At 38.7% G+C, this 144,179-nt stretch overlaps 1 protein-coding gene across 1 annotated transcript; it reads left to right on the top strand.

Moving 5' to 3' along the window:
- Positions 1-56,617: 56,617 nt before the first annotated feature.
- LOC149225762 (uncharacterized) lies at positions 56,618-133,936 on the top strand. Its single transcript, XM_089380008.1, has 6 exons — positions 56,618-57,405; positions 57,707-58,817; positions 58,940-59,209; positions 59,307-60,044; positions 66,504-69,756; positions 133,574-133,936. Exons 1-5 carry the CDS (start codon positions 56,750-56,752, stop codon positions 68,592-68,594), a joined length of 4,866 nt encoding a protein of 1,621 aa, XP_089236134.1. The 5' UTR covers positions 56,618-56,749; the 3' UTR covers positions 68,595-69,756; positions 133,574-133,936.
- The last annotated feature ends 10,243 nt before the right edge of the window (positions 133,937-144,179 follow it).

Below are 144,179 nucleotides of genomic sequence, written 5' to 3'. Positions count from 1 at the left end.
GAAACTGTGTAGATGAAGGAGATAGAGGACATCGATTCATTGATGAATCGAGTCATGATTGTTATAATCCGTTAAAAATATATCGTGAAGATTTTAAAAATCAAACAGTGGTTGAAAAGGTCCTCAAATCTTTTTCTACCAAATTTGACGTTGTGGTAGCATCCATAGAAGAATCCAAGGATTTGGAATCATTGACACTTGATGAGTTAAGGGGATCACTTCTATCACATGAGGCAACAATAGACATAAATAAGGATTCCACTTTAGAAACCATTTTCAGAAGTCAGGTTTCTATTTGAAGAGACAGAGGTCGAGGTAGAAGTAGCTCAAGAGGGAGAGGACGAGGCGGAAGACATGGTGTTCAGAGAGATGGACGAGAAGAGAATGAATGTGAAAGTCGAAGCAACAACATAAGTTTCAACAATAATCAAAGAGTTGACAAATCAAATGTGAGATGTTATTATTACAATAAATTTGGTCACTATGCCTGTGATTGCCGGAAGAGGATAGCTGATCAAGGAAACCAAAGAGATAATGTCACTACAGAGAATACGAACTCCATGTTCCTAGATTTCCATACCATGCATGAACCTTATGACAATGTGTGGCTATTAGATAGTGGTTGCAGTAACCACATGATAGGAAATAAGAATTTGATTGCAAATTTGGATCATTTGGTGAAGACAAAGGTAAATTTGGGCATTGAAAAGACTATGGATATAAATGGAAAAGGAGTGGTCAACATTCTGATCAAGTAGGGGGAGCCGAAGACAATATCAGAGATGCAATATGTCCTTGGTCTCAAACATAACTTGATAAGTGTTGGTCAATTGATACGGAAAGGATACAGAGTTACTTTTCAATGACAAGAGTGAGTTATATATGACAAGCCCCCAAGCAGGCAACTGATAGCGAAGGTGAAAATGACGAGGAACAAACTCTTTCCTCTAATTATGAATTACAGTGATCAGGTCATTTCTTTTATAGTTGCATCTTCTAATGATTATTGGTTATGGCACTTTCGGTTTGGACACTTGCACTTCTCTGGTTTAATATTGTTGCACCAGAAATAGATGGTTAGAGGATTACCTCTCATCAAAGAACCAACTAATACTTGTGAGTGTTGCATCTTGGGAAAGCAGCATCGTGAGAGTTTTCCAAATGGAATTGCATACAGAGCAATGCAACCTTTTGAGCTAGTGCATACAAATTGTGTGGACCTATGAGGACACATTCGATTGGTGGAAGTTGTTACTTCCTCACTTTCATTGATGACTATAGAAGAAAGACTTAGGCTTACTTACTGAAGCAGAAGTATGAAATTTTTGCAAAGTTCAAATAATTCAAAGCCTTAGCAGAGAAGCAAAGTGATTGGTAGATCAAGGTATTGAGGTCAGATCATGGTGGATAATATGATTCAAATGCATTCCATGATTACTACAAACAACATGGAATTAGAAGGTAGTTTACAACTAGGTACACATCACAAAAGAATGGTGTAGAAGAGAGAAAAAACGATCCAATTATGAACATGGCAAAAAACATGTTAAAAGGGAGAAACTTATCTAATGAGTATTGGGCAGAAGCAGTTGCATGTGTTGTTTATGTGATAAACAAATCCCCTACAAAGAGTATGATGAACATAGTACCAGAAGAAGCATGGTCAGGTATGTTTTGTAGCGTATCTCATCTTAGAGTGTTTGGATGTGTAGCTTATGTACACATGCCTAAAGAACTAAGAGGAAAATTGGATGATAAGAGTGAAAAATGCATATTTACTGGTTATAGTGAGCAGTCAAAAGCTTACAAATTGTATAACCTTGTCACCAAGAAGACCATAATTAGCATAGATGTTGTGATAAAAAAAAAATAGTCATGGAATGTGACTATAGACAAAACTATTGATGCACAAGTACCATTGATGAAAGAGGATGAAGTAGCAGAAAATGAGCAGCAGGGATCAAAAGAGCAGACACCAAACAAAGTCACACCAACAAGGACTCCAAGGTTTTCTGAGAAACATGGATCTTCAAGTATATCAAGAGACCAGAATTCTCCTAGCAATCAATCAGGTGATGAATCAAGCAATGTGTTGTGGTAGAAAACACAAAACCCCTATTTTGACTTTATTATTATCATAATAATAATGGGGACCCTTCTGTATTTTCATTTGACTTTATTTTAAAGTGTGCTTTAATATTATTTTAATAAAACTTTGTTTTAAAATTAATTAATTAGAATAAATAAAACAAATAGACCCCAAGTCAAAGACTTGTATTATCGTGTGACTTGAATCCTTTTATATTGGACCAAAGTTAAATCGGGCCTTTGAGTAATAACACATTGTCAGAGTTATAAACAAATACTTTGGAAATATTTTAACCAACGTCTGCAAATGAAAATATTACACACATTGCATATAATGAAACCCTATCGAAGCAGTCATTTATATTTGTTTTAATTATGTGTCACAACACAAAACCTTTGATCGCTGATATAGTGCCACCTCCGATTTCCTCCAATTGCCGAAGTGTGAAATCACAAACCTCTGATTTTCTCAAGCTCTGATACATGAACTTGATATGGTTATACAATTGATTTAATATAATATTGTATCCGATATACAGATCCAATAAAGTTATTAAAGGAAGTTCAATATAATATTGCATCCATTCTCATATCAAAGGTTTTGTTTTATGTCAGAACTTAAAATCGTTGATCGCCGATTTGGTTTTATCCCTGATATCATTATTTAAACAAGTTGAATATGATATCGCATACGTCCATATCACAACTTTCATATAGTGCCACCTCTGATTTTCACCAATCGTCAATATGATATGCGGATGCGATAAAGCTTTATTATAATTGTTTTAATGTAATTTTTTGTCTAATACATCAAAGATTTTCTATATAACAAATTTGTAAATTGTGTCATGTTATAAACCTCTTATATCAAAATCTCTTATTCATATCCATGATTCCCACCTGTCACACTATGATTTGATCGCTGCTATAAAGTCTGTACAAACTCCGTTTCAAGGATTTGGGTTGTTATTGTGGTTTTCCTTATGTTTGTTAATTTTTTTTTTTGTTTTATAATAAAATTATTATCGCTCTATTTTATTTTGATTGCAGGGATAATCCAGGGGGGCGATTCTATCAGGTTTTGGATTTCCGATTTTAATCGGACAATTCAACTACTTCAGTGCTCTAAATAAAACAAAGATTGCTGATAAAGATATTCAGGGATGTTGTTGGAAATAACCCTTCATCTTATGCAATTTCTGTTGTAATCGGATTCAGATTTAGTTTCTAAGTTTAGCTGAGATTAGGCTAGGATTATCCATTGGATATTATGTATTGTCTGGTTTTCCTTTTATGTAATTTTTAGTTGAGAAATTAGGGAAGATTGTTATTTATTCAAATGTATAAATACCTATCTCGATTATGAGATCGAGGTTCTGATTTGTATTCGAAAAGACACTTATATTTGCACTATTATCTGTAACCGCTTTTATTTTATTGAATAACCATTAAGCATTGTTGGAGAAGGCATAACCGAATTCTTCTCTGGTACTATTATTCTAAATTTATTATGTTTCTGTTCTTTAAAAGAAATCATTTATTTCATTCATTTATGTATATTGAATTAGACTTGGTATTTTTCACTATTGGAGATATCAATAAAAGTGATATTCAGTATTGAATGACTAATTGAGTTTTACATGTCCGTTGTTATCAAAAGCTAGTGTTGATTAACTATTTAATCAAGATTACTTTTATTATTTAAGAGGTTCATTTTCCAGTTTTACTTATTGATCTACATTACTAAGTAATATTGGAAAATTATAAAAACATGTCAACTCAATTAAGCGAGGGTATATCTAGTTAGTAAGTTAATAGTTTAGATTATATTAGAGAAATAGTTATGCAATTATTAGCTTAGAATAAATAGCTTATATTTCATTTATTCCTTATTATACACTTGTTGTGAAAGGGTAACTAGTCCCACAGTACTAGTCGAAGCCACCACTTCAACATATATAGATCTAAGTTACAAGTCTTGATTGGGTGGATTTCCCCAAATGTTTATTAAGACATTTTTCTTTATCAACACAATGGTAAGAGAAAAATGAGAAGTTTGAAAGATATTTATGATGATTCAAACATTGCATTTTTGTCATTCCAACCTTCTTCGTTTGAAGTAATCAAAGATGAAAATTGGGTGCAAGCCATGGATGAAGAAATTGAAATTATTGAAAATAATGATACATTGGATTTGGTTGATTTTCCGAAGGACAAAAATCTCATTGGTGTAAAATGGGCGTACAAGACAAAGTTGAATGGGAAATGTGAAATTGATAGATTTAAAGAAATACTTGCAGCAAAAGGATTTTCGCAACAACCAAGAATATATTTTGGAGAAATTTCTCCGGTAGCTAGATTAGATACTGTAAGAACAATTCTAGCCACAACAACTCAGAACAAGTGGAAAGTGTATTAGATGGATGTGAACTCAGCCTTATTGAATGATATTATAGAAGAAGAAATCTATGTGCAACAGCCTCCAGGTTATGAAGTTGAAGGTAATAAAGATAAATTTTACAGGTTGAAGAAAATTCTCTATGGACTGAAGCAAGCACCTAGAGCTTGGTATAGCAAAATTGACATTTATACGATCAAGAATGGATTTTGCAGAAGAAACATTGAGCCTACCTTGTACACAAAGGTAAATGAGCATGAATTTTTTTTTGATTGTTTGCTTATATGTTGATGACATGATTCATACAGGTGAGTTTGAATTGGATGAATTTGAAGCAGTCACGATGAAATAATTTGAGATGAAAAATCTTGGTCTCAAGAAATATTTTCTTGGAATAGAAGTTGAGTAACCTAAAAAAGGAATTTTTATTTGTCAAAATAAATATGCTAGAGATTTTCTGAAAAGATTCAGGATGGATAATTGCAATCTTGTCCCTACACTAGTTGAAACAAGTACAAAATTAAGTAAGGATGATGAAGGATCAGATGTCAAACCAACTCTATTCAAAAGATTGGTTGGAAGCCTCATGTATATCATAGCTACAAGATCAGATATTATGTAAGGAGTGAGTTTGATTTCCATATTTATGGAGACTCCAAAAGACACACATTGGAGAGCGGGAAAAATAATTTTGAGATACATAGTAGGAACTAGAGATGGTGGGATAATGTATGTAAGTACAAAAAATAAGAATTTGATTAGATATATAGATAGCGATTTTGTAGGCAGTTTGGAAGATAGGAGGAACACTTCTGGTTATGTGTTCCATATTGCTTTAGGTGTGATTTCATGGGCGTCTAAGAGGCAGCCTATTGTGACACTTTCGTCAATAGAAGCAAAATATGTAGCAACAACATCAGCATCATGCCAAGCAGTGTGGTGAGGAAGCGTATTGGATGGACTCAAGCAAAAACAACAACAGTCAACAAAAATATATTGTGACAACACCTCAATGATTGCACTATCCAAGAATAGGGTTTTTCATCAAAAGAGCAAGAATATTGATACTAGATATCATTTACTAGAGAACTTGTGAGCAATGGAGAAGTTCACTTGAAACCTTGTAAATCGAGTGATGAATTGGCTTATATATTTACTAAGCCATTAGAAAAATATGTCTTTGAGTTTCAAAAAAGAAACTTGGGTGTTGTAAGCCTAAATGAGACATAAACCAACAAACATGCTTGAGTTTTCATGATTCATGTCCTAGTTTAGTGGTTGTAATTAAGGGGGAGTGTTAAAATAGCTAATTACTCCCACATGGGGAGTTGCCTAAAGTTAGAGAGTTAGTTAACTGAGTCAAGTTGAGTAAAGTTCAGTCAAGTTGAGTAAAGTCAAGTTAAGCCGTATTTTGAGTAAAGTCAAATTTTGTGTGTGGTTGCTTGTCAAGTTATTTTAAGTGAGTTGCTAGTTGAAAAAGTTTTAAATACCCCTCATCGGGTTCATTGTAACCATCAAGCTTTTGTGTGATCAATAGAAGAACCTCAACTCTCATGTTATTTTGCGTGTGAATTATTTGTTATTTTGTGCCTATCGTCCTCTCCCTTTCCTACACTTCAAAATATCAGTTTGATTAGTTGTACAAGTTTGGAGGTGCTTCCAAATTCCATAGAGAATTTAAAGAATATCCAAAGCATCAATATGGGTCTTTTTGAAAGTTTAAAGGGACTTCCAAATGCCTTCTAAACTTTAAAGAATCTCCTAGAGATTGATCTAGAGGTTTGTATAAATTTGGAGGATATTTCAAATTCCATTGAAAATTTAACAAATCTCCAAGTGATTAAGCTGGTGATTGTAAAAGTTTGGAGGTGCTTCCAAATGCCATCAGGAATTTAACAAATGTTCTGAAAATCGATCTGTCAGGGTGTGTAAATTTGAAAAGTATTATAGGGTGTGTAAATTTGAAGTCCTTCTCCTCCTCAAAACATATGGTCTTCCTACCTGGTCAGTTTTTTTAATGGGGCCTCTTCCTTTGACTCTTGTGGATGCGACATGGTTATCTATCTAAGCCCCAAGAGACTCTGTAGGTTCAATTAGCACTACGGTACTAGAAATAATTCTCAAGCATAAATCCTTACTCTCTAGGGGGCTCCTTTTCTGTGCATCTTGGTTTGAAATCTCAACTCTCACTTTCTTTGGGCGCTCAAAATCCATTATTGATTCGGAAAAAAATCAAGGCTCCTTGAACTCATCAAACCTAGAGACATGGAAATGCTAAATCAAAGTCCTGCTCCAAGTTTTCAGCTATGTCTCCATCACTCACATCTATGAGAGACAAAATGGCAAAGCAGATCGCCTTTCAAAGGAAGGTTGCAGCTCAGATCCTGACAAGATCTTCTTCAAATATTTTGCCTTTGGTTCTTTCCAACAATCGAACACATTCTGATTTAATTGAGTGCACCTTTTAATGAACTAATAAACATCCATAATAATGTGTAATAGGAATGATCCAACTCTGCGTTCAATTTTTAGAGAAATGTTAATCAACCATAAGAACTGGTTTTTAGAGCATTGTTTAATCAAGTATAGGGATAATTTTGCTTCAAACGCAGAAGACAAACAACATGATCCTAATTCCCTGTTTTATTGTACTTTCTCATTACTATTAATCTGAAAGCGTTTTTCTGTTTTGGAATTTTTTTTTTTTACTTTGAAGAGACTTCCAAATTTCTTTGAGAATTTATCAAATCTCTAGGATATCAATCTAGAGAAGTGTAGATGTTTGGAAGTGTTTCCAGATCCTATAGAGAGTTTAAAGAATCTCCAAAGAATCAATATTTATCTCTATAAAATTTTGAAGGCGCTTCAAAATTCCTTCTAGACTTTAGCGAATCTCCGAAAGATCGATCTGGAGGGTTGTATAAGTTTGGAGGATCTTCCAAATTCCATTGAAAATTTAACAAATCTCCAAAACATCAAGCTGGGGAACTGTACAAGTTTGGAGGTGCTTCCAAATGCCATCGGGACTTTAATGAATGTTCGGAAAATTGATCTGTCAGGGTGTGTAAATTTTAAGAGACTTCCAAATTTCTCACAAAATTTATCAAATCTTTAAAATATCAATCTGAGCAATTGTACAAGTTTGGAGGTGCTTCCAGATTCCATATAGAATTTAAATAATCTCCAAAGCATCAATATGGGTCTCTGTATAAGTTTGAAGGCACTTCCAAATCCCTTATAGACTTTAAAGAATCTCCACGAGATCGATCTCAAGGGTTGTATAAGTTCGGAGGATCTTCCAAATTCCTTTGAAAATTTAACAAATATCCAAAACATCAAGCAGAAAAACTGTAGAAGTTTGGAGGTGCTTCCAAATTCCATTGAGAGTTTAATGAATCTTTGGGAAATCGATCTGTCAGGGTGTGTAAGTTTGAAGAGACTTCCAAATTTTCCTTGAGAATTTATCAAATATTCAAAATATCAGTTTGAACTGCTGTACAAGTTTGGAAGTGCTTCCAGATTCCATAGATTATTTAAATAAACTCCAAAGCATCAATATGGGTCTATGTAGAAGTTTGAAGGTGCTTCCTAATTCATTATGGACTTTATGAATCTCCAAGTGATAAATCTAGAGGGTTGTATAAGTTTGGAGGATCTTCAAAATTCCATTGAAAATTTAGCAAATCTCCAAAACAACAAGTTGTGGAATTGTAAAAGTTTGCAGGTGCTTCCAAATGCCATTGGGACTTTAATAAATCTTGGGAAAATCGATCTGTTAGGGTATCTAAATTTGAATAGACTTCCAAATTTCTTCCAGAATTGATCAAATCTTCAAAATATCAGTCTGAGTGGTTGTACAAGTTTGGTGGTGCTTGCAGGTTCCATAGATAATTTAAAGAATCTCCAAAGAATCAATATGGATCTCTGTAGAAGTTTGAAGGCACTTCTAAATGTCTTCTAGACTTTAACGAATCTTCGAGAGATTGATATAGAGGGGTGTATAAGTTTGGAGGATCTTCCAACTTCCGTTGAAAATTTAACAAATCACCAAAACATCAGGCTGAAAAAATGTAGAAGTTTGAAGGTGCTTCCAAATGCCATCAGGACTTTAATGAATCTTCGAGAAATCAATTTATCAGGGTGTGTAAATTTGAAGAGACTTCCAAATTTCTTCGAAAATTTATCAAATATTCAAAATATCAGTCTAAATTGTTGTACAAGTTTGGAAGTGCTTCGAGATTTCATAGAGAATTTAAAGAATCTCCAAATCATCAATATGGATCTCTGTGAAAGTTTGAAGGCGCTTCCAAATGCCTTTTGGACTTTAACGAATCTCCAAGAGATTGATTTGTAATATTTTATAAGTTTGGAAGATCTTCCAAATTGCATTGAAATTTTAACAAACCTCCAAAACATCAAGTTGGGGAACTACACAAGTTTGGAGGTGCTTCCAAATGCCATGGGGACTTTAATGAATATTCAGGAAATGGATCTGTTAGGGTGTGAAAATTTGAACAGACTTCTAAATTTATCAGAAAATTTAACAAATCTCTAGGATATTAATCTAGAGGGTGTAAAAGTTTGGAAGTGCTTCCAGATTCCATTGAAGATATAAAAAAACTCCAAAGCATCAATATGGGTCTCTGTGAAAGTTTTAAGGCACTTCCAAATGCCTTCTGAAATTTAATGAATCTCCTAGACATAGATCTTGGGGGTTGTATAAATTTGGAGGATCTTTTAAATTCCATCAAAAATTTAACAAATCTCCAAGGGATCAAGCTGGAGAACTGTAAAAGTTTTTAGGTGCTTCCAAATGCAATCGTGACTTTAATGAATCTTGATGAAATCAATTTGTCAGGGTGTTTAAATTTGAAGAGACTTCCCAATTTCTCCGAGAATTTATCAAATCTTAAAAATATCAATCTGTACAACTATACAAGTTTGGAGGTCCTTCCAGATTCCATAGAGAATTTAAATAATCTCCAAAGCATCAATATGGGTCTTTGTAGAAGTTTGAAGGAACTTCCAAATTCAAACCTCATATATATCGATGCATCTCACTCCTCCAATTTGCAGATGCCTTCAAATTTCCTGGGGAATCTATTACAACTGACACATCTACATTTGAGTTGTTGTAGTAGGATGAATGTCTCTAATGCAATGATTGGAAATATCACCATGTTTGAATGCTTAGATCTCTTAGGTTGTCTCCAAATAGAAGTATTACCTCTATAGGTGGTGCAACAAAGGTCCTTGAAAAGGTTAAATTTATTGAGTACCAACATAGGTGAGTTGCCCAATGGGCCTACTGTATGGCTAAACAATTTGGAAGTTCTGATCTTAGGAAGCCTTGTGTTGAAAGTGCTTCCACCATGGTTGAGTTACCTAAAGAATTTGGACAAATTTTTGCTCCATGGATGTCGGAAATTGAACTTTCTGCTCGATTCAATCGGAAAATTGAGTCAAATGACAAAGATGGAGATTTCAAAATGTGGAATCTAATATTTACCACCAGTTATCACGTAGCTGAACAATATGAAAACTTTAAGAGTACGTGGATGTCTGTTACGTGAACTACCATTAAAGAAGAAGGTTGAAGGAGAAGGAGAACCATCGTTGTTAACAGAGTCTTCCCAAGGGAGGGAATTGGATTCTTTTAGTGGCAGAAGTACGAATCAACTACGTGAGATGCATTTGTACCTCACAGATATATCAGAGGTGTCCTTCCCTGCAAGTGTCTATCCCAACCTTCAAGATTAGGTGGTGTAATTATCTAGTGGAGGTTTGAGCATTACCAACCACATTAAAAGGTCTCAATTTGAGGGGTTGTGGTGCATTGAGGAAAGTAAGAGGGTTGTGTGGTCTTACACAACTTGAGCGACTAGACATAAGGGGATGTTGTGCCCTGGAAGTAGAGGAGTTGCCATGTCTTGAAATTTTGTTATGCATGGACACATTACGAATGATTTTGAGATCGTTGAAGATATTGAAGACCCCATTGGAGACTTACCATCCTGATGTGCATGAAGAGGAAGAGGAATAGGAAGAGGACCTCGATGTAAATGGAGTGGAAGAGGAAGAGGAGGTATAGTTGTGTTTTACCACGTGGTCATTTTTGTTGGAAGCATTATTAGTGGTAGGACTAGTTGACCATTTATTATTCAAATATTTTGAATATATCTTTTAGACAAATGGTATTTCCAATATAATTTCATAATTAAACAAGGGGAGCTGGGAGCTACCAAGAAACAAGTAATGAAATTTTGGCAACGTATTTTATCGAGTTTACTCAACAATTGATGAACATCTTGACTGGGACTCCCGAGTTTACATATAAAGCGTAAAGGTTAAGGCCCGCCCATTTTACCAAGTTTTCTCAGCAATCGATGAACATCCTAAGCAAGACATAATTAGGACACAACATCCAATTATCAGGCTCTGCTACAACGTTGAAATTTAGAGACAACCACTAGGATTTGAACCCTGAACCTGTCAACTTAGTTACATACCTTTTTCATAAAAAAATTTAAGGCATGATGCTTGGATTGATTTTTGGACTATGAGTAAATGAATATAGGAATCTAAGAATGTTATCATTAATTAGCGATCGAACCACACAAAGCACTAGAAAAAATATACTTTAACATTCAAATTTGAACCAGTTTAATTTTATTAACTTTTGTAATCATGTTTTATTATCTTTGACATGGGACATAAATAGAAGAAAAAAAATCGAATTATAAAGATTCAACACACTTGAATTTCATTGTACAAATCTTGTGACATGCATGAGAGAAAGACATCCTACCATACTTCGATAATTTATTCCCACTACTGATTAAAATTACTGATCCAAATTCCGAGTCCAATTCCAAGTTGGCTGAATTTTAAATGATTATAAATGTTGTTGCAACCTCACTGAAGATTCTATGTCGCGCTTTCACTCCACTCACTCTATCCATTACAGTCTTCACAGGAATTGAGGCTACACTAACTTTGTTGAGTGCACCAATCCATTGCTGGTATTAGCGAATATAATGTTGAGGAGGAATATTATGATGCTATTGAAGGAGAACACTAACTAAGGAAATAGGTAAAATTAGTGATCTTCACAATATAGAGTCCAAGAACATAAGTGGATGTTAAATATTCCACTGCACTATAAAGGCACTTTGCCTCCAACATTTTAGGATCTTCTTGATAAAGTCCTTCATAATTATCCAAAAATGTGACTAAAAGAGAAATATGAATCATAAATAATAATCCATAGGAAGTATTTTACACAGATAACACATTGACTAGAAAATTAACACACCATGGGTATTTCTTCAGAAATATAATTTTATAATAGATGTATCACATGTAGGACTAACATAGAAGAAGGCATTATTTCTCATGTAAGGAATCTCTGACACTTCCAACTGATTTACAAGCCAACAACTTATACCTCTAAGTTCTAAAATTTAATGGGAAATATGCAATTTTTATTTGAAAGGTCCTTCCCAACACCAAAATTTATATGTTTTCTAGTTCCCACTTCCCTAGATGATTCACCAAACACGAAAGATCTCCATCTTGCGACTTGTTGTATAAGAGCGAATAGAACAAAAAATAATAAGAATTTTTATTTAAGAGAAGGCTACGCCTGCCCACTCATACCTTTTTCTCCCTTTACAAAACAGCAGGGTTTTTTAAGGTCTGCAAGTTCTAATCTTTTCAAAGAACTCAATCTTTAACCATAGAGTACCTAGCATCAATATGTTTATTCATCATATGGGGGAATTCCCAATAAAAAAGGATATGCTTACGTCGATTACTGTTCATAATTATCAAACTGCAACTCATTTAGAGTAGAAAGATATTCCCTTTCAAAGATACTAGCGTGAACTTTGTTTATTTATGATAATTCTTTTGCAAATCCACTCCAGTATAACATTATATTGAACCTGCCTTTGCATGAATTAGGTTGCATTACCTCATCGGTGTAGTACCAAATGAAGAGGTTGTCTGGTAAAAGGAGATGCTTAAAAGAAGTTTGGGTAATGCTTGAAAGAAGTTTTCAATCCAAAGCAGTTGTTGGATCTTGTCCCTTAACAAAAGCAGGAGAGCTAAAATGCTCATTGAAATTAGTCGGAGAGTGGGAGGCCCTTTCTCTAAGAAAATCTCCATCTTGTTCAATAAAAGGATTACAAAATGTTCGATCATATACACCCATGAAATGTTTCCAAACTCAACTCTACATTATCCTTTGATATGGGATTGAAATTGTAGAATTTCTATTATAATAAATGAAAAACAATCAAGTTTCCAATTTTCACAGTAGGAAATCAAAAACTAATTGTTTTAAAATATAAAATTTTATTTTGCCACTGATTTGCATGTAAATTTGAACTGCATACTAGCTAGCTTGAGTTTAAATTAAAGGAACTAATTCACACAATGATAAATATTTCGGGAGAATAGAAAATTATAGTCATATACACCTTCCGAAGATAGTGGTGCAAAGTTGAGAGATCTTGATATTCTTTAGGAGTTTCAGCTCTATGCAGAAGAATTTTTCAAGGAACAAGTTTTATAGTCTGGGAAAGTTAGAAAGGATGACATTGACTTTTATGAATTATTTGAGGCATCTTGATATTCAAGTGTGTTCAGCATGCATGCATGCATCAACCAGTTCTAGCTTTTGGATGTACTAGTTACAATAGAAAATACAAACAATATTTTAGTATAAACCATTTACATGCTTTATCTATAAACTTCGTTGTACATGTTTGTGAGACCTAAGCCACATTTAATATATTGGAGTATGCTATGGATTAGGGAGTTATTGTTTGGAGTTACTAGAACATTGCTCTCAGCAATATTAAATTGCAAGTCCCTCTTAGTACAAGACATTCACATTTGATATTTCTAAGAGTTTTCAGCATGCATGCATCAGTCAGTTCTAGCTTTTGGATGTACTAGTACCTGTTACAATATGAAATCAAATTAGTATAAACCATTTACATGCTTTATCTATAAATTTCACTGTACATGTTTGTGAGATCTGAGCTGCAATTTTTTAATATATTTAAGATTTTGGAGCATGCTATGAATTAGCCAGTGCTTGTTTCGAGTTACTAGAACATGGTCAACGATAGTAGCAAACTGCAAGAACCTTAGTACAAGACATTCACATATTCTCTATTCTTTCTTGTCAAGTCTAAAATAAAAAATTCATGCACCATAAGCTTTTACAATTTAACTAAAAAAATCATTGTACCAGAACTTTCAACAACGAGAATTTATAAATCTCTGCGAAGTTATTCCCCACATGTTAGAAAAATTTTACGAGGGAAAAGGAACTCAGAAATCGGTTGCGGCAAAGTAAGCAAGGTCAACTTCAGTTGCGGAAAGGTAAATCTTAAGCTGCGAAGAGGATATCACAACCACACAAGGACTTAATTAAAACACAGTTCACGACAAAACAGAGCAAAATAAAATGGTTGCAGTAAATCTACTCATGAAGGCTTAAGACAACATCGCAACATAACATACTTTTGATTATAATATAAAACATAGGAAAATACACCCCCGTCATAAATTGGCGGTTACTGCTCCAAGTAAAACACAAAAGACTTACTGGGATTTACCCTGCACTGGGGTTGCGGAGTAAACTTCTATAAACTTCCGTAAAACTGGTTTTCACGTTCCCACCAATATTTCCTCCACTATTTTCTCCTCACTAACTTACACACTCTCGCTTTCTAACTTGCCCAACATTACAAATGACTTTTACTTGCTAATTTATCATAACATACGAATTTGACATTATTAATTACACGACAGAGAAAATATTTAATAAGCAACATGGGCGATTTTTCATAGTAAATGATTTTCTAAACTTGCAGGTGTTGTGGAGTGTGGGCAACAGTCGCGGAATGAATGTTTGCCCATATCTATTTATTAAAATTCATTAAATGCTTTAACCTTTGTGATGTGTTGCGGAATGGTTCGCTCTGAACTTCTATTTTGACTTCTGTCCTTCTCCCTGCAAACAAAATCGCAACCGTGCAGTGGTTGACTGGGCAAGCATGGTGTTTGTTAGTGTGTTAAGGCGGTGGTTGGGATTATTATTTCCAACACTCCCCCTTAATAACAACTTCCGCCATTGACAATTCCCAAACAATCTCTGAGATAAAAAATAAAAAAAAATAAAAAAAATAAAAATAAAAATAAAAATAAAAATAAAAAATAATAAAAATAAAAAATAAAAATAAAAAAAATTCACGTGCCAACGACTTTGTGAAAATATCAACAAACTGTTCCTGTGACCTGCAGTGCTGCAACACAATTTCATCATTGTTAATCAACTCTCTGATAAAATGATATTTAGCATCAATATGTTTGGTCCTCTTGTGAAAGACCGAATTATTTGACAATGCAATTGCGGATGTGTTATCGCAGAAAATAGTTGTCGCTCCCTCTTGGTCACGGCGAAGATCCCTCAACATCCTTCTCATCCAAACTGCCTGACACGCTACTATTGTTGCGGCGACATATTCAGCTTCTACTGTTGACAATGAAACTATCGGTTGCTTCTTGGATGCCCATGAAACGGCTCCAGAATCAAAATGAAAAACATAACCTGACGTGCTCTTTCTATCATCGACACTTCCTTCCCAATCACTGTCAGTGTAATCAACCAACCTGAAATCATCTGTTGTGGTGTACAAAAAGCTATACTGCTTTGTCCCATTGACATACCGTAGAATTCTTTTCGCTGCTTGCCAATGTATCTCCTTAGGTGTCTCCATGAACCTCGACACCAAACTCATTGCATACATTATATCCGGCCTAGTGGCAGTCAAATACATCAAGTTGCCTATCATGATTTTGTATAATGTCGGATTGACATTGTTGCTGCAATCTTCTTTCCTCAGCTTCAACCCCATGACAGTTGGAGTTGGTGCAGGCTTGTTGTTCTGCATTTTAAACCTCTCCAAAATTTCTGACACATACATTGCTTGAGAGATAAAAATACCATTTTCTGTTTGCTTTACTTCTATGCCCAAAAAATATCTTAACAACCCCAAGTCAGTCATTTCAAATTCATTCTTCATGACTTTTTTGAAATCAATGATGAGGAAATCATCACTGCCTATAAAAATCAAATCATCTACATATAAGACAATAATGATAATCTTACCATCATTCTCTTTGATGTAGAGAGTAGGCTCACTGTCACATTTGTCGAAACCATTGTCCAACAAGTAGGCATCTATCATGTTGTACCATGCACACGGTGCTTGCTTCAGCCCATAAAGAGCTTTCCTCAACCGATACACTTTGTCTTCTTTGCCTTCTACCTCATAACCAGGCGGTTGCGCAACATACACTTCCTCTTTCAGCACTCCATTCAAGAACGTTGACTTTACATCCATTTGATACACTTTCCATTTATGTTGTGCGACAATCGCCACAACTGTACGCACCATCTCCATCCTCGCGACTGGTGCGAATGTCTCCTCATAATCTCTTCCATGTTGTTGCTTGTATCCTTTGACAACTAGCCTTGCTTTATGCCTTTCAATATTTCCGTCAATGTTGCTTTTGGTCTTATAGACCCACTTCACTCTAATGACTTGTTTTCCTTGCGGAAAGTCCACTAACTCCCATGTGTCATTCTTTTCTATTACTTCTATTTATTCCTCCATTGCCGCAACCCATTTTTCTTCTTTGACTGCATCTTCAAAATGGATTGGGTCATCTACATGAAAAAACAAAGCAAACAAGGAATTCAGACCAACGCTGCTATCAACTTCTTCTTACTCATAAATTTCATTTAAATTTCTGAATTTTTGTCTTCTTATGCTTGCTGAAGATGGGCTTGATATGTCACTTGGTGTTGCGCTTTGCAGCGTGCTTGGAGAAGCACTTGCTTGACTGCATGACACTATCCTATTATTTGTTGATGGTGTTCCTTGTTGCCTACTTTTTTGCGCTTGAATAGGTGTAGAGGTAGTCACTGTTGAGGAATTACTTGTTGATGTCAATTCCTCTTTGTCCTCATGTGGTATACATGCTTTGACATTGACTGTCTTCTCTAAACTTCCATCCCATGATTCTTCTTCTATGAACTGCACATTTCTGTTGATTATGACCTTCTTGGTTAATGGATTGTAGAGTTTGTATGCCTTGGATTCATCATTGTATCCAACAAATATACATTTCTCCCCCTTGCTATCCAATTCTTCCTCAACTCATCCGGGACATGTGCATAAGCCATACATCCAAAAACTCTCATGTGGGTGACACTATGCTTTCTTCCATTCCATGCCTCTTCAAGATCTATGTTTTGGACACTTTTGGTTGGACATCTATTAAAGATATATGTTGCACATGCGATAGCTTTAGCCCAATAATCATTTGGCAAATGCTTTGCCTTCAACACACTCCTTGCCATTTCTATAATGGTCCTATTCTTCCTTTTCGCCACACCATTTTGTTGAGGTGTATACCTTGTTGTAAATTGCTTGTGAATTCCATGTTCCCTACAAAAACAAAAGAAATCATTTGAGATGTATTCGCCACCTCTGTCAGTCCTAAGGACTTTGATGTAGTGTCCAATTTTCTTTTCAACAAGAGCCTTGTATTGGAGAAACCACTCAAACACTTCGCTTTTCTGTTTTAGGAAATAGACCCATGTCTTCCTTGTGTAGTCATCTATGAATATCAATACATAGTGGCTGCCACCAATTGATGGTGTCTGCATTGGTCCACATAAATCTGAGTGGACAATCTCCAAAGGTGCCTTTGCCCTTACTGACTTTCCTGCTAGAAATGTCTCCCTATGTTGCTTGCCCAAGATGCATCCTTCACATAGGCTGTTTGGTTTTTCTATGAGTGGTAATCCATTCACTATGCCTTTCCTATGCAACAAATTCAAACCTCCAAAGTTGAGATGTCCAAATCTTAAATGCCATAACCAATTTTCATCTTTTACCTCTGCTTGATAGTTCACTTGCGTGACCACTGCCTCTTTTCTTCCATCCTCTTGTGAGTTCATTGATAGTTTTTCTTGTGCACCTTCTTCCTTCAAATCTGATCTTATATTTAGGGGAAACATTCTATTGTTTGTCATCTGCACCTTTGCAATCAACTGTCTACTTGGAGGCCTATCCAAAATTGTGCACACATCATCTTTGAAAAAGACATTGTAACCCTTTTGCATGAGTTGTCCAATGCTTATGAGGTTATGTTTCAGACCAAGGACAAAGTAAACATCTAAGATGTACTTCTTCTCTCCCTTCTTTGTTAAGATATTAACTCTTCCTTTTCCCATGACAGGGACTTTGCTATCAGTCCCTAATGTCACTTCAGATTTCACACTTTGTTCTAGATTGGAAAACATTTCTATGTTTCCTGACATGTGGTTGCTACACCCTGAATCTAGATACCATATATCATTTTGTTTTTCTTGTGCTACATTACAAGCTAAAAACATGCTATCATGGTTCTGATTTTCTTTTGTGAAATTTACACTTGGTTTGTTACTTATGTCATATTGCTTCTTTCTACATTCATTTGCATAATGACCATACTTCTTACAGTAATGACATTGAACTTGAGATTTATCATACCTCTGACCTTGTGCTTGATTTTGGCTTGGGCTTTGACTTGGATTTTGATTGCTGCCCCTTCCACTTGAGCTTGAAGGGCTGCTTCTTCCACCTCTGTGTGGGCTTCTTCCTCTTCCTCTAGTATATGATCTTGCTCTGCCTCGACCTTGACCAAAGGAAACTTGTGTCTTGAAGGCATGCTCCAATGAGGAGCTTGTTGCTCTATTCAGTCTATGTTCATGAGAAATCAGTGATGCATGAAGCTCATCCACTGAGAATTGTGAGAGATCCTTTGTCTCTTCTATGGCCACAACAATGGCATCAAACCTTGTTGGAAAACTTCTCAAAACTTTCTCAACTATTCTTCTTTCTTCAAGTGTCTCACCATGAGACCTGATTTGAGTAACCAACCCAATTACATGTGTAAAAAACAAGTCTACATTCTCAGACTCTTTCATACAAAGTGTTTCAAAATCTCTTCTCAACATTTGTAGTTTTCCTGTCTTGACTTTTGCCATGCCTGCTGTTTGGAGGGTGTCCCATGCTTGCTTGGATTTCATTGTTACTGCAACCCTTGGAAAAATACTTTCATGAACTGCTTGGAAAATATAGAACAAGTCTTTTGAATCCTTCTTCCTATTGTCCCTTAACAAATCCCTTTCTGCTTGAGACAAAACATTGTATGCTGCTGCATTTGCTGGTTCTTGAAAACCATTCTCCACCAAATCCCAAATGTCTTGAGATGAAAATAGGGCCTTCATTGTAATAGCCCAATAATCATAATTTTTGCCATTAAACTGAGGTATCTGAGGATTAGTCAAGCTTGTGCTTGATGTTGCCATTTCTGAGTGAAAGAAAAAACTTTCTACCTACTGGTAAATATACTTCAAAAATTCTGCCCTCAAAACAAATTTTAATTTCTAGTAAAAACACTTGTTTTTACACTAACAATAGTTAACATGCTCTGATACCATGTTAGTAAATTTTTACAAGGGCAAAGGACTTCAGAAATCCGTTGCGGCAAAGTAAGCAAGGTTGATACCATGTTAGTAAATTTTTACGAGGGCAAAGGAACTCAGAAATCGGTTGTGGCAAAGTAAGCAAGGTTGATACCATGTTAGTAAATTTTTACGAGGGCAAAGGAACTCAGAAATTGGTTGTGGCAAAGTAAGCAAGGTCAACTTCAGTTGGGGAAAGGTAAATCTTAAGTTGCGGCGAAGATATCACAACCACAAAAGGACTTAATTAAAACAAAGAGTTCATGGCAAAACAGTGTAAAATAAAATGGTTGCCATAAATCTACTCATGGAGGCTTAAAACTACATCACAACATAACATACTTTTGATTAAAATATAAAACATAGGAAAATACACTCGCATGATAAATTGGAGGCTACTGCTCCAAGTAAAACACAAAAGACTCACTGCGATTTACGCTTCACTGGGGTTGCGGAGTAAACTTCTGTAAAACTCCATAAAACTGGTTTTCACGCACCCACCAATATTTCCTCCACTATTTTCTCCTCATAGACTCTCGCTCTCTAACTTGCCCAACATGCCCAACATTACAAATGACTTTTACTTGCATATTTATCCTAACATACGAATTTGACATTAATTACATGACAGAGAAAATATTTAATACGCAACATGGGCGATTTTACATAGTAAATGATTTTCTGAACTTGCAGGTGTTGTGGAGTGTGGGCAACAGTCACGGAATGAATGTTTGCCCATATCTATTTATTAAACTTCATTAAATGCTTTAACCTCTGTGATGTGTTGTGGAATGGTCCGCTCTGAACTTCTGTTCTAACTTCTATCCTTCTCCCTGCAAACAAAATCGCAACCGTTTAGTGGTTGACTGGGCAAGCCTGGTGTTTGTTAGTGTGTTAAGGCAGTGGTTGTGATTATTATTTCCAACACCACAACCAGAGCAAGCTACAATAGGTATTACTGGACCAACCTTGGGGAAATATCCACGAACATTTTCGAACGAGAAGCATTTTTTCCATATGGAATGAAGAGCTCTTATAGGAGCAACAGTAGGGGAGTCTAGTTCAAATGTAGACAATTGTCCCCTAGAGCTGAAAAATCCTAGAGTTGAACAATCTTACAAACCTATTTTATTGCATTTTCTTGTTTTATGACTGCTCAACCTCCTCTGCACCTTTTTGAAAGAAAAACCCATGTCTCCCTCATTTCAAGTGCATGCTTGATTAGCAATTTTTGACTTTATCTGGTAGTGCATTCTTATTTAATAGGTAGAATACTTTATCTGGTAGTGCATTCTTATTTAATAGGTAGAATACTATATAGTTCATATAAACAATGTACAATATGTGACCAGAATATTGATCGAGAATTGAATTGCTAGCAAAGTAGGTGGGAATTCCTAGTAAAGTAGGTGGGAATTCCTATCAATGAGTTAACGTGTATCAATACACTTCAGAACGTTTGATTGGTTATTAGGTGATTTAACCTATTAAATCATTGATGAGAGCTTGAGGTAGTTTCTGGTTGACTACTTCTGAGATGATATCGAACCCAAAATACATAATACATAAATCATTGTCCTTGGAAAGGAGACAACACCTGTCCTGTGCTTTATAATATCCCTAGCCGCAATAAGACTCATTTGCTACCCAAAATCTTACATAAACACAAATTAATACTTCATATCCATGTTATATATGTGGACTCCAACATTTTGATAAACTTAAAAAGTATTAAGCGATTAATAGGAGAGGCCTAGCTTTCGACCTTACCATGAAGCCAACGCTCTATGCCTTCACATCTGCTATTTGTTCCTTTATCGCTCTTCTCATTTTTTGTATTTAGGCACACTTAAATGTTAGGGCTTGCAGAATGTTGGGCATATGTCCATTAGGCAAACCTACGAATAGGTGGAATCCATGTTAAATTAAATTAAATAACATAAAATCATTATTTCTTAGTTGTCGCAAGTGTGGATCATGCATTATGTCAGGTATTTCATGTCATTTGCGAGTAGTATGAGCAGCATGATACGGATAAACAAAGATAAATCTACTAAGAAGCATTTTCGAACATACATGCAATGGAATAATTTCACTGTGGTCAAGGGTCAAGGATGGAATAATTTCAATGACATTAAATGAGGAAAGATTGTCTTTTTTTTGGGAAAGTTTATGAAAATTTCATGAAATATTTGGATCATGCAGAATTTATTAATCAAATTTGTGATTCTAACCCAAAACAGAAAAAAGTGTTCAAAATATATATCAAAAAAGTTTTCAAAATGTAAAATAATTAAACTATGTTCTTAATATATAAACAAATATGTTGAAATAATTTATAACGAAAGCTTCGAATAATAATATAAATTATGTTATTTTTATTTAAATTACAATTTGATTTATTAAAATGTTTCTCCACTACATTGTAAGAACTGGAATGAATTCACATTATACTATAATATAAATTAAGTTATCTTTATTTAATTTCTATTTAATTTATTAAAATTTATTTTAGGATTTTTTTAAATATTATTGTCCTTTTTCACCAAAGGGCAAGAATTTTCTTCGTCATAAAATAAGTGTTATATTTTTTGGAGTTTTTTTGGGTTTATTTTATTTTCCAATTTGTCTAGAATTTATTAGGGATTTATTGGAATCAAAAGTTTGAGTTGTGAACTCTCTACAATACACAATGGCCCATATGTTTTTCAAAGTGTTGAATCCATAAATGAAATCAAAAATTCATTTTAAATTACAAAAAATTAGGATTTTACCAAATTTTAATTAATACTCTAAAATGTACAATAATTAGACAACGCCAAAATAAAATTATAGAAAATCCTAGTTAAATTAAAAGCACTAATCAATCATTTTATGAAACAATTGCAATGAGAGTATATCATATCTTTTAGTAGAAAAAAAAAACTTAAAAATTTGAATAATGCATTTGAGAATAACAATTTGTTGGAGACCACATCCAAATTTCTTATTTAGTGTTTTAATACAATAGGAAAACCAAGAGTAACAAGAAAGTGTTGAACAATTTCCTCTAACTTATATGTGTCAAACATCTCACCACCAACTACACATTTCGTGTTGATTGGACATGACATGTATATAGATGTTTTAACTTATATATGTTAATCATGTCACTACCAACATGATTGAACAAAAAACTTATATATATTAAGAATCTCACCACCAACTTGATTGGACATGATATGTACATAGATATTCTAACCTATATATGTTAAAAATCTCACCACCAACTACACAATCTATGTTGATTAGACCTACCATAAATTGTTTAGTGATATTTTATAATATTTTTTTTTTTAATTTAAAAAAAAAAAAATCCTTGATTATTTCAGAGAACCCATTTTCTTAGCATTGTCAAGATATTGTGAAAAAAAAATGAAATAGACCGACAACAACAAATTTATTAATTTTTTTCAACACAATTTGATTGCATATTTTATCATTTTTTTTTTAATCCTTAATTATTTGAGAGAACACATTTTCAAGATTGTGGACAAAAATTGAAATAGAAGGACAACATATTTAATGTATCTTTTCAAGACAATTTGATTTGATTGCAGAGTGAAGTCTCTTTCTTTAAAAAAAGTTTTTCCCTTGAACAAAATGGGTGGGCTTGACCCATACTATGAAGCATGTGGTGGGTGTGGGTTGTGCGCGATTGGTTGTTGTCCTATCGATTTGTGGTACCATCGATACTTCATTTTTGATTGCCATACCATACCATAGATTCAATTTTGATTACCCACCATACCATAGATTCAATTTTGATTGCCACCCAACAAAATTTGATTTCATAGTGAAGTCTCTCTATTTAAAAAAGATTTTTCCTTATGGCCAAACCATTTCCTTATTATTTCCAAGACATTATGTAGAATAGTTGGCATGGATGGACATAAATGGAACTTTTATACATTTTCAAAAGGTTTTTGGATAAATAGAGGATTGTCATGTGCTTAAAAAGATAATTCTTATTGGAATAATAGTTAAATATGGATGAATATAAAGGACTAGTTAAACATGGATGAATATAGATGACTCGTCACTTTTAAAGTTTTTGAATACATATTGGATTCTCATTTGCTTAAAAAGATAATTCTCATTTTTGTTCGTTTTTAAAGGTATTGGGAAAATAGTTAAGTATAGATTAATATAAAAGACTAATTAAACATGAATGAATATAAATGACTCATAACTTTTAAAGTATTTGGATATGTAATAAATTCTTTTCATTTATAATGATGATTTCATAGTTACTTGATACCTCATATCTTTAAGATATTAATCAAACTAATATTATGGAACTCGAGATATTAATATTATGGAACAAAGCTTATATGTATACCCATAAAATAAAATAAAATAATATATATATATATATATATATAGATATATATATATATATAGTGAAATAAAATTGATAGGTATGAGCATTGCAACATTTCAAAAGTATTTGGATGAATAGATGGTAAAGTCACTTTCATTTAGAAAAACAAAGAAGGAAAAAAAATCTTTGACTACTTAATATATTGTTTTTTTCTTGTTTTTAAGATGCAATGATAATAATTGGTAGTGACGTATATTGTTTTTGAGATACAATGATAATAACTGGCAATGATGAATATAAAAGAATTAGTGTAATTTTTCCAGAGTTTGGGATGTAAAATTAATTCTCATTCATTTAAAAAGATATTATGGAAAATATTTTTTTGTTTGTTTTTAAAGGTATTGGGAAAATAGTTAAACATAGATGAATACAAAGAACTCTTAACTTTTAAAGTATTTGGATATGTAGTAAAGTCTTTTGATTCATAACGATGATTTTATATTTACCCCATTTCATATTTTCAAGATATTAATCAAACTAATATTATGGAACTCAAGATATTAATCAAAATGATATCATGGAACAAAGTTGACATGTATAGCCATAAAATAAAAAAAATAAAAAAACAAATTATATTTTTAAGATGCTAATAAAAATGATATTGTGAAATAAAGTTAACATGTATGAGAATTGCAACATTTCAAAAGTATTATTTGGATGAATAGATAATAAAATCACTTTCATTTAGGAAAAAAAGAACGGAAAACAATATTTGAGTACTTGAACATATTGTTTTCTTATTGTTTTTAAGATGTAATGATAATAATTTAAAGTGATGAATATTGTTTTTGAGATAAAATTATAATAATTGGCAATGATTAATATAAAGGAATTATTGCAACATTTCAAGAGTTTTGGGATACACAAAGAGATCTCATTCATTTAAAAGGATATTATGTAGAAAAATATTATGAAAAGCAATGGGTGTGAATGGATATAAATATTTTATTGTAGTATTTTTAAAATATTTTAATATATATTGATTTTTTTTGTCTAAGAGAATAATATATATATATATATATATATATAGATATATAGATATCATTAATTATATAATTTATTTATTTATTTATTTTTTCCTTCGGGAAAACATTATTCTTATTTCTAAGATATTATGGAGAATAGTTGACATGGATGGAATAAATAAATTATTGCAGCTTTTGAAAAATCAAACTCAACCATGGTGCATTTTTAATCATTAGTCTACGAATGTTTAATCTTTGTTCATGATGACATAATTTGGAATGCACCTGTTCCACAATTTTCCTATTTTATTCGGCCTTTTTAATTTTTAATGATCATTAACTCCCATCATTTTTTGCCTAAGCACAAGGTTTATGTTTATCCATGAATAATTTTAGAATTGAATAGATTTTTCCCATGGCCTTAGTTAAATCCCAATGAAAGACACCACAATACAATTAATAGAGTACCTTTTTGTTGGGAAACCTATTGAAAATTGCACTTTATTAATGATTCTATTCAAATTTCTTAAATATTATTTCAACACTTAAGAGAAATAAAAGGTAAACAAGGAATTAAATATGACTGAATTTCTTCTAAAGGTATGACCTTTAGAAATTGCACTATGTTATGTAGGATATTGTTGTAATCTAGGGAAAAGTGAGCATAATTACCAGTAGTACAAGCAACATCCAATCACATAACAAACATAAGTAAGATACAGAGATATAATAATGGAGAACCAGTTAAACAAATCTGATATATTATTTCTTATTAGTCGAATAAAAACTGATACATCTATATACAGACAAATATATATAGATTATCGAGATAGTTACAACAGTCTAATTGTCTGACCAGACACCATAACTAATCTGACATTAGTTAACTTATTATGACATTTGTTGTTATAATATATGTTTGTTGACCCGACTTGGGCTAGTCGACTAAGCCAACTAGCTCCTCCAATATTTCCCCACCCTCAAAGCCTTCTTTGTCCCGAAGAAGGGGATATTTGGAGTGATACAAAAGACTAAGAAAAATTCTAGTAGAGCAAAGAGTTATACAATTGATGTCGTTGGCTCTTTTAGAGATTTTTTTTTTATACAAAACATATTACAATAAAAGGTAAATCAAGGAAATACATTTGGTAGTTCTTTAGCAAGTACTTTAGTGGTCTCCGTCGAATCTTCTTAGACTAGATCTCTCACTAATTTACTTCTTCGTCGACTTCAACTTCGTGTGGTTGTTGTTCCAAAGTTGCATCATATGTCGAAACACTTGGGTGAAGAATTGGTGAGTGGGCCGTGGTGGTTATGGTGAGGAAGAGTGAGTTGACGGTGGTGGTATGTTTGGAAAGGCGGTTTGGTAAATGACTAAAGAAAATATCTGCATATGTTCATCAAAGATGGACTATCCACACACTTCCAATCTAGCTTTAGCACTAGATTTTTTGAGATCCGATAGGTACTAAAATTTTTCTTCTAGGGGCATGTCTTCTGCTATTCTTTGGGTGAAGGTATTGGCTTTTACGATGCTCAAAATTTGATTAAGTATTCCTTGTAAAAATTATGACGCATTGGTGGCTTCTAGTTGTGTTGTATTCCCTTCCCTAAGCCACTAACACTCATTTTTCATTAAATGTGCATAAAATTATCGTTCTTTCTCCAGTTTGTTCTCGAGTGATTTCTCTGCTCTGGGATATGCAGATTGTCTTGAGGCCAAATTGTGAATGGCCATATCTTGTGCTCTGATACGAGTATGATTGGATGCCAAATAAGTAGGCCATTTGTTTAGTGTAGTCATGAGGGGAGATCCTTTGTTGAGTGTATTTTTCTAAAGTTTGTTTGGTTGCCATAAATTCATCATGAGCCTTCTACAATATTTTTGTAAACTTTGGATTTCCAGTGACTAAAGGTAAAGCTTGAAGCTCTATCACCTATGCATTAAGTTGTTCATTTTGATTAATTAGCTGATGCACCAACTATTGTATAGCAACAAGATGATCATCAACCTTGGCTGGAGTGGGGATTTTAAGTTTTTTTGTTGCCTAGTTTTGACAGGCTAGCCAAGTCTCTCTTTCTCATTCATGTCGTTGTTGAAGCTTGTTGGTGTCTTTTTTCCTCTTTCGCAACCGCTTCTTAGCAGCCTTGATAGAATGTTCTAAAACTTCATTTTTTTTATCAATGATAAATTTGATATCATCATACTTGGTATAAATATCAACACACTCATTTTATCTTTAGTTCTTGGCGTGCTTGTTGAAGTCGATCCTATGGAGGTTATGTTGGTTAGAGCAGGCTTAGTAACTAGTGGATCATTCACAATTGGAGGATCGGTAACTGGTACTTCATTCATTTCTCCTTGATTTTGGTCAGTCGAAACATTAGTCGTTTTCAGACTGCAATCTTTGATTGTTTCGTCGGAGTGGGTTTTCTTAGAAGAATTGTCATGCGAGTGCTCCTCATAATTATCTTTTCGATTTTGCTGGTCCGATTGGTTTTGGCCCAACTGATTATGCTCTTCCTCAATCTAAGTCCGGGAATTAACTAGTGTATCATATGTTAAATCAATTTAAGTTACTTTAGTGGTTTGTTTGTCGACAACCTCCTTTTTTGACTATGAACTTGGTCTGGAATATCCTTCTGTTGATGTTGAATGTTGTCATTCTACTTACTAGAAGAAGTACCATTCTGCTCACGACTCTGCTTTAGTGAGGTATGAAAAATATCTTGCCCTTTCTAGTGAATATTAGCTGCAAAAACACCTTTGGCTCTTTCCATTGCATTATAGATCTCTACTTGAATGGATGGAAATTTGGTTTTCCAAGTCTTTTTGACCATTTTTTCTTTTTCCTTCAGTTGTTGGATAACTTCATGAAGTTTCTATTGATGTTTAGGATTTTGCATACAGATTTTTGAAAGTACTCATTCCCATTGGGATAATTTGGACATTCTCAGGGTGGCCTTAGGGTTGTGAGACTTTTTATGGCTAGACTTTTGGGAGGTTTCTGGTAAAGGTGTTGATAAGTCACTTTTGAAAGGTAGTATGTACAATGTGGTTTGTGCCTCTTCTTCTAATTCAACATTAGACAATGGGGTAATGATATCTTGCGATGGGTCAAAGACTCTGGATGGAATAAAAAAATTGGTGTTGGATTGTCAGCGTAATTCGTCGAACACTTGGTCAATGGAAGGTTGGTAAGGGATTTCTTGATGGTTGACTTCTGCAGAGTTATTATACCATGCTTTGGTGACATCTAGACATAACTAGATATGGGAACAAGGAGGTAAGGCTCGAAATACATGCTCGGGTACTTGCCACTTATTGGAAATGTTCTTAATGTTCAACAACCAATTCATAAGAATTTCATGGGGACCTAAGGATTGTGGTTTCCTCAACCAATTATGTGAAAAGATCCTAAAATTATTCATAAGAGGCATATCTTTTTTAGTGAAGTCTATCGCCCCAACTAGTGGGCTAGATTTCATGGCTAACCAAATTAAACGAGAGGGGAAACATATGGATATACCTTAATTTTGACATTTATTGCAGTTAGCTTTGATGAGGTATGCTACATGTTCCACCCAATTGTATACTTTGGAATATTTTTTCATGCGCCAATTGCTTTGAGCATTATCAATTTGACGTCTGAGGATCAACCAACAATTGTGAGACACAGGTAAACTATTGTGCAGACTCATATAATCAGCGAATCCTAAACCTGGATGATGGCTAACCCTCTTGAATTCTTTCCAGATGCTCTGCTAGAAAGCTCCATGAGCCATTTGTTACAGTTAGTTATGCTTGGCACTTTTTCACCTTGGTATGGTAGACCTATGATATGATTAATGGAAGTCCCAGAAATTGATTGAGGTTGTGCAAGCCAAATGTTTCCACTATAATGGTATGTGTTGGCGAAATACTTAGCGGCCTCTTCCTTCAATCCTTTCAGGTCTTCCACTAGTGGACCACCGAGGATGTCCTGCATTCACATTTTCTGTAGTTGTTCAAACTGAGAATTCCACTGGTCAATCAGTTTGGCCCATTCGAGGAAGGATTTACAGTGTTTCTCCCAAGATGGTTCATCTACCTTTTCTTGCCTTATATTGTACATGAAAACTTCTAGTTCTTTATTTCCCACAAGGTCGAACCTTGCCTTGGTCCTTGGCTCTACTGTAACTTCATTGTCTTCAGAGCGGACTTTACGCTTCACCATTACAAAATTGTTCTAAAATTCTGTGGTTCGAAATCAATCCAAAAGCTTAAAATCAGAGATCGTGGGGCTTGGAATGTCCAAGATATCGTCAAGGTCATATGGAGTATCAAACGATATTTTTAGCAATATTTTCGTTAAGCCTAAGGCTTTATTAATTTTTATAGAAGTGGAATTAATTTTTTCATCATTCTCGCTCAATTTCTTTCTTGAAATGTTTCTTCGATTTCTGATTTGATCCTTGAACATCATTCAATGTGTGCATCTATCTGATTGCCACCTTTTGCACGAGGTGGTGAATAATTGAGGAGTGATTTGAATTGATTTTTGTTGTATGTTTGACAACAATGGGATGTGTAAGGTTTGTGACATGTTAGGATTAGATGGATGTACTTGAGTGCTTTGATTTTTGAACCAAGATTTCTGTCTTTTGTGTGATATGTTGTTAGACTCGCATGCCATATATTTATTAGTGACTATGGAAATAACTTTTGATAGTTGATTGAGGCCTCTATCTTCAATTTCTATGTTTTCGAAATGTACTTTGTAACTTTGTCCTATCGAATGATTCTTTCTTAGTTCGAGTCGACTTCTATCTTGTTGGCTTGACTTATCGATTGAGACTAAAAGTTTATATTGGTCTTTAAATTTTTCTCTGTGCTCCAGTCATTGCTCATCTCTGAATTGATACTAATCAATGTTATGTTTTGCTTTGCTATTTAGAAGGTTACACAATTCAAGTTCTTATTCCATATAGTTATTATGTCTATCTGTTTGATTTATTATTTTGTTTCCTTTATTGGATTTCTGACTGTTATGTCAATTATTGTTTATTGCTGATTTATAAATACTTTTTGCTAATTTAAACATAAATAAGAAAATGACTAATTTTACAAATTATTGTTGAGTTGTGTTATATTATTTCCACGACTACCCCACGCGAGGCATTGTTGGGGGGTCATAGGGGGGCGGTAGCCCCTCTTGTACGTTGTGCAGGGTGCTACTCGGGAATCACAAGGGGGATGTAGCCCCCATGCACAGGGTTTGGGGAAACGCCTTGAGATTTTTTTTTTTGGACCCTATATTAGGTGGGTGGACCTACCTATGGTTTTGTGCATGGATTTCACACATGGTTTAGTGCATGATGGTTTTTTGTCCATGGTATTTTGTAGATCCAGTCAAGGGAACTATTTTTATGTTCTAATCCAGGTTTAATGGATTTGGGTTTATGGATGCTTCAACATGTATATATATGTATTGTAACATTGAAAGGAATATAATGAAAAATCAATCTGGTAGTCCTAGTTTTGGGATCCCGCAGAAAATATCTATGTATATATTTTTTATTTTTTATGCTCTCACCATTGTTCATTTTCTGTTTTTAGAATTCGTATGCAGGTAATTTTTGTACGGGGTTAAAACCTACATTTGGTATCAGAGTTGTTTTGGCTTCAAGGGGACACCTTGGCTACTGAGGGGTTTTTCCTCCAGCCTGTGGTAGACCATGTTCAGTGGAAGATATGCGGGATCTATTCTTATGGTGAAAGAAGATGGCGAGCAGTGGAAAGATAGAGATCGAGAAATTTAATGGTCAGAGTTTTTAGTTGTGGAAACTCAAGATGGAGGATCTGCTTGTGGATAAAGATCAATGGATCACAGTAGATCCGGGTACTAAACAAACAACAATGTCAGCTGACGGCTGGGCGAAGTTGGATCAGGAGGAAGAGTGCATAATATGATTGTGTGCCTCATATTTAGTATTAATGAATGTATCAGGGGAAGTTTTGATGAAGGCTTTGTGGGACAAGTTAGGGACTTTGTACCAATCTAAGTCTCTGGTGAATAAATTGTTCCTACAAAAAAGGTTGTATAACCTGAGAATGAAAAATGGAGGCTCGGTGACAGAGCATCTGAACACATTTAATACTGTGGTAAACCAATTATTAAATGTTGATATTAAAATTTCAGATGAAGATAAGTGCATCAGTTTCTTGTGTTCTCTACTAGATTCGTGGGATAATCTGGTTGTTGCAATAGGTAGCAATGCAACTGCCTTGCAGATTGATGAAATAGTTGCATCCTTGCTATCAAAGGAGATGAGACGGAAAAATATGGAGGGCCAAAATGGTGATGCCTTGTCTGTATGAGGACGATCCCAGAATAGAAACAAAAATAAGTCCTCGAGTGGGAGATCTTAATCTAGAGGGAGATCTAAATCTCTAGGAAAACCTATAAAGGTGTGCTGGAAATTCAGAAAGGAAGGGCACTTCAAAAGGGACTGTAAATATAAATCTCCTAAGAAAGGAAAGGGATCTGACGATGCTCCTTATGCAGAGGTAAAAACCACCTCAGATGAAAGGGGGGATGTGTAATTTTATTCTTCTTCAAGTACACATGTAGATCATGAGGCATGGTTGATTGACTCAAGTGCATATTTTCACTTCACTCCCCATAGAGAGTGGTTCTCCGACTATGAGAAATATGATGGTGGTGGTGTCTTATTAGGGGATGATAGGAAGGCTAGAATCATTGGTCGCGGAAAATTCAAGTTGAAGTTCCAAGGTGGAAGGATTAGAAAACTTCTGAGTGTTCTACATATTCCTGCATTGGTTAGAAATTTAATTTCTGTAAGAAAGCTAGATGATGCAAGTGTAAAAACAATGTTCGAGAACGATACCTGCAAGATGGTTTGGGGAGCACTGGCGTTGATGCAGGGAGTTTGGATTGGAAATTTGTACAAGCTTCAAGGTAGCCCTGTTATTGATGGGTGCAACAATTATGTTGTCACTTTTTCTAGAACGAGACATAGAAAGTTTCCTAGAGGCAGCCTCTGGGTTGATTGTAGACCAATGCCTAGGACATCTTGAAGAAGGAAGTGCATGGAAGATTATCAATGGGGGCTTTTTTTTGCACTCCAATTGTCACGTAGTTAAAATAATAAAGGGGGCTTATTTCAATAGGCCTTCATTAAGGTAAACTCAAGACAATACATGGATCTAAATGTTCAGGGGGTAAATTGGGCCAACCTCAAAGAGAAATGTCTGGTTCTGGTGGTCGACACACAACAACAAGCAGCTTAATATTGATGTTGTAGTAAAGTGAAGAGGAGAAAAGGAAGGAGGGAATTCAGTGCGTAGGGCTGAAATCAATCCAGAATCCTAAGCCATGATGTTCTAGTAGAAATATGAAAGAGGGTGGAGATGAAAGAACGGAAAGAGTGGAGCGCAAATTAAAGTTTCATGCCATATACCTCATGGGTATCTTTATCACCAAACAACATGAGTAAATATGTTCTCATACAAGTACTGCAGGTTAATCAAATAATGCAAGTAAGTCTTTTTTATGCACAAGTACTGCAGGTTATAGAATAACATAAGCAATCTGTCTTAGACACAGGTACTTGTTCTCTATTTAGCGAGCTAGATAAATCCATGAATCAAAGAGAAACTGACAGCTTCATCACACTATTTCAGAGAAAGAAAAACATATATGAAATGAGATTTATAAAGGGGAAAACATACTGTGCATTTCCGTGATTAGAATCACCAAATAGTTTCATTAATCTTCAAAATGATTCCCATTCATCAGTCCATTTACATTCAACAATATATAGCTCAAGTCCCTCATGAACAAGCTTCATAGAACCAAAGTGGAACCACAGAATTTGGACCACTGTGGGTGGAGAATTACGGAACCCCTTATTAAGTGTTTCTCCCCTTTATTTATACTGGGATGGGGGGGCTTTGAATCCACATTTAAAAAATATCTCAGCCAAGGGCCAGTTGTTAGATTGACTAGTTGTCTAGGCCCGCGATAGCTCTACTACCCAAACTGATTTCCTAGTATTTAATTTCGTTGTTGGAAATATAGAAATTATAGAATAAAATAAATTACAGAAAAATAGAAAAGAGGAAACTAAATGATGATCGTGGAAAATATTGTCCTTCGGTTCTTATGAAGGCCCCTGATCAGGCCACATCTCTACCAAAATGCGTCCCTCCTGCTGCATGGTCGGTTTTTGTTGCTTTTGCCTTAACTGCATGAATCACTCTTTCTCCAAAGTAGGGAGTGGATCAACTGTTAATTTCCTGTTACAGAGTAGAAGTGGAGAATGTCCTGGAAGTCCTTCGCTGTGTATCTGAGCGGATCCCCATGTCGAGACATTAAGTCTTCCTGAGTCCCATATCTCCATTTACTCTCTGAAGATGTGCAGCAAATAAATCGAATTCATTTTTGAGGCGATTTTTGTCACAGATTTCTTGTTATAGAGGCTTCCACAGGATTAGCCCATATCGCTCTCCAAATGCTCCATATTTCTATTCCAAGTCTCAGCTTTCGACCCATCCAACTTTAAAGCACTGTACCATGCTATCAAGGTGTCACTGTATTGGGACTTTTATTCTAGAGGATGTTACAAACAGTGAGTCCTGATGCTCCTTAGACCCCCTTGGTTTCGCCCCTTTCAGTATTTCTTCATTATAGGATCGCAAGCTATGACCTGGGGCTCAGCCTTTATATCGGAGCTCCTAGTCGGTTGATCGCAATCAGGGTTTCCAGTTGGGACTTTTACATTGGAGCTGCAATATGTTTGCGACCTCCAATTACGATAGCCCTTTAACGCTCGACCCTTGGTTCCTCGCCCCTTTATGTGATCACAGGCGATCCCCCTTATTGGAGCACCTTTATTAGAGGTTCGCAATCAATGATTCTTTTTTTATGCACAACACAATTGCCGATTTTTGATCGCCGATCACACTCCGTGCTTAGCCCCTGGTTCTTTTAGATTGGCTGTGGGTCAGGCCCTATATCAAAGTCTCTTTATCACACTTTCTCGTGTGTGCACTACATCACAAATTGTCGATAAGCCTCAATCTCTGATTTGCGATTTCCGATGTGATGTCATCACTACCACATGGAACTTCCTAAGTGGTGACATGTGTCACCTGGATATGCCCTCTTTGGACCCTTGAAAATAACATATATTCATGCCATGTGTCCTCCGTACTTCCACGTCATGGTGATGTCAGTGTCACCATGTCTTTATCGGCTCCAATAATGCTCTGCCACATGGCCCCCTAGAGGAGAGAGAAAGGGTCCACCTGCCCTTGGTTTTTCGCTACAAACCTTTGTTAAATTGTTTTCGGCCCTCCCAGTGTTTTAACACCATCGATGTATTCCTCCCACAACTTCTTAAGAGTGGTCCATTGGACCCGCTGATCTCTGATATGCATGAACCTGCAGACCACCGATTTCCGATATCGGCAATCGTTAGTCTTACCCCAAACCTATGATTCCCTTGTCGATATGCCTGGACCCACAAATTTGCGATTTGTGATATGTTCCGGGACCTCCGATTTGCGATTCTTTCCTTCTTTCAAAGGTGAAAAAAACCCTCATCTTTCACAGGCCATATCTTCTGATCTCAAGGTCCATTTGAGGAGTTCCATATACCATTAGAGAGCTTATTCTGAGCCCTATCCAATGAAGAGGGTCTGATTTAGCTTTGAGAGCTTATGTGGCTTGGAAGATGGCTGCAAACTTTACTGCTCTTTTTCACTTTGGGTGACTGAAAACACATTTTGCAGTGAATGACAACAAGTTATGCGGTTCCTGAAAGTGGAGTAGAAAATCTAGTGGTCTTTGGAGAAAAGACCATGCTATGGCATCAAAGGCTTGGACATATTGGAGAGAAGGTATTTCGAATACTTCATGGTAAAGGTATGATAGAAGGTATGTCTAATAACTCTCTGGATTTTGATTTCTATGAAAATTGTGTATATGGGAAGCAAGATCGCGTGAGTTTCCCCTCTGGTGGTAAGAGGGTGAAACATATATTAGAGTTTGTGCACAATGATGTGTTTGGACCTGTGTCAGTTCCATCAATGGGAAAGTCTATGTACTATGTATCATTTATAGATGACTTCTCAAAGAATACATGGATATATTTCCTCACGAAGAAATCTGAAGTCTTTGACAGGTTTAAATAATTTAAGGCTCTGGTGGAAAAATAGACGCAAAAGAAGATAAAGGTGGTGAGGACAGATAATGATGGAAAGTTTTGTAAGAAGGAATTTGAAGAGCTCTATAAGAAGTGTGGTATAGCATGGTAGAAGACTACTACATACACACCTGAGCAAAATGCAGTTGTAGAAAGAATGAATAAGATATTGATGGAAAGGGCAAGAAGCATGCTTAGTGGTGTTGGGTTTGGACAAGAATTTTGGGTAGAGGCGGTGGAGACTGCTTGTTACCTGGTCAACAGGTTGCCTTCATCAGTGTTGGAGGATAAGACTCCACAAGAGGTATGGACTGGTAAGAAACGTCCTCTTTCACATCTAAGGGTATTTGGATGTGATGCATATGTACATGTTCCAAAGTAGAAAAGAACAATGTTGGATAGTAAATCTGAAAAGTGCATCTTTATTGGGTATAAGTGGTTTAAAAGGTTATAAGCTTTGGTGAAGAAGCCAAAACTTGTAGAGGCTTGGAATCTTGGGATGAACAAATTATTTAAGTTGCATGAGTACGCAGATAACATGAAGGCCAGAATCATTATCTTCAGCTTGAAAGGTAAAGAAGAAATTTGAGGGGAGGATGTGAAGCAGGTCAACGACATCAGGATAGATGAATTTAGTTGGCATGAGTTCAAGGGAATTTTCAAGAAGAAATACTTGTCAGAAAGGTACTACGACAACAAGGCCAAAGAATTTTATGAGCTAAATATGGGGTCAATGATAGAGGAAGGGTACATGACCAAGATTCTAGAGCTATTGAGGTATGTACCGTATCTTACAGATGAGAAGGCTAAAGTTCAGAGATTCGTCAGTGGTTTCCCAATAGAATTTAGAGATCGGATTGAGTATGATGAGCCTTGGTCACTTAAGGAAGTCATTGGGAAGTTGAAGCATTGCTATGAACAATGAAAGCGTAAGAATGAATCTCACCAAGGATGGAAAGGGAAAGACAAAGGCAAAGGTAAATAGCAGCCTAAGAGAGCAAAGCCTCAGAATGCAGATGGGAAAGAAAATATGGCACCATAAAAGAAGTTTAATGCAGCTAAATAGGGACATGGGTGACATCAACAACAACATCGAGGTGAGGGCACTAGTTGATTGGAGTGTTGGACATGTGGTGAGGAACATCTTAGGAGATATTGTCTGCAACATCAGGGTGGCAGACCTAAGATATACAGTGCACAAGAAGCACAAACTGTTGGAGATGTGGGGCATAGTATTCCTCATATTTATGCAGTTGTGGACAACAAACAGGCAGAGAATCAGGCATCTATCATTGAGATGGATGGAAATATCTTTGATCAAGTTATTTCTATTTTTATTGACCCTGGATTTAATTATAGCTATGTTAGTCTTGACTTGGTGGATAAGTTTGGTTTAAGGAATTGCATGCAGAGTCTTAGTTAGTGTAGTTGTCTACAAGTATAAAGAAGCGAGTTCATCATTGGGTGAGAACTTGTACATTTGATTTGAATGATATGCCTACCACAACACATCTAAATGTATTACTATTGAGATCATACAGTAAGTTGTTGGGCATGGATTGGTTGTATCTTCATAGAATCAAGGTGACTGTTATGACAAAGCCATTGAGTGTGTTGATGACAATGGGGAACCAAGAGTCTTGTAGGGTAAGAAGAAAGCCACAACAGTTAGGATTGTGACAACTATGTTGTCAAAGCGTAGCCACAGGAAAGGGTGTATTTTATTTACAGTATACATTTCTAGTGGCAAGGGTAAGGAGGTTGAGGATGCAGATGTGTTGGGCAGGTACCCAGTTTTACATCAGTTAAAGGATGTGTTTCTTAAGGACATTACATAGTTGCCACCTCACAGGGAGGTAGACGTTTCTATTGATTTAGCACCTCGGGCAACTCCAGCATCAAAAGCACCTTACAGGATGATCACACTTGAGATTGGTAGAGTTAAAGTTGTAGCTGACGGAAATGTTGGACAAGGGAAACATTAGGCCAAGTGTATCACCATGGGGCACACCAATATTTTTTGTGAAGAAGAAATATGGAACTCTCAGATTATACATTGGCTATAGGCAGTTGAGAAAAGTGGCCATCAAGAACAGGTACCCATTATCGAGGATTGATGACTTGTTTGTTCAGTTGAAAGGAGAAACAGTGTTCTCGAAGATTGATTTGAGATCCGAATACCAACAGGTACACATCAAAGAGGAAGGCATCTACAAGACTACATTCCAGACTAGGTATGGTTATTATGAGTTTGTTGAAGTTCCATTCGATTTGACTAATGCTCCGGCTACCTATATGTGCTTGATGGATAGTGTGTTGCGTTTGTATTTGGATAAGTTTGTTATTTTGTTCATTGATGATTTATTGGTATATCCTAAAAATGAGGAAGAGCATGCCAAGCACTTAGCATCAGTGTTGAGGTTGTTGAGAGAGCATTAGTTGTATGCTAATCTCAGCAAGTGCAATTTCTTTCAACTTGAGGTACATTACTTGGGGAATTTTGTCTCCAAGGAGGGCATTACAGTAGATTCGAAGAAGATAAGGGACATCATGGAGTGGGTAGCTCCTAAGAGTGTGGATGAGGTAATATATTTCATGGGTTTAGCAAGCTATTATAGGAGGTTAATCAGGAACTCCTCACATATTGCTTATCCTATCACATCATTGTAGAGGAAAGGTAAGAAGTTTGAATGGACAAAGGAGTGTGAGGTTAGTTTTGAGCAGCTTAAGCAGTTGTTGACACATGCACCAATGCTACAGATTGCAGATCCAAACAAAGAGTTTGTAGTGTGCAAAGATTATTGCAAAAGAGGACTTGGTGGAGTCCTTATGTAGAATGGAAAGGTGGTGTGCTATGAGTCACAAAAACTAAATGAGCACAAGAAAAACTACCCGATACATGAGCTTGAGTTAGCAGCGATCATACATGCATTGAAGATGTGGAGGCATTATCTTCTTTGTAGGAGGTTTGTACTCATGAGTGATCATATTGGTTTACGATATCTATTTGACCAACCGAATTTGGATGGTAGGCAAGCTTGGTGGTTGGATACGATCAGTGAGTTTGATTTCGAGATCAGGTACATCAAGGGAAAGGAGAACAGGGTGGCAGATGCTCTTAGCAGGCAGATACATGTTAATCACTTAGCAGCGGTAAGATCCTATGGGATAGACTTATATAATAGGATCTTGCAGGCAGGTCAGTAGGATGTCAGGTATATGGAGATTGTGCATAGGTTGCAACACGGTGCTGGTACAAGTATAGGTGATAGTACAGGTACAAGTACAAGTGCAAGTGCATAGGTGATCCGGAATTAAATAGGAATACAAAAAATTACAGATATAACCATACATATAGAGATGCAACAGAAATAATACTTCATTGCGTTAGTGTAAAATACTGAAATATGCTTACAAACAGAATTGGAAATAAACTAGCTAGGGCGATGGTAGCTTATCTTTGAGAAGAGATGTGGTAGCTACATGCCTCTGAACTGTGTTACAATGAGGCTCGAAGGCCTATTTATTGTTGAGAAGCAATGGAAAACCCTAAACATCCAAAACCCTAACCCTAGGAGATGAAACGCCAAACTGTGGGCCCCATTTGGGAAAATTGGTACATCAACTTCCCGGGGTCGTAACTTTGGCATATGATCTCAGTTTGACATTCACAATAGCTCGTTAGAAATATATATATGAGGAATACAAATTTAGGATGAGAAACATTGGTCTATGACCTATGTTGCTCCTGGTTTTCCCAAAAAACATCGTTTAGGGCCTCAAAACGGCTCCAGAAGTTCAAGACCCGAAAAACTGCTAAAAATAGTAAATTGTGCTACAATTAAAGAAACTAAAAAACGGAAAGAGACAGTTGTGGGGGTCCAAGTGGGATAGGTGGGTGGCCACCAACACCCACTTGGATCATTCCTCCCCCCTTAGGAAGCAATGGTCCCCATTACATTGAGTTCCTCCATCTGTTGAACTTGGTCCTTCGTGAGCTATTCTGCAATCTCGGATGTGTCCAGTAATGGTGGGAAGCATGATCGAGGGTGATACACATTGAACAATTGGTGCAGGTGAAGGAATGAGGGAATGTTGTGCTCCAAAGTATTGTTTCCCATAGCCTTGGTAATGGTGTAAGGACCATGTCGAAGTGGTCTGAGCTTCTGATGGGTTCTGGTAAGGCGTTCTTTATGTCGATGCAACCAGACTTTGTTGCCCACCTGAAACTTGTGCGGTACCCCTGTGGGTAAGGAGAAGTTGTTCCTGTGTTCTTTCATGACCGTATCCCTCTGTTGTTGCTGCTGCATGGAGGAACCCTTCACGGGGGTCATGGATGTGGCGACGATATTCCCCTTACTTTGGGAGCGAACCAAACAAAAAATAAATTTCCTAGTCTGGGAGATGAACTTGTTACCTTTCTTAGCAGTAATCAAAGAGGTGGCGATAGGTGGGGCTACATCTGGTATCCTGTATAATGAATTACACAAAGAATACAAAGAATACACAATGCTTGATTGGATCACAGAAAAAGTAAAGGTGTCTGAAAATCATAATGATCAACAACCATAACAAAAACAACAGCATGCACCTCAAACAAATGAATGTGGTGTTAGAAGATCTACCAGGATAAGTAGACCCCTTGAACGATACTCTCCTTCATTATATTATGTATCGTTAACTAATTCTGGTGAATCAGAATGTTATGAAGAAATAATGCAGGTAGAAACTAAGAAGAAGTGAGAGCATACTCCAAAAAGAATAACCTCAGAGAGCATTCCTTCAACTAGGTGAAACAAGAAGAGCATCATTTCTACCTAATCATACTTGAAGACTGAGCTACTGAGACAAAGGACCAAAGGAGGACTGAACCATAACAACCAAGTATATCCTTGGCCTCCGCCAGTGTACATTACAAAATTCAAATGAGGATGACAAGAGTAGATCCATGAGGAAATCCATAAGAAAACATAGACTAAACACTTTCAGAATTGGAAAACACTGAATACTTTGGAAAATTACAGAGACAAAGGAACCATCATAAGCCATCCCTGTGTAGAAAAAACCAAAGCTTATGCAAAAATAAGATGCCATAATGTGGACCACCAAGATTCCAAAGAGGAATTTCCAAGTGCCTCCAATGAGTTCAAGCTTATGCGACCACCTAAAATGGAGAAAGCTAAATCTGTCAAACCTGCTTCAATTTGATATAATGACTAGAGAAAGAGGGAAGGAATTTATGAGTGTAGAGGCAATGATAGGAGGAGATGCAATAATAGAACACCATTAGGCTCCTCTATCTCAGACACCAAGTCAGAAACCACATACTTCTCCACCTTAGCTAATCTTAACACAATATCATCCAAACAAAAATAAATATTCCAGAGAATTGTTTTGATATCTTCTTGCCTTGCAAACAATTTGTAATTATCTACTTGCTTGTATCTGAGTACCATGCAGAGGAGGGTATCCGTCTATTGGTGCACTGCAAGTGAAAGAATAAAGTGAAGTCTTCTCTTTCTAAATTTCCTCGCGTCAGGGATCCATTTGAGGCCCTCTACTCCTACCTCTGAATCAAAGCAGTGTGATCGGTCTCCAAACTCCTTTGACTCTAGTTGGATAATTTCCCTCCAGACTTCGCGAGGGACAGAGTCAAAATAATTCACCAGAATCCCAGCCAAATAACCTACGACGATGAGATGATGAGTAGCCCGCAACCCCTCTACATCTTGGCATTCTCGTCCGAGGGGCCATAGTTACAGAGGGGAACATGTAAGACACACACAATAGATTGAGACAAAAACCAACAAAATGAACAAGGAGACGAACCTTGGATTCAACAAATCTCGACCCAATGAAAAGAAATATAACAACCTTAGTGAACATTCCTTGTAATAAAAGTTGAAAATAACAACCACGGTTGATGGGACACTTATTCCAAGCTGAATGTTGGGCAAGACATCCTAGGGGTTGTTCATTTGGTTTATTATGGCCAAGGAAGTTGGCAAAGGAAATGGATAAGGCTTTGAAAAGGAAAAATGGCACTTTTGGCACAATTATGAAAATAATGGAAACTAGGAGAAAAAGGAGGTGAAAGGTCACAGGTTGCATGTGAGGAGGAAAATGAAGGAAAATATTGTAAAATGAAGAAAATATAGGCCTCATTCATAAAAATTCTTCTGAGGATCAATTGGTAACATTTTGTCAGTTCAGTTTTAGATCTCTCTCATTATTCACTCTTGCTCTCTCTCTCTCTCTCACTCTTGGACACTTAGAGTTTTCTTGGAGCACTTTGGCATTAGAGCAAGAAAGGAAAAGAAGGCAATAGGAAACAAAGATCAAGCATGGAAAGGTAGGATCAAGCAGCTATAGAAGGATTCATTGCAGGTATCGATTTGCATGTGTATTTTCCTTGCTATATTTTGAATTCATGGTATTGCATGTGGTTATTTTATATCATGGCATGGGTTTTTCTAGGTGTGACAATGTTCTTCAGCCTAGCCTTACCATTTCCTGATGGCCTTGATGAGATGGGTTCTCACACTTCGGTTGAGCTGGATTACCTGATAGATTCGAAGCTGAGTGGGGTGGATCTCCAAAATGACAAACACGTGGCCTAGTGGTCCCTAAACTGAACTATGGATCATGCTAAAACCACTAGCCTAGTATCCCCTGAGGTTGCAGTAAAGCCAAGATTGTTTACCTCGGTGGGCCTAGGAGTCCTTGTCAGTGAATGACGGGATATATGGTAAATCCAAGAGGTTTATTGCTCTTTATTGGTCCTAGTAGTCCCGGGATGGGATGTACAGTAAATCCTAGAGCGTGGATCTTGGAGTAGGGCCTAGTGATCCTTGGATCGGACTGTGGATTACGGTAAAGCCTGAGAGACTAGGAGGCATTCAAATTCCTCACGGTGTAGGTGGAGAAGTCCAGTGGAATCCATGCTTGTTTGTTTCTTTTTGGTGTGTTCTATGAGGTCCCAAATTCATGCTTGGAATATGGCATGGGGGTGATTGGCTGAAGAGAGACTTGGCTCGACCAATCTATGGTTGGGTGGAACGTGGTAGTCCCATCTCCAGTTGGTTTATGCATTTATTAATGAGAAATTCATTCCGTTGATTTTCATGTGTAAATGTATTGGTTTATATGTGGACTCTATGGTTGTTATATCTAAGGTATTTCGGTTGTTACTAAGTTGGTTATATGTATGTTTTATGACAACAACTATGTATGGTTCTCATCATGTTTTTACTTGTAAATGAATGGACAATATATCTATGACCTAATAGATGATAATGTAGAAAATTCCATGAGGGAACAATGGTTCATAGTGATTCTTAGATAAGTATGAGATCCCTATACTTACCTATGTTGTTTACACCTGTAGATTACATGTTTATGATATGTTTGACGAAATGTCTGTCATGGCTAGTAGGGGTCTAGTTAAGGTCTTGTTTAACTTTATTGTGTTTACATCATTACATCCCTGTTCTTTTACTGCTTTTAAGATGTCATTCCATTCTAGGAAGTAGCTGGGCTCTAAGCCTGAAAAAGTGGCTCAAATCTCGGGGTCGTTGGCATAGAACTGGACAATTTGGTCCCTAGACACTAACAAGCAGGCTTGTGAGAGTGACTGGAGGTCCTTGGACGTTGTCATGCCTATAGCATGAGAGTTACTGGAGCATAAGTGACCAAAAAATTCAGCAGGACCCAGGGTCAAGCTGCTTGAAGTGTTGGCATGGTCCTCAGGGGTCCTGTAGCTGATGTGGAAAGTTTGTGTATTGTGTTTCCATTAATTCCAAGGTCACATACAATGTCAAATCTAACCATAGTAGTCTTTCGTCACATGCTTGCCCCGTTTGGCTGGTTAGTTGGGTAGATGTGGGAGGAGGGTGTTATAGAGTGGTATCAGATCATGGTTCACCCCTCAGACTAGATGGGCTATGTGTTGGTCATGCATGCATGTCAGTTGCATGTGTGTCTCTTACACTTGCATTTCATGTGCTTGTTGCATTTTTGTAATGTTGATCATGGTTGTTGTTAGGCCCCTATACTACTAGTGTAACCCCTTATTGTTATTAGTACAACCCCCTTATTATATTGTTGTACCCATGTAGTCCCCATATTGTTATTATTGTGCCCTTACATTATTATTGTTATGTCGTCTCTGATTATATTATGACCCCTTAGACTCCTATATATAGAAAGGAGGTCTTGTCATTTGTATCATCTAAGAATTGTTCATTTGTGTAATGTAAAGGAGGTTTCCCCTCGAAGAGGCTTATTTCTAAGGTGTTGATCTATCTTTTCTATCTTTTTGTGAGCTGGTTTCATAACATTTGGTATCAGAGCTTTGGATTCTAGGGTTTCGCTGCTCCAAATAGGTCATTGTGACATTTTTGCTATGACTTTTTTTTTGCAATGTTTAGAAGCAAAAAAGAACCATTTGATATGAACTCGCGCTGAACCTCAAGCCCAAATTTCAGAGCTTGTCTTGCTATATTTTTGGAGATATGATCTGAGGAAGTTAGGGTTTTTTGCAAGTTCTAGAATTTCAACTAAAACAGGTCATCGTGGGATTTTCGCTATAACTCTTTCACTACGAAGTTTCAGAAGCTAAAACAAAAACCCATTTGATAAGACATCGCTCTGAACCTCGGTTTTGAATTTCAGATCCTGTCTCACTATAGTTTTAGAGATATAGTCTAAGGAAGTTAGGGTTTTTGCAGACCCTTGAATTACATTCCAAACAGGTCACCTTGGGAAAATCGTCATAACTGTCTCTATGAGCATCAGTTTGAAAGTTCATAAGAAGTTACAAAAATAGGACAGACTATAGTTTCTTGTGTATATTTTTTAGATCCAAAGGTCAAAATAGTGACACGTGGCACTTCATACAAGTTTTCTCTTTTGAAAAGGTATATAATCAGGTCATCTTGGGAGATTGTGCATAACTCTTTCTTGGAGAATTCAATTATGATCAGATTGGTGGCATTAGAAACAGGACACAGAGGGCTACTGTAGGTTGCAATTTTAGAACTGGAAGAGCCGAAAGTACAAAGTTATAGTTGTTTCAAGATTGAGCTCTTAAAATCAAGAAAAGGCAATATGAGGAAGTTTGATGGCAAGGATCTGGTAAATTGGATACTAGAGATGGAACAATATTTTGATCTATATGAGGTGCAACTGTTAAAAAAGGTACATATTGCATCTTCATATTTAGAGCCGGATCAATTTTTATGGTATAAATGGATTTTTTCTCGTAAACCACTTGTTACGTGGTCAATTTTTAGGGAGGAAATGATAGCACATTATGAAGATACAAAGAGAAACACATTCTTTAGCCAATTGATAAATCTCAAACAAAAGTGTTCAATGGAAGAGCACATTGAGGACTTTCAAAAATTGAATATAAGGGTAAATGATATTCCAGAAAATCAAAGGATTGATTTCTTCATAGGTGCTTTAAAGGATAACATTCAACATGAGGTTCATCTTTGGGAACCTGATTCATTGGAGAAGGCATTCAGGTGGGCAAGAAAAATTGAAAGCAAAATTACGGAAACAAGGAATCCCACCACTCACGACTATAATTATGGAAGTGTTTCTTCTCCTAGCCTTCCACGACCTACAAGGTTTACACCACAACAATTGGAAGAAAAAAGAGAAAAATGACTTTGTTACAATTGTGATAGCAAATGCACTAAAGGTCATAAGTGTGCTGAGAAGAAATTATTTTACATAGAGTATGAAGAGGAGGAAGAAAAGGATCAAGAAACATCAAAAGAAGAGGACATACGCCAGGACCCAACCCCAAAGAAAGAAGAAATGGATCCGACCATATCTTGTAAAGCATAGGAAAGAATTACCACTCCTCAAACTCTCAAGTTAGAAGGACATATCAAGAAGAAAAAGGTTCAAGAAGTGAAAGATCACCGAGAAAGAAGAAATAAATCCAAACATATCTTGTAATGCATTGGACGGAATTACCACTCCTCAAAATATCAAGATAGAAGGACATATCAAGAAGAAAAATGTTCAAGAAGTGAAAGGTCACTTCGAGCATCAAGAAATGAATCCGACCATATCTTGTAAAACATTGGAAGAAATTACCACTCCTCAAACTCTCAAGATAGAAGGAAATATCAAGAAGAAAAAGGTTCAAGTAGTGAAAGATCACATCGAGCATCAACAAACAAGTTCTCTAAATTTTAAAGGATAATGCCACTTTGGTGCAGAATCGAATGAAAAAACAGGCAGACCAACATCGCAGTGAAAAAAGTTTTGATGTAGGTGATTGGGTATTTTTACGGCTACATCTCAAGCAAGCTATTTATGAGAAGGAAATGTTGGCAATACTACATGCACTTAAGAAATGGCTACCTTACCCAATGGGAAGACACTTCAAGGTAAAAATGGATCATGATAGTCTTAAATACTTTTTAGAACAAATATTATCTTTAGAAGAACGGAAAAAATGGGTCACAAATATGTTGGGTTATGACTTTGAAATCATCTACAGAAAGGGAAGAAATGTTTTGTTATATATGCACTCTCAAGAAACGATGAGGATGTGGAAGTATTGTTTTGTGCTATTTCTATTATCCAACTAGATTGGATAAACGAAGTAAGGGATGAATGGAGGAAGGACAAAGAAGTGTGGCCACTCATTCAAAAGTTGTAGAATATCCCAATTCAAACAATATTGCCAGAACTTGAAGAGGAAGGAAAAATCATATTGGAACGTGGAGCAATCACAGAAACAAGAACCCAACGGCTATGAAATCGATCAATTTCAAAGTATCTAATCAAGTGGAAGAACTTACTCGTTGAAGATTCCACATGGGAGGACAATAATTTTATACAAAAGCATCAAGAACTACTCAAGCGTTGAGGACAACACTTTTTGAAGGAGAGGGGCATGTTAGTCCCCTATACTACTTGTGTAACCCCTTATTGTTATTAGTACAACCCCCTTTTGTGAGCTAGTTTCATAATACTTGTAGTGATGTCTTCATGTAGAATTGTTGTTGTTATTGTGGAATGTATCATCATGAGTATATGATTGGTTACATGTTGTTATATGTCACTTGATTACATCCTTATATGTTATGTTGCATTCTTGTATGTTTGATTGCATGAATCAGTGTTGTAGGTTGGTTACAAGAATTGATCACTTATGGTCGACTACATGCATTCATACATGTGTGTAGTTGAATAGGCATTGCTTCTGCATGTTGATGGTTGCATGTGGAAATGTGTATAGTGGAGTAATGGTTGTTGTCATGCATGATTTCATAGCATTCAATGTTGATATGGCCTTGCATTGATTACTAGACCCTAACTAGAATGATGTTTATGTGTTGATGCACTTATTTGTATATGTCTATATGATGTTATGATTATGTTATACATGTATCATACTGATTTGGAAGATCTCGGAAATGAGGTAACCTCCCAAAACTATCCTAAGGTACGTGGGTTTGTTATGATTTGGTTTATTTGACATATTATGTCTTGCAGGAAGAAGGTCAGAATGAATAGCAAGATGATAGACTACAAGGACTCTCATTATGAATCAGATGAGAAGTATGGTGTTGGGCACTCTTTTGACTTGGTAGACACATTGAGAAGCTTAAAGGAAGATATAAGGAGTTGTAAGGCAAACAATGCCAGGATCATATAGGCACAATAGAGACAATCAAAGGTTAAATCTATACTTCTTTAGAGTTTTTCTTAATTGCAGCGACAATATCCACTTCGAATCAACCATGGACATGAGGACAAGACTAATGGAGCATATGGCAGTAGGTCTCCTGGCAGACATAGGTCGGATAGATCTGACATGATGAGAGATGGCAATTTGTTGGACACTTCGGATAGGAGGGGTGATGAGTACAAGTAATATTCTAGTTTTGGTTCTGATAGGCATCATGATCATCATCATTTATATCATCCTTACAAGAGGAGTGATAGGGGATATTTACCAAATGAATTTAAGGAAGCACAACCACCTAATTTTGATGGAGATGTGAAAAAGCCAGAAGATGCAGAGGCTTGGATACTTGGGATGAACAATTTTTTAAAGATGCATGAGTACACAAATAACATGAAGGCGAAAATCACTATCTTCAGCTTGAAAGGTAAATCAGACATTTGGTAGGAGGATGTGAAGCGGGTCAGAGACATGAGGACAAATGAATTTAGTTGGCGTGAGTTCAAGAGGATTTTTAGGAAGAAATACTTGTCAGAAAGGTACTCCAACAACAAGGCCAAAGAATTTTATGAGCTAAAGATGGGGTCAATGACAGAGGAAGAGTACACAACCAAGTTTTTGGAGCTATTGAGGTATATACCATATCTTACAGATGAGAAGGCTAAAGTTCATAGATTCGTCAGTGGTTTGCCATTAGAATTTAGAGATTGGATTGAGTATGATGAGCCTCAGTCACTTAAGGAAGTCATTGGGAAGTTGAAGCATTGCTATGAATAGTCAGAAGGTAAGAATGAATTTCAGCAAGGATGGAAAGGGAAAGACAAAGGCAAAGGTAAATGGCTGCCTAAGAGAGCAAGGCCTCATAATGTAGATGGGAAAGAAAATATGGCACCACAAAAGAAGTTTAATGCAGCTAGATAGGGACATGGGTGACAAAAACAACATAGAGGTGAGGGCACTGGTCGATTGGAGTGTTGGACATGCAGTGAGGAACATCTTAGGAGATATTGTCCGCAACACCAGGGTGGTAGGCCTAAGATATACATTGTACAGGAAGCACAAACTGTTGGAGATGTGGGGTAGAGTATTCCTCATATTTATGCAGTTGTGGACAGCAGACAGGCAGAGCATCATGCATCTATCATTGAGATGGACGATAAGCTTTTTGATCAAGTTATTTATATTTTGATTGACACTGGATCTAATTATATCTATGTTAGTCCTGACTTGGTGGATAAGTGTGGTTTGAGTAAGGAATTTCATGCAGAGTCTTGGTCAGTGTAGTTGGCTACAAGTATAAAGAAGCGAGTTCATCATTGGGTGAGAGCTTGTGCATTTGATTTGAATGGCATGCCTACCACAACACATCTAAATGTATTACTGTTTAGATCATACAATATGTTATTGGGCATGGATTGGTTGTATGTTCATAGAACCAAGGTAGGTTGTTATGGCAAATCCATTGAGTGTGTTGATGACAATGGGGAACCAAGAGTCTTGCAGGGTAAGAAGAAAGCCACATTACTTAGGATGGTGATAGCTATGCAGGAAAATCATAGCCACACGAAAGGGTGTATATTATTTGCAATACACATTTCTAGTGACAAGGGTAAAACACCTATTTCATTAAACTTGGAATTAAATGGTAGATATAGAATTTCATAATAACCAAAAAACTAAAGTTTAGTGATATCCTTGTAATAAAAAATTTCCAAAATTAATGAAATATGTGTTGTAAGGAGGTTGAGGATGAAGATGTGTTGAGCAGGTACCCAGTTTTACATCAGTTCAAGGATGTGTTTCTTGAGGACATTACATAGTTTCCACCTCACAGGGAGGTATACTTTTCTATTGAGTTAGTGCCTTGGGCAGCTCCAGCATCAAAAGCACCTTACGGGATGATCACACCTGAGATTGGTAGAGTTAAAGTTGTAGTTGAAGGAAATGTTTCTCAAGGTATACATTAGGCCAAGTGTATCACCATGGGGCACACCGATATTGTTAGTGAAGAAGAAAGATGGAACTCTCAGATTATGCATTGACTATAGGAAGTTGAGCAAAGTGACCATCAAGAAAAGGTACCCATTATCAAGGATTGACGACTTATTTGATCAGTTGAAGGGAGCAACAGTGTTCTCAAAGATTTATTTGAGATCCAGATACCAACAAGTACACATTAAAGAGGAAGACATCTACAAGACTGCATTCCAGACCAGGTATGGGCATTATGAGTTTGTTGTAGTTCCATTTGGTTTGACTAATGCTCCATCTACCTTTATGTGCTTGATGAATAGTGTGTTGCATTTGTATTTGGATAAGTTTGTTATTTTGTTCATTGATGATATATTGGTATATTCTAAAAATGAGGAAGAACATGTCGAGCACTTAGTATTAGTGTTGAGGTTGTTGAGAGAGCATCAGTTGTAGGCTAAGCTCAGCAAGTGAAGTTTCTTTCAGACTGAGGTACATTACTTGGGGAATATTGTCTCCAAGGAGGGCATTGCAGTAGATCTAGAGAAGATAAGGACCATCATGGAGTGGGTAGCTCCTAAGAGTGTGGATGAGGTGAGATCTTTCATGGGTTTAACAGGATATTATTAGAGGTTCATTTGGAAATTCTCACATATTTCTTATCCTATCACATCATTGCAGAGGAAAGGTAAGAAGTTCGAATGGACATAGGAGTGTGAGGCTAGTTTTGAGCAGCTTAAGCAGTTGTTGACACATGCACCAGTGCTACAGATTGTAGATTCAGACAAAGAGTTTGTAGTGTGCACAAATGCTTGCAAAAGAGGACTTGGTGGAGTCCTTATCTAGGATGGACAGGTGGTGTGCTATGAGTCGCGAAAACTAAATGAGCACGAGTAGAACTACTCGACACATGATATTGAGTTAGCAACGATTATACATGCATTGAAGATGTGGAGGCACTATCTTCTTAGCAAGAGATTTGTACTGATGAGTGATCATATTGGTTTATGGTATCTATTTGACCAACCGAATCTGAATGGTAGGCAGGCTTGGTGGTTGGATACGATCAGTGAGTTTGATTTCGAGATCATGTATATCAAGGGAAAGGAGAACAGGGTGGCAGATGCTCTCAGCAGGCGGATACAGGTTAATCAATTAGCATCTATAAGATCCTATGGGATAGACTTACAAGATAGGATCTTGCAGGCAGGTCAGCAGGATGTCAGGTATATGGAGATTGTGCACAGGTTGCAACAGGGTGTTGGTACAAGTACAGGTGATAGTACAGGTATAGGTACATGTGCAATTGTGCAGGATATGGACTATTTCCTTGCATGGGATGGACTGGTGAGATTAGAAGATAGGATATATGTGTTAGATAGGAGTTAGCTCAAGAAGGTGATCTTGAGGGAGTTTCATGTGAAACCATATTCAGGTCACCTAGGTTTTTCTAAATACATTAACTGTAGTGAAGAAGTTTTATTATTGGCTGAACTTGAAGAGGGATGTAGTAGAGTTTGTGGCTAGGTGTTTTGATTATCAGCGTGTGAAGGTAGACTGTAAACATCCAGGTGGACTGTTACAACCTATTGCGATTCCAAAGTGGAAATGGGAGGTTTATTATGGCTAAGGAAATTGGCAAAGGCAATGACTAAGCATTTGGAAAGGAAAAATGTCATTTTTTGCACAATTATTTATGAAAATAATGGAAACTAGGAGAAAATGAGGTGAAAGGTCACAAATTGCATGTGAGGAGGAAAATGAAGAAAATAGAGGCCTCATTCATAAAAAGGCTTCTGAGGATCAGTCGGTAACCTTTTTTCAGTTTAGTTTTAGAAATCTCTCATTATTATCTCTCTCTCTCTCTCACTCTTGGATACTTAGAGTTTTCTTGGAGCACTTTGGCATTGGAGCAAGAAAGGCAAAGAAGGAAAGAGGAAACAAAGATTGAGCAAAGGAAAGGTAGGATCAAGTGTCTACAATAGGATTCAATGTAGGTATCTATTTGCATATTATTTTCCTTTCTAGATTTGGCATGCATGGTATTGCATGTGGTTATTTTCTATCATGGCATGCATTTTTCCAGGTGTGACAGTGTTCTTCAGCCTAGCCTTGTCATTTCCTGATAGCCTTGATGAGATGGGTTCTCATACTTTGGTTGAGATAGATTGTGAGATTGATTTGAACCTAAGTGGGGTGGACCTCCGAAATGACAAACACATGGCCTACTAGTCCCTGAACCAGATTGTGGATCACGTAAAGCCATTGGCCTAGTAACCCGTCAGCCAGACTGTGGGTTGCGGTAAAGCCAGGATTGTGTGCCTCGGTGGGCCTAGGAATCCTTTCCGATGAATGGCGGGATATACGGTAAATTCAACAGGTGGATTGCTCCCCATTGTGCCTAGTAGTCCTGGGATGGGATATATAGTAAATCCTGGAGAGTGGGTCTCGGTGTAGGTCCTAGTGATCTCTAGATCAGACAGCAGATTACGTTAAAGCCTAAGAGACTAGGAGGCACTCAAATTCCTCATGGTGGTAGGTGGATAATTCCAGTGGCATCCATGCTTGTTTGGTTCTTTCTGGTGTGTTCTATTTGGTCCCACATTCATGCTTGGAATATGACATGGGGGTGATTGGCTAAAGAGAGACTTAGCTCAACCAATCTATGGTCGGGTGGAACGTGGTTTATGCATTTATTAATGAGAAATTCATTCCCTTGATTTTCTTGTGTAAATGTATTGGTTTATATGTGGAATCTATGGCTGTTATATCTAAGGTATTTCTGTTGTTACTACGCTGGTTATATGTATGTTTTATGACAACAACTATGTATGGTTATCATCATGTTTTTACTTGTAAATGAATGGACAATGTATGTATGACATAATAGATGATAATGCAAAAAATGGCATGAGGGAACAACGGCTCATAGTGATTCTCATATAAGTATGAGATCCCTATACCTAATTATGTTGTTTACACCTGTAGATTACATGTTGATGATATGTTTGATGAAATGTCTATCATGGCTAGTAGGGTTTGGTTAAGGTCTTGTTTAACTGATTTCTTTTGCAACATTGTTTCCCTGTTATTTTACTGCTTTTAAGATGTCATTCCATTTTGGGTAGTGACTTGGGCTATGAGCTTGAGAAAGTGGCTCAAATCCCAGGGTTGCTGGCACTGGACTGGAAAATTTGGTCCCTAGACGCTGGCAGGCAAGCCTGTGAGAGCGAGTGGAGGTCCGTGGACGTCTTTATGCCTATAACATGAGAGCGACTAGAGGATAAGTGACCAAAATATTTAGCGGGACCAAGGGGAAAGTTGCCCGAAGTATTGACATGATCCTCAGGGGTCCTGTAGCTGATGTGGAAGCTTTGTGTATTGTGTTTCCATTGTTTCCATTTCCTTAAGATCACATAGGAGGTTGAATCTAACCATAGTATCCTCTCGCTGCATGTTTACCATGGTTGGTCAGTTACTTGGGTAGATGTGGGAGGAGGGTGTTACAAGAACGTTGTCTCTAAATATATACACTTGAAGGAATTTAACACAACGTTGGAGACAGTCCCAACTACCTATGTATAGGCTCCCTATTATATAAACTGATACTAGTGGTTTTAAATAACGGAATAACTGACTCAAGGTTAAGTAAACCACAAACACAAATCTTGAAAACTTTCAAGAGATATGCTATAAGGAATGTCCTCAGAACCCTAATACACCCCGAATTCCAAACATGGAAATAACCTTGACTTGAAATATACAAATGGAAGAGGAAACCCAAAACCCATGACAACTTACAAAACTGGAAGGGAAATTACCACCTTTAAGTCCATATAGAGAAATTGTGTAGATACCAGACACCAAAAACCAAAACTAGGCTATTTAAAAAAATACATATGGGGTCAGTACCTTGGACCATTGAGGTGGGTAGAACTACCACCAATTCAAAGGCTAGACCAGTCTCTGTTTTATGTAAAAACAATATGAAAAACATTGACCCCCATCGATGCTCCCAAAATTGAAGGATAAGATGCAAATGTAGGTCGTCTTGACACCAGAACAAGAGCTAATGGGAAATTGACCAAGGGGAGGAAACAAACGTCCTCCACATCTAGATAGTACCACAAATAAGGACCTGGAACAAATTGATGAAGAGAGACTCTCTTAACCACCCCAACTAATGCTACCCAATCGACACCCTAGTAAAAAACCCATGCATTTATAACGGGAGGATTACGTTTCATGAACCAATGCTTGAAAGAATTTACCAAAATATGTGATGTTTGGGAATGGACATGTGTAAGGCCTGGAACACATTTTAAAACAAAGATTCCTCCCATATATCATGCGCTCATCAATGATCTCACAGAACCATTTGTCAGGTTCTCCCAAGACAAGGGCCAATCCACCCTGAGAAACTTGGTTCATATAAATTGTAGAATGATAAGCATCAATGTGAAAAAATACATTGTACCTCCTCCAGTGTGCAACTACCTCCCTACATTTAACACAAGTGGACTTGTGTTGGTGACCCCAACTCTGGGAACGACATTCATGACACACGACAACAAGTGAATAAACATGCGTAGGGTGTGGCACACGTTTTGAAGACCACCAACCTGCTCTCCACTCTCACCATTAGCATGTTAATCGATTAAATTTGTCATTACAGGAGCCATTAATGACACTCCCATTGGGGATTAATTTTTGGTTACTTGAACATAATGTTTTCTTCTTCTTTTGAAGATGCAATGATAATAATTGGTACTAAGGAATATAAAGGAATTATTTTAACCTTTCAAGAGTTTTGGGATGCACAATAAACTCTCATTCATTTAAAAGAATATTATGGAGAACAATGTTATGAAAAAAAATTGATGTGAATGGATATAAAGATTTTATTGCAATATTTTAAAAGTCTTTTAATGTTTATTGAATTGTTATTTTTTCTATAAAAAAATAACAATTCCTTGGTTTTTTTTTGACAAAATATTAATTTAATGTCATTGATGTCAACCCTGAGATTTGACTTTGACTAAACAGTGGTCATTGTTGTCAAACAATTAATGAACGCTTCGTATTTTTGTATGGATTACATCAAGTTGGAAGCTCCACTTGGATGGCTGGAAACCCTAAGTTAGGTTTGGGTTCTATGGTCAATGAGAATAACTCAAACTTGTGAGAGGTTTTTGAAATGAAAAAACATTAGGTTTACCTTGGACATCCTCGTCATTGGATTATCCTCGTCGACATATTTCCGTTGGTATGTGGCACGCCTTGAGAGGCCTCTTAGTTTGAAAGGAATTCAAGTTTGAAGATGAAAACTCAAATTTCTGGGCTAAAACCCCAAGGGATGGTGACTTGGCATGCTTTTATTGGTTGTTAGGAATTAATATCAAGCATGTGGGTTTCTTGTCATGTTTCATGGAGAGATCATTTTAAAGAAGGGTATTGTTAGTGTTTGTACCTATATTATGTATTTATCGCACCCTTGAACCTAAAATTCCTCCTATGTAAGGCCAACAACATCTTGGCTTAGGGCTTAAGATAACTAATTATTAATATTCTATTAGAAAATTCAAAAAAATTCAAGGTGTTTAACCTCCTAAATTCCCCTCCAACGTTTACCTTAGAAGCCCTTTTCATCTCTATAAAAAGAGAACTTATACCTCACCTCGAAGTAATTTAAACTCAACGACCTATCCTATTCTTAATTTTGAAATTCTTGGCCATCAAAGGAAGACGACGAAGCATTTCAGAAGGGTTTCAATTTGTGATTGTTTGTGTTTTCATTTGAATACTTTAATCTTTGGTTTTGGGTTATTCGTTGGGGATTAATTTAGGTTTGTCATGAATGTTTGATTGTAGGTTCTCATCAATTTAATTACTGATTAGGGCACCATTTCAAGACAATGAAATTTCTTTTGTGTTGTTTTAGACCTTCCTCTTGTGAACAATGAAAGGGATTTTGTTTGTTATTGATAGACCTATTGCTTACTCCAACTCGGCCTCAATATCTGAGCAACACAAGTCAAGATTTTCGGCCTTATCTCATACCTAATCTACCTTGATGTTGTCTTAAGAAATCATCTATTCATCCTTCTGGCCTCTTGCGGTTGTTATGCCCAGGCTTGCACATCACTTGTGAGGGGTTCTGTTGGGTATTTCGGTTCTATAAAGGCATCTCCATACACAAGTTTTGTTTATGTTGTATGGTCTAATCATTTCAGAACTTCGACTAAAAACAATAATCCATAACAGTGGGTATGTCCTATAGTTCAGGATTTTGGCCTTCATCCAATAAATCTTGGTCTTAAACAAGTGAAATCACTACAGTTCCTCATCCTTCAATTTTGTGCTTCTCTTTAGTGCCTCGACCTTTATAGTAACCATTACAAGACTATGTTTTCAGTTTCAGACATGTAACGATGTTTTATTTTGATTTGGAAACAACTATAGTTGTTTTCGACCCTTAGCTATAGTGAGTCAATTACATATTTCACGTCCTCAGCGTTACAGACCTAAGCATCATTTCAAGACAAAGAGTCATTAAGTTATGAACTATTTTGAGGTAGAATTGTTATATTAGTGACCTATTCTTGATTATATTCATAATTATTCATAAATGTGTGTAATACCTTTAAGTAAGTCAACCTATACAACTAGCTTGGTAACAATATTCAATGAGAGTTGATTGACATTGAGGAGAATGTCATATGAGGCATCTTTCAACTAGAGACTTGGTTCTATTGTCTATATTTGAAGCTTGAAGTGATAAAATCATTGCAACAGTAAGGGTCTCAAACTGTCATCATCTTATTGGCATCTTGTCACCTCCTTGTGTGAAACATATAAGGAAGACATTGAAGTATTAAGTGCTCAATGAGATAGTGCGTGACTTGATTTGATGTGCCAATAAATATTGGTATTCTAAAGTAAGAGCAATCGAAGGTTCCATCTATATACAATGATAAAAATAGAACCTTGAAATAATAATAACCTTGTCTATGATGCAATAGTCTTGAGAATTTTAACAGTGACTTGACAATATTGAATATATTGTTTATGTAACAGTGACATGTTTTATATCACAATGGCATTGTGACGACATCCTTACATGTCAGTAGTAGGTGATGACACACCAGTGATTTTATATGGCACCAATACTTTGATTATTTGAGCAAATATAAGACATATGCTAGTAGCCCTCCTTGGATAGAGTTTAAGAGCATTACAAGCAGGTCATAAGGATGATCTAAGGCATCTAGGACAAAGTTATCATCAGACCTTAGTACTAGGTACTTGCAGCAATATCAACAACTTGGCACACTGGTTTGGAAAAACTACTTCATGAGCCTTTGAAAAGATAAATAAATTGGATTAACTAATGCTTTCAAAATATTAATAAATTGCTAATAGTTTGGATCAACTAATGCTTTGAAAAGATTAATAAATTGCTAATTGCTAAGATATATTGATTCACCCCCTTCTCAGTATTTCCAACACTAAAAACATGACCTTTAGACATTTCATTCAAATTAAAGATCAATATGGAGTCCCATTTATCCATAACAATATCTCTAAAACAATGTTTATTGTTGCAGACATTTTTTCAACTTGAAAAAATTTCATCATGAAAATGTTTGGTATAAATTTAAATTGCAAATTAGAGATCAATATTTGAATCCATTATATCCGTGATAATACTTATAAAAAGATTTTTGTTGCAATCGTTTTTAAACTTGAAACAAGTTCATCATGAAAATATTTTATATAGATATAAATTCCAAATTAAAAATCAATATTTAAATCTCTTATATCCATAACAATATTTCAAAGACCGTTTTTATTGTAAACATTTTTACACGTGAAACAATTTCATAATGAAAATGTTTTAGTACAAATTCATTTTCTATAAGACAAAGTAAAAAAAATGTTCTTGCTACATATTTACCAGTTATAGTTGATACTGTACTCATTGACTCCCTCGAGTCCACATTTTTAAATTATATTAATAACAATATTTTTACAGGTCCCCTTTGCATGATCAAGGGCAATAGGTAGTGCTAAAACTTTTGTGTGATAGAGAGCTGTGGAATAATATATATTTTGTTACTCAGTGGAAAAAAAAGGGTGGATTGGCAGAGAGGAGGAGCGCGGAATAATAGAGGGTATTGGTCTTCATTTTAAAATTGGGGACCCAAAGGGGCACATGGTGTCAAAAATTGGATGATAGAGGGTATTGGTTCATTTTAAGCCGAAGCCTAATCTTGTGCTCTGTTTCCTCTGGTCCATACTACCTTTCAGAGCTTCAATCTTGGTTTCCATTAATCACCACTTGTTACAGTATTGCTATCTGTTCATCCAAATTCCAATGGGACTGCTTCTGCCTCTGTTTCTGTTTCTGCTACTGCTTCTGTTTCTGTTCAGAAAAGCATCTTCTGCTTCTGCTTCTGTTTCTGCTACTGCTACTGCTTCTGCTACTACTTCTGTTTCTGCTACTACTTCTGTTTCTGCTACTGCTTCTGCATCTTCTTCATCCTCCTCTTCTGCATCGACTCCTAATGGCCCTTATCAAGTGTTCATCAACCATAGGGGTCCCGACGTTAAGAAATCATTTGCTAGCTTTCTCTACCGTGAACTTAAATCCAGAGGATTGCAGGTCTTTCTTGACCAGCCGGAATTGGAGCCTGGACACCTCATTCTTTCTCAGATAAAAGCAGCCATTCAAAGCGCTTCTGTCCAGATCGCGATTTTCTCTAAAACCTATGCAGAATCTAAGTGGTGCCTGGACGAGCTCGTCCACATGCTCGAAACGACGCGGAGGGATACAATAAGTCAGAGGGCTACAATTCTTCCCGTGTTTTACGAAGTTAAACCTTCTGAGCTCAGGCGGACAGACAGAGGAGCGTATGCTAATGCCATGCGAAAACACAAGCAACGATATAATTTGGAAACAATCGAGAAATGGAAGAAGGCTCTTTCTGATGTTGCAGATATAAGCGGCTTCGAGCTAGAGGCGTGCAATGGGTGAGCATCTTTCACTATCCCAATCTGTGCTACATATTAATTCGCAAATTTATGTTATTTTTTCCTTAAATTGAGTTGATTGAATTGGATGAGCCAGAGGCACATTTTACAGTCTAGTGAAAATTTTCTCATTTCAGTCAAAATAAAAAAAAAAAATTTAGGTCAGTAATTAAGATGGAGAAGATGGAGATGGATCTAGATCTATACTAGGAAGTAGAATTTTAATTGATAGGTACATAACCAACTTAGGTTGGCCTGTTTACACTAGTTATTTTACCTTTCTCTGAATTTGAATATTCAGGGACGAGGTGGAGCTGGTGGATAAGGTGGTGCAAAGAGTTTTGGAAAAGGTTCCAAAACCACCGCTGTTTGTGGCCAAGTTTAAAATTGGTCTGCCGGAAAAAATTAAAGATTTTGAAAGGACAACCCTATCTCGGCTGGAGGGGCAGAACACGCTGGAGGCCAAGGTTGTGGGGATTGTAGGTTTAGGCGGGATTGGGAAATCGACTCTCGCAAAAGAATTTTTCAACGAGAAGAGATCAAATTATAATGGCTCTTCTTTTTTGTTTGATGTAAGGGAAAGTGCAGCACAAAAGGTCCTACATTCTTTGCAGAAGAAGCTCATTAAGGACTTAGTAGGCAAAGATATCACCATTGATAGTTGGGAAGAAGGTGTAGGAATACTAGCAAATAATCTCAAATCTTGTGAGGCTCTAATAATATTAGACGATGTTGATCATCGCTATCAACTGGATGCGTTCTTGCCTGTTAAGAGTGTCCTTCACTCCAGGAGTTTGATTTTGGTCACTTCTCGTGACAAGCGTGTCCTTCAAAGTGTATGTACCATAGAATCATCAATTTATCACCTCAAGGGCCTCGATCGACCAAACTCTTTAGAACTTTTCTGTTCGCATGCCTTCTTTCAGTCACATCCACCACCAGAATTTGTAGACCTTGTAGATGGGTTTCTAGAGGCCTGCGGCGGATTGCCTCTGTCGTTGCAAGTGTTTGGGGCTCTACTCTGTCAAGAACGCGACAGATCCTGCTGGGAAGAGCAACTGAATGGACTTCAAAAGCTACCTGATGACATACAGAAGAGACTAAGAATAAGTTACGATTCACTGAGTGAAGAGGAGCAGCAGATATTTTTAGATATCGTTTGTTTTTCTTTAGGAGAAGATAAGGATAAGTGGATTAAAATATGGGGTTGGTCAGGGTGGAAAGGTTCGATGGGGTTTCAAAATTTGCAGAATAAATGTCTTGTTGATGTGGATTGCCACAATCGCATAGAAATGCACGATCACCTGAGAGACATGGGGAGAAGTATTGCTCAGGATCCATCATTGCCTCGTCGTCTCGGGTGTGCGACGCTGAAAGACGTCTATGATCTGCTGGAGCAATCACCATTATCTGTAAGTGCTTTAATCATCGCAACCTTTGTATTTCTGTCAACAATTTTCAAAGATTTTTTATTCAAAAGAATTTCTGAAGCGTGCTGTGTTGTAAGCCATTTTTGTTTTTATGTCACAAACAGGTAATAGAAATGCGCGGAATTATAATGGCTCCTTCGTGGTCCAGGAGAACAAATCATTGGGAGGATGAAAGTTTCAGTGATAAGGTGTTCGGAATCAGTGGATTGCAACTTCTTGACGGTTCGGGAGATTTTGTTGAACGCATATTGACTAAAGTGCGGTCACCAAGTCTCAGATGGCTCCGCTGGATTGATCCTCCGCGCTCAAAACATGTACAACTGAAGTGGCACTTAGTGATAGAAGGGGAATCTGTGAAAGAAGGGGAATCTGTGGTATGTGAGTAGGATGTAGATGAACTTAATTTCTAATTTTGAATAGATGAGAATCATGATGTTATGTCTTATCTTTCTTATGACTGAAACTTTGCAGCCATCCCTGCAGTTGCGGGAGTTACGTATTCCTTTTTCACTTTCAGAGTTTCCAAACTCTTTATGTCACCTGCAGTACCTGAGGTACTGTAAAAGTGTGGAGGCGCTTCCAGATTCCATAGAGAATTTAAGTAATCTCCGAGAGATCGATCTGGCGGGTTGTAGAAGTTTGCAGGTGCTTCCAAACGCCATCGGGGCTTTAATGAACCTTCAGAAAATCGATCTGTCAGAGTGTGTAAAGTTGAAGAGACTTCCAAATTTTTCCGAGAATTTATCAAACGTTCATACTATCAGTCTGAGGGGCTGTGAAAGTTTGGAGGCGCTTCCAGATTCCATAGAGAATTTAAGGAATCTCCGAGAGATCGATCTGGAGGGTTGTAGAAGTTTGGAGGTGCTTCCAAACGCCATCGGGGCTTTAATGAACCTTCAGAAAATCGTTCTGTCACGGTGTGAAAATTTGAAGAGACTTCCAAATTTCTCCGAGAATTTATCAAACGTTCATCCTCTCCTTCTGCGTGGCTGTGAAAGTTTTGAGGCGCTTCCAGATTCTATAGAGAATTTAAGGATTCTCCGAGAGAGTTTGGAGACGCTTCCAGATTCCATAAAGAATTTAAGGATTCTCCGAGCGAGCTATCCAATTGTGTGTATAAGTTTGGAGGTGCTTCCAAAAGCCATCGGGGCTTTAATGAACCATCAGGAAATCGATCTGTCATGGTTTGTAAATTTGAAGAGACTGTTGGTTATTTTTGATGGGGAAAATACCAAAACCAAGATTCAAACTAAACACAGAGGCAATGCTCTGTTTTACCTCCACAGGATTTTTATACACAGACAGCTTAAAAAAAAAATTTCACTGAGTAACAGAGGATTTCACCACCATAAAATATTTCTATTCATTAAAACAAAAAAAAAAAAAACTAATACATCCTCTTTTTCTGAGAGAGATTTACCACTGTAAAATCATTTTCATATTCACTGCTGTGAAAAACAACTTACTGCTGTAACAAAAGTTTACATGAGCTTACTGCTGTAAAACAAAATTTACATTCACTGGTGTGTAAAACAACTTACGCTCCACCATTTTCTTTATGCACTTGCAAAACCACACATGGTTTTCCTTCACCTCTGTTTTTCAATGCCCACACAAAAACATTACAACATATTTGTGCACTGCTGTGCATACACCCTCTGGTTCTTCTTACTGCCGTAAAAAACCAGTTTTCTCTTTACTCCCGTGCGCAATACACATAGCCATGTATAAAAAACATAATAAAAAAAACTAACGTGGCCCATAACCATATTAAATGGCCTACACCTAAACTTACGTAAATGCATATATATAAAAAAAAATACAAATGGGACGTATGCCCATAACCATTTAAAACAGGCCTCCACCAAACAATTACGAACAGCATTAAAAGCCATGACTTTTCTTACACGGCGGTCAAACCATAGACCTTTTACTCCACGTAAAAATTGATTTGACGTGGGCCTGTGCACTTTCCGGAGATCGACGGTGAAGATTTCATGCCCAGATCACTTGGCTGATCCAACGAGGTTCGCACACCAATCTCGGGTAAAACAAACGAACTTTACTGTCCGGGGAAAATGGTTTTGGGGGGTTCGTACACTGGACGCGTGTCTCATGCTGAATGTGTTCGGAGGGCTCCAAGGAAAAACAGCCTTTGCCAAAAGGCGGTGCGAACAAGGTAGATGGTTTTGTTTGGTGGTTTTCGGCTGCGTTGAAATTACACTTTTAACACTCCCCTTTAATTTCAACAGCTGGGCATTCTGTCATACCCAGACACTTCCTCAAAAATTCAAAGCTTTTCTGGTCCAGTGGCTTTGTCAAAATGTCTGCTACCTGTTCCTGAGTCCTGCAATGTTCTAAGACAATTTCTCCATTGTTCACTAACTCTCTGATGTAGTGAAACCTTGTGTCGATGTGTTTCGTTCTCTTATGAAACACTGAATTCTTTGACAAAGCAATAGCTGAGCTATTGTCACAAAAGACCACTGTCGCTTTTGCCTGCTCTTGGCCTAAGCTTCTCAACATCCTTCTCATCCATACTGCCTGACATGCTGCTGCTGTCGCTGCCACATACTCTGCCTCTGCTGTAGATAATGCTACAATGGACTGCTTCTTAGAAGCCCATGAGATGGCTCCTGAACCCATATTAAAAACATAACCGGAAGTGCTCTTCCGATCATCTACACTTCCAGCCCAATCGCTATCTGTGTACCCAACCAAATCTGAATGTTCTGAGGCATGATATAAAATTCCAAACATTTTGGTACCTTTCACATACCTCAAAATTCTCTTTGCTGCCTGCCAATGTGCTTCCTTTGGCCTCTCCATGAACCTGGAAATCAAACTAACAGCATACATTAAATCAGGCCTAGTTGCTGTTAAATACATAAGGCTGCCCACAATGCTTTTATACAAGCTAGGATCAAAATCCTTGCTGCTGTCCTCTCTGCTGAGCTTTAATCCCATCACTGTGGGAGTGATTGCTGCCTTGCATTTTTCCATCTTAAATCTGCCCAAAACTTGATTTACATATCTTGCTTGAGATATAAAAATTCCTTTTTCATTTTGATCTACTTCTATGCCTAAGAAGTATCTCAACAACCCCATGTCAGTCATTTCAAATTCATTCTTCATGACTGATTTAAAATTCTCAATGAGATAAATATCATTTCCAGTGAAAATAACATCATCTACATACAAGACAACAATTAAAATTTTACCATCATTTTCCTTGATGTAGACTGTGGGTTCTCCTTCACATTTGTCAAATTCATTATCCAAGAGATATGAATCTATCCGGCTGTACCATGCTCTTGGCGCTTGCTTCAGCCCATAAAGAGCTTTCTTTAATTTGCACACTTTGTGCTCTTCACCTTTCTTCTCATAGCCAAGAGGTTGTTCCACATAAACCTCTTCCATTAACACTCCGTTTAGGAATGCTGATTTCACATCCATTTGGTAGACTTTCCATTTGTTTTGAGCTGCTATGGACAGCACTGCTCTCACGGTTTCCATTCTTGCAACCGGGGCGAAAGTCTCCTCATAATCTCTCCCATACTGCTGCTTGTAGCCTTTGACAACCAGCCTTGCTTTATGCCTTTCAATCTTGCCTTCAGCATTGCTCTTGGTCTTGTAGACCCATTTCACACCAATGACTTCTTTGCCTTTTGGTAGCTCAACCAAATCCCATGTTTTGTTTCTCTCTATGGCATTGATCTCCTCATCCATAGCTTCTATCCATTTCCTATCTTTAATTGCTTCTTCAAAATGGATAGGATCATCAACATGACAAAACAAGGCAAATAAGGAATTCATTCCTTCTTCATAAATTTCACTTAGATTTCTAAACTTCTTACCTCGTTCACTTGGTGTGCAAGTGCTTGAAGATGCACTTGAATTTCCTCCTTGTGGCGTGCTTGGAGAAGCACTCTCATTTATCCTCAATGGTGTACCTTGCTGTCCTTGTGTTGGTGCTGTTGTTTGGGGATTCATTTCAGCCACCTCCTCTTCATCTTCATCATGAGACAAACAGTTTTTAATGTTCACTGTTTTCTCTATGCTTCCATCCCAAGCTTCCTCCTCAATGAATTGAACATCCCTGCTGACAAAGAACTTTTTGGTAGATGGAATGTACAGCCTGTAGGCTTTGGATTCATCACTGTATCCAATGAAGATGCATTTCTCCCCTTTGCTGTCCAACTTCCTCCTTAGCTGATCTGGAATGTGTGCATAGGCCACACACCCAAAAACTCTCATGTGGGTGACTCCTTGCTTTCTCCCACTCCATGCCTCTTCTGGCACCTTGTTCATCACTGCTTTTGTAGGACACCTGTTTAGTATGTAAACTGCACAATGTACAGCTTCAGCCCAATACTCATTTGGCAAGTGCTTTGCCTTCAACATGCTCCTTGCCATCTCCATGATGGTTCTGTTCTTCCTTTCAGCAACTCCATTTTGCTGTGGGGTGTACCGAGTTGTGAACTGTTTATGTATTCCATTTTCTCTACAGAACTTTAGGAATTCATTGGAGATATACTCACCTCCTCTATCAGTTCTCAATACTTTTATGTGCAGCCCGCTTTGGTTCTCCACAAGTGCTTTGAAGTTTTGTAATTTCTCAAAGACTTCACTTTTGTTCTTGAGGAAATATATCCAAGTCCTTCTTGTAAAATCATCAATGAATGTCAAGAAATATAGGCTGCCAGCTAATGATGGAGCTTGCATTGGTCCACACAAATCTGAGTGGATAATCTCTAAGGGTGCCTTTGCCCTTATACTTTTCCCTGATGGAAAACTCTCTCTATGTTGTTTGCCCAATATACAACCTTCACAAAGGCTGTCCGGCTTTTCTATCAACGGTAATCCCTTTACCATTCCTTTTCTGCTCAATAAGTTTAGACCTCCAAAATTTAGATGCCCGAATCTCAAGTGCCATAACCAGTTCTCATCCTTTGGCACGCTTTGGAAGGCCTCTTGGGTGACTGCTGCCATTTCCTTCTTGTTCTTCAAGTCTGCCCGGATCCGGAGAGGGAACATCCTGTTCCTTGTCATTTTTACCTCAGCAATGCATCTTTTGCTGGGTGGTATATCCATGATGGTGCACACATCATTTACAAAATAAACATTGTAACCCTTTTGGATAAGCTGTCCAACACTCAAGAGGTTACATCTCATTCCGGGGACATAGTATACATCTGCTATGGTTTTCCTTTCTCCTTGTTTTGAAAATATTTTTACCTCCCCTTTTCCCATAACAGACACTTTACTATCAGTTCCTAGTGTGACCTCTGATTTCAAATTCTGATTTAACGCTGAGAAGAGGGCTACATTCCCTGTCATATGGTTGCTGCAACCTGAGTCTAAAAACCATATGTCCTCACTATGTGTTTCAGCCATGTTACAAGCTAACAGGACATTTTCTTGACTGTTGTTTTCTCTTGTAACATTTGCACTTTGTCTGCTGTTCATATCATGTTGTTTCTTTCTACAATCACTAGCATAATGTCCATACTTTTTGCAGTAATAGCATTGAACATTAGATTTATCATACCTTTGTCCTTGAGCCTGATACTGATCTCTTTGTTGGCTGCTGCCTTGACCTTGGTTCTGATTTGTATTGCTGCCTCTTCCTTGTGCATTTGATGAGCTGTTCCTTCCTCCTCTATTCTGGCTTCTGCCTCTTCCTCTTCGGTTTCCTCTTCCTTGACCTCTTCCTCTTCCAAAGGACATCTGGGTCTTGAAGGCTTGCTCAAGAGATGAGTTTTCATTCCTACTCAACCTCTGCTCATGAGTCATCAGTGATGCATGTAGCTCATCAACTGAATATCTTGAGAGATCCTTTGTCTCTTCAATGGTGGTGACTATGGCATCAAACCTTGAGGGTAAGACCCTCAATATTTTCTCCACTATTCTTCTATCTTCAATTGTTTCTCCATGAGTTCTCATTTGTGTGATTACACCAATCACATGAGTGAAGAATGATTCAATGTTGTCTGACTCCTTCATGTTCAAGTTTTCAAAATCCTTTCTCAGCATTTGCAATTTTGCTATCTTCACTCTCTCCATGCCTTGATAGGATGTCTTGAGGGTTTGCCATGCATTGTGTGATGTTGTAGCTGCTGCTATCCTTGGGAATATACTCTGGTCCACTGCTTGATACAACAAGACAATGGCCTTTGCATCCTTCTTCCTATTGAGTTTCAGTTGATCCTTCTCTCCCTGAGTTAATGCATTGAACTCAGTTTCATCTGCTGGTTCCTCAAACCCATATTCTACTAGTTCTCATATATCTTGAGAGATGAACAAAGCTCTCATGGTTATAGACCAGTAGTCATAGTTCTTCCCATTAAAGTGTGGGAGCTGGGTGTTGAACATACCCATGCTTGTGCTTGCCATTCCTTGCATCTTGAACTATGGTTTTAAATCCTTGACTGTGGGTTTTTTTTTAAAAAACTGACAGTCTTCAGCAATAACAAGAGAAATGCTTTTGGGGAATACCTGAATCCTTCGCTGTCTGTGTCTTCTGTCTGCCTGAGAGATCTTGCTGCAGCAACAACCTTCTCCCTTCAGCTTCTTTAACTTCTTTAAAGAGCCTAAGCCTTGCTCTGATACCACTGTTGGTTATTTTTGATGGGGAAAATACCAAAACCAAGATTCAAACTAAACACAGAGGCAATGCTCTGTTTTACCTCCACAGGATTTTTATACACAGACAGCTTAAAAAAAAAATTTCACTGAGTAACAGAGGATTTCACCACCATAAAATATTTCTATTCATTAAAACAAAAAAAAAAAAACTAATACATCCTCTTTTTCTGAGAGAGATTTACCACTGTAAAATCATTTTCATATTCACTGCTGTGAAAAACAACTTACTGCTGTAACAAAAGTTTACATGAGCTTACTGCTGTAAAACAAAATTTACATTCACTGGTGTGTAAAACAACTTACGCTCCACCATTTTCTTTATGCACTTGCAAAACCACACATGGTTTTCCTTCACCTCTGTTTTTCAATGCCCACACAAAAACATTACAACATATTTGTGCACTGCTGTGCATACACCCTCTGGTTCTTCTTACTGCCGTAAAAAACCAGTTTTCTCTTTACTCCCGTGCGCAATACATCCCAAAAAAAAAAAAAAATCAACACACATAGCCATGTATAAAAAACATAATAAAAAAAACTAACGTGGCCCATAACCATATTAAATGGCCTACACCTAAACTTACGTAAATGCATATATAAAAAAAAATACAAATGGGACGTATGCCCATAACCATTTAAAACAGGCCTCCACCAAACAATTACGAACAGCATTAAAAGCCATGACTTTTCTTACACGGCGGTCAAACCATAGACCTTTTACTCCACGTAAAAATTGATTTGACGTGGGCCTGTGCACTTTCCGGAGATCGACGGTGAAGATTTCATGCCCAGATCACTTGGCTGATCCAACGAGGTTCGCACACCAACCTCGGGTAAAACAAACGAACTTTACTGTCCGGGGAAAATGGTTTTGGGGGGTTCGTACACTGGACGCGTGTCTCATGCTGAATGTGTTCGGAGGGCTCCAAGGAAAAACAGCCTTTGCCAAAAGGCGGTGCGAACAAGGTAGATGGTTTTGTTTGGTGGTTTTCGGCTGCGTTGAAATTACACTTTTAACAGAGACTTCCAAATTTCTCCGAGAATTTATCAAACGTTCATACTATCAGTCTGAGGGGCTGTGAAAGTTTGGAGGCGCTTCCAGATTCCATAGAGAATTTAAGGAATCTCCGAGAGATCGATCTGGAGGGTTGTATAAGTTTGGAGGTGCTTCCAAACGCCATCGGGGCTTTAATGAACCTTCAGAAAATCGATCTGTCAGAGTGTGTAAAGTTGAAGAGACTTCCAAATTTCTCCGAGAATTTATCAAACGTTCATACTATCAGTCTGAGGGGCTGTAAAAGTTTGGAGGCGCTTCCAGATTCCATAGAGAATTTAAGGAATCTCCGAGAGATCGATCTGGAGGGTTGTATAAGTTTGGAGGTGCTTCCAAACGCCATCGGGGCTTTAATGAACCTTCAGAAAATCGTTCTGTCACGGTGTGAAAATTTGAAGAGACTTCCAAATTTCTCCGAGAATTTATCAAACGTTCATACTATCAGGCTGAGCAACTGTATAAGTTTGGAGGCGCTTCCAGATTCCATAGAGAATTTAAGGAATCTCCGAGAGATCGATCTGGAGGGTTGTATAAGTTTGGAGGTGCTTCCAAACGCCATCGGGGCTTTAATGAAGCTTCAGGAAATCGATCTGTCAGAGTGTGTAAATTTGAAGAGACTTCCAAATTTCTCCGAGAATTTATCAAACGTTCATACTATCAGTCTGAGGGGCTGTGAAAGTTTGGAGGCGCTTCCAGATTCCATAGAGAATTTAAGGAATCTCCAAGAGATCGATCTGGAGGGTTGTAGAAGTTTGGAGGTGCTTCCAAACGCCATCCCAGCTTTAATGAACCTTCAGAAAATCGATCTGTCAGGGTGTGTAAATTTGAAGAGACTTCCAAATTTCTCCGAGAATTTATCAAACGTTCATCCTATCCTTCTGCGTGGCTGTGAAAGTTTGGAGGCGCTTCCAGATTCCATAGAGAATTTAAGGATTCTCCGAGAGGGAGAGAGCTATCTAAGTGTGTGTATAAGTTTGGAGGTGCTTCCAAACGCCATCGGGGCTTTAATGAACCATCAGGAAATCGATCTGTCATGTTTTGTAAATTTGAAGAGACTTCCAAATTTCTCCGATACTTTATCAAACGTTCATACTATCAGTCTGAGGGGCTGTAAAAGTTTGGAGGCCCTTCCAGATTCCATAGAGAATTTAAGGAATCTCCGAAAGATCGATCTGGAGGGTTGTATAAGTTTGGAGGTGCTTCCAAATGCCATCGGGGCTTTAATGAACCTTCAGAAAATCGTTCTGTCACGGTGTGAAAATTTGAAGAGACTTCCAAATTTCTCGAATTTATCAAACATTCATACTATCAGTCTGTGGGGCTGTGAAAGTTTGGAGGTGCTTCCAAACGCCATCGGGGCTTTAATGAACCTTCAGGAAATCGATCTGTCAGGGTGTGTAAATTTGAAGAGACTTCCAAATTTCTCCGAGAATTTATCAAACGTTCATACTATCAGTCTGAGGGGCTGTAAAAGTTTGGAGGCCCTTCCAGATTCCATAGAGAATTTAAGGAATCTCCGAGAGATCGATCTGGAGGATTGTATAAGTTTGGAGGTGCTTCCAAACGCCATCGGGGCTTTAATGAACCTTCAGGAAATCGATCTGTCAGGGTGTGTAAATTTGAAGAGACTTCCAAATTTCTCCGAGAATTTATCAAACTTTCATACTATCAGTCTGTGGGGCTGTGAAAGTTTGGAGGCGCTTCCAGATTCCATAGAGAATTTAAGGATTCTCCGAGAGAGCTATCCAATTGTGTGTATAAGTTTGGAGGTGCTTCCAAACACCATCGGGGCTTTAATGAACCTTCAGGAAATCGATCTGTCAGAGTTTGTAAATTTGAAGAGACTTCCAAATTTCTCCGAGAATTTATCAAACGTTCATACTATCAGTCTGAGCAACTGTAGAAGTTTGGAGGCGCTTCCAGATTCCATAGAGAATTTAAGGAATCTCCGAAAGATCGATCTGGAGGGTTGTATAAGTTTGGAGGTGCTTCCAAACGCCATCGGGGCTTTAATGAACCTTCAGGAAATCGATCTGTCAGAGTGTGTAAATTTGTAGAGACTTCCAAATTTCTCCGAGAATTTATCAAACGTTCATACTATCAGTCTGAGGGGCTGTGAAAGTTTGGAGGCGCTTCCAGATTCCACACACAATCTACTGCGACTGAGGCATCTCCATTTGGGTTGTTGTAGCAGGTTGATCCTCTCCAATGAAACGCTTGGAAACATCACGACGCTGAAATGCTTAGATCTCTCAGGTTGTCTCCAAATAGAAGTATTACCTCTATTACAACAAAGGTCCTTGAAAAGGTTAAATTTGTTGAGTACCAACATAAGAGAGTTGCCCAGTGCGCCTACTGTATGCCTAAACAATTTGGAAGTTCTGATGTTAGGAAGCCCGCTGTTGAAAGTGCTTCCACCATGGCTCGGTTACCTAGAGAATTTGAAAGATTTGCTGCTCCATGGATGCCGGAAATTGAAATGTCTGCCCGATTCAATCGGACAGTGCAGTCAGATGAGAATTATGGAGATTTCAAAATGTGGAATACAATATTTACCAGACTCTGTCATGCAGCTGAACAATCTGGAAATTCTAAGAGTACGCGGCTGCCCATTACGCGAACTACCATTTAAGAATCTTAATTTAACAGAGTCTTCCGAGGGGAGGCAATTGGATTCTTCCATTGGCAGAGGTATGAATGGACTCCGTGAGATGCATCTGCACCTCACAGAAATATCGGAGGTGTCCTTCCCGGCAGGTGTCTGTCCCAACCTTGAGGAACTGAAGATCAGGTGGTGTAATGATCTGGTGGAGGTTGGAGCATTGCCAAGTACCCTAGAACATCTAGATTTGAAGGGTTGTGGTGCATTGACAAAAGTAGGAGGGCTGTGTGGTCTTGCACAACTTGAGCGGCTGGACATAAGGGGATGTTGCGCTCTGAAAGTAGAGGAGCTGGCAGGTCCTGACACTGTGATATCCATGGACACATTACGGCCAATTTTGACATCTTTGGAGATATTGAAGACCCCGTTGGAGACTTACGACCCCGACGAGGAAGAAGAGGAGCAGATGAGGACGGCGGCGCTGGATAGCGGTGATTTACCAGATGATCGTGTTTGTTGGTGCGACCCCGACGAGGAAGAAGAGGAGCAGATGAGGACGGCGGCGCTGGATAGCGGTGATTTACCAGATGATCGTGTTTGTTGGTGGCAGTATTGAGGTAGGACTACATGACCATTTATTATTAAAATATTTCGAATATATCTTTCAAACCAATAGTCTTGTAAAATAATTTTATAATTATATAAACAAATATGGCAAGGTAGTTTATTTTTCATGCTCAAAGCTTATAAAATTTATATTTTATATGTAAATGAAATTTTATAGTTTAGTTTGAGAAGTAAGTGATAATAAATTGTAAATTATGTGAAGTGGATATATTAGTTTTTTGTTTAGATATTTGGATTTGTATAAATTTTGGTGAGTAATAACCATTAGCAGGTTTACATGTTTACAATTTTATTTACATAAGTGTTGACTAAAACATAAATAATGATGAGAAGTAACTCTAGGTAAATATATTTATTTGCATCTTATTCCCATCCATTTTTTATGCAAGGTCTTGATTAAATTATAATGGGAACTAGGGTTGGAATTTGGATTCCTCTAATTGGGATGCTTCTAGTTGCTTCTAGGTGTTTTGTAACGTCTAAACACGTAACCTTGATACAAACAAACATGGAATAATGTTTGAGCCACAAAACCAAAAGTGACCCTTCATTCATCCCATCCCTCAATGGGATGCTTCTAGCTTTAAGAGAAGTGGGAGGACTCAAGAGCATGCATGGGAGATTGACATGGAATCAAGAAGGAATAACCTAACAAAAAAACAATAAAGCATAGAACTTTAGATGTATGTCTAGAGAAAACTTGTGCTGGCATGAGCATGATACAACAAATTGTGGGCAATATATTCGTGAACTACAAGTGACCCTATATTCATCCCATCTTTGATTGGGATGCTTCAAGCTCATGAGCATGAATGGAAGATAAATATGGTTTTTAGAAAATAGAATCTAATAAATATACCCAAAAGAAGAAAAGGGCTTTGGAAGTATGTCTAGAGAAAACTTGTGCTAGTATGAGCATGATGCAACAAATTGTGGGAAATTTTATCCCTTTCTTGCATAGAACTCTAAGATTGCACACAACTTTCTAGACACATCTCATCATCCACTAGTTCAAATGCCAACTCTGGATCAAAATCCTCATTGTGTTGCTCACAAATATTATCTAGCACATAACATGCTCCAAGAACAACTGGAAAGTCAAGCAACTTCACCTCAGTGCACTTTTCTAGACAATGTCACCTCCCTTTCAATCAACCAAATGCATCCTTTACAATCTTCTGAATCTCGCTTATCTTATAATTGAAAGCATGTTGAGTCCAAGTAAGATTATGTTGGACATATGGAACTAGAAACCAATCTAAGAGTGGATAAGCTAAACCATTCATTTCCAACTTGAAAAAGATCAAAATTCTTTAGGTTTAAGTCATCAGACATAGAACCTTGTAAGACTATATAGATATTAGTGAAGGAGCTAGTGTTATCTACGAACTCCCTACAATACAATAGAGTGGGATGTTCTTTAGTTTCTCTTTAGTGTTCCTTTTATTGAAGTAAGTAGCTGTAGTAGCCTTGGGAGAAATAATAGGAACATGAGTAGTGTACATGGCCCCAACTTCACTTTAGTGCACTTTTCTAGACGATGTCACCTCCCTTTCAATCGACCAAATGCATCCTTTACAATCTTCTGAATCTCACTTATCTTATAATTGAAAGCATGTTGAGTCCAAGTAATATTATGTTGGACATATTGGACTAGAAGCCAATCCAAGAGTGGATAAGCTAAACCATTCATTTACAACTTGAAAAGATCAAAATTCTTTAAGACTAAGTCATCAGACATAGAACCCTATAAGTCTATACATATATTAGTGAAGGAGCTTGTGCTATCTACAACTCCCTACAATGTAATGGAGTAGGATGTTCTTTGGTTTCTCTTAGTGTTCCTTTTATCGAAGTAAGTAGATATATTAATCTTGGGAGAAATAATAGGAACATGAGTAGTGTACATGGCCCCAACAACCTTAGGAATCCCAGAAATTATTTCAAACTCTTTCATCAAGCCCTACATCCAATCATTGGAAATCCCCATAATATATTTAGGGAGAAGCACCTAGCGCATAGCAACACAAAATTCCAATACCAACTTTTCACAACTCGACATCCCCAATTCACATCTCTTGGATACTAGATGCAATGGATCTCTAGTGGCTAGTCTCTGTATGAAAACAACCACTCTTTGACTCACAGGGATTGTTTTCCTCAACATTGTGTCCTTGGGAACCATTGAATTCAATTCTTCGCAAATATGATTGAAATTTTCCCTACTCATTTAGAAGGATTTATGGAAATCTGAATCAGGGAATCTTGGATGATTGCATTGTTACCACCAGGCATATGATGCAAGATATATTTTAAAGATTCGTGGTTTATATCAGAAGCCTTGGTCGAGCTTATTAATTCTTAAAATTTATATTTTTATTCAAATTTAAAGTAAAAAACTTTTATGCTCTCAAATAAGAATTTATATTTTGGGTAAATCGATCTTTAGAAAAATAATAATAATTCTTATTTTTATTTTTATTTATGTTCACAATATTCAAAGTTGGATGAATTTTTTATTAGTTCAAAGTAAAAATCAATCTTCAAGACATTGAAGATGAAAATTAAATATCTAGAAGATGGACCTGGTTCTAGACGGTGAAACATAAATTTGGACTCTGAAATAGAAATTCATCTAACAATGAATATTTCAAATATAAATGAAAACCAACACCACAAAAGTATTAATAATTATTGTTGTTACAAACAAAACTAAAAGATTGACCAAATGCTTAACTTTTCTGTACTTGTGATTTGTTCTTTACCCAAAGACTTCTAAACGCTATGCTGGGTGGAAACAACTGCACCAAGTGCAACTACCCCAAACCCGACCTTCTTTGTAACACTCTCCTCCCACATATACCCAAGCCACTGGCCAGTCGAGGTAAACATGTGACGAGAGGTCACTATGATATGATTTAACCTCCTAAGTCACGTTAAGGAAGTGGAACCGACAGAAACACACCATACAAACATTCAACATCAGCATTAGGACCCTTAGGAACCAATCCAACCTTTCTGCCAACCAGCCCCTGGGTCCCACTGAGATTTTGGACCACTTGACCTCTGTACGCTCTCATGCTATGGGCATGCCAACATCCAAGGACCTTTAGACGCTCTCATAGGCCTTCAAGCCAGTGTCCAGGGACTATTTTTCATAGTGCTATGCCAACATCCCCAAGATTTGAGCCACTTTTTCAGGCCTAGAGCCCAGGTCACTGCCCAGAATTGAATGACATCTTCAAAATAGTAAAATAACAGGGAAATGATAGTACAAATGCAATTACTTGAATAAGACCTTGATTGGACCCCTACTAGCCATGACAAACATTTCATCAAACATATCATGAATATGTAATCTACAGGTGTAAATAATAGATCTGAGCATAGGGGTCTCATACTTAGCTGAGAATCGCTAAGAAACATTGATGCCTCAACACATCAACTACCATTTCATCCATTAGGTCATAGATACATTTTTCATTCATTTACAAGTAAAAACATGATGAGAGCCATACATAGCTACTTTCATAAAACATATATATAATCGGCACAATAGCAACAAAAATACGAAAGAAATCACAACCATATAAAGCACATATAACCACTATAATACTCATAGAATTACAAGGAGAAATAACTTCATATTGATGATGTAAAATCCAAAACCGAGATGAGGCTTCCATATTCCACCCGACCATAGAATGGCTGAGCCAAATCACTCTTCAACCATTCACCCCAATGCCATATTCCAAGCATGAATGTGGGATCTCATAAAACACATTAATCCAAAACCATTCAGGGCTTCCAGAGGCCAACCACATCAACCCATCAAACAATGATTCCACCTCATGGTCAGACATCACAAAACCATCATCAGATTCATCTCTATCCAAGCCTTTCAGGGCTCTAGAGCGTTTGTTCCAACAAAGGCTCTAGGACTAGTAACTCAACCCATAGCTGCCCCCGGGCTCTAGAGCGTTTGTCCAACCAATGCTCCAGGACTAGTAACTCAACCCACCAAGGGTTCCAGAGCGTTTGTCGAACCAAGGCTATAGGGCTAGTAACTCAACCCAAGCTGTTACAGGGCTCCAGAGCATTTGTCCAACCAAGGATCCAAGAACTAATAACTCAACCCAAGCTAAGGAAACATGAGAACCAACCAAAACAAAACAAGGAAATAAACCCACAATCTCCATGGCTATCTAGGAAATGGCAAGCCTAGGAAATCCACTTTAAATCCAGGCAATCCTCCATGCCAGTCACAAATCATGACCAATAATCCACATGCATATGCCATGCATGCCAAAACTAGTGAGGAAAACATACATGCGACTCGGTACCTGCAAGAAAATCCGACTGTAGCTGCTGATCTCAATGTCCTCTTACACTTTCTTACTCTTCCTTTTCCTTCTTGCTCCAAAAATCCAATAGTGCTCCAAGAAAAATCTAACTATCCAAGAGTATGAGAGAGAGAAAGAGAATAATGAGAGAGCTCCAACATTGAACTAAAAAAATGTTACCAACTGATCCTCATAAGCATTTTTATCAATGAGGCCTCTATTTTATTCATTTTCCATTATTTTCCTTCATTTTCGTCCTCACATGCAACCTGTGACCTTTCACCTCCCTTTTCTCCTAGTTTCCATTATTTTCATAAATAAATGTACCAAAAACGCCATTTTTCCTTTCCAAAGCCTTAGCCATTTCCTTTGCCAATTTCCTTAGCCATTAAACAACCACAAGTGATCCCCATCACTATTCTTTTTCCCAACATTCAACTTGGAATAAGTGTCCCATCAACCGTGGTTATTATTTTTCCTTTATTAACTTTTATTACATGGAATTTTCACCAAGGCTATTACACTCTTGAGCCTACATCTCTCCATATTTTCCATTTGGTTATAGTATTCTTGCATGCGATTATAGTATTCAATCATAATCTCAATATTCCTCTTGTGACTTTTCTCAAACATCTCCCTCTAAAGCTTGTAATTTATGCCCCTCTTCCTTCTCTTGTCTTCCTCCACTTTTCTATCGAATCCATCTCAGAAGGATTCTTCAATTTCCTCAGATCCAAGATACCCCGAAAGAACTTCATCAATTTAATGAAATATTTGGATTGATGGGATTGATAGGTCCCAAAACCATGTAGATTCCACTTCTTAGTTCTTCTCCAAAGCACAGGGAAAAGAATTATGTGCAAATATATAACTTTGCTTTATTCACATTGCTTTCCATTATTACAATCAATATGCTCCCTATATTAGTATTCTTGACTTGGGATTTTATCAAGCCATTTTAATGTTGCAATTTCAATGAAAACAAATGGATTTTTTTTCCACCAATGTGAACAAAGAAAGTTTCCTAAGAAGAAGTCTCCATATCAAGGACTCTAGAGTTGAATGAAGGCTATCCTCCATGCTTTGCATCCTCTCCATGATCATAATCACATGGAATTAATGTGGGGGTCTGTGGTGGAGAGTTTGTACTCAAGAAAGCACAATGTATTAGAAGTATTTTAATATTTCATAAATGGTGATAGACATCATTCTTCATGAGCTAGAGCTTTCAGATCTTTAAATTGATCTATTTGGACTTTGGAGATTTGGTACAAATTGTAGTTGAAACGAAAATTTTGTTGTTCCATAGGTGACACTGCAATGTAGGATATTTTTCACATGCCAGTGGTGGCCCATAATGTATTATAAATAAATCAAAAGAGAAAATTTCTAGTCATATGAAGAATCAATATTGTAAAAAAAGTTACTACATACAACATTGTTGGCTACTAGGGGCCTGACCCAGGTTCAACAGTGAGTTTAGCCAAGAAAATCTCGGTACTACCGGCCCTTTCGGCAACAATCTGCGGAGCGCGAACTGAGGTCTCACCTGAGGTAGTATGGGAGGGTGTTGGAACCAAGTTTCCGAACCCTAGGGATGTCTTGATGTGGGAGATCAGTACCCGATCCAGCCTTCGCGCTCACTGGATTAAGCATACCCAACAATTTTTGGTGTTCCGTGGAACCGCGTAGGCTTACCCGTAGTGCGATCTAGGTTAATTACCTAGTTCTTCTAGTTAGGGTTTGTTCATTAATTACTAAGATGATCTTTAATCCTAGCCATGCATATAAGTGCACGCAGATAAAGAAACAAGTATCATTAACACATAACATTCAATTGCAGATCCATGAATCAGATTCACAATATAACAATCAACTGATCTTTATTATTAATCTATTCAAAGCTTGATCCAATAAAGACTCGACTCCTTCCTACACACACAGTTGCAAGGGTCCGCACACTCAGCTGCGGACTCTACTAGGCCTCTGCACACTCAGCTGCGAACTCTACTAGGCCTCTGCGCACTCAGCTACAAAGCCTCTACCCTTTACTATAACCCAAGACTCGGACTTATAGACTCGGAGCTATTTCATCATCTCATAACTTCATCAAACTCTTCCAAGCTGATTTCTACCCTTAGAGCCTCGCTCTATTTATACAATCCCATGGTCCGCGGACCATGGGTAGGCCGACACACTCTATATTAAATTTACAATATTTTAGGGCAGACTACCCTAGACTCTTCCGCTCCGCACCCACATTTTGTGGGGTCTTTACATTCCATGGACCAAAACTCGGTTTTAAGCCCCAAAAACTCACTTATGGGGGCCCCAAAAACTCCGCTACCCAACAGGCCCCCAACACAATGAACATGACTCGCCCCACATCATTCAGATGGTATGTTGATCTTTGCATGGAGTCCATCCAGCAACTTCTGCGCTTCGCTTACATTGGAAACACACTCTTCTACTGTATGTTGTATCAGTTTGGCGCGACTCTCTGATGCATCATTGCCAAGGGCACCTTATTGCCTTAGCACAAATGCATTCTACATTTGTTCTAGCTTTTCCTCGATTGTGGCGGTGACCAGGAAGGCTTCCTTAAGCCAAAACTGAATGCGCACTTTAAGCATTTCTTCTTTCTGGCGCATAACATCCACCTGTACCTTGAGAGCCTGGGCCTCCTTCATCCTGGCAAGGCGCTAAGTAAGGGCGACCATCTGTGCGGTCCCTCTGATATTGTCATATGCTTGTTGTAGCTACCATGCTTCTGCCTCCAACTGCTATATGGTTGGATCTTCTTGCAATGAAGTGAGCATGAGGAGGGACTGATCTAACAATCCTGTGCAGTCCTGTATCGCGTGCTCTATTGCTGCCAACCCTGATTGAATGGCATGGTGGCGCTGCTCTCTGACTTTCGAGGGTGTAGAGGGCTGCGCCTTCAGCTGCAACTCAACGATCTGCAAGTTCAGCTCCAACTAAACTTTCGCGGCCTCCTCTTGGGCCCTACGAAATCCTGCTGCCATGTGGTGAATCTTCTCAGCTGTTGGGAGTTCTGCTAGCACAGCCAGTTCTAGTACACTGCTATAGGTCTCCTCCATGGCCTATTCCAATCCTTGGGTGTGTACAACCAGGTCATTTCGCTGTAGACTGATCGGCTCAAGATTTCCCTTTTGCTCCATTAAGACCTAGAGGGCGCAACCTTCCCTGGCGCAGAGCTCAACGATTACCCCATCCTACAGCTGGTATAGGGTTTCCTTGGGAAGGGCGGCCAAATTCAACCCCCAGCCCTTAATCGTGGCCACATCACCCTTGGTTGAATCTAGAACTGCGCCTTCTGGTAATCCAACTATATATGTTGTGTGGGCGCGCACTAGCTAACCAGCGTCGGATGGCCCTGTCGCACTGTGTGGTGGAATCATTCCTGGGGGTCTCACTTGTAATGCCTGCAACTACTTTTTGAGCACCCCCATCACAATCGTCTGCTTTGTTAGTAATTCCTCCAAGGCATTCGTTGTCTCTGATACCTTTATCCTTTTCCGCGGCGCTGATTTCTCTTGGATGCACGATCTCTTAAGTTGAGTCGAGGTAGGGTCTGTGTGTTCCTCTGGCTGATCCTCCCCCTGTATGTCTGGCTCCGTGGACATTTCCTGGCCTTCGTTGGGCTCCTTGATCGGCGTGGTTGTGGTCTCTTTTGTCTGTGCTGTCGATGCTGCCTCGACCGCCTTCAGTTGTGTGGCCTTCTCTTGTTCCTGGCACCTTTTTTGAGCCAGCTGCGTGATGCGTAGCTTTGCGTCCTTCTTCCGCTGCTGCTCCGAAATCTTCTCCATTGCGACCAAGTCTAGGGTGCGCCACTCCGGAGGCAATGACTCCATTACCGCAAAGATTGCATCGTCCGTTGTGCTGAATGGGAGCTTTACCCATGTGCGTGCAGGATCCTTGTGGGCACGAATATACATGTTATGCATATTTTCCTTGAATTCCATTGTGCTTTGCAAATTGTTATGCACTGTCGGGGACAAGTGCGGCCTGCGGTCGATCCATGTTCGTATACTCGCCTCTACGAACACCCAAAACACCTTTATTTCGCGAATCCTCATCGCGTCTTTTGTCGCCCATAGCGAGGCATACCTCATGGCTTCGGGTAGGTCGCCCTTGACCACGGGAAATTGGTTGTGCTTCGACAGCTCTCCTACAACCAACATGATGGATAAGAGCAACCACGCATAGTGGAAGGTCTCACCCTACTCCTGGGCCTCTCTACAATTTGTCAAAAATTCGTCGCAGAGGAACCGTGCCCAGTTGAACTAGACCCCCTCTGCGCACTGCTCTGCCAACGCAATTACAGTTGTTGGTACTTCGTCTGCGTGACATTTCCTCATCAGCTTACCAGCGAGTAGCTGGGTAGCTATGCACACCCCCCAGTCCTTGATGCTTGCTATTGCATACCCTCTTTTCTTCTTCTCCAGCTTATATTTGGCTTTCATTGCTTCTGCAAGAGTTGAGTCACTACTCTTTCCTGTTATGGCGGTGGGGTCATTCCCTTGGACTGGTAATCGGGAAATCCTGTGAATTAAGTCAGTCGTGATGGGAATCGGCTCCTCCAGCCAAAGATACCCATCATGGACCAAACATAGCAGCTGTCGTATGACAAATATGGTGACAGGCGCACGGTGGTAGTGGGGTATCCATCGTAGATGGAGTAACCCAACCTTCTCTACTCCGCGTAGCCATTTCTGTTTCAGTAGTTTCTCCATGGCCAATTGAGGGAACTTCTCACTGTTCACAAGGTCCTAGTCTTCAAACTTCATATTCGGTACCCGTCCTAGCGGCGGTCCGTCAAACCTTAGTTCATCAGGAAGGAGCGGGGTCTGGAGCACACTCTTCGTGGCCTCCAAGTCCTTGGGTATCTTGGCTTTCCCCTTCCACGGGGGGGATGTAGGGGGGTAACTTTATCGCCGACGGTACTTGGGAGACATTCTCTGCCTCATCATCTTGTGCTTCAATTTGGGCGATCAAGGCTTGCAAATCTTCCTCCTCCTCCTCTGTTTCAAGAGTGATGGCTTTTCCCTTCTCTGCCATTGACAATTTACTAAATCACGGGTTCTGTGGTGATACCCGGATTGGCCCCATTGTTTGCTTGTCTTTCTGTGGGCATGGCATGCGGGGTGACTTTGGAACCTCTGGTGCAGTTGCCACCTCTCCCGACCCCTCCTGGACCATACAGGGCTCTGGGGTAACTTCCGTGAATCACACTCTAGTTCTTGTAGCCATCATTGTATCTACACTGAGTCCATTCGATTGCGTACTCAAAGGTGGCAAAAGTGCTTGGTGCTCAATGCTCTGTACTGGCTCAAATCTTAAACAACCAAGTGTTGCCTCGAGGCTAGCCCAAGGGATTTTATAGTGTCGTTTGAATTTGAGTTTGCCCATTCCCTCCACTTCTGAGTCATTAATGCCTTCTTGGCGGCAGATCATCCCGATTCTAGATTTTGATTCCGGCCTTAATTGCCCATCGTCCGCTCCTTTCTACCTTAAATTGGTCCTCTTGTCATGAACAGTGACATCAATGGTCACCTTCCAGTTTATCCGCACAGCAGTGCAACCCCTTATGTTATATACCTGGGGGGGATAATATGGGGTACAAAGGGAGGTACCCAAGGGAATAATGTAATAATGGGATGGGCCATAGTAATAAATAAGGTGGTTAACCCGTATCATGTAAGGGACCACAAGTAGCTAGTAATAATGTAATGGGCCCATGGTATTAGATAGATGGTATCGAGGGAACCATGGTAATCACCCATGGTATTGTATGTATGAGGCCTATATAGAGGCTAGAGACTCCACATTGAGAGGTGTCAAGGAATATTGTATGAACAGGCATATGGCTTGTGGAGTGTTCTCCTTCCTTAAGGAGTGAATGTATGGTGTTGCCCTACCTTAAGGGTTTTTATCAATAAAGAAGCATTTCTATCTTATTATTTCTGGGTATATTTCTATTATCATATATTTCTGGGTTTATATCTATAACAAGTGGTATCAAAGCTATAACACCTTATGCGTGACCATGATCCTTGTGACATATTTTCCTTGCGCGTAACCTCCTTCCCGCACAATTCTCCTACAACCTTGTTTATAGTCTCGCACTTTCTTTCAACTGCTCGGAGTGTTGAGACTATGCCTTCTATGACTAATCAGGTGGTTACCCCACCTGCACGGGACTTCCTTGCCCCTTCCAGCCTACTCCCTGGGTACCCGGCATCCAACCTAACGTCCATTAGTGCTTCACATTCGTCTTGATCCGGTGCACTCCCTTGGTTCCTTTGTTTAGTGAGGCGCGCCACAGCCAGGGTAGCGGAGCCACCCCTTCTTTTAATGTAGTAGCATGGCTGCCTACCTTTTGTTCTGTCGGGCTTAGCTTCTATGCGTGGCCTGTCTGTGTGATTTCGGTTTCCAGTTTGTTGATTTCTTCGTTTAGGATCCTACTTTTCGTCCTCAGCCGTACTCGATATTCCTCAAGTTTGTGAATTTTCGCGTACCCTTGCTGAATGGCTTCCTGAATCTGCATATAGTTGCTCCTGCATGGCTGCATAATTCCTTCACCCTGGTCCCTACCTATGGCCTCAACCTTGCCGGTCATCTCCGCACTTATATTCTTGTTCATGGCCCTATAGGCCCATCGAATCGCTGGTACACGCTGGTCCCAAGCAGTCCGGCTGGCCTGGTGAACTTTGCTCAAGATCCCACATACCACTATGATTGCTTCTATGTAACACTTTTGTGGTGCGCGTCATTTTTTCTGCTGTTGCAGCTGGTTTCTAGTGTCGATCCTTAATTTGGTTGTAGTTGGCATAGTCCACATTCGCTGATACCAGGAACGTGCAACCTTCTCTGTCTTAGCCACTCGACTATCATTTGGCGTTGGGAGCTTCCCATTCATAATCGCACCCACCTTTTACCCTCGCGCCAGCTTACCATGGTCTTTGGATGTGTACTCCCTCTGTGTGTAGATGTTGCGCATAGTGCCTTTTCCATTGTCGCGTACCACTGCTGTTCCAGTACTGTGCTTTCAAAGTTTCCCAGGAATTCCATTTTCATGTCATCATGTGTTGGCAATTCCCTTACTTCTGTTATTACACGACGAAACGATCTCATCATCATGTGGCAATTTAGCATCGTCACCTCGTGCAACCAGTTCTGCCATCGTTCTACTTCCTCGTCTGAATCCGAAGTGCAGGAGCTATCGCGCTCCCACGAGATTCTTCCATCCGTAGTTGGGTTCACCTGATCCTGGTCCTACACGGTTATTTGGTAAATGCAATCTAGCTCATCGTTGCACACTGGTTCAGTGTAGTGCGCTCCTTCGGATGGGTCTAACGGGACTACTACGCGCAGTGATTTTTTCTCGAATATCATCTTCCTCTTCTTTAGATTGATGACTCCATTCATATCAGTTGCTGTCATCGACAATATCTATCACCTCAAAGTCTGTCTGTGTGCTCGCGCCTTCAATATCGACTGTTACTCCTTGCAACCTTCCCATAGGCATGATCTTCTGCTGGTTTGCCATTCATAATTGAATAAGGGACCACTGCAACGTGGGCCTGCCCATACGTTCCCAAATTTTCTTAGGTAGCACATTCGCGTCCGAACAAGTCCAAGATAACCTGATCCATTTCGTATTCACCAATCTGTGCTGTTAATCTCATCTCCCTTCCAGTGCGCAAGGCATGCTTTCCCAACTTCCGGACTATGCTCGGCTCTCCCGATCCCGCACACCGAGTGATCAATTCTTGTAGTCCTTTAACTACCTTATTGTCGCGCAACAGCTTCATGCAGGTCTCCAAAAAGGTAGTAAGCATGGAAGGATCCAATTCCGGCTCTGGTTGGTCCTTACTACCTGAAGTGGAGGCTTCCGTGAAGCTCTTCTTAGCTTCCATAAACGTCTCCTTTATGCGTTCCAAGTCAAACTCAGGTTCCTTTGCAGGAGCCTTGCGAACCCATGTATCTTCCTCAGGTTGCTTCCCCTTATCTTCCCCTGTGGTTGCGCCACTTCTGAGCATCATGTTTACGTTGGGATCTTCATCGCGGGGTTCAGATTTCATCATTTGGATGTTCTGAGTCGGAGGGGGCTGGAGTACCCCTTTTTCGCGCATCTGTGCGATTAATGTAGGACAATCCACTGGTTCATGATCAAACTGAGCACAATACAAACAAGATATCCTTGTTGGATTGGTGCAATCGCGGGCGTAGTGCCCTGGTCCTCCGCAATTGTAACAAATCAATTATCCGCGTCCCCTTCCTGGTCCCATTCCTCCTCGTCCTCAACCTCGGCCCTGAAATCCAGCGCACCATCCCTGCAGTTGGGTCGAGGCCTCGCATCTCTGTTTGCATCCTATAGGCTGGAGTCCGATCCATCATTAGCTCATAGCTGCGACAAGTGCACTCATCGTGTCCTACTGAACTGCAGAACTTGCAAAATAGTTGTTGTGGGGCCTATGTATACTTTTGCAACATATGACAATTGTTTGTCATGTGTTTCCCTCCTATCTGACAGATCATGCACCATAACGCTGGTGTCGTACTTGGCCCTGCCTGTGCTTGGGTCTCAATGGCATTGGTCCCCCTCAGGCCAAGTAGTTCACGAATACTGGACAGTGATCTTTGTCGTGACCCTAACCTTTACATTTTATACACCACACTTCTTCATGTGCCTATGGCCGTGGTTCCCTATCCTACTTCAAACTTTGCATCTCTAAACATAGATTCTGTAGTTGTGCATGGATTTGTTGAACTCCCAACCCAAGATCTTGTATTGGGGTCTCATGCAACCTCATCGCCATTTCCAATTCTTCAGCCTGGGTTGAAAGAATTTGTTGTGGCAATGCCGTACTTAGGTGTGGTGTCAGAGAGGCCACAAACCATGTGTGGTGTTGCGCATCTCTCAGCGTCATATTAGCCTCGCGGATCGTACTCTTCAACCGCTGATCCAGATCCTAGGGGGTCTCGCCCGGGAGCATCGCTATCTCTTTGAATCCAATGATTGATTGCGTTTCAGATTTCGGACGGCTGAATTCTCTGTTCAATGCATTCTGGATCTCTGTTATTCCTGCATTTGGGTGATCATTAGAGTGCTTGATATACCAAGTCAACGTGCGATCCTATAGCACGCCCACTAATGTAGCCTTCTTAATGTTATCATCCATGACCCCTTGCGCTTCCCACACTACTCTTACCATGAACTAGAACTGGTCTGGGTCTTCATTTCCTACTCCTCTGAATATGGGTAGCTTGATCGCGTTCGCCATGCTGAATGGTGGGATTGATGAAGGTGGAGTGGGAGGGGATGGCGGTGAGGGAGGTGAAGTGGGTGGTGTCGTGGGTGGATGTGGTAACTACAGAATACGTTGTTTTATCAACTTGACTGCACTTCTCGGAGAGAACCGAGTGAGCTCCTCCTCACTTTCTCGCGACGGTGAAATCAGGGGGTTGTTTTCCAATCCCTCACTACCCTGGTAGATCTTTCCGCTCCACGTTGTCCCAAACATTAATGTATTCACATAACCCTCTTTTCACATAACAACATCTTAATCTAGGTTTTTAAAGATTTGACGTACCTACCTCGCGGTCCCTTGAGAAAACGTCGTTTAGCTTTGTTGTAGCTCACGGTTATATCTTTCCCGAACTCAGTGATGAATCTTCCTATTATCTGGTCGAGCCAGTGGTCCACAACCCATATGATCTTGTCTTCTAATGCTTTTAGCCTGAGCACCAACTCCGGGGTCCACACTATTGGTTGATCAAGCCTATACCTTCCTTGATTGTCGGCTAATCTCGCGATCCAATCATACAGTTCGGATGGAAAGAATGCAAAGAGAATCTCATGGATTTCCATATACACGTAGCGATCTAGCCACCTTTTCTCAGATAGTTGCGGAGTTCTGTTTTCCCGTGTCACGAACTCGTGAATCTTCTGATCCAACCACTATTCAATTTCCTCCTTCGTTGGATTCCAGTGTTCCGACATCAAACATCCCTTAGGCAGATCTCGGTCCCAGCAATGGATCCATTTGTTGGCTACTAAGGGTCTGCCCCAGGTTCAGCAGTGAGTTTATCCAAGCAAATCCCGGTACTACTAGCCCTTTCGGCAACAGTCCGCAAAGCGCGTACCGAGGTCTCACTCGAGGTAGTATGGGAGGGCGCTGGAGCCAGGTTTCCGCACCCTAGGGATGTCTTGATGTGGGAGATCGGTACCCGATCTAGCCTTCGCACTCACTGGATTAAGCATACCCAACAGTTTTTGGTGTTCTATGGAACCGCGCAGCCTTATCCGCAGTGTGATCTAGGTTAATTACCCAGTTCTTCCTTAGTTAGGGTTTGTTCGTTAATTACTAAGATGATATTTAATCATAGCCATACATATAAGTGTGCGCAGATAAAGAAACAAGTATCATCAACACATAACATTCAATTGCTGAGCCATGAATCAGATGCACAATATAACAATCACCTGATCTTTATTATTAATCTCTTCAAAGCTTGATCCAATACAAACTTGACTCCTTCCTGCGCACTTAGCTACAGGGCTCCGTGCACTGAGCTATGAACTCTATTAGGCCTCTGCGTACTCAGCCGCAGAGCCTCTACCCTTTACTATAACCCAAGACTCAGACTTACAGACTTAGAGCTCTTTCATCATCTCATAACTTCATCAAACTCTCCCAAGCTGCTTTCTACCCTTGGAGCCTCGCTCTACTTATACAATCCCATGGTCCACAAACCATGGGTAGGTTGACACACTCTATATTAAATTTACAATATTTTAGGGCAGACTACCCTAGACTCTTCCGCTCCACTCCCACATTTTGCGGGGTATTTATATTCCATGGACCAAAACTTGGCTTTAAGCCCCAAAAACTCACTTATGGGGGCTCCACTGCCCAACAAACATGCATAACCACCTCAACTATAGTCTGCGTTATTTAATTTCCTTCTCGTCAGTGAGAAACAACAAGACATTATATGGATAGCATACATCATTCACATGAAAACTTTTAATATATGTGGTCATAGTAGATGGTCAGAGATAAATAAACAAGTCCAATTTTTAAGCATGTTCTTTTTGCTATCAGTTCACAACCATAAAATGTTTAAAAATATTTGTTTGATAGATGTAATATCTTGTATATGTTTGCTTCAATAATGGTGGTGAGTTCAGAGGAATTTTGGAGGCATTTTACATTGTAATAATTTTGGCTTTGTTTCCACGTGAATGATTCCCAAGGTGCACTCATGTATTAGTGTGTTAAGACAACGTCCGATCTCATTACTATTAACTTAGGCTTAGAGGGTTATTAAGTTTAGATATTTTTTTGGTCTGTGTGATGCCTGACCTGATAAGATCTTATGGGAGAGGTTGACTGTCAAATTAAACTGTAAGAAAATAAGTTGTTTTGAGGCCACAATCCTAGTAACAACTAGCCCCAACATAGACTCAACCTACCAGGTAAATGGTTCATAGTTCACAGTTCTTTTACAAGGGGAAATTATTCTTCCATCCAACATTGAAGCTACAATCCTAGAGGTAGTTTCTTGAGCCTAGGCTCACAACCTAACTCGCAAGTAGCTTACACAAATGAAAGAAAACCTACTTTTTGAATGGCCAATATAACTCTTCTGAGTTTTGGCTCTTTCTTGGTGAAATTGTGATTTTTTTTCATTTAAAATATGTTTTTGAATGCATAAATGGATTTAGCGCGTTGAAAAAGCCATGGATCACTCATATTATGCATGTTTTATAGCTCAAATTTATGATTCAAACAAATCTCTACAAGATTTAAAGAAAAATTGATGGGTAAATATGCCCCCAAATAAATAAATAAAAATAAATAAATAAGTAAATAAATTATACTATAGCTCTAATTCTTCCATATAATAGGCTCAATGTAACGAGTAATTGGTACTCCAGATGGAACAAGTCTAGGTGGTGGTGCCCTTCAACAATTTTGTAATATCCCCAACCAACTGACCGAGTTGGACCAAGTAAAAATAATAATAATAATAATAAATAAATAGTGTAGAGCAAATGGTTTCAACCCTAGGTAATTCTCAACCAAGGTATTTTCCGATGGTTTCTTTCAAGCCATCAAGCTTTAAAAAGGGTGAAGGAAAGATAACAAACATGATTTGGATAATTTATGTTTGCATTTCAGTTGAAGGCTTAGGCGAGTTTTCAACCAGCGAGGGTTTCAGGAGAGATCGTCAGTCTAGCTTCGATGGGGATTCACTCACACCCTTTTTTGAAACCTAGTTTCAATGGTATTGATTATCACCCTAGTTGGTCGATTTATTTTCTTCGTGGAGGGTCTCAGATTATTCATAAGCAACATAGTGTTGAAGTCTCTTCATCAAGCAAACCAGTGGATAAAGAAAAAGACATAAGGGAGAAATATAAAGAAATCAAATTGAGAAATGAAGCATTGAAAGCTGAAACCTATGCCCAATATATGAAACAGATTCCTAGTGATCAGAATAGGTTATTTTCAGTTTTCGACTACAAAACTAGAAAGATGCAGATGGCCTTTCTACAGCCACTGATACAAGGCCCAAAAACAACAACAGATTACAAAAAGACAAAATTTGAAGTTTTTGCCAAGAATGTTCATCCTATAGATCAAATTGAGTTTCATAAGCAAGCAGGAGAAATGCTATACTCAACTATGACCAACAAAGCTATGAGTGTACAAAAACTACAAAATTCTCTAGAGAATATCAAAGCACAGTTAAAACTAGAGAAGGCATCCTCACAAGCAAAGGATAACAGAATCAAAACACTTGAAGAATTGGTCATGGGGATTGGGTATGATCCTAAGAACATCAAAGCAACTGAAGAGCTTATCAAAAAGAAGAATGAAGACATTGTTGCATTGAAGAAGCAACTGAAATTACCTCCTACTAAGCATCCAGAAGCAAAAGGAGTTTTGGAGAATGAAGGCCAAAAAGATGAAATGATGAATCTCATCATTTAGTTGACAGCTCAACTGAAAGAAATGGAGAATGAGATGGACAAATTGGTGCAGGAAAAGAAGGTCAGCATGGAAGCAGTTACTGTCACTGCCATTCCTACAGTTACTACAACAGTTCCATCTACTTCATCAACTCCATTACCAACAACACTTACAGCTACTACAGTAGTTCCATCTACATCAACCACTACATCAGCAATAGATTCAACAACAACAACAACTCATCCCAATGATGAAGTAGGTAAACTGATCAAAGCCATGTAGGATATGTCCATCCAAACAAATGAAATAAATAGACTTAAAGAACAAATAAAAAGTCTAGAGGATGAAAAGAAGCTAGTTCAAATCATGCATAAAGATGAAACACAGAAGTCAAACAGATTGAATGAAAGGTTACAGAAGTTAGAGAAATAATTGACACTGAAAGAGCCACTAGCCCAAGCAAAGCAACAATTATGGGCCAATATCATTAACTCTGTTAATGATATTTGGCCATCCATCCAAGTTATCTTTGAGCAGATAGATTTGATCAAGGAAGCAAGTGAGGCAATTCAAAAGGTAAGAGCAGAACTTGGAAAGAAACCAGAGGAAGCCTCTAGGGTAATCCAGTTCCTAAATTTGAAAAAAAAGTATGAATTGCAGGAGCTTGGAATAACTGACAGAACAAATACCATATTAGAAGTGAAGAAAGTAATCACCAAAAGAAATCTAATGATACAACTTGAGGAGAAATATCAAAACATGCAACTGGAAGTAGACAGGTTCATGGTAAAATTTGATGTTTTGAGGCAGAAAGGTCTGCTTAATCCTTTGGTGATTAATGACAAGTTGATGAAACATGAAGATTATGACAAGAAAATCAGAGAAGTGGCCAAGGAACAGTTCAATAATTCCTCCATGAAAGGAATTCCTATGAGAAAAGTGCTCTATCAGACTTTTGAGAATCTCTTTTACCTCCAGCATGAGGTAAAACATCTCTTTATAAACAAGCCTACTTTTGCAAAGTACACAGAAACTAATGAAATCTATAGAAGAATGGTAAAAATCAAATTACCAGATGAAGAGGCTTGGGATAAACTGAATGATTTACTTTGATAGGTAAAAGTAAAATAGGTAAAAGAGCAGTCAAGGTCAAAACAGAGCATTCAAAGATTAAAAGTAAAGTAGTGACAAAGTTTAAAGAGTATCAGATGAAAGACACTAAACAAAAAAAGAGATAAAGCAGCAAAATATCAGTGAAAGCAAACAACAAAGCCAAATAAGCAGGGACAGCTTGCATTAGTTAGATAACTATCTCTATCTTCTTGCATGAAGATATTTCATTTTCCTTGAATAATTCCTAAATTAGTTTTAGGATATTTTGTAGTATTTTTTGTATAAATACTTCATAATTCGAAGTATTGAAGTGTGGATTTCTGAATATTTCTATAGTTGAACTCATCTACAACCTGAGGGTTTATTGTACTTTTCCAGTTGACAGACAGGACAAATAATAGAAGCATTTCTTTACAGGATTCATGTGTTGAGCCACTTTAGTGAAGTATATTTCAATTGTTCATGTTCTTTTCTAAGTTATTCCATAAACTTGAATGTTTTTCTAAATTTGAATGGTATAATAGGGATGTTATTGCAGAATTTGTTTAAGTGCACTCTGTTCTGAATTGTTATTCATTTTTATGTTTTCTTTTGATATCTGGTTTAAAGGATCCTTAATTTCCCTCTAATCCCGATTGACCTCTTTCATCTTCCTTCATTATCCTGTTTAAGGAATCCTTAGCTACTCTTTGGACCCGATTTCAACTCATATCACCATCTCAGGCCTAAGGATCTATTGTTGCTCAGTTACCTTGCCCTGTAACATTGCTTTTATAATTGGTTTATGTTCTGTTTTCTTGATATATTGACTCCATAGCCCAATGGAAAATAGACAAGCACCTATCAATCTAAATTAGTAATTCCACCATCAAATCAAAACCAAACCAAATCAATCAAACATAACTAGCCTAAAATCCATTAAAACAAACAAAATTAAATCACATAGAGAGAGCCCTCTCTGAGTTTAGGAAGGCTAGATCCTAAGCTCCAAAGTAGGTTTGTATTTACCTCTGATATTTCTTTTGAACACATTGAACAACCCTCGGAAATTTTGGAGTGCTAACAACATGAACATGCCAACTTTCAAAGCAACCCATTCAGCAGGCCAACTATGCCTCCATTCTTGGATGATTCCTCCAGGGAGAAAGACTCTCCTTCACCAATTGTGTAGACAATTACAACTTGTATGAAGGAATATGATGCGTTTCCCCCAACGTGAAATCAAATTTAACCATCAACAAATATTATTTCATGAGGAGTAAACAAAAAAGGAAGGAAACAATATATGGGGGTCCTCAGTCAAACCTGGATCTGCAAAAGGCTGTGGGGAAAGTAACTCTTCCTTACTTTGATGGATCAACAAAGTGTTCTACAAGATCATGGGTGCAGAAGTTGGATACATATTTCCATCTTAATCCTTGCATGAGAGAGATTCCATTAAATATGCCACGCTTCATCTTGATGGAGAAGCACACGAATGGTGGCAACACGGGATGATCACTCTAGGACATGCAAACATAATATCTTATACAAAATTCACAAAGAGATTGATAGAGAGATTTAACAGGAAGGACCCTGAGTTGTACTTCTAGGAGCTAACCCAACTCCGACAGACAGGAAGTGTTGAATCTTATATCGTAGAGTTACAGAGGCTTGCATTAATGATCACTGACCTATCAATGGCTCGGATGGTCATGTTTTTCATAGAAGGGTTGTCAGAACCCCTGTGTGGTTGGGTCAAAGCCTACCAACCCGTTACCTTGCAAGACACAATTAGCAGAGCAAGGGATATGCAAGATGTAGTACCCAAGGCCTAAAATATCACTATGTTGCATACTTAAGTGATGTCATACAATTCATCACTTTCACAAAATATTTCACCTATCTATGGGGTCTTCAAAAGAAACATGTGATTTATAATGGTGGCCACACTCAACTACTTAAAAAGGCTACCCATCTCTTACACAACCAGGCTAATGGGTTATCGTCATGTCGTTGTCTTTCTTCCCAAGCAAGTTCAATGTGCTCTACTTTCTCATATTTTGGTTCTTGCACAAGGGCTGCTTTCTTCATAGGTGTTTTCATAAACTTTTGGTCCTTCTTTGGATGTAGCTCTAGATGGAGCTTCCAACATGTATCTCTCTATTTCCCACTCTTGTTGCAATAGGTGCATTGATTTTTTAACATCCATAATTTCTTGCCCTTCTTTTTCTCCTGATGTGGAGAGGGGTCTTTATGTCGTATCTCCTTCCTGGTTGACATAATTTTCCTCTACAAAGCCATTCTTTTCTAACACTTGGAAACAACATGGTTATTCAAACCAAAAAATGTACATGGTTTTCTATGCCATAAAATTTGCTTTACATTACCAATTTTCTTATAATCAAAGGGAATGTTGGAATAGTTATACCTTGAATGGTTGTCTTTGGTGCATATCTAGTGAGGAGAACATTACTTAGATCATCCTTTGAAATGCTCACCTCCATTTGGATATGCCTTGCAATCACGATCGCTGGAATGTTGTGATGTGATCTCATCCTACAATGATTCAGACTCATTACTTGAAGAATCTCTTTCTTCTATGGCTTTGGAGTTTCTTTCATCAACGGTCTTAAAGAATGCTTCGTCTTCCTTTCTAGCATAGCCTAGCCTTGCATATCGAGGTATTTCTACCACTTGGATGGGATTCAAAATTCCTTAGCCATTAACTCCAAGACCTTTTCCTTCATATCCCATTTTCTTCATTACCTTCAACCCAATGCGTGCAGAATGATTTTCAAAAACACCAAAATCTTCATCATAATGGGAAGAACATGAAACTGAAGAATTACTAACATTGTTTATCTCAGTTGTCGATTATAGATCGGGTGAGGATGGCTTCAGTAAGCCTTTATTCCACTAAAACTTTACCAAGGCCTCTTATATGGCTTATAAATGGATTTGCAATCTCTTCTTGTGCTCTTCTTCCTCTTGTAGCAATCTTCTCAACTCAACATTCTCAAGTGGAAATGGCCTTTTCAGTACCACACTGTCTCAGTTTGTGTGCATAGGCTCAAGTAAAGAATTCTCTGCAATAATTCATATTTTGTTTCCTTGCTGCAACATATACAGATTATATAGAATTTGCAAGTACATATTATCCCTCTTACAAATCTCAAAAATGGGAAAATTAACAATAAATGAGACTTACAATAGTTTTTGTGCCAAAAAGCTCAAACATATGATATTTTTCTCGAAACTCGTGCAAAACATGAATGACACATATGGGTTTTTAACCATGAGCCCTCATCTACACTGCTCAAATCCAAATTATTTTTACATGAGTGGACTCGTCTCGAAAAATCATGAAGGAGTGATTATAAACACCATAGGTGTTTGTGATCGTCACTTCTGGACCCCTCTAAGCTTCTTTGCCTAAGGCTTCATGCCATGTAGATGTACCTCTCTGCAATTAATGTAGGTTGCCTCGAAATTCATGCTCGAGAATGGGCATGCTTTTTTCCTCCTTGGAGTTCATACTTGCAGCTAGGGGCATGGGCCCCTCTCCCCCCATGAATGTATAAACATTGTTTTAAATAAAAATTTGTGGGAAAACATCACACAGTGTCATGTTGGTGGACTGAATAGTGCGTTAATTTTAGGTCATTTTGTTGGGGAGAGGTATTAGGGTCAAACTCGTGGGCCTCCCCTTTTAGTTGTTTGATGTGGATTTGATTACTATACATTACTCACCCACTTTATTTGTTGACCATCTGTTGTAACACAACGACATTCAATTGGCCCGTTTTTTACAAGGTTAGTGTTTGACCCATGGCCATTACAACCATAAACATTTTTGGTAGAATAACTTGGCTAGCCGAGGGGTGCCACGTGGTGCCTAGTGATTAGAACATATGGTGCCTATGGATTGGTCCAAGTCACTATCAATGATATGCCATGTGGATGTGTACGAAGGGTGCCACATGTCACTTCTTAAATGGTCCACCTCATCCCTTCAGACTCAGCCATGTTTCTATCGTCCATTCTACTGCATCAGTGCCTACGTCAGCTGCCACATCACTTCCTTTGCCACATGTCAGCCTGTGGCCTTACCATGTGGTTCCTATTCAACCAACAACATTAACGCTTACATCCTCTGCCACATCATTGCTTCTACCATGTCACTGTTGACTCAATGCCACATGCCATCTTTACTTGGTGCCATGCCATCCCATATCAACGACATCACCATGTCTATATTGTCACGTGTGACATCCAGGGGCTGCCATGTGTCCTAACAAGTTTGACTTTTTTCCTGTTGGTCAAAATATTCAGAACATCCTAACTTCTTCATACAGACTCTGTTTGACGTGATTCAAGTTGCGATGGAATCATCTTGTCAAGCTCTTTAACATGGAACTGTTTCTATTAAGTTTTGAAAACTTTGAATTTTTGGCCTTTCCAAGATCCTCTCAGATCACATGGGCCTTTTAATGTAGATATTAATAAAATATAAGTTTATTAATTAAAATATTTAATATTCTTTTACATTTTAATTTTCTAGATAAATATTGTAAAATTAGTTTTATTTTTAAAATATTATATTTCCTTTTAAATTATGAGTTATGTTTTCATGATCTTTTAAATAAATTATTTCTATTAATTTTTAATTATTTACTAAAATGTTGAGATATTTTTGATAAGTTGGAAATTTTGTTTTTCGAAATAATCTCACATTAATTAGTAAATATCCTAATCTTTATCTTTTATGTTTTATTTTATGGTTACTATTTATTACGCCGAGAGGTGCCCTCCAGCTCAGTATTGTAGAGATGTTGTAGTGTAATGTCCTGTAATGTCTTGTTTAACCCTAAAAATAAAAAATAACCTTACATGAAAACTTTTTAATCGATCAAAATAAAATAAAAATAATGTTAAAATAAAAATAACTTCATGGTATTCACCCATGGTATTCATGTGGAATATAGCCTCTTTAAAGAGTGAAATTAAACCACCCTAGATCCATCTTAACTCCGATCTACCAAGTGTAGAGAGGGATCAAATCTCTTGAGATGCAAACCTCTTTTAGAGTGAAAAGAGATTTGATCCCTCTTAATGCTTGGTAGATCTAGTGTTAAGATGGATCTAGGTTAGTAAATATTAATACAATTTATTTATTTTTAATTAATGATATTCTTTTTAGGGTAAATTTTTCTATTTTCAATTTCAAAAAGAATTTATATAATAGGAAAATGTCTATTCTGGCTTGTCACTAAGGAAACCAAACTAGATACAAAAACGAAGACTAATAAGAAACCATTTAAGCAAATTACTAATGTCCAATAATTTGTGAAAGAAACTAGCTTGTATAATTGGGCCATAAATACCATAATCTAATTGAAAAACTATATACTAAACTAGAAAATTAAAAACATAGAGTGATGAGATTCCAAGGCCTCAACTGCAATAGACTCTTTACTACTCTCACATGAGAAGCGAGTATGGAAATATGCCCAATTTTTCTTGAACACATCCAAATCTACGATCTAATGACTAGATGATGAGATTCATTTTGTCCAGCATCAATAAGATTTCTTCTTTGGCCTCGTTGTAGTCCAATATAACTCTGCCCATTATAAACTTAAAATGCTAATAAATATCAATAATCTACACATATTAGTTGTATCTACCAAGGGCATGACCCGTGTTAGGTACCTAGTAACCCACATCATTTAAGATCATTGCATCAGACAAACAATACCATTCCCTAACAATATCACACTCAACTTGTTCTATCTATGCTTCGATGGGTTGAGGTGTATGGTCTTTCTAGCATTGGGTTGAGCTCACTACTCTCACCTAAGGTTGGGAGCCCTCAATATCACATGGATAAGTAGTGCCATGAAAAACATAAGCTTGTTGGCGAGGCATGGTTAGGTCAATGAGAAAGTAAAACCACGAACAAGGAGCTATGACTGAAAGAAACTTAAGGAGAGGGTCAAGGAGGGACCAAATTGAGAGCGAGAGATTAAGAAGATAAGGAACAATGAGAAGCATAGGCTATGATTTGAACAAGAGGAAGAGAAGCTCCAGGTGTAGAATGAAAGAACTAAGGGGCTAAAAGAGGGAAAAGAGGGTAATCGGGAAGGAGGGAAGAAAACGTTGAATAAATTACAACCCAAAGAGCAGGAAGATGAAAAAGAAAAAAAAACTTCCATGGAGAGGTCAAGAGGTTGGGATAACCAAAGATAGAACAATCCAATATGAGTGGGAATAAATAGTAGTTCCAATAGAATACGCGCCCATAAGGTTCTCAAACAAAGTCAACTTTCTCCATGCATTGCCATAATTCAATTTTGAGTGTGCCTTGAGAGAGCAAAACTCTCCAACCCACGTGTGGACTAAATCCATTATGCAAAATTGAATTTGAGAGCCTTGTGGAATGATAATCAAGCATGGATAGGGTGGCTAGGACAGGACCATCCAACGGCGAGAACTCTACATGAGTACAAACCATATATTTTATAGATCTCTAATAATGTTGATGTAATACCTCTATACCATCTCCCAAGGAAAATTCCATCAAATGATGTCGAGCAATCAAGTTATACCATGAAGCAAAGGGGTGGCGAAATTAGTACATTTAGGGAGTGTCATGCCACGTTCCATCCCATGATTATAGGGAAATACATCAACAAGGAACCTCCCCACTCGTCTCCCATCTGGGGTAATTAATTGCATTAAGATATATATATATATATATATATATAGAGAGAGAGAGAGAGAGAGAGAGAGAGGGGTAAACACCAACAAGGGAATTTGAACCTTGAATCTCACAATTTACATAATACTTCATAACACAAAGATCACTAATTGAGTTCTCCCCCATGGGCTGCTATTTATAAAAATAATTTAAATTTAAATTTTTAACTAACAATTTTTATCACTATAGTCTAACTCTTCTATGTTTGGAACTTTTTTGGGCATATTTTCTAACCAAATTTTCCCAAAATTCGCCAAATATTTGTTATAATCACAAGTTTGAGTTATGTAATATGCAAAATCTAGGAGCTCCAAGGTGTTGAATCCATGTACACAATGAAAAAACATTTTAAACAACCAAAGATGAAAATCCCACCCACAATTGTACCAATGGATTCTAGTAAAAAAAGCCAAAATGTAAAATAGCTAGATAACGCCATTTTTATATTTATATTTCATTTTTTTTTGTAACTAGGTTGAGCCTAGGCTGAGATTAGCCTATCTATTAGATGGAAGAATGATCAACCCATTGTAAGATGTTATCACCAGGATTGTGCTAAGCTTGGACAAGATTGAATGCCACTTGGAATAGTTTAATTCCCACTTACACTCAACAAACAATCATCCTTTAAATAACACATAGTGTGGCATTCCACAATGTAATAGAGGTATTAAACTTATCCTCCTAGGACCATTCAGTCTAAATGTTGTACTTTGGCACTCTCATACTTTGTATCAAAAATCTATAACTTATCTCCGAAGGTCCAACATAGAAGCTTCACTATTCATTTCATCTGTCTTCAGCCCATCTAGTGCAAGAGTTGAACCTAGATGCTTTGATAACACTATGTAACGCTCCCTCCCACCCCATTGGGTTAAAACTGGCTAAATGAGAGGTGCTACTTCTAATTAACCCAAACTCCATGGCCTCATTATGAAGATGGGGTTAAAAAAATAATCTTTCCCCAAAGTGTGCATAACTTACTTTGGACAACACTATTGTGTTCATCTCGTTGAGGGATTTCCAATGATATAAATTTTACCTCCATCCGACTTCTAGATTGAAAGCTATGCCCATTAGAATTTTTATGCCTCATAGCCCTTGCCACATCAACAAGGATCTTCCACATGTCACTTGTTGGATGGTGTTGTCAATGATGTTAACTCTGAGGTTTGATTGTGTTTGACTTTGACTGAAACACCAATTGTTGATGATAAATTAATAATGAACGTTTCTTACTAATTGTTTGGATTACATCAAGTTGGAAGCTCCACTATTGGATGGTGAAAAACCTAGGTCGTAGGGTTTACATTTCCTAGTATGAGGACATACTTCGACCTTGTTGAGAGTTTTTGAAAAGGAAATTCTTTGAGTTTGGATTAGAGATCCACGTCATTGCATTCTCCTCAGAAATGTGTTTATGTTGGTATGTGGTACGCCCCAAGAGGCCTCTTGGTTTGAGAGATATTCACGTTTGAAGTTGGGGACCCTAGTTGGTGGGCTAAAACCACATACTTGGCATAATTTCATTAGTTGTGGGCATCAAAATTCAAATAAGAAGGGTTCCTAATTTTTTCTAGTGAAGAACTAATGATTCCTCATCATTCTTTGTGGGGTCAACCCATACACTAGCCCAATTCCCTCATTATAGGCAACTAGACCTTTGCTTAGGGCTTAAGTTGACACATTAACGATGTTAATTAAACAAGTCAAGATAATTAATAATATTTAAACGTTCGAAAGGCTTTCTCTAATGTTCATCTAAAATCCCCTAACTAGCCTTACCCCACACTACAAAAAGAGACTCCTCCTAACCTCCAAAACGTAACATCTCAATGAATCTTTCTATGCTTGATCTGTGAAATTACTCGACCTTTTTGAGGTAGATTAGCGAAATTTTCTGAGGAAGAGAAGTGTGGTATCCTGAGGCAAGAGGAAGCAGAAGGTACAAGTTTTTGGCTTTATTTTAACTTGGGATTTTTTTTTGGTTTATTGGGCTTCTTTAGATTGATGATACAACCTTTGTTTGCACTTGACATATTGTTGGAAATAATACTGAGAGGGGGGGGGGGGGGGGTGTGAATCAGTATTATCAGATCAATAAAACTTTTTCAATACTCAGAAACATATACGCTACTTCAGTTAAGTGAACCAGCGTGTACACGCCACTGTGTCAAAAGCAACCAGCGTATAACCAGAAAACTTATGATTCAGTTAGTTTATCTTCAGTAAATGCATCAGGACATTATTAACCATATTAAAAGTAAATAGGTGCAGTATAACAGAACAGATCATCACACAAAAGCCACACACATGAACACCATGATATAAGGTGGAAACCCAATGTGGGTGAAAACCACCTACTGCAAGTCGTCTCTATCTTTCTTTAATAAGAAACTTCAGTTTACAATCTTTTGTACTGGTGCAGCCTTATACCAGTACGCAGGCTACAACATGTAGAAGGCTACAACCTTCTCTCATTTTCCAAACTCTCCTGGAAGGGAGCTCCAACCCCCTTTGCTCTTGTACTAGCTAAGATACTAGTACGTAGGTGCTGGCCTACAATCTTTCCTTCAGGTATCACTTTTCATCAATTTTCAGACTGGATACTCCTGAAGCACAACATTTCAATCTGAAGACCACGATTCACTTTTCATACCAAATCATAAAAGCACAAAACAACCAATACTAGCATCATCAAACTTTGAATCACTGAACCACTGAAACCCTGTCAACACCCAGTCACCAGAACACAGAGCAGACTACAGAACCCTGCAATAACAGACAAACCCAACTGCAACCCCAAAAATTAAGCTTCAAAAGATATACGCTACTTCAATGAAACAAACCCGCGTATACACGCGCTTTTACCGAAGCCAACCTGCGTACAGATCTAAAAATAATTTTTCATAACTTGCAGTTGTACCAGTCATCAGTCATACTCAGAACATAACATTGCGTCAGTATGCAGATCTAAAATATGCGTAATCAAACATATACCGATAGTTCATTTTAAACAATTTGATCCCGATCTATCCTTCCATCAACCGATGTGATCTCTCCTTAGCTCAGATCAAGCAATGTATTATCAACCCAGAACCTGCATACTAGATCTCTTTCTTCATTAGATATTCAAGACTTTTTCGATACACTAGCCTAATGATCTTCTTCTCCTTATATAGCATTAGGCCCTCCTCAATACCACGGGCCAAAACCATAGTAATACAATACCATCAACTTCAAAACTCGAGATCAACACGACTGTCGAGATACCTTGGTCCAAAAACATAGGCTCAAGTACCGAGGACTAACTACCACGGACCAAAGGGAAGCTTCTCGACATGTACGCTCTTTTCTGTTCATGAAACTGCGTGTATACGCGACTTCGTATATAGCAAGCCTGCGTATCCGCGACTTAGTATATAGCGTACCGGCATGTATACGCATCTTGGGCTTAATGAACCTGCGTATATGAAATTTCTCTTCATTCTTGTAGTCTGGATTGAGATCTGTCATCAAAGAGAGTTGCCATCAAGGACAACACCTGTACCGTAGCGCCACACCTGTGCCAAAATGCCAACAATCTCCCCCTTTGGACTTGATGGCAACCCCAAGATCCTTAGAATCATTCTCCCCCTTTGTCATCAAGGGCAAAGGGTTGTGCTCCCCCTATGAATGTGCTGATATCTCTGCTCTGCTGTGCTGAACATGCTCCCCCTGACTGTAGGCAAGATCTGTAAAAGATGTTCTTCAAAAAGAACCAAGACTTATACATCATAAAGGACCTTCCTATCACCAAAAGACTCAATACATACATCCATACTCCCAACCAAGAGGGGATACATCAGAAATTTACATATAACAACCAATTACATTACATCATTCATCCCAGGCATAGTGGGGAAACCAACATAGGCCGTTACATGACCTTGACACCACAGAAGAGATATCACAAAAGAGATACATGACACAGAGACGAAAGAACTAGACCAAGACTTATGAAAGTCACCAGCAGCATCTGATAATCATCTTTTTAGATCAGCAACCAAGATTTCCTTCTGTGTTCCTTCTTCAACAATAGTTGTGAACTAGGACCAAAAGCATCTAAATGCCAACAATGCTTTATTAGACTCTAAGCTGCTCCCCCTGAAACTGTGCCTGCTGCTCCCCCTGAAACTGTGCCTGAAGGACTCTGTCATACCCATCTCAGACCTTCTCCAACCAGAATCTGCTCTTGCTGTTCAGAACTCCATATACGCGACTTCACCTGTATAAATCAGCGTATGTACGCGGATATCCCTTTTACAACACGCTTACACCAACTTTTCTTTAGAACAGACAAGCTTCAACTGCAGGATGAAGCATCAACTACTCCCAGCTTCTATCTGAGATATTCAAAAGTCTCCCTGGGCAGTGGTTTTGTGAGAATATCAGCACCTTGTTCTTTAGAAGGAACATACTCCAACTTGACCTTTTGTTCAAGCACTTGTTCCCGAAGGAAGTGATACTTGATTGGTATGTGCTTGGTCTTTGAATGCATGACTGGATTCTTTGAAATGCTTATTGCACTTGTATTATCACATAAGATAGAGACAGGTGGAGTGCAAGTGATTTGAAAATCCTGCAAGGTCTGCATCATCCAAAGAAGTTGTGTGCAACAAGATGCCGCAGCCACATATTCTGCTTCAGCTGTAGATAAAGCAATCGAACTCTGTTTCTTGCTGAACCAAGATACTAATCTGGAACCCATGAAGAATGCACCACCACTTGTGCTTTTCCTGTCATCCACACTTCCGGCCCAATCTGCATCTGTGTAAGCATGAAGAGTGAGATCTGTATCTCTAGGATACCATAGGCCATAGTTTTGAGTCCCTTGAAGATACTTGAAGATTCTTTTGACTGCCTGAAGATGAGTTTCCTTTGGGTTGGCTTGAAATCTTCCAACAATTCCTACTGCATGCATAATGTCTGGTCGGGTACCTGTCAAATAAAGCAAACTCCCAATCATGGATCTATAAGTTGGTTGATGAACTGCTGCTGATTCATCATTTGTACTGAGGCTGCATCCTGTAACCATGGGGGTACATACTGGCTTTGAATCTTCCATGCCATACTTCTTCAAGATCTGCTTGAGGTACTTGGTTTGAGACAAGAAAATACCTCCTTCGTTTTGTTGGATTTGCAATCCAAGAAAGTATGTCAATTCTCCAAGTAATGACATTTCAAATTCTTTCTGCATAACCAAGGCAAAGTTTTGACTCATAGCCTCTTCATTGCTGCCAAAGATAATATCATCTACATACACAACAAGAATTAGCAATTTGTTATTTTCAACTTTCATATAGAGATTGTTATTTGCTGATCCTTTTGAAAAGCCTTGTTGGTGAAGATATTTGTCCAACCGATAGTACCAAGCCCTTGGAGCTTGTTTGAGACCATAGAGAGCCTTTTTCAATCTGCATACAAGGTTTGGATCATTCCCAAGAATGAAACCATCTGGCTGCTCAATGTATACTTCTTCTTCTAAGTCTCCATTCAGAAAGGCTGATTTCACGTCCATTTGAAATACCTTGAAGTTTTGAAAACTTGAGAGAGCAAGGAACATTCGGATGGCCTCAAGTATTGCAACAGGAGCAAAGGTCTCTTCAAAATCTATTCCTTCTTGCTGTGCATGCCCTTTACAAACAAGTCTGGCCTTGTTTCTAATTACTTCTCCATTTTCATTCAATTTATTTTTGAAGACCCATTTTGTCCCTATGACATTCTTATCTTTTGGTCTAGGAAACAATTCCCAAGTGTTGTTCTTTTCGATCTGCTCAAGTTCTTCATCCATTGCTTTGACCCAACATTCATCTTTGCATGCCTCTTTCACATTTTGTGGTTCAGTGGAAGAGAGTAATGCCAAATAGCTTGAAGCTTCTGCAATTGTTCTTCTTGTTTGTACTCCTGCTTCTTTCTGTCCCACAATCTGAGATTCTGGATGATTCTTCTGGACATATCTGGATGGAGTCTTCTCTTCTATTCTTGTCTGCTCCTCTGGTTCTTCTTGAGGTTCTTCTTCATCATTCTGTCTTTGAGGGTAGCCTTCATCTTCTTCGATGTCTTCATGATGAACTTGCCTAGGAATGTATCCCTTCTCATCAACCACAACATCAATGCTGTCAACAATTCTGCCAAGTCTTTTATTGTAGCACTTGTATGCTTTGCTATGTGGAGAATAACCAAGAAGAATGCCTTCGTCTGCTCTTGGTTCAAGTTTGCCAAGTTTCTCATCAGTATTCTTAATATAATATTTGCTCCCAAAGATTTTGAAGTGCTTCACCGAAGGAGTCTTACCACACCAGAGCTCATGAGGAGTTTGAGTGCTATTTACTCAGACATTTGTTTTGTTGAGAATAATAACCACAGCATGTGCAGCTTCACCCCAGAAAGTTGCGGGAGTACCTGATTCATCAAGCATAGCACGAGCCATTTGTTGGATTGTTCTGTTCATTCTTTCCACAACTCCATTTTGCTGAGGAGTTCTAGCTGTAGAGAATTCTCTTCTTATCCCATGTTCTTCACAGAAATCGAAAAATTCATTTGAGGTAAACTCCCCACCTCTGTCAGATCTGAGGCACTTAATCTTGTGTCCTGATTCATTTTCAGCCAAGGCTTTGAAGGATTTGAATTTTTCGAATGCTTCATCTTTGTGCTTCATAAGTCCTAACCAGACAAACCTGGAGAAATCGTCAATGAATAATATCAAATATTCTTCTCCTCGAGGTGTTCTTTTTCTGAATGGACCACATGTATCTGTATGTACTAGCTCAAGAGGCATGCTAGCTGATCCTTCCTTCTCAGGAAAATTAGTTCTGGTTTGCTTTCCAAACTGACATGATTTGCATATGGTGTTGTCTGGAATTTTGATATCTGGAAGATCATGAACTGCCTGATATTTGCATGCTTTCCTTATTTGTGGAAAGCTTAGATGCCCCAACCTCCGATGCCATAGCCAGTGTTCATCATTCTTGCTCAAATAACATTGTTGTTGTCTTTCTTCAAATATGTATAGATTTTTTGGAGTCCTTCTTTCTTTGATCACTGTTTCACCTGTATCAAGATCACGAACACAACATCCATTTGATCTAAATATTACCTCTGTTCCTTGATCGCACATCTGACTGACACTCAGAAGATTATGCTTCAATCCATCAACATACAGAACATTTCCAGCTTTGACCTTCTCTTTCAACGGAGCAACGCCTTTTCCTTTTATGGCTGCAGAGATATCGTTTCCAAAAGAAAATTTCTTTCCCTTTTCTAATGCGGTATATGATTCAAGTTTTTCTTTGTCCCCTGTCATATGCTTCGAACATCCGCTGTCAATGTACCATAGACTTTCTTGACCTTCTGCATAAAAGGCTATCCCACATCTTTCTGGTTGCGGTTCCTTTATTCTCCATGTTCTGACATTTGAGGTTTGTTCCTTCTGAGTTGTCTTCCAGAACCTGCTCCTGCATTCAGAGTCTTCATGACCAAAGTTATTACAAATAGAGCATTCAACTTCATTTTCAAGAACCGAAAAGTTGTTATAAGTCCTTTTCATGGTTCCAGTCATACTTCTTTGCTTTTGAGCTTCTCTAGTCATGATTGTCTTGTAGGCAACACATTGAGCTGCTTTGTGACCGAAGTTATGGCAAGAAAAGCATTGGCCATTAAATAAATTTCTCCGATAATCAGATCTATCATCCAACCGATTGTAGCTTCTATTGACATCCATTCTTGGGGCAAATTGGGAGGATTTTACCTGTGGCTGATTGTAGCTTCTGTTTGTCCTTAAGGCCGCTTGTCCCCGAACTTCTTGATAGTCTTTATTTGTTCTTGAGGTAAACTGTCCCTGATTCACCTGATGACTTTTATTTGGTCTTTGTTCGCTCCTCCTTGCTGCATCAAGATAACTTTTAGAGGTAGAAGCTTGAGATGTTTCTCCATTATATCCCAGACCTGTCTTGATCAGAGGAGAACGCTGCACATTGATAATCTCATCCAAGGTTTCAGATCCTTTAACAAATTTAAGATTAATTGCTTTTGTTTTCTCAATCTCCTTTCTAAGACAAACAATCTCACATTCCAATTTTTCAAGATGTTTTTCCTTTTCTGCCAGTTGACATTGTAGTGAATCAATAATAGCATTTTTCTCTTCTAAGAAAACTTTGAGATTATTCATTTCTTCATAAAAGCCTTCTACATCTATAGCATCCATGTAGTCATCATCTTCAAAAACCATTAAAAGTTTATATCTATAACCCTGTTCATCTTCATCACTATTTGAAAGACCATCACTATCTTCATGAGTGTAATAGCTTTTCTTCTTTTCATTTTGTTTCTTGTTCCATTTAACAGGTTCCTTTCCCTTGTCATTCTTATCTTTGTGAGGACATTTGGGAGCATAATGACCTACTCTTCCACAAGCAAAGCATTTAAAAGGTAACTTACCTCTGAACCTTCCAGAACCCCTTTGAAGATTTCTGACAAAATTTGATTCTTCTTCTTCATCTTCTGGCACGTAACTTGCTTCATAATAATCTTCTTTGCCTGAAGCCTTGAAAGCAGCTTCTCTTCTGTCTGATGGACCTCCTTTTCTCATTTCATAAGCAGTTAGAATTCCGTGAAGCTGAGACATAGTAAGAATTCGTAGATTTTCCTTTTCTTCTATTGCAGACACTTTAGATTCAAATTTGGGGGACAATGATCTTAGAACCTTTTCAACCACAATAGCCTCTTTTATTTCTTCACCCAAGTTTTTCATGCAATTAACAATCTCATCTACCCTAAGGAAATAGTTAGCCACACTTTCATCATTATACATTCTGAGAGTCTCATACTTAATCCTGAGAGTTTGAAGTTTAGCACGCTTTACCTGTTCGTTTCCTTCATAGCTCGTGACAATTTTGTCCCATATTTCTTTTGCGGATTTATAGTGCATTACCTTCATGAATTCTGATTGGGATATACATCCTAATAGAGTACTGACTGCTTTCGCATTTGTTTCATATTTCTTTTTCTCGGCTACATCTGTAGGAGTAGCTGAAGGAAAAGTGTAGCCTGTCTCTACGATGTCCCAAACTTCTGTACCAAGAGATTGAAGATAGGCAGTAACTCTTACCTTCCAATAATTGAAGTTTGTCCCATCAAAAACCGGTGGCCTGATTGATGCTTCTCTCTCGTAGTTGCTCATGATGAACAATCTACCTTCAAGCGATCAAGCTTCTCTGAAGGACCTGCTCTAATACCAATTGTTGGAAATAATACTGAGAGGGGGGGGGTGAATCAGTATTATCAAATCAATAAAACTTTTTCAATACTCAGAAACATATACGCTACTTCAGTTAAGTGAACCAGCGTGTACATGCCACTGTGTCAAAAGCAACCAGCGTATAACCAGAAAACTTATGATTCAGTTAGTTTATTTTCAGTAAATGCATCATGACATTATTAACCATATTAAAAGTAAACAGGTGCAGTATAACAGAACAGATCATCACACAAAAGCCACACACATGAACACCATGATATAAGGTGGAAACCCAATGTGGGTGAAAACCACCTGCTGCAAGTCGTCTCTATCTTTCTTTAATAAGAAACTTCAGTTTACAATCTTTTGTACTGGTGCAGCCTTATACCAGTACGCAGGCTACAACCTGCAGAAGGCTACAACCTTCTCTCGTTTTCCAAACTCTCCTGGAAGGGAGCTCCAACCCCCTTTGCTCTTGTACTAGCTAAGATACTAGTACGTAGGTGCTGGCCTACAATCTTTCCTTCAGGTATCACTTTTCATCAATTTTCAGACTGGATACTCCTGAAGCACAACATTTCAATCTGAAGACCACGATTCACTTTTCATACCAAATCATAGAAGCACAAAACAACCAATACTAGCATCATCAAACTTTGAATCACTGAACCACTGAAACCCTGTCAACACCCAGTCACCAGAACACAGAGCAGACTACAGAACCCTGCAATAACAGACAGACCCAACTGCAACCCCAAAAATTAAGCTTCAAAAGATATACGCTACTTCAATGAAACAAACCCGCGTATACACGCGCTTTTACCGAAGCCAACCTGCATACAGATCTAAAAATAATTTTTCATAACTTGCAGATGTACCAGTCATCAGTCATACTCAGAACATAACATTGCGTCAGTATGCAGATCTAAAATATGCGTAATCAAACATATACCGATAGTTCATTTTAAACAATTTGATCCCGATCTATCCTTCCATCAACCGATGTGATCTCTCCTTAGCTCAAATCAAGCAATGTATTATCAACCCAGAACCTGCATACTAGATCTCTTTCTTCATTAGATATTCAAGACTTTTTCGATACACTAGCCTAATGATCTTCTTCTCCTTATATAGCATTAGGCCCTCCTCAATACCACATGCCAAAACCATAGTAATACAATACCATCAACTTCAAAACTCGGGATCAACACGACTGTCGAGATACCTTGGTCGAAAAACATAGGCTCAAGTACCAAGGACTAACTACCACGGACCAAAGGGAAGCTTCTCGACATGTACGCTCTTTTCTGTTCATGAAACTGCGTGTATACTCGACTTCGTATATAGCAAGCCTGCGTATCCGCGACTTAGTATATAGCGTACCGGCGTGTATACGCATCTTGGGCTTAATGAACCTGCGTATATGAAATTTCTCTTCATTCTTGTAGTCTGGACTGAGATCTGTCATCAAAGAGAGTTGCCATCAAGGACAACACCTGTACCGTAGCGCCACACCTGTGCTAAAATGCCAACAGATATCTCTTGCCCCACTAGGGCCACAAACCTATAGTGAAAAACTAAGAATTTCGTATTGTAATCCCGTGATTCTTTGATCCTTTTTGTTATGCTTGAGACTTCTATTACGTGGCCGAGTCATTTAGGCTTCATGCTTTAATCTTGAAACAATAGATTATCTTCACAAATGCGACTCTACCTACAATAGACCAAAAACATGTTTTTGGGCCTAAAAAGATCTATCTTTGTGATAACAAAGTTTAGAGCATATCCTTTAGGTCTTGGACAAGCTTTGAAGAGTATTTTATGACTGTTTAAGCCTTAAATATCAGTGAAGTTCTGACTCTATTAGGGATATCCTTATGATTGTTTGTGTGAGAGAACATATTTGTTGTTTCCCTCAAGAACTTAGACTTGTGGTTTCTCTTAGGTTTGTTTCAAGTCTAGTTAGGGCAGTGAAAGGAAGTTTGTTCACCCATAGTTTTCAATATATGACAACAATCCTCCCCACAATCTCATTATCTATTAGTGAACTTTAAGGATCAAATGCACTAACCCAATGATTGACTTCTCATCTACTTAATAGAAATATACATAACAATGACCTTCTCATCTACATAGTAACTAAGTGTTACAATAGTCAATGATATATCAGTGAGTGTAGCGACTGATATACAAGTGAAACATTTTAGTAACTTTACACCTAATCCATATATATACTCGTTAGTGAATTGATATGAAAGTTTTTTATGACAATCTATGACATAGATATAACAACTAGGTATGTGATATGTAACAATGACTTGAGATAGTGACATGCCTTGATATAACTTGACTTGATATGACAAGAACTTGATTGCATATGACATATATGAGAAGTAACAACAATTGTTGGAAATTTGTTGTATAAGGAGTTGGGTAATGCTTAACAAAATGAAATTGAAAGTTGGCAATGTTCATGTATAGGTTGACTTGACAAATTTGAAAATGGCTAGTTGATATAAGCTTCAATGATATTACAATGTTGATGACATTATTTGACACATTAATTTGACTGTGATTTGACTCTAACAGTGACTTACTATGGGAACGTGATTTGATATAATAACGATGGTGTTATGGTTGATTGATATATTAGTGATATAATAACAATATTGACTAAACGGTGACATTTAGCCTTGACAATATAGACATCTATTTGACACCAATACATTGACCTTATTATAGCTACAGTGCATTGTTATGACTTAATATTGAATTGAGACTTAGATTGGACAATAGACTTGACAGTGACATTAAAGACCCGACCTATTCATTAGAGAAATTTTGAGGTATAAAATGGGCCTCCTAAGGAATATTATAAAATAATAGTGGAAATAATAAAATAAGATTAGATTACATCATCAAATTTAAGAAAGAGAAAAGAAGAAACTACTTTTTCAACTCGTATTTTCAACTTATCTCCCTACGATTTTACTCAAATTTCGAGAGGGAGCACTCGTTGGATGCAAAATTTAATTCCTCATCCAAGGATTACCGATGTTTCCTACTTTCGATGGACCCTACTACATGAAAAATGAGAAATACATGAAAAAAGTAGAAAGGAAAGAGAAAGAGCTAATAAGATAATTAAAGGAATCTATTACAAGGTACGTATCTGAAATTGATCAAAAGCAAAAGTAACTGGATATAGTTGTTGCAGAAATAGATAGGCTCAGGAAGGAAAATGGAAGGCAAAAGGTACAGGTACAATTTCTCAATAGAGAAGTAGAAAAGGTCACTCCTCTGAATCTACAAACAGAAGTAGCAGAAAGAAGAAGACAAATATTGAAAAGTCAATTTCAAGAAGACCTTGATCAAAAGCAAGAAGAACTTGACACAACTCTTAATAAAGTCAACAAGTTCAAGGATTGGAAAAAAGAACACTTGTATATTATTGGCAGGAAAGATCAAGAATTGGCTAGTTGAAGATGAAGGTAGAAGAAGCAGGTAAGGCTCCATGTGACGAAGGCACAAGCTTCATCACTTTGCAAGGAAAAAATGAGGAAAATATTGATCAAAGTGAAGGACAAAAGAAGATTGCAACTCCAAAGAATGATGTTGAATCGATCAAGGACAAAGGTGATGCAGGTCCAATTATGAACCTACTAATTCCCACAGTGCCCAGTTTCTCTCCAGCAGGCACTTCCTTTAATGCCTTTATAAACCCCTCTACCAGGATCAAAATTCCTTGTAAAACATAAATTACAATGGGAGAATCTTGAAAGGTCAACCAAACTCTACATGAGTTGGTAGTCTTATATATATAACACCCAAGCTCTTTCTTGTAAATAGCCATCGGAGCCAAACCTGTCACATGATAGTCCTTGGAGCTAAGAATTACTACCCAATGCTATACACTACATGTGTATACACCAAGTTCTGCAGCGGGAACCAAAGTTTAAACAATGGGAAAATTAAATTGATGGTCGACATGTCCCGCCCTTTAAAGCTCAGCCTTAGCCTGGGAACCCCTAATTTTATTTGTCGAGTTAGGCAGTGGCTAGTGGGATCCACCCACTCCATTCCAACCCAACGCAATGCCTTGGTGTGCCATATTATATGCTACAGGTTGTCTATCTCTGACCTTCTTCTCTGTTGTGTTGCAATAACTCCACCAATGCGTATTTGGGGTCCCACTCTCCCTCATGGTCAAGGATTTTAGCTCGCCTCTATTGGTCGATGCTATGGTTCACTATGATGAAGGCTCGTGTAGATCCACCTGGGTATGCCTCCCAGGTGGGGTTCACCTTGCCATGTAAGCCCACTCCCTATAGAGGGGCCTTTCTTAATAATTTACTTAACAAAGTTATCGGGTGAAGACCGTCAGGCGAGGTTTATTTCCACCTCACTTCCACCTGTAATATATATGAAGGCTCGCTTAGAGCCGGAGCTCACGTAGAGCCCAACACTTGAAGGTTTGGTGTCTTATCACATCCGCCTTGGCCATGCCATGTCTGCTCGACACTCACTCTTTGGGTTCCAAACAATTTTATCTAGGTTATTATCTACGGGATGATGTGTCTCAACCGATCTCTACCTGGTCGCTTAGACTTGGGCTTCTAACAATTCTTTCGAGATTGACAACTCTGGGTAACAAAGAATTCTTCTGTCTCCCGCTCTCATCTGCTAATGGACTTTATAGATCTTCATTACAGGTTCTGGAAAATAACGACCCCGACACATTAATTATCGGACTTCTCGTCAAAGCGAAAAATGGTTAAGTATGGGTCTGTCTCTGTGTTAATCCCGACTATGGCACTGTTCGAACTTCTTCACTTTTGGACTCCTTTATTCAGCTATGTGCCTCCTCTAAGCAACTCTTCTCGGTTCTACACTTCTTCTGCAATCGAAATATTTGTGGCTCTCAGCTTTTCCCTTTTCCTATCATGACTGCAACCTCTGTACTTAGTGCTCCATTGCACTACAACCCAAATTCACTCTGCAAGAGCTTCATGTATAAAATTTTGAAGGGCGAATATTAGACCTAATCCTTCATCCTTTGTTGTGGAATAATTTCATTCTGCATTGTTGAGATTTTGATTGACATATGCATTGGGATGGTCAATGGAAGTAGAGATCCAAGCAGACCAGTACTAGGGGAATAGAATAGGAGGAAGCAAAGAAAACAAGAAACCAAAAATAGAGAGATAAGTAAGGGATGGAGCATAATTTACATATTACACTTGTTTTAGAGATGCAATATTCTTCTAAATCTTAAAATGACCAAATTTTATTTGGTTATATTGCATGCACATAATCCATTCCCTTCTACATTATATGCACATAGACAAGGACATCCACCATGTTGTAGAACTTGCTAATTGTGTATTGTAATTTTGTTTGATACACATGTAAGACTTTGATACAAGATTATGAAACGACGGAGGAAATTTTCCTTTCCTTACAGGCTCTAGAGTTGGTGCAATGAATATGGAGGGGGTAAATTAACAATGGCTTCGACTTTAAGCGGGTCAAGGCAGATACCGTCGTTGGAAATGATAAAGCCTAGGAGTCGTCCGGATTCTATGTAGAAAACACATTTACCTACAGTGAAGAAAAATCTGCCGAAGATGGTTAGGGTGATCTTGGCGCTTACGAGAATGAGAAGGAAGGTCATCCAAGTAAGGTTGAACAATGTTGCAAATATCGTGAAACAAATACGACATCACTCGCTGAAAAGTAGCCCCAGCATTTTTGAGGTTGAAATGGAGCTTTTTGTACGTGAAGGTACCCCATGGACAGATAAAAGCTGTCTTTTCTTGCTCGGCTGGTGCAATGTTAATCTAGTTGTAACCAGAAAAACCGTCCATAAAGGAAAAAATTTCGCTCCTAGCACATTCATCAATGATTTGATCAATGAAGGGAGTAGGGTAGTTATCCTTAGGACAGGCATGGTTGAGATCACGGTAATCAATGCAAATGCGTATCGTGCCTTGTTTCTTTGTCACCAGGATAGTATTTGACAACCAATCTATGAGAGGGATTGGATAGATGAATCCAGCTTTGAGAAGTTTTTCAACTGTGATAGCGATGACTTTCCTAAGGTGCATTGGGCAGAGCCATTGGCGAATGTGCTTCGCGTGAGGATAAGTTGGTATTTCGTGCACAACGATGCTCGGATCAATGCTAGGCATTTCTTTATACGACCACGCAAGCACATCACGGAATTCTTGAAACATACGAGTATAGGTCTTGGTCTCATTCGGAGAACAAGTTACCCCAATATGGACATGTTCAAAAATACTGGGCTTGATAGAAATATCAACTGGCATCATTTGGGTAATATTACCCAAATTTCCTTCCAAACATATTTCATGAGTCAGGATCGGTGCCAGAAGCGAGAGGGGAGGGAACTGAGAAGAGAACTCTTTGAGATTGGTAGACATGACCGTCGGGCAAGGCAGGAATGAGGAATGATGATGAGTATCATTCCAAGGTGGTTCCTCAAGAGACATTACTTCCATGATACTTTCGTCAGCAAGAAAAGTCTCGGCTAAGGGATCAGGAGATTCTGAAGCACCAAGCCATGGGGATTGAGAATATGTATTGAGAGAAGTCCTCGAAACAGGAGAATCATAGGATACAGAACTTGAGGCCAAAACAATCTCCACGTAATTGATTTCGGCAGGACTAAGTGGCATAACCTCACCCCAGGTATCAACAAGATTTGGTGAAGGTATGACCCAAGGGTCAGATTTGACCGAGATCATGTTGACAGAGGAAACATGATGAGGTGGGAGCAGGAAAATTTCCATCAAGGTAGAATCTTTGAAAAGACCTGCCCCCACACTCTCATAGGGAGCACCAGTGTGCTTGACATACGGAACATTGCCATCCGAGGAGGAAGAGGAAAAGAAGGATAGCTCGTCGACAGTGACAATCCTCCCTTGATGGGGAAAATGAATCACGTGAAATAGGGAGGAGGATACAACATGCATGGCATGGGTCCAACTTTGACCGAGTAGAAGATTATAATTGAGATTAGCGTCAACAATCTCTACCTCGACTTGTACTGTCTTTCCCTCCAAAGTAATGGTAAGGTTATGTAAGACACCGAAGGGTCGTGAATCGTGCACGTCGAAAGCTTCCAAAGTGTTTGAGGATTTGTTCAAAGTAGGAGAATCGATGGCCTTCCAACAGGCGATCGACATGATGCAGGTGGAAGCACCTTCATCGATGACAGTCCTATGAATGGTTTTCTCATTGATGATTACTTGAATGAGAAAGGAAATCTGATGAGGCAGGCACAAAACGTGGTTCTCTAGATCAAAACATATCAAATTGGAATCAGTATGATCAATACCCCCAATAGCTGACAACAAAGATTTCCGCTGAGACAGACAACTTTGGAGCACCTCGAGAGCTGACATTGCTGATGACGCTTGAGCCAAATCCTCAACATATTATAGTGCTGAGCGGCTCGAGCATAGGGATTTGTACGAGGATTTCCTTAGCACACCTTGAGAGGGTGGTCAAATAGCGGAATCAGGGTTAGGGCACTTGATATGAAGAGGGAAAAAACTCGGGGCAGAAGAAGAAGGGGTGGCCTCTTTCTCTTTCCCAGCTGTTGGAGCAGGAGTTTGGTAATATTTTGATCTAGTAGCCACATTAATAGGCGTACTCATCATGAACACTTGAGATCCTGAGGAAGAAGATGATTGAGGTTGGTCTACTATTTGAGTCTGCTGAGATAGAAATGGCTCTTTCAGTACAGCTGGGGTCCCTTTGACAAAACAACTAACTTCGGATCATCGAGGACCAGGGTTGCAGGAATCGCCCCCCCCCCCGCCGGATCCAAACCCAGAATCGCGGATCGGAGCGAATCGTCCCGGAATCCACACTGGAAGCGCGATTCGCATTTGGAGGTGGCGCGATTCCGGCAAATAAAAACGATTCCTGCCAAATGCTGTTGCGGCCGCCCGGAACCGCGGATCGGAGGACGCTTCGGGCACGGGGTGGCGCCACGCAACCTGCCCGGAAGCGCACGCCACCCGCACGCCACCCAGGCGCAACCCGGACGCAACCCCGCGGCAGCGCATTTTTACTTTTTTTTTTTTTAATTTGTTTTAAAATGTAACTTAACTAGCATGAGGGGGTGGGTTAGGTGAGTTTAGGGTGAGTTTAGGGTGACTTTAGAAAAGAATAAAGCCCCCATTCTCTTCTCATTTTCTCACTTTGAGTTTATGAGAGTTGGAGAAGAGAAGAGAGGAGAGGAGAAGAGAAGAGAGGAAAGGAGAGGAGAAGAGAGGAGAGCTTGGAGGAGTGAAGAAGGAGGAGCTAGGAGAAGGAGGAGGAGCTTGGAGCAAGAGCTTGGAGGACTTCATCTACAAGAGCTAAAGAGGTAAGTTCAAACCCCAAACTCCCTTGTTTTTTTGAAAAAAAAATTGTATTTTTCTCCTCCCTCTCCTACTCTTTCCCATTGTTTCTACTTGCTCCTTTATTTACAGGTTGTCCACCACCTATATCCATATTCCAAGATGGTGTTCTTTTGGCTTCTATGTATCATTCCACTCTTGGTTTTAATGATGGCAAGGGTGAGGAATAGAGGGGAAGAGGAAGGGGATGAACTTGGTCCTAATAGTAGTGACCCAATGTATGATGAGGAGGAAGGGTTTGAAGAGGAAGGGGATGAACTTGAAGAGGACACTGAAGCACAAGATGGGAAAGGTACATCAAATCCCTTGTGGAACTATGTGACCAAACTTGAAGGGGGAAAGGGTGGTGGATCTTACAAATGGATGTGCCCTCATGGTTGTCATGGAGGAAAACCATATACGGGTTCATATACCCGTCTGAGGAGGCATCTTTGTGGGGTGCTAGACAGTGATGAAAAAAAGGGTTCCGTGGGGGTAACCATTTGCCCAAACATTTCAAGTGAACAAAGACAAAAATACATCAAAATAGAGATGGCTGCACAACGAAAAAACAAGAAACAAAAAACTCATTCTGAATCAAGTGCAACCTCTAAATTTGGTAGTTGCCCATCTCCTCATGGTACTTTTGCAACCTCTGGAGGTAGAAAAACAATAGGGGATTTCCTTAATGTTTCTGGGAGGGATGATGTGGATGGAAAGATAGTCCGTTTTCTTTGTGCTTGCGGTGTACCATTCAATGTGCTTCGCTCTCCCTATTGGCATGACATGGTAAAGGCCATCAATGAAGCCCCAAAAGGATACAAGGCCCCCAACTATGAGAAAGCTAGAACAGTGTTATTAGAAAGAGAAAAAGCTAAGGTTCAAAGAGCTTTGACACGTTTTACACATGAGTGGGTGGATTCTGGGGTATCCATTGTATCAGATGGGTGGACAAATATTAGAAACCAACATTTGATAAATGTTCTTGGTGTTTCTTCTAGTGGTGCAGTATTTATTGCATCTCATGACTCCTCCTCCATCAGTGCAACTGCACCAAACATTGCAGATCTCCTATTGAAATCAATCAAAGATGTTGGTCCGAATAATGTGGTTCAAGTGATCACAGATAATGCAGCAAATTGTAAGTTAGCAGGAAAAATTATTGAGCGTACTCATCCACACATCTTTTGGTCTGGGTGCCTGGTTCACACATTGAACCTTTTGATGCATGATATTGTGAAACACAAAGATTGTGGGTGGATTGCTGAGGTTTACAGGAAAGGGAAGCAGCTCATTAAATTCATCACAGGGCATACAAGGGTAAACTACTTCTATGGCACTTACTCCAAGTTGCAATTGCTTAAAATTGCAAAGACAAGATTTGCTAGTTATTACCTCACCTTTAGGCGGCTAGTGAGGGTGAGACAAGCTTTAACTAATCTGGTGTGTGCTGAAACATGGGATGAAATTAACGTCAGTACAGATGGTGCTAATGAAGTCAAGGACACTGTTCTTGACAGTTACTTTTGGTCACAGGTTAAATATGTTTTGCAATTCACCAAACCAATTTATTACATGATCAAGTTTGCAGATTCAGATCGACCAGTAATTGGGGAGGTGTATGAGCAAATGGATAGCATGTTGGGGCAGATTAAAGACATTGTTGAGCCTAGAGATACCACCTTGTACAATTATATTCGTGAAGAGGTGGAAAAACGATGGGATATGCTAAATGTTCCATTGCATGCATTAGCATATGTTTTGACACCTAAATACTATCATCCATCATGGCTTTCAAAACCAGCACCTGGGGGGGGAGTCAGGAGAAAACCACACCAAGATAAAGAGGTTCACGAAAAATATATGGCTGCATTGAGTAGATTAATCCCTGATGAGGAGGAGGCTGCATTGGTACGGAGACAGGTGAGCAACTATACGAGCAACACTGGTCCATTTTCGAGCATGCATGCAATTCAAGATCGAGAGCATTTTTCTGCTCTTGAGTGGTGGAACATGCATGGAGGGCCTACTCCAGTTCTACAGAGTTTGGCATTGCGGGTGCTATCACAGGTGGTAAACACTTCTTCTGCAGAGAGGTGTTGGAGCTCTTATTCTTTCATCCACAGTGTTAAAAGGAACAGGTTGAATTTAGACCGGGCAGAGAGCTTGGTTTATGTTCATTACAACTTGCGATTGTTGTCCCATTACTGTGAAGATGCAAAGTCTAATAAAGACTTGTTGACTTGGGACAAGAACCCAGAGGAGCCCAATTTGGAGGATGGAGTGTTGCGACTAGAGCAATTAGAGGATTCTCTTATCCAGGTATGTCCATTGTGGTATGAATTTTCCAATTTTCCCTTATAAAGCATTTCTCTAATTCATGTTTTTAATTTTTTTGTTAACTAGTGTTTTTTTTTTTTGCATGAATTTTTTGAGCGATTCTAGGATGATGACACGGGTGTTGATATGCCACCACCCCCACCCCCATCTGGTCCCTTGGTTTCTAGGTTCCATGGTTCAACACCAACGGCAGGGGGTTCTTCTTCATCAGTTCCAGTGCCACGACTTACACAGGGACCATCTTCTTCATTGCCACCACGTGGAGGCCCGCCATCACGTTCTATTCGTGGTGGAAGGAGGAGAGATTAGTAGATATATTCACAATCTACTTCTTTTTGTCATAGATTACTCATGAGTCATTAGACTTGTAGACTTGTGAATTTGAATTTTGAACCTTTTTGGCTTGGCGGTGACCAAGTGACATATTTTGTAAACATTATTATTTGAATTTTGGACATGACAAATGTTGACAGTTGCTCACTTGCTAGATAAATCATAATATGCTCTATGTTTTATGTTTTATAATATGCTTAAATGTTTTATGTTTTATAATATGCTTAAAAATTTGATGTATGTTTGTAATAGCTAGAATATAGATGATTGTTGTACATACTAGTAACTACAATGGAATCATGGATGCCATATCTATCTTGATTTATGCAAAAATATGCATGTTTTCATGTCTTCTACAATTAATTTAGTATTTGGGATGTTTGTTTTGAGTATAAATGCAAAAAAATATATAAAAATATATATATATAGCAGACGCTTCCGCGGACGCTTCGCTCCCTAGATTTTTGGAAAATGACGCTTCCGCGCTCCGCGCTTCCGCTTCGCGCTTCCGCTTCGCTCCCGCTTCGTGCAACATTGTCGAGGACAATCCTTGGTATATTGATCCTCCTTGCAAATGAGGCATGGATAATTAGGCTTCCGTTGTGAAGAATCACCAGTAGACAACTTAGGAGGACCCTATTTTGGGGCATCGGCTTTACCCTTGCCTTTTCCTTTCTTCTTACCTTTCGAGGATTTGTCTGCTGTGGTAGATTGGACAGCGTGGACCTCTGAGGTTTTACTAGGGCCAGGTGGATTATGGGAGGAACTATTGGAAGCAGTGTTTGAGACCGACTTCTGTTTGGAAGAATATTTAGTAGGGGTATGGGACACTGAACCAATTACTCCATCAATAGGAGGTGTAGCATGTGACTTCGATGCCGTGGGATCAGATGATGGCCGCGGAGCATCGGGTAATAACTCATATAAAGTGCCAAACTGAGAATAAACAAGATCTAAGTACTGGGCACGAGCAATGGCTTGTTCTTCGATAACGCATCCACCCATAGCTATATCGCGAGCAATTGGAGCTACGAATGACTTAGTAAACCATTCGGTGAGAAATTGATTAGCAATCTCGAATTTGATCAGGCAACGTCTATGTCTCCATTCATGGATGTGATCAGAGATGTGTGTCGCAATATCTTGCTTAAGCGATGTGAGAAAATAGTTGCCAGTTTCATAGTGAACCAGCAACTGGAAATGCGTGAGGAAAGCCATGGATAAAGAGTTGAAGTCACGGTAAGTACTTCGAGGAAGCTCAATGTCCCATTTAGCTACAACACCTGTGAGGGTTCGTTGGAAAAGACGAAGATGAATAGAATCATCAACGTAAGAATTTGAAGAGCACCAAAGGTGATATGTCATCAAATGGGCTTGGGGATCTTCTTTTTCTTTCCCATCGAACTTAGGAAAATCGCTTGGGATCTTGGATGGAACCAGAGGCTAGTATAGCGAATGAAGAATTGGATCATTCACAAGGCGAGACACATCTGACAACTCTAGTGTGGCCAAGAATGGAAATTGAGTATTAAAAGGCATTGGAGGTCGATAAGTGGGTCCAACTGGAGGAGCCCATCCCTGCTGGTAAGTATTTTGGCCCCATAGTGGGGGATTTTGGCTATATAGCATTTGACTCTGCTCCCATTGTGGGTTACCTTGGCCATAGGGAGGATTTTGACCTTGAACACCTTGGAACTGTCCGGTCATAGGTTGTTGATAAGCAACATACGGGTTAAGAGGTTGTTGAGCTTGTTGACCTTGGACATATGGATATTGTACCTGTTGTCCCTGAACATATGGTTTTTGAACTTGTTACCCTTGAACAAGAGGATTTTGGACCTACTGTCCTTGGACATAAGGATTTTACACTTGTTGCCCTTGGACATAGGGATTATGTACCTGCTGCCCTTGAGCAAAATGATTATGTACCTGTTGTCCTAGGACATTAGGATTTTGGGCTAGCTGTTGTAGGACTTGACCCTGACCTTGTCCTTGCAAGGGTTGACCCTGTTGATATGTATATAAGGGTTGCTACTGCCCGGGTTGGTTCTGTTGCTGTAAGGGTTGACCTTGTGGCTGCAAAAGTTGTCCCTGGGGCTGTAGAGATTGGCCTTGTGAAGACAGAGGCTGGGAGGTTTGCGGAGCATACTGCATATGCTGCTGCATGGTTTGTTGCAACTGTTGCGAGGGTTTCTCCTACAGTTGTTGCAGTTGACCTTACTGTGGTATCATTTTCCCTTACTGTTGCATGGATGGCCCTTGCTTCAACAAAGGTTTCCCTTGTTGCTGTAGAGGATGTCCTTACTGTTGCAAGGGTACTTGAATAGTGCCCAGAAAATTTCTGAACTGAATTTGGCCATAGCCACCTAGAAAAGTAGATGAGCCAGGTTGAACGTACTGCCCAGACTGAAGGACGTAAGGTAGATTGACCATCCCTTGAGAACCATACCGAATGTTATCACTTAGAACTAAAAATTTGATGCATATAATTTTCTATCCTAGCCCGATGACAAAGGTCCTTGCTAGTTTAATTTCGTTTTAATTTTCTTCCCCTAGGATTTGGAGTTTTAAAGATTTTCTTAACTCAAGTCATTCTCAACTCCCATTGGTTCTCCTCCACCCATCATTGTTCTATAGCCACATCTTGTCTTATCTGAGTCACCGTGTCTTTAGTAATTTCCCAGCATAATTCCCATTCGCCAGTTTCGCAACGCAATCATGATTAGGCAGTTTCGCAGCGCAATCATGATTAAGCAATTTCGTAGCGCATCATGATTAGGCAGTTTCGCAGCGCATCATTAAAATTTCAAACTAATAGCGCTGCGAAATCATGGATTCGTGCATTCCGCAGCGAATCTTTCCCGAAATGTCAAGTCTGTTAGGTGAGTCATCAGTCATGTCCTCTCATGTCAGCTCATGTACCTCTCTTATCACGTTTGAATGCTCATTGCCACTATCACCACCACTAAATTTGTTGATATGCACGAAGTATCATTCCCAAGAAATTTTATTGTGCATAAACCTTAATGATGGCCGTAAGTTCTGCATGAGTGACAAATCTGCAAGATTATGTATTGAAAGGTTTTAAATGGAAGAGTTTAAATTTCAAGCGAGGCTGATAATCAAGCGAGGCTGACAATCAAGCGAGGCTGAATTAAAAAGAAGCTGAATCACAATTTCAACCGGAGCTGTTAGTCTTTGTGTGCGAAGATTTGGAAGAATCCATGGAGAAAAAAGAGCACAGATCCGGCAAATGTCTAAGGACTGAACCTGAGGGCCTGGATATAACGCTGAGAGATGAAGGGGTGAAGAAAGCGTTTAAAAACGCCGGGTGCTGGAACTTTTGCAAAAAGCTACAAGGAGGGCATGCACAGGTAACCAAAGAATTTGCACTAAACTTCACTGGTTTGAATTCAAAGGTAGCCATGTTAGAAGTGCAGGTTTCTCCAGAAGCGATATCTGTTGTGACAGAGATCCCAAGAGAACAAGAGGAATGGTTTAAAAATTTCAAATTTGACATGAATCCTTGTAAGGAGTTTTTAAAAGATGCATATGTAAATGAAGATTTAACTAAGGCAGTGCCCAGGAATTATGTCAAGGAACATTATGCTCTTTTACTCACCTGCATACAGAAATATTTGACTTGTGAAGGAAGGTATAACAAGGTTTATTCTTACCATTTCAAACTGCTTTTGCATTTCACTGGGAAAGTCTCCATAGACCTACCTTTTTATTTGTTCCGTAGCTTGAGTAAGATGTGTGATAAGGTGCAGCTGAGGAAAGAGGACTGTGAAACCTCTTTGTTTCATCATGGTTTGATCAAGCTGCTGGTTTTAGATGGCCTCCAAAAGATAGACAGAGACTGGAATTCTTTTATTTTTATGGCTGGATTCCAAAGCAAGACTGGCCTCACTCCTCAACCGGCCAGAGATTTCACAATAGCTGAGCTCCAAAAAGAGGCAAGAGCCAAAAGGGTTCCAAAGTCACAGCTAAGAAAACCAGTGAAGCCTCTCATCATCCAAGATCAACCTCAGCAAACAACTAAGGAAAAAGCTCATGAGAAGAAGACTATACCTGAAACAAGCACATCGAAAATAGTCTCAAGGGTAAGAACAAGAAGTCAAATAAATAAGGAAAAAGGTAAAGCTATAGCAATCGAAGACAGTCCAGTATCCAAGGCAAGTTTGAATGATTTATTACATGCTATTGAATTCGAGCAGTCTCTACCAGTTCAAATCGACTTGATGCAATCAGAACAAGAAAGCACCAAGAAATCCAAGGCCTCAAAAAGGCTCAAATTTGATGTGCCAGCTGAGGAATTCGTTTTTAAACCTAGAAGACCTATGACAAGGAGATTCTAGCAAGTACAGGAAGCAATGCCAAGAACAGAGGAAGCAGGGGAAGAGACACAGAAAAACCCAAGCAAAACAGCCATCACATCTCAAGGGCATAATATAGCAGCCATAAAGAGCCAATTAGAAGCAGCTAAATATGAGATTGCCAAATTGAAGAAGGCCGCTAGAAAACATGCAGTCATACATGCAAAATATTATAAAGCTCTATGGAAAGGGAATGAAACCCTAGAAGCTCAGTTGAATTCAGTGGTTGATGGCCATGCACAATTTCACACCTGGACAGTACTAGCAATCAAAGAAGCCAAGTATATCAGAAGGATTAATATGCAACTGAGAGCTGGGAATAGAGCTATGAGGAAACAAATTGAAGATTTGAAGACACAGCTAAGCCGGCTGCCTGCTAAATGAGTTTTTCACTTCAAGTAAGGTTTTGTTTCAAATTTTTGACAAATTTGCTTAATCTTATTTCTCTGAGGAAATATAAATCCCTGTTCAACATGTGGAAAGTCGAAGGGAGTTTTTGGCAATCAAATATTCGGTTGATAAAGATCTCGGGTCAAAGGCAAACTGTTTTAAATAACTCAGTAGTTTCGTAGCACGCTGCGAAACTGCTGAAAGTGATGATTTTAACGTAAATCAAACAGTTTGAATTATGAGCGGGAATTTTGAAAAGGAAACGCCTAAAGGGAATGCAAGAGATCATCTGGAGCTGTCAACAGTCAATCAGGTCAAGACAGGTGGATACTTTAAAAGGTTGAATATTCAAATTCAATTTTAAATTTTTGTTATAAAGTCCCTTGATCACCGTTCAAGATATATCAAACGGTTTGCCTGCAACAAACTTTTGCCTGCACGCATGTTCGTGGACAAAGCTTACAGCGCATCAAAAACGTGGCAGTCTTCCACATTTTGGGTAATTAAAGGCTAAAGAACATGCTTCTGTGCATTCGAAGATTTTGGGAAAAACTGAAGCCGAGAAGCAAGGGTAACCTCCTAATATTTCTGAGCAGTTAAAAAGTTTCAACATCCAAGGTCAACATGGGGCATTAAATACCCATCTTAGCCATCTCAGCCAAACTGAAAGAGGACCAGCTGTCAAAGAACGAGGAGAAGCCATCATGCATATCATATGGAGTTAGAGTCATAGTAGATTTAGAACTCTACAAAAACTTCAGTCAGCACTTTATTGTATTTATTAGTCAGTTAAATAGTTGATAGGTGTCATTAGAGGTAGTTATCGAATTCCCCTCATGCTGGAGGAGGAATCTCGATCAGTTAAAATAAGAATTCTATATAGCTCAAACAGCAATGTAATGAAGGTTGGAAAAACTTTATGACAGAGCATTGTATTTGGCTTATGTAAAGGCAGAGTTTCAGTAATATAATTTGGCTTTACTTCTCAGGATTCATGAAGGATTTCTATGTTCAAAATGTGTGATCTTGTCCTTTCCTTAAATTTTACAGTTGTATAGATGTATAATCACTCAGAATTCACTGATTGTGCTCTGATTTCCTGTATGCATTTATAAACTGTGGTTTCATATGAGTTGTGTTCTGAATATTCAAATGCTGAATGCCTTGACTTCTATGTAAAGTCAAGATCATTGTTTATTAAGGTGTTGTTGACTCCATAGGCCCAATGGATACTTGTTTAATGTATTCCCAGCAGTCATATTTGTCATAGTTATTCTACAAGAGTTAGTCATCTTACTTTAAATCAAAATCATTAATACATCCAGAGAGAGCCCTCTCAGGTTGAGGAGGCTAAGCTTCAGCCTAAAGTAGGTTTGAAATAGTTACTTAGAGTCAGCCTGACCAGCAGCCTATCAGGTTCTGATTTTGAGATAACACCGAACATAAGGAGTTTGGTACTAAACTTGAGCCTCATAAGGCTGCTAATACTGGAAATTGCTTGACCTAGACGGACCAACGGGATTTTGAACCTTTTGGTGCTGGGCATTGCTTGATCCAACAGGGTTTTGAACAACGCTAGAAGAAGGTTGGTTCATGGCAACCATGTGAGCTACTCACATTGGTGGTGCCTGACACCATAGAAACACTCAGATTCTGCCCCCCAGGTGGTGGCACAACTTGGCCACTTACTGGAGGGATCAAAGAACTAACAGTAACATTCTTCGAGACCGCCGGTTGAACCGGACGGGTAACTGGGACAGACAATACAAGAGGGTTCAGAACAGTGGGTTGCACTGGGACTGAGGTAACAACCTGTTGGGAGGTCAGGTTCATAATGAACGGACCTGTAGTAGGCATGGCGCCAGATGCCCAAACAGGGTTATGGTAAAGTGATGAGGCACTAGGTGTACCTGAAACCAATTGTGCCAAAGACACATAATTAGGCGGCAATTCCCGATACACACTGATGGGAATGCTCCCTGTATAGGGGAAACCTTCAAGAGGAAATGGATGTTCTTCCTCCTCAACAGTGTGTGGAGTAGAAACTTCTGACTCATCCAGAGAGGTAATTGGAGCATCACCTTCGGGTTCCATAGCTGGGAACAAACGATGACGAACGACCGAAGAGGTATGAGGGGATAATTCCAAAGGAACACTCGGCTGATCGTACGAACTATATGGATGCTATGGTGATATCACAACAGGGTCGGAAAAAGGATTAAGAGGATATATAACCAATCCAAGCTGATCAATATTAGACGGCGAACTCTCAGGAGTTTGGACGGGATTGTCTGGAGATTCCGGGCCAAAATCAGCAGGTGACCCAGTATCTAAAGTAGGCAGAGGATGAGATGACAAAGGTTGAATGCTCAAAATGATTCTGAGTTCAACACCTTGGTCCTCAAGTGACTCTGGTAATTCAGGAAAAGGATCCTCAGGCAATCTTTTAGATGAAGGATAGGAAGAGGAACTAGGTGAACTCGATGGTTCAGCCACGATGACCTTGTCTTAGCCAATAGGAAAAGAGAGAGATAAAATTTAAGGATTTAAAATGTTATTTAGGGAAAACTCATGATTTTGTCTAGAAAAGACTAACAGGATGTTATGAGATCATGGGCAATCAATTTTTTAATATGCATAAATAGACTGGTTCTCTTTCATATTTTAAGATTCGAGAAAGAAACAAAGATGACTCTATCACTTTCGATTGGAAACGAGCTCAAAAGGACAAGCGCTCAAATGACCTTTTAATTTTAATGAGTCAAAAATATCAAATGACTTCTTTGGATGATCTAGGTAAAGAGGATTACCAGGCAACCGTGAACTGCAGAATACCTCTTGACGAACCGAGAAGTATGGGCAGGCGATCTCCCTGAATGCAGTGTTCAGTGTATCACGTTTGCAAGGCGGCCGACTCAGCTTCCTATGGATAAAGGATTGCAACCTAGAGGGGTCTCCCATTATATACTCGACGGTACGGGGAGCAAAAATATGTACTAGCGCTGTCTAGTGCCGAAGCGAACGACAGCTGCTAGGTTTAAAGACATCGGAACACGTCTCTAGCCTAGATCTTCTAGATGTGATCATTAAGTTTCAAATGCGCCTTAGGTTAATTGAGTTCATTTTAAACTTTATCTTGAGTTATGTCTCAGTTTTCAGGCCTTAGCGATATGACTCGAAAAAAACCCTAAATGCAGCTAAATGAGACAAGACCCTTTCAATTCGATGAATTGTCTACACTAGAGAGGGTAGAAAACACACAGTCAAATGCAAACAACCAAGCAACCGAAAGCAAAATGATTTTTCACTACTTCACTTTTCAAGAAAATAAACTAATGAAAAATACATTCCAATTCCTAATTTCCTGACAAGTACACTCTAACAGTGCTTTCAAAAGCAAAGAGTGTTATTTTTCTTTTCAAATGCCAATGCAATCCTAGTCTTCAATATGCTAACTATCGTAACATACTGATGCAGCAAACTATAATTTTATACTTTTGATGAAATGACGAAACGAATTTTCTCATAAAACACTTCAATGGAAAAAATTTCGAGACAATTAGCTCTCAAGCAAATGAAAAACACAAAAAGAGAATCTCTTTCAAACTAATGAAACAACGAATTTACCAAAAACAACACAAATAATGTGATCCATGTCGGAAAAGAAACGTTTAGACAAGCAAACAAAAACTTTTCAAACTTGTGTAATGGAGGTCAAAGCCGTAGAAGGACCATAAACAAAATGCAAGGAGTAAATGCACCAACAACTTGACTCACTGAGTTCACAATCAGCTGAATGGATGACAACCTAGATGCCCTAGTGCCACTAACCATCCAATGACCCAAGAAATCAAGCGAAAAGATGACAAATCAACAAGCAAACAAACCAAATGAAAAGCAACTTTCTAGTCAGGGAGAAGACGGTCTAAAAAGCTTACAGGGTCGAAATCATGAGAGAAAAACACACTGGCCAAGATTTGGGGCAAACCCTAATCATCACCTATAGGCATGGGCGTGACTGTCTAACTGGCAACAAGCACCAGAAGGGGGTTACACAACTGTTTCTCAGCATATCGCGTTGATCAGCGGGACTATCAGCGAATTAAGCACATTGAGCAAGGATGCTAAGAAAAAAATAAAAATTTCCAAAAGTTGGGACTAGACTTGGTACTATGAATTTCAAACCCAGACTAGTAAGCAAAGGAAAAAAAACAGAGCTAAAGGGAAATGGTGAAACTATAAAATTTCACACAAAACCATGGGATTCCAAATAAACAAACAAATGGATTGGATCCTCAGCGGAGTCACCAATTTGTGGTGAAGTAAAATTATGAGTACAGACACAAACAATTCCTCTAGCTCGATAATGGGCCTAGCCACAACCGATACATTCTATGGAAGATTTCCTTAGGTTAGAACTAATTAAGCGGGCCTACCTCTTAGTACGCTTATCCCGTTTGATGATGACCTTTCTTGCTCGCTCCACCTATCTCCCGTTTCCTTCTTCGAATACCTGAAACAAGTAAACAACAACAAACAACAACCGTGATAATAGACAAATTGTAATTCAACCTACTTAACAAGTCAAGAAACATTAAGACATAAACATGTAAGATGACACATTATGTAGGAAATCAGTCGATAGTTGCATATATATTGAATCAAGAACAGATTACAATCATTGTCTTGACGTTGCCATTCTCCTCCAACAAAACTAGGTTCCCACACACTTCCGTTAGCATTCCATGATGGCCTCAACAATGATAGTTTTAAGGCTCTTCCCTTTAGGCTTCACACTAAACCAAATTCACACTTCTCCCTCACACAACTAGAGAGCTACAACTATGAATAGCTTGTTGTTCACTCCAAACTTAATTAGCACTAGCACACCAACATTAACACTAGCTTGTGCTTGGGAAAAATGGAGGTTTATATAGCATGAATGGATGGGAGATGGTTCCTCTTCTCATGGGAGAAGGTCTTATCTCTTGAGGTAGTTCCATCCTTATAGGGGAAAGGAGCCCAAATTGACATCCTTGACTCCATCTGGCTCAACCATTTACCAGACTTCCGTTACGAAGCTTCTAGAGCTGGAAGCTTCAGCTCCTTATTTAAAAAACTTTCCAAAAGAGGATTGGCACAACTAGAACAAGGCTCAGTCGCTCTAGTCAATGCTAGGGATAGTGTTAATCCCTACACATCGGCATGAGGAGGACAAGGGTCATTAGCGCCGGTCTTGTAAACTGGGAAAAACAGAAGATTTTGGGAAAATGGTGCGAAAGGGAATTGCTTTGCTCATGAAGAGGGACATAATGGGAGTTTCTTCATGAAGGGAAAGCATATAGGGTTCATTGTAGAGGTCCTCCAGGATCAAGGAACGGTGAGTATATGAACAGTGAAAAGATGTTGTGTAACGGGTGTAGTTCTGGATGAATCGACATAGAAATTTTTCTTTCCCTTGCAAACATTGGAGTTGGCGGAGATTGGAAGGAGACTTTGATACAAGGTTAAAAGAAATTTTTATGAAAAATAAAGTTTTGGAACAATGTCGTAGGTTTAAAGCTTTATTAAGAAGTAATTTTTTTGTAGAAATTAAATTTATACCAGCCTAGATCAATCTAACTCTAGATCTATCATGCGCCGAGAGGGACCAAAGCCTTCATGGTGGAAACTCGTTTCTTTTGGGCCTTGCTAGCTAATGCAACATCATAGCGAGTCTCATCAAGATGTGCTAAGTACATGAAATGTTCTTATTTAGCCAAAGTGGCTGGTAATACTTCAATTTATAGTTTCAAAGATGGCATCTCACATTCAATCGATAGAACTACTTACATGCCATAGGCGAGCTAGAAAAGAGTAAAACCAATTGAAGTTTTTGTTGTGGTATGATATGCCCACAAGGCTAGATAAAGCATTAGATGCCAATATCATTTATGAGTCCCGATAATCCATTTAATCATGATGTTTAAAACCTTGTTAACGAATTCCACTTGGCCATTTTCCTACAGGTAATATGGAGCAGAACTGTCATGACGTAGGCCTAGCTTCGTTATAAGATTGGTCATCATAAATTTTAGAAAATGGCTACCATGGTCCATGATGATGGCTAGTGGAACTCTAAACTAAGAAATTACATGTTTGAACACAAAAATAGATGTTATTTCACCATCATCCTTATATGTAGGCATTGCCTTGGGCCATTTTATGAAATAATCTACTGCAAGGATAATGTACCCATGCCCCCGACCGAGTGAAGGTTACATGTAAGAAAGTTGATGCCCCATTTAGAAAAATGACCGACAACCATGATTGGGTGAAGAGGAGATGGATGTGCACGCATTTTCTGGTCATAGAGTTAACGATTATGGAATTTTTGGACCGCAATTATACAATCTTTGAACATAGAAGGTCAAAAATACCTTGCGTGCAGGATCTTTGAGTAGTGGAAAACCCTGACATATGACCACCACAAGATCCAGAATGGTATTCATTTAATTCCTTTTTGTCTTCCTCGTTAGTTAAACATCGTATGAAGATAGAATCGGCACCATGACGATAAAGTGTATCACCAACAATATTATATTGTTGGGATTGATACCAGATACGACGACGATCAGTTCAACTCAGTTCTAGCCGAAATGTCTGGGTCTGAAGATAAATGATGATATCTCCATACCAGGGATCTAAAGTATTGATCAGAAAGAGAGATTCATATGGAAGAGAATCATAAACTATGTTTTCCGTTTCACCATGGGGAAAGTCACATAATAATTCAACAAATACAGTGATTTCTTAGAAATAGATTTAATGAATTCTAAATTGAATTCCTATAGGAATACTTACCCCCTAGAAATTGTCTGCTAAGAATGTAAACCGTGGGGTTGCAATAAGAAGTTACTGTAGTTTTGCGCAATAAAATGTAGTAACGAAAACGTTGGATAGATTGAATGGCTGCCAAGGTCAATTTCTCCACATGTGCATATTTTTCTTTAAAAATGGTCAAATTTCTACTTAAATAATATATCACATGCTCTTCATTTAATTCGTCTTCCTAAACTAAAACCATGCCAATAGTGACACTAGATGCAACTAAGAATAAAATTTAGTCTCGATGATAATCATGAGGATGCAACAAAGGTGTATTGGTCAACGCATGTTTAAGTGCATCAAAGGCCTTTTGAGCCACTTCATCCCAAACGAATGAGATGCCTTTTTTCAACATTCGAGTAAAACCTTTAGTCAAATTGGCATAGTTTTGGATGAATCGACATAGAAAGTTTTCTTTCCCTTACAAGCTTTGGAGTTGGCAAAGACTGGAAGGAGACTTTGATAGAAGGTTAAAAGAAAGTTTTATGAAAAATAAAGTTTGAGAACAATGTCATAAGTTTTAAGCTTTATTAAGAAGTTTTTTTTTTTTTTTTTTTTTTTTTTTTTTTTTTTTTTTAGAAATTAAATTTATACCAACCTATATCTATCTAACTCTGGATCTATCATGCGTCGAGAGGGATCAAAGCCTTCAAGGTGAAAACTCATTTCTTTTGGGCCTCACTAGCTAATGCAACATCGCCACGAGTCTCATCGAGACGTGCTAAGTACAGGAAATGTTCTTCTTTGGTAGAAGTGGCTCGTAAAAATTCAATTTACAGTTTTAAAGATTATATCTCACATTTAATCGGTAGAACTGCTTCCATGTCATAGACGAGCTAGAAAGGAGTAAAACCAGTTGAAGTTTTTGTTGTGGTATGGTATGCCCACAAGGCTGGATAAAGCATTAGATTCCAATCTCATTTATGAGTCCCGATAATTCATTTAATCATGATGGTTAAAACCTTGTTAACGAATTCCACTTGGCCATTTTCCTATGGGTAATATGGAGTAGAACTGTCATGACACAGGCCTAGCTTCGTTGTAAGATCGGTCATCATAAAGTTTCGAAAATGGCTACCATGGTCTGTGGCGATGGATTGTGGAACTCTGAACTGAGAAATTACATGATTGAACATGAAAATGGATGTTGTTTCACCATCATCCTTATATGTAGGCATTGCCTTGGCCCATTTTGTGAAATAATCTACTACAAGGATAATGTACCCATGCCCCCCAGCCAAGTGAGGGTTACATGTAAGAAAGTCAATGCCCCATTTAGAAAAAGGACCGACAACAATGATTGCGTGAAGAGGAGATGGATTTGGATGCATTTTACGGTCATAGATTTGACAATGATGGCATTTCTGAACCGCAATTATACAATCTTTGAACATAGAAGGTCAAAAATACCCTGTGCGCAAGATCTTTTGAGCAGTGGAAAACCCTGACATATGGCCGCCACAAACTCCATAATGGCATTCATTTAATGCATTTTCATATTCCTCGTTAGTTAAACATCATATAAAGATAGAATCATCACCATGACAATAAAGCGTATCAGCAACAATATTATATTGTTGGGATTGATACCAGATATGACGACGATCAGTTCGACTCAGTTTTGACTGAAATGTCTGGGTCTGAAGATAAATGATGATATCTCCATACCAGGGATCTAAAGTACTGATCAAAAAGAGAGATTCATCTGGAAGAGAATCATGAACCATGTTTTCTGTTTCAGCAAGGGGAAAGTCACATAGTAAATCACCAAATACTAGCGATTTCTTAGAAATGGATTTAATGAATTCCAAATCGAATTCTTGTAGGATAAGGATCCATTTGGAATACTTTCCCCCTATCAATTAACTAGTAAGAATGTAAACCATGGGGTTACAATCGGAAATTACAATAGTTTTGCGCAATAAAATGTAGTAACAAAAACGTTGGACAACTTGAATCGTTGCCAAGGCCAATTTCTCCACATGTGCATATTTTTCTTTAAAAATGGTCAAATTTATACTTAAGTAATATATAACATGTTCTTCCTTTAATTCGTCTTCCTGAACTAAAACCATGCAAATAGTGACAACGGATGCAACTAAGAATAAAAATTAGTCTCGATGATAATCAAGAGGATGCAACATCGGTGTATGGGTCAATGCATGCTTAAGTGCATCAAAGCCCTTTTGAGCCACTTCATCCCAAATGAATGAGAGGCCTTTTTCAACAGTCGAGTAAAACCTTTAGTCAACTCGGCATAGTTTTGGACGAATCGACATAGAAAGTTTGCTTTCCCTTGCAAACTTTGGAGTTGGTGGAGATTGGAAGGAGACTTTGATACAAGGTTAAATGAAAGTTTTATGAAAAATAAAGTTTAGGAAAAATGTCGTAGGTTTAAAGCTTTATTAAGAAGCAATTGTTTTTAGAACCTATATCCATCTAACTCTGGATCTATCATGCGCCGTGTTAGCCTCCTATTGCAATAGGTGTTCATATTTCATGATTGACAGTTGAAAGTGCCAAATATGTCATATTTTCATGCTGCAAGGTTCCATATTTCCAGAAAGAGGCCAAAGAAGAGGCCATGAATGTGTGCCAATCTAAATGCCACTGCTGTATTCCAAATTTTGATGAGTTAATCCATTTTGATGAGTTTTTTAGTTAAGGGAAGTCCAAACAGCTTAATCTTGGCTTCCCTAGGTTTCAGTTCCTTGTTGTAGAATATAGAGAATGAATATCTGTCCAAACAGCTTAATCTTGGCAGATTTGTAGATAGGCAGAGAAATGAAGGAGCCCAACTGCTTAATCTGGGTCCTTGGAAGAGATAAGGGTTGATTTAGATAGGAGGGCAGCCCAAAAGAAAAAAAGATAATCAGGGTTTGCAAATCTAAGTGCACCCATTCAAAAGGAAGAAAAAAATGCTAGGTGTATTAGGCTGGGTAGGTAGTTTGAGGTTGCAGAAGCAAGGTTTGGATCACATTTTGTATTATCAATCAGAACTTGTCTCATCAATGACAGAAATGTCAAAGCAGTGGTTCAATGGAAGAACTTTGCAAGCATGTCTAACTTCCTTTCACCTCCCCCTCAAAGTTTCTTACTAACACCCCCTTGAGGACTTTGGGATCTTCCCAACAAGTCCTGTTATCACTTCATTTTTGTAAAATATCAAGTCAAGTTTTGGCTTTCTCAAATGAAAAGAAGCCACATTTCTTGTGTAAAATCATTTCTCCATATCCCATTTAAATCTCATGTCTAAGTTTCAGATCATAAACTTGGCATCATTCCCCTTACATTTCCATTTCACAAACTCATATTAACTTCTAATCTTATTATATAGCTCCCTGACTAAATTTTCCCATCCCTATTGTTACAAGAAACTATATAAAATCCCAAAAAATATTAAAATCCGACCCTATAGCATTATAGCTATGTATATATAGTTTAGGGAAATAATAGTCCATCTGGGACTACTATTAACCCTTTCGCGTTCTAACCCGAGGTTGTTTTAACCTCTGGTTAAAATAATAACCATCGTCTTCCCCTTTTGTATATAAACCTAACCCTTTTTTAGCGCTCATTACTAATGTTTGGCGTTTAAACGTTTATTTTTAAACGCTGCCGGCACACATAACCCACCAACCCACATTTTTCAAAGTTTTTGAACCCCCGCGGCATAATGTTATTTTATAAATCGAGCGGGTCCCGCGCCTAACTACACGACACCCTGATCGTTCCGTCAGCCGTCCGATCCCCAGCGCCCCAGATCAACGGTGGGCGGTCGTTTTCAGCCCCCGAGCCGCCGGAGGTTAACGTCCAGGGGATGGGCGGTTTCCCTGCCGTACCCCCGCCATGTGTCGGCCTCCCGGCATGTTCGAAGGCCCCTCCCCCAATACCGCCTGTGCCGAAAGGTGGTGCGGGGAAAACCAGATACCACCTTCCGCCCTCCTACATTAGCCCCGTGTCGCTTCTGACGTCATGTCTTCGTATCCCCGCCGATGCCCCGTGTCATTGCCACCTCACCTGCTCACGTCGTCACCCCGCCAGAGTGTCCTATGCCACGTCTTCATCCGAGTCAGCTGCCACGTCACCCGTCCGTACCCGGGACCCGCCGATGACGTCAGGCTGACGTCATCCCAAAAAAGCGCCAAAAGCGCTAATATGCCAAATTTTTCATAAAAACATGCCTTTTCGACCGTTTTGTTTCATTTTCATTGGTTGTGTGCGGGAGCTGTTTGTGCCGTTTTTTCGCCCGTTGGTGTCAAAATTCGAAATTCGACCAAATTGCGCTGTTGCTGCCTGCAAATACGCCACCATTGTTCACCATTGCACCAGCTCGACAACCCTCGGCGCCATTTTTACCAGGTATTTGCCAATTTCACCAGTTTCACCCTGTTCTTACCATTTTTCTCCATTTTTCATGCTGAAACCGGCAAATTGCTGAATTGAAATCACTCATACGCCTAAAAAACCTACCCAGATTCGCTCACTACTCCCCACTGTTAAAAGAAAACCCTGCCAATCCCCGGCAATTCGCGAAATCACCGCAGGAAGCTGTTTTAAAGCTCAGGTTTCCATCAAAACTCTACAATAAGCTCAGCATTATCCTTTCTGCCACATTCCACTCATAAACCTCTGCAATTTCACTGTAATACTCCCCGTTCCCTTGCAAAAATTTGCCCTCATAGTCTTCTATCCAAGGAATTTGACAAAGAAAATAAAGTCTTATTCGAACTCTGCAAAGTTTTCCTTTTCATCATAATTACAGATATTGAAGGCCATTCCCTCACTTGAACTCATTTTGCAACTCCTTTGCAAATCCTCAGAGTCAGTTGTCAGCAATTTGTTACTGCTGTAAAGCTTCATTCCAAATATAACATCAAAAAGTTTTATAATGGCCACTCCAATAGCTCTCAGTGTCACTCCTATGAATCCACCAAATAGAGAAATTGAAGCCATGCCTCTGGCTGATAAGGATTACCTCATTCAAGATCTAGTTGAGGACAAAAATCACTTGAAGACCTTCTGCCAGCTAAGAAACAGCTTTATAAACAACTGTGACATGTATGGCATATGGGAGTCCAATTTGCCTTATTATTTCCTTCCCTCTGTTAATATTTTTCCTGAGGTCATCCATTTGTGTGATGAGAACTATGAACCAAATCAGAGAGGTGTTAAGCCTCCATCTGGGAGCATACTTTTTCATATTACTCCTAATTCCATCAACCAGATGCTCAACTTCAAACAGACTCAGCTATTGACTCCTTTCTCCATGAACTATTTGCTGGATGAAGGCTCCAAGCTTTCCAGCTCTGAAATTGCAAGAATTACCAAGACATTCATGAGGGCAGACTGCCAGCCTACAGGCCCACCTCCTTTCTTATATGACAATTTCAATGAGGTGGGCAAGCTGCTTATAGATATGATTTCCTCTGTGCTGGGTTTTAAAACAAGTGAGCACATTGATGAAACAGTGTTGGTTCTGTTGTCTGCATACAGCCCAAGACAGCCCCCTGCTATCAAGTATAATTATGCCAAGTTCATAGCCAACAAAATACATGACCAGCTAGTGAAGCTGGATAGGGAGGGAGTCTTTAAATATTCATCATATATCTATCATTTGTTCATGTATTACCAGTCTGAATGCTTCCAATGCCCCATTAAAAAGTTGGATTCTAAGGGGGAAAGAAGGTCTGTCATCTTTTGGTCATCAATTTTCCATGAGGTTCAAAACTCTCCATTTTCCTATTGTGAGTTCATTAACCAGTTTGTATACCCAGTCTCTTGTCTCCTACAAAGGTCCCCTCCTCCTAGATTGTCATATGACATACAGAAGACCTTGCAGCTGTCTAAGAGTTACAAAATAGGTGATTGGTATCTCTACCAAAATCACACTGTCATTAGAATCTATGGCTGTGAGCTCTGTCCTTACAGGCTCCCAAGATATGTACCAATGAGACTGTTTGCATTCTCTTAGTGATTTATCTTTTATGCTTCCAAATCAAAATTGAGAACTTGCATATAGAATTTCTCTCTCATGTTTTTTTCAAAATGGGTCATATCCAATTCTTGGAAGTTAATCTTTGATGGAGATAGTATGGTCTCTCACTCCCCTTCTTGAATTCTTTTCCTTTGAACTCAATGTCTTTGAAACAAGAATAAAAATATAAAATACAAAACCTTGGAAATGGAAACTTTAAAGATTTTCAATCCATGGTACTTTTGATATTTTCTTATCAAAATCTACAATGCAACATGAAATAACTTCCATCAATCTAGTAGAGGTTATTTGTAAAGTTTGATAAAATTATATAAGCAATTAATCACTTCAATCTCTACACATAAGAAATAAATGAATAAACTTAAAAAGTTGAAAGTATGATTGGTTGATTAAATATGAAAAAGCAATGTTAATACATATAACGAAGAATAGGACAAAAAAATAATTCAAAACCAACAGGGTCATGCTAGTGTTAAACTAGCAATGGATCCTTCATTAGAAAACAAAAATGACCCGATCCTCTTGAGAAAATAGTTGTTGAATCATACAATTTGTGCTTTTAATATGAATAACTTGTAAGCATGCCATTGATTCTTTACTGTAGGTTCATCACAAAGCGTGGCTTCCATCTCTGCAAACTTTGGCATTGAGTTCAAGCCATGTCAAAAAATATTGGGATTTGAATTTACAGTTTCGAATGGCTTGCGGATTTCCTGGTTCTATGAAGGAATACGGATTGTGACATTTCGACTTCAGCTCTGGTTTAACAGTACGTGACAGGCGTTATATTGGGCTACTGAGGATCTTCATTTTAGCGCATAAGTTTATTTTTTTCATAAAGGATTATTGGCGACTTATTTCCGTGTTCTGGGGAAGTATGTTTATTTCTACAGAACATTAAAAAAAAATTGAGTGCTATTTCAAAAATTATTTATTTGGAACCTGAGTATCATTGTGAAAAAAACTGAGTGGCCTTTTGAAATGTGAATTTTATCATTTGTATTATTTGCAGTGATTAGAAACAAAATCATTATTTATATTATTTGAATCATTTGTATTCTTTGCAGTGACTAGAAACAAGTGCCATTAATGAAAATGTTGATGATGAAAAGGTTGTTTAATTTAATTCCTAGTTCATTTAGCACATACTTATACTTATCTTTGTGACGTGAACAATTTTTTCAACTGGGTAAATGTTGCAGGAATTTCAAAAGAAACAAATTAATTTCGCAACAAAGTGAACAATTTTTTCAACATATATAAAAGATGTAGAAGTTTCAAACGAAACAGATCAATTTCACAAGAAGGTTCTTCATTTGCATTTGCAAGACTAGAATAATGTCTTTTGTTATAGGAAGAATTTAGGCTAAGGCGATGGAAGAACATGCTCTTGCAAATTGTGATAAACAGATTGACGACATGGTTGCTAATATCATTCTAGATGACAATATTGTTGCACCCATCTTTGAGTATGCATAACCAAAAATTTATCCATATCAACATTGTCATAAAGATCAAAGTAAATCACCCGAGAATTAACATTCTTGGTCACATAGTAGCTGTGAATTCAAATCATTGCAGAAGAGACATGACATAGTAACCTTGCATTCAAATCATCGCTGAAGAGACATGAAAGGATGAACGGTGGATGGACCAAGGTTGGCCATCAATATTAATTGTTAATATTGTTGTTGGATTGATGGATAGTTAATATAATGTTTCTGATTAATTATACTTCGCATTTGTAGTCATTGAGTTGATAAATAATGCTTCTTTGTTCTCAAAGAATATCTTTACACTAACAATGATTTTTTACGAGATACAAAGCTCCTCTAGATCCTTTGCACAAAGTTTGAAACCAAATAAAAAAGGGTGTTAAATGAGATTAATATAGATAAAATCAAATCAATATACCTTCTTTGATGGAACAACACAACTAAACCTAAATAAGAGTCGGCAAAAAATATCCTTTATTTTTCATATTGACATTGGATATCATTTGAATTTTATCTAGAGCCACAATCCAACAATTTGCCATACATACATATATAAACAAATTAAACAAATTGTCTATTTTAATAACAATTACTTTATATAAAAATAACTATTTCTTAAATAAATGAACCTATAAAAAAGCAAAGTTTCATATTCATAGAAATCTACATTGTGTTGTGACTATCGAAATCACTATTTCTTAGATAAATGGATATATGAAAGACAAAATTTCATAATCATTAGTTCTTATAGAAATCTACATTTTGTAGTGACTAAAAATTGAGATTCTGATATGTCAAATTCCCTCGCTTCAACAACACATGTGTCAAAGTTTACATATCCTTGTGAAGATCGAGTAGAAAAAGGCACCTCTTTCACATAGGGCTTTATACTTTCTTACGTTATTATTTTTTTTTATTGTTAAGGTGTGGTAATCTTTGCGAAAAACTTTAATCTCTATATAAGTGTCATGGATTTTTTTTTGTAATATGTAATGTTCATAGTTTATTATAATGGATATTAAACATAAATTTTTTTGGTTTCGAATTATAAAATAATTGCAGTTAACATTATCTAAATTATTATTTTCCCTAAGTATCTATAAATATTATGTTTGTTCAGTTTGTGAAAACAGAACCATCATTATGCCTATAATAAAATTTGTACTTATTAGTATTATGGTTATGAGTTTAGTTTGTTTTTTGTTTTTTTTTTTTTAATTGTAAAAATAATAATGATATTTATAATTATTATTTTTTTTGACAATAACAGTTATATTTTTTTATTTAGGGCGGCAAACTAGCTGCCGCAGGCTCTTACAATACAGCATTGACAGAGAAAGGATTCTCGTGGTTAGCTGTTTTGAAATGCTGTCAAAGAGATCAGGAGACAGAACACCGAGCAGGTTCGCCACACTTTAAGATAATACCAGTAAGGCAAGTGACCGGGATCAGAGGGTTGTTCGCTTCGCCAACTTTGACAGGAGAATGTCCCGCAGAGATGAATGAGATGTTGCAGGGCAATGGTCGTAGCAACGCCCAAGGGCCAGAAGACTTCCCTGGGCATTCCATGATCGAGCAATACATAAGAGGACCGGTGCTATTGGTTGGTGGAGAGTAATGAATCCGCGTATACTTTGGAGAGTATGCTACTGTAGTGGAGAAGCTCCAACGCCCAAATTTGCATCCCTCAGAAATACAAGTCAAAATTGCAGCCTTTCGGAGATGAAAAACTTTGAAATTGATGTAAACGGTCTTCAGGTGTGAGAACAGAGTAAGATTCTAATCTGGAGCTGAGATGACATCTTGAAGGTCGTTTGTGGGCGCTTTGAAAATAAGGCACTGACAGGAGACAGAGACCATTGAAAGGAAGACTGACTGAAGATGAAATCAGGCCTGAGATCATAGATTTAAATAGGTTGATAATACACTGAGGAGAGATCCCGAAGAGCAGGGGAAAGAGGAGAAGAGTATTAACCCTAGGAGCAATTAGAAACAGAAGTCCGGTCAGCAGAAACATCATGGAATGGAACAGGAGGATTCCATCGAATTGACCACCAGAGATCTTCGATTACAGAGGGAGCCAAGATTGGCCTCCATATCAGCTTGAGAGTTGAGCTTCCTTAATATGTGGTAGAAGGAGATTTTACTGAACTTGGGCAATAAGAGCTGGATTTTTTTTATAATAGTGGCTAAATGAACTTGATGGGGAGTCTTATGAGAGGTCAACGCCTGGATGATGAGTCTAGAATCTCCAAATACACAGAGAGAGAGGATATTTCTATTAATCGCCAGATTCAGCCCCTGCCACAGTGCGAGAGCCTCCGCTCTGTTATTGGATTCGATGCCCAGACCCCAATGGAACCGCAATTCCGTTGAACCTCCAGGACTCAGAAGAACCCCACCACTGCCAGCAACCCCAGGGTTTCCTTTAGAGGCCCCATCGAAGAATAAACAGTGATCATCCAAGGCTGATCTCCACTTGATAAACTCCAGTTCCTCCAGCCTAATCTCCCAATTGGCATGGGCAAATGCAGGAGGAATGGGCCTTTCTTTCAGATTCGGAACCAATTCTTTAAGCCATTGCTCCTCTTCTTTGATCAGACTCATTTCATTCCTTGAGGTAGTATTGGCTTCCAAAGCCTCGCCTAGCAAAGCTTTGATTTTAGAAATAACTCTTGTAGAAGTGCAGCTTTCTCCTCTGAAAATTCTATTATTCCTCTCCAACCACAGCTTCCAGCAGATGAATTTAGGGATCCACATCCAACTTGTTTTAAGAAGACTTTTTTTTAAGGCAAAAGGGAGATAAGCTGGCCCAAGTTCGGAGCAGAGAAGGAATGTTGTCTGGGAGATCAAGATTAGCTGGGCCTAACATCAGAAATCCCCTCCAGACTACCAAAGCAAAGGGACAGAGCAACAGCAGATGATTGACAGTTTCTTCATCAGACAAACAAAGGGGGCATCTGGAAGGCCCTTCCATCCCTCGTCTTCGCAAATTATCTCTGGTGAGGATGCTATTGTGCGCAACAGTCCAACAGAAGAAGTCAATTTTGGGGAGAGAGGGGAAATCCCATATAAATTTCCATTGAGCTGGGTCAGGAGGAGCATATGGGACAGCCATCATTCTTTTATAACCTTCGGAAGCAGTGTAAGAGCCTGAAAGGGAGCCCCAACCTCTTTTGTCTTTAGAGGTGGCCTTTGAAGGAGATTTGCCTTGAAGCAGATCTAACAGTAGTGAAGCTTCCCCCTGCAACATAAGGGGAACCTCCCCCAGATTCCAACAGTCCCAGAGTCTATCTGGGTCATCCTTCCAGTTAGATATATCCCACAGAGTGTGCAAATTGGAGGACTGAAGCCAAGCTTTGATATTTGCTAGACCATCCACTTGAATCAAAGGTTGATCACCCAGAATCGAGTCTTCCCAGATTTTGATCTTTCTCCCATTACCAGGGATCCAGTAAAGATAATGGCTGAATTGCTCCATAGCAGAGCTGCAAAGATTGAAGATCGGAGATCCTTTTAAAGATCTTGGGGGCTTATCCAGGCATCTCAAGCGTTGCCCTTGGAAGTATTTCTTCCAAATGACTCTTTTACTCCAGCTAGAGTTTCCAGAGACTAAATTCCACAGGATCTTGGATCCCAAAGCAAGGTTTTGAGCAGCCAAGTTACGCAGGTGGAGGCCGCCTTCCAGAAGAGGTCTCTTGAGAGTCTCCCAGTTCACTAAATGGAGCCTTCTGTCGTTGTTGTTCCCACCTTCCCATAGGAATCTTCTCAACAGACTGTCCATTTTGTTGAGAAAGGTTTTGGGGGCAAGGAGAACAGAGTGTTGATATAGAGGCATACTTATAAGGACCGACTTCATAAGGATGACTTTCCCTGCATTATTCAGCCAAGAGGCTCCCCAAGCTTGGATTCTGTTCTTTAGCTTATCGAGCAGCGGCATCCAGTGAGCAACTTTAGGCTTGGATTTGAAGATTGGGATCCCGAGATATTTAAATGACTCCCAATTTCGAATTCCATCCATTTCTAAAAGCCTTGCAATATCAGACAGCTCCTTGATCGAGCAGTTCCAGCCATAGATAGAGCATTTTCGGTAGTTAATTTTGCTGCCTGAGAGCAACCTGTAAATGTCCAACTCCTTCTTGAAGGATCTGGCAGAGATTATGCTGGCTCCTTCAAGCAGCAAGGTGTCATCTGCGAACTGTGCATGATTAATGTCTTTCACCTTGTGAGTCGTTCTTAGGCCAGGCAGGGTTTGAATCTGCTGGTTATGATCAAGCTGGAAACTTAGTACCGAGGCCTGAATAGCATATAGGAGTGGAGACAAGGGACATCCTTGTCTAAGGCCCCTAGAGGCTTGGAAGAAGTCAGTAGAACGGCCATTGACCAGTGGCACGATCCATGGCGAGGCAATACAGGCATTCACCCAGTTTATGAAGGCTGTTGAAAAGCCTAACTTCTTCATCACATTGAACAAAAAATCATGTCTCACCCTATCGAATGCATTAGCCAGATCGAGCTTAATCACCATACCTTTCTCGTTTCTTTGGCAGCTAGAGTGAACTGCTTCTTGCACCAGCGCAATGTTGTCCAATATCTTTCTTCTTTTTATGAATCCGCCTTGATTTTCAGGGATGATGGCTGGCAAAATATTCTTTAGCCTGTTGGCAATTATTTTGGAGACCAGCTTGTAACTGGAATTGCACAAGGATATGGGCCTAAATCTGCTGAAGTCGGAAGCGCCTTTCTCTTTTGGAATCAAGGCTAGAAAGGCCGAGTTGATGCCACCGCCCAGCTTTGCACAATTCTAGGACTTTCTGACCATTCTCAATAAATCTTTTTTAATTTTCGACCAACAAGTCAAGAGAAACCTGACAGTGAACCCATCAGGGCCTGGGGCTTTATCAGGCTCCATGAAATCCAGAACTTTCTTAAGCTCGTCCAAGCTGATCGGAGCAGTCAACATAGCATTATCTGATTCCTTAATGCACTTGGGTATTAAGTCCATCGGGTAGGCATGAGGATCAATAGGGGTTTCTTCAGGAGCCGAATAAAGATCTTTGAAGAAGGAATAAGCAGCTCTCTTAATGCCATCGAAATCCTTAACCACAGTGTTTTGGTAATGTATCTCATAAACTGATTTGAAATGCTTTCGAGCTTCGGCTTGTTTATGAAAGAAGCTGGTGTTTTTATCTCCGGAGTTTAACCATAGATTCCTAGACTTCTGTCTCCAGAATTCTTCCTCCTCCCTGCTAGATCTGTGAACCTCTTTTTGCAGCTCGACTTCTTTTTAGAGAAGACTTTGTGTTACAGGACTATGCTCCATAGCTAATTGATGAGCAACAAGACTGTTAAGAGATTCTTTTCTTTTGGCAGTAGGTGTTTCCAATCTTTTAGCTCACTCCTTAAGACTTCTTTTTAGTCCCCTGATTTTCTCTTCCCACACAAAGAATGGAGAGCCATGGACAGGCCTATTCCAAGCTTCAGAAACCACCTCTTGGAATCCTTCTTGCTGAATCCACAGAGGACTGAAACGAAAAGGGATGGGGCCTAGATTACCATCCAGAGAAAGCTCAAGGAGGAAGTTCTTATGATCAGAAGTGAGATTTGGTAGAATTTTAGAAGTGGCCATAAGACCGCATGTCAGGAAAGAAGAGTGGACAAGGAATCTATCCAAACGGGCAGCGATGTGGTTGGGGGCTAATATTTTGTTGGACCAGGTGAATTTGCCTGAAGAAGGTTTAATATCCTCCAGATCCCAGCCCAGCATAATATCTTCAACCCATTCTCTGGCAGGGTCCCTGACAATGGAGCCTCCCTTTTTCTCATCAAGAGCAAGGGTGACATTCATATCACCTGCAATAATGATATTTCCTGGATTTTTCTCTGAAAGAAAGGATTGAAGCAAGTTCCAACAAAAAAATTTCTCGCCTGGCAAAACAGGAGCATAAAGATTAAACATACTTACCTGTTGACCAGAATCTTTGTGGAGAAGCTGAGTGTAAAGCCAATGGGGGCTACTTTTTTCTTGAATAAGATCATATATGGCGCTATTCCAAAAGGTGGCTATTCCACCAGAAGCGCCTCTTGCATTAACCGCTCTTCCTTGACCTTTTTGCCAAAAAACTTTACTGGATTGGAGGAGAAGAAGATCCTCCAGCTTTGTCTCCTGGATGAGGAGGATTTCAGGCGAATATATTCTCACTATGTCTTTTAAGGCTTCCTCTTTCAACCTGCTACCTAATCCTCTACAGTTCCAGGAGACGTATTTCATTATTTACTGACTTGGGGGATTGAGGCTCCTTTTGGAGCCCTGTTACTCTTGCGCCCAGATCTGGTATTCATCATTCCTTTGAGGGTTTTTTGGGAGCCTTGGAGGACATCTAGATAAGTTTTTTCCTCTCTCTGTTTCTTCTTGGATTTCCGACCCCTAGTCGTTTTGATAGGAGTGACTTGCGAGTTATCAGTTTCAGAATCTCTCTCTTCTGATTCTTCCTCAGATTCGGAGGCGAGACTGATGTGCTCTTCGTTGCCTTCTTTACCCCTCTGACAATCATCAACTGGTGGAACAGTTGATTCGGCTTCAGTTTCTTTCACTTGCTTCAACTTATTTCCTGTTTCCTCTTGTGTCTCCATGACATCCACCTTTTCTCCTGAGGAGGAGCCATCTTTGGAAGCAGTGGCCTTTGGATTAGGTTGTGGCTTCCCCAGTGATACGGAGTTATTCTGCCCCGGGGGCTTTGGAATAGCCTTTCCCTTTTTAATTTGTTTCCATCCTTCCTCTTCAACCGTGTTCCTTGTTGGAGCTTTTGGGCAGTTTCGCTGAAAGTGTCCATGCTCATGACAGGTTCGGCATTTGAAAGGCAGCTGCTCGTAATCCAACTTCTGATAATGCTGCCATTCTCCAACTGTGAGTTTGACCGCTTTTGGCAGACCGGCTTCCAGATCGACTTCCACGCAGATTCTAGCACAGGTATATTGGCCCTTGTGATCAACTTTTTCAATGAAACGACCCAGCCCATTTCCAATCTTCTGCAGGGATTGATAGCTCCAGCAGTGTATCGGAAGATTAGGAAGACGAACCCAGACCGGCGCCTCCTTAGGGACATCGACGGAGGGATCGAAATCGGGGCTCCATTTGTTAAGATACAGTCCCTGATTTCCCATAAAATATGGCCCGTTTCTGAACACCAGATCACGATCTTCTTTGGATGTAAATTCAAAAATGAAGTAGCCTCGTCCCACAGCATAACAAATCACGTTATTTTTCAGCTGAGGTCTCCAGTTTCGCTGAATCCATTCGTCCGTGGTTTTTGTGGAAGGCCAGCGGCCCATAAACTGCCCTACCAGGCCTCTGTCAGCCAGAGCAAGAGCGATTTTAATCGATTGTTCCTCTGGAAGTGCAATCTTTGGAATTTCTTCAAGTTTTTTTATGAACTTCGGCACTTTTGAGAACTGGCGTTTCTTCCCTTTCTACTTTAAGAGGCTACGGAATGCTTCTTCAAAAGATGATGGAGGGGTGGGAGCGGCCTCCCCACCCCCAGGACCGCTCATGGTAGCGTCAAGTCTCGACGGCGGCTGCAGACCTAATCCAAACTCCGCAGAGCAGAGCAGACCGTGCACGAAAACCGATTGTGGTGAAGGACCTTTATAATTATTATTAAAGCATTTAAAGCGGATCATTTTAAAATTTTAAATCATTTAAATTTTTAAGTGGGTAATTTTTAAATTTTAAACTATTTAAATTGGCAAATAATTAAGAGTTAGATTTACAAACTATCTTAATCTAAATCATTATTAAAATAGAAAATACTTATAATATAATTTATAATTAATATAAAAATAAGAAATAATTGTAATTTAATATGGTTTGAGGGAGCCTTAGCCTTGAACATGGTTTGGAAGGAAACCCCAACCTTAAGTCCTAAATAAAGATTATTTAGGGGAGATATTGGGGAAAACATATATTACATGATGGTTGTGGTGGGGCAGAGGGGTCAGGGTGTGTAGTTGGGAGATATTTGGGAAAAAATATTATATTTTCCCCAATATCTCTCCCTATCCCCACTCTCATTTAGCAGTGATGAGGATACATTGGGGAAAAAATAATATGTTTTACACAACATCTCTCGTCACTCCCTAGACTCAAGTTGATATCATATTATGGTTTCCTCAATATCTCCCCCCTGCCCCTACATGAGAGTGGCAAGGGGGGGAGGGGATAATATGTTTTTCCTAATATGTGCCACCATCCCCACCCTCATGTCAATATGTGGTAGGTGGGTGAAGATATTGGAAAAAAATATATTATGGTTTCTCTAACATCTCCCCTTAACCCTACATGAGAGTGGGGGGAGATATTGGGGAAAACATTTGCCACTCCCGCCCTTATGTATATATTCCTAAATATCTCTTTTGAACCCCACCCTCATGTTAAATTTTGGGGGCTAGCAATTGACAAGAGATACTGGGGAAATGTTCCCTTCATCCCCAAATATTAACATGAGGGTGGGGGAGATATTGGGGAAACCACCATCATGTTCCCCCCATCCCTATAGACTAAGATGAGATATTGGGAAAATCATGATACATTTTCCTCGATATATACCACCACTCCTTCTTGTAAACAAGTGGGGGCTGGGGGGAGATGCTAGAAAAAAAAATATTATGTTTTCCCCAACATCTCCCACCGGCCTTGCATGAGAGTGGGAAAAGATATTGGGAAACCATAATATGTTTTTTTTCCAACATATACCCCTAACTCCCACATATTTATATAATGGTGATATTGGTGGGATATATTGGGAAATATATATGGTTCTCCAATATCTCCACCCACCCGTATGTTTTCTCCATCATGTGTGGGTATGGGGAGATAGCGACGAAAATAAATTATGTGTTTGTAAATATCTTCCCCCACCCCTACTTTCATGTGGAGGTTGGAGAGATATTGGGGAAAACATATTATGGTTTACCCAATATCTCCCTCCACCCCCGACATATTAACATGAGGGTAGGGTGTTATATGGAATTTGCATTTACGGATAAACACATTTTCCCTAGGTGGGTAGCTACACCTAGAACAATAGAAAGAACGTAGTTTAACCTTTTCCAATAGTAGATAGATGAGATGAAGGAACTTACTTGTAGTCTTTCGCTTCCTTGATTCCCTTTGAAACGCTCCCGTCGCTCCCACTTGAACTAAATCCGCTCAATAGGTACCTATGTCAACAAAAACAGAAACAACAATGATCAAAACATACATGATCTATCTACTATAAACCAATGGAATCAAATATATTGAAACACATAATCATCATAGATATGAACAAGAAGATGAGAAAAGGAATAAATAACTTTTTTAATGTAGAAGGAAGAGTTTCAACCAATACAGTTCGATCCTGTGCCACTCATCCAGCTTCAGTCCAACCCTCGCGACATCAAAAGCACACCAATCCAGCAACATAACATTACTTGACTTGAACTCAAATCTCAAACCAATAGTATTTCTCTACAATCTTCAATTCCAGCCCCCTGATCACTATGATGAGTGCTTAATTTATAGGAAATGAAGATGGTTTTGTCATAAATGAGGGTATTGAATGGCCTTCCAAACTTGGAGTTAGTTTCCATGGAGCAAGGGGTGAGAGGATAGGAGGATAATGGATCCTTAGCCTATCCAATTTTGAGCTCCTAGGAGGAGATAAGAGATGGAAT

Source organism: Pinus tabuliformis, chromosome J (assembly GCF_031772625.1).
Source record: "Pinus tabuliformis cultivar Carrire ecotype Pingquan chromosome J, CPIR1, whole genome shotgun sequence".
In the NCBI taxonomy this organism is placed as follows: domain Eukaryota; kingdom Viridiplantae; phylum Streptophyta; class Pinopsida; order Pinales; family Pinaceae; genus Pinus; species Pinus tabuliformis.
Note: the sequence above shows the minus strand (reverse complement) of the source record. Positions and strands in the feature narration are given on the sequence as shown.

Excerpts from the sequence above, each read along its gene's own strand:
- LOC149225762 (XM_089380008.1), top strand. The coding sequence starts at position 56,750 with ATGGGACTGCTTCTGCCTCTGTTTCTGTTTCTGCTACTGCTTCTGTTT. Across the intron at positions 59,210-59,306 it reads TGAAAGAAGGGGAATCTGTG|CCATCCCTGCAGTTGCGGGA; the intron begins GTATGTGAGTAG and ends GAAACTTTGCAG. Across the intron at positions 60,045-66,503 it reads TAAATTTGAAGAGACTGTTG|AGACTTCCAAATTTCTCCGA; the intron begins GTTATTTTTGAT and ends CACTTTTAACAG.